The sequence below is a fragment of the Hakea prostrata genome, chromosome 6 (assembly GCF_041222555.1).
Source record: "Hakea prostrata isolate BN-2017 chromosome 6, UWA_Hpros_2, whole genome shotgun sequence".
Taxonomy (NCBI): Eukaryota; Viridiplantae; Streptophyta; class Magnoliopsida; order Proteales; family Proteaceae; genus Hakea; species Hakea prostrata.
Genome location: NC_142605.1, coordinates 34,184,283 through 34,293,882, shown reverse-complemented (window position 1 = coordinate 34,293,882; position 109,600 = coordinate 34,184,283). Strand labels below are relative to the sequence as shown.

General features: G+C 37.4%; 11 protein-coding genes across 16 annotated transcripts; 6 read left to right on the top strand and 5 right to left on the bottom strand.

Moving 5' to 3' along the window:
• Window positions 1-4,204: 4,204 nt before the first annotated feature.
• LOC149013543 (pre-mRNA cleavage factor Im 25 kDa subunit 2) lies at window positions 4,205-17,354 on the bottom strand. The gene is made up of 7 exons (XM_089159810.1): window positions 17,004-17,354; window positions 16,339-16,384; window positions 6,449-6,542; window positions 6,259-6,332; window positions 5,858-5,944; window positions 5,657-5,767; window positions 4,205-5,027 (listed from the first exon to the last, which is right to left on the bottom strand). Exons 1-7 carry the CDS (start codon window positions 17,126-17,128, stop codon window positions 4,956-4,958), a joined length of 609 nt encoding a protein of 202 aa, XP_089015936.1. The 5' UTR covers window positions 17,129-17,354; the 3' UTR covers window positions 4,205-4,955.
• Window positions 17,355-27,655: 10,301 nt separating this feature from the next.
• Window positions 27,656-29,445, top strand: LOC149013542 (transcription factor LAF1-like). The gene is made up of 3 exons (XM_089159557.1): window positions 27,656-27,888; window positions 28,271-28,400; window positions 28,530-29,445. Exons 1-3 carry the CDS (start codon window positions 27,753-27,755, stop codon window positions 29,167-29,169), a joined length of 906 nt encoding a protein of 301 aa, XP_089015683.1. The 5' UTR covers window positions 27,656-27,752; the 3' UTR covers window positions 29,170-29,445.
• Window positions 29,446-36,752: 7,307 nt separating this feature from the next.
• LOC149013541 (SNARE-like superfamily protein) lies at window positions 36,753-38,769 on the bottom strand. The gene is made up of 5 exons (XM_089159900.1): window positions 38,531-38,769; window positions 38,278-38,438; window positions 37,702-37,845; window positions 37,550-37,614; window positions 36,753-36,974 (listed from the first exon to the last, which is right to left on the bottom strand). The coding sequence occupies exons 1-5, from the start codon at window positions 38,719-38,721 to the stop codon at window positions 36,876-36,878; spliced, it is 660 nt and encodes a 219-aa protein (XP_089016026.1). The 5' UTR covers window positions 38,722-38,769; the 3' UTR covers window positions 36,753-36,875.
• Window positions 38,770-40,460: 1,691 nt separating this feature from the next.
• On the top strand, window positions 40,461-56,420 carry LOC149013540 (DEAD-box ATP-dependent RNA helicase 8-like). 3 transcript variants are annotated; one of them, XR_016173888.1, is made up of 10 exons: window positions 40,461-41,134; window positions 43,092-43,152; window positions 47,969-48,203; window positions 49,474-49,712; window positions 51,883-52,134; window positions 52,210-52,390; window positions 53,998-54,086; window positions 54,161-54,234; window positions 54,333-54,490; window positions 55,413-56,419. XR_016173888.1 is itself a non-coding variant. In XM_089157932.1 (10 exons), the coding sequence occupies exons 1-9, from the start codon at window positions 40,896-40,898 to the stop codon at window positions 54,409-54,411; spliced, it is 1,449 nt and encodes a 482-aa protein (XP_089014058.1). In that variant the 5' UTR covers window positions 40,461-40,895; the 3' UTR covers window positions 54,412-54,442; window positions 55,413-56,420. The 3 variants fall into 3 exon arrangements, 2 of the variants coding, with proteins under 2 accessions (XP_089014058.1, XP_089014059.1); XM_089157932.1 differs by having other exon boundaries at window positions 54,333-54,442; window positions 55,413-56,420; XM_089157933.1 differs by lacking the exons at window positions 53,998-54,086; window positions 54,161-54,234; window positions 54,333-54,490; window positions 55,413-56,419 and adding an exon at window positions 53,058-53,990.
• Window positions 56,421-59,102: 2,682 nt separating this feature from the next.
• On the top strand, window positions 59,103-62,473 carry MYB17 (myb domain protein 17). The gene is made up of 3 exons (XM_089159481.1): window positions 59,103-59,943; window positions 60,915-61,044; window positions 61,374-62,473. Exons 1-3 carry the CDS (start codon window positions 59,811-59,813, stop codon window positions 62,113-62,115), a joined length of 1,005 nt encoding a protein of 334 aa, XP_089015607.1. The 5' UTR covers window positions 59,103-59,810; the 3' UTR covers window positions 62,116-62,473.
• A 2,141-nt stretch (window positions 62,474-64,614) lies between these two features.
• LOC149013538 (remorin-like) lies at window positions 64,615-67,177 on the bottom strand. The gene is made up of 5 exons (XM_089159613.1): window positions 66,855-67,177; window positions 65,840-65,890; window positions 65,649-65,736; window positions 65,157-65,238; window positions 64,615-65,021 (listed from the first exon to the last, which is right to left on the bottom strand). The coding sequence occupies exons 1-5, from the start codon at window positions 67,060-67,062 to the stop codon at window positions 64,821-64,823; spliced, it is 630 nt and encodes a 209-aa protein (XP_089015739.1). The 5' UTR covers window positions 67,063-67,177; the 3' UTR covers window positions 64,615-64,820.
• An 8,629-nt stretch (window positions 67,178-75,806) lies between these two features.
• Window positions 75,807-78,222, bottom strand: LOC149013537 (putative ascorbate-specific transmembrane electron transporter 1). The gene is made up of 4 exons (XM_089159823.1): window positions 77,966-78,222; window positions 76,652-76,700; window positions 76,349-76,548; window positions 75,807-76,235 (listed from the first exon to the last, which is right to left on the bottom strand). Exons 1-4 carry the CDS (start codon window positions 78,107-78,109, stop codon window positions 75,936-75,938), a joined length of 693 nt encoding a protein of 230 aa, XP_089015949.1. The 5' UTR covers window positions 78,110-78,222; the 3' UTR covers window positions 75,807-75,935.
• A 6,194-nt stretch (window positions 78,223-84,416) lies between these two features.
• LOC149013536 (uncharacterized) lies at window positions 84,417-90,964 on the top strand. The gene is made up of 9 exons (XM_089158606.1): window positions 84,417-85,079; window positions 85,348-85,548; window positions 85,644-85,766; window positions 86,047-86,084; window positions 86,186-86,285; window positions 86,481-88,874; window positions 89,216-89,371; window positions 89,920-90,017; window positions 90,172-90,964. The coding sequence occupies exons 1-9, from the start codon at window positions 85,002-85,004 to the stop codon at window positions 90,413-90,415; spliced, it is 3,432 nt and encodes a 1,143-aa protein (XP_089014732.1). The 5' UTR covers window positions 84,417-85,001; the 3' UTR covers window positions 90,416-90,964.
• Window positions 90,965-91,127: 163 nt separating this feature from the next.
• LOC149013535 (low-temperature-induced 65 kDa protein-like) lies at window positions 91,128-93,085 on the top strand. Its single transcript, XM_089157735.1, is given in 6 exon segments — window positions 91,128-91,200; window positions 91,279-91,473; window positions 91,583-91,750; window positions 91,851-92,475; window positions 92,477-92,729; window positions 92,731-93,085. Coding segments are annotated over 6 exon segments (1,554 nt in total). The 3' UTR covers window positions 92,971-93,085.
• A 2,591-nt stretch (window positions 93,086-95,676) lies between these two features.
• LOC149013534 (pentatricopeptide repeat-containing protein At3g60050-like) lies at window positions 95,677-103,501 on the top strand. 4 transcript variants are annotated; one of them, XM_089159195.1, is made up of 3 exons: window positions 95,677-99,292; window positions 101,106-102,173; window positions 103,215-103,500. In XM_089159195.1, the coding sequence occupies exon 1, from the start codon at window positions 96,282-96,284 to the stop codon at window positions 97,914-97,916; it is 1,635 nt and encodes a 544-aa protein (XP_089015321.1). In that variant the 5' UTR covers window positions 95,677-96,281; the 3' UTR covers window positions 97,917-99,292; window positions 101,106-102,173; window positions 103,215-103,500. The 4 variants fall into 4 exon arrangements, with proteins under 4 accessions (XP_089015321.1, XP_089015320.1, XP_089015319.1 ...); XM_089159194.1 differs by having other exon boundaries at window positions 101,564-103,501; XM_089159193.1 differs by having other exon boundaries at window positions 101,106-103,501.
• Window positions 103,502-105,488: 1,987 nt separating this feature from the next.
• LOC149013533 (LURP-one-like protein (DUF567)) lies at window positions 105,489-107,066 on the bottom strand. The gene is made up of 3 exons (XM_089159282.1): window positions 106,714-107,066; window positions 106,344-106,580; window positions 105,489-106,230 (listed from the first exon to the last, which is right to left on the bottom strand). The coding sequence occupies exons 1-3, from the start codon at window positions 106,969-106,971 to the stop codon at window positions 106,096-106,098; spliced, it is 630 nt and encodes a 209-aa protein (XP_089015408.1). The 5' UTR covers window positions 106,972-107,066; the 3' UTR covers window positions 105,489-106,095.
• Between the last annotated feature and the right edge of the window lie 2,534 nt (window positions 107,067-109,600).

Here is a 109,600-nt window from a genome sequence, read left to right as displayed (position 1 = left end):
AAAAAAATTGTTAAGTCAACAATTATTTCAACATAAAAAGTCAATAGATTTATTGAAAACCTTCAATTAAACCACGGTCCAACATGTCGTTCCATGTCTCCCGATTTATTGTAGGGGTTCGATGAAAAATCGACTCCCTGTTTCGAAAGGTAGTTTGGGTTCATTTTGACTTGGAATTTGACTTGTAACTTAATTTGAGGTTAATAAACACATTGGTTGTGTTATTTTGACCTAAAACATTACCTAATCTAAAGTTTCTAATTAGCACATGTCCGATTATATGCGGGCAAAACTGGAAGTTCGGAAAATTTATACAAACTGATGTAAATATATAAAGAGAACACAAATACACAACTAGTAAACAGATGTACTAAAGTTTACGATTCATTATACAATTATGTTGAGTATGGCTCATGCTTCACATATTGTTGCCGGTCCCACTCCCCGGTGAGCGAGCGGGGGTCCGGGGAGGCCGCCCCAGTGGGGGTGTGGGAGAAACGCCCCTGGAGCCTGTAGAGGTCCTATGTAACTTTGGCAAAAATCGAACGAAAAATCGGCAAAAAACGAATGAAATACTATTATATATGGCGAGTGTAACGACATATCGCCGACATATAGTAAATATCGTGTCGCTAGGGGAGTCGTGTCCCCCCCAGCGATACGGCAATATATCACCGACATAGTGTACCATGAATTAAATAAAGAAGAAAGAAAAGCATGGCTCAACTTCAAAAGTAGTGAAATTTCAATCAAAATCCTCATTCATGTCTACTGTCACATAAAATCCAGATTACACTTTTACCTGGAAAAAAAAATTAAAATTCAGATTACACGTTTATGCAACTTGTATATAATTTACTATGACTTCATGTATCACTCCTCTCAAGTATGAAAAAATAACAGCAAATTGTTTTATCTTTTTAGCTATTTCGTTACTCAAACTAAAACTGGTTTATCACTATTCTTTCGCTTCTTGTTGGATGTATTGCGACTTCCTTGAGATTCCCACATAGATACCTCCAACTCTATTTCTCAGATTAACGTAATGGGTGGAAGAAATTAATTGAGTGTTCATTAGCGGTGATGAAGCTGATCAATTATCATTTAGAAGATGTATTTATACAAGATGTAAACACTAGATCTAAGTTAGTTACAGAGTATTCGAGAACCATAAACTCAAACAAAGGGCCCCTAATGAAATGAATTTGGATTAGGATTTATGAAAGCGGTATAAACCAAATTTGATAGAAAACAAAAAGCAATATGGTGACAAGGAAATGGTTTGATTGACACGTACCTATAGGTCATATTAAAGAGTTGAGATTAAAATTAAAATCAAAAAATTATATCTTTTTAACTTAACTTCAACAATTTGAAATGACTTGTAGGCACATGTCAATCATTTATAAAGAAATGGATAATCCGTTCCATTGTCATAAATGGATAGGATAATTTCAAATTGCAATGGGCAAGTGGTCTTTGCATTCCAATTGATCATAATTTAAAGTGGCAAATTAAGATGATTAGGGGTGTGTATCAGGTGTCATGGTACCTAAGCAATTTGCTGTCGGAAATTAATGAGTTGGCTAGGCGATTCCTATCGTGTTCTTTTGTCAATCATGTACACGAAGTGACTCAATGTGCAGGTTTACAATCCTCAAAGGAAATTCATTTCAGTTCTATTCTTCGACTAGATTTTTCCAACATTGTTCGGGATGATGCTAACAATAAGAAGTACATTGGTTGTAATCCATACATTTTTTAATTTTAATTAATAAAACTACCTCTCCTCCAACAACAAAAAATATTTAATTTAAAATAAGTTAGTTTTCACGTTTTTCATATGATATTTTTCATGGTTATAACATGAAGAGTTTTTCACACTACAAACTGCTAGCCAAGTGCTCTGTTCATATTAGAAAAAATGAGTGAAAGTTTTAATCTTTGTGAAATCCTGTAGTAGTTGGCACTTATAATATCACACATTAAATAAGATATATTGTGTTTACAACTTGAGATATTGGAGAAAACTAACCAACTATTATTCTGATTTTCCATATGAATTTACTAATGCTTTATTCTTATTGAATGAAGTTTCTCTCAAGATAATTGGCAAAAATATACGGACACCTCAAAATTATGTCAAATGAGCATTGACACTCCAAGATATCTCTTAAATTTGCAAGTTAATACATTCCATTAACAAATTCTCTTAAACCCGGGTTTGAAATTTTATTTTTGTAGTCAAGTGAAAATGTATTTCAAGCTCTCTAGGGTAATAATAGATGCAAAAATAGAAGAGTCTACGAGAAAAAGGCCTAAACTCTAGATAAACTAAATCTCTTTGATCTCCTAGCATTTATGAGTTAAGTAGTTGGGTTTCTTATCACATGTTCATGTTGAAATTTCCCTGTCTCTTTCTCCGTTTTTTGTCTCCCCATTTCTCTCTTTTCGTCTGTCTTTTTTTTTTCCTAACTAGTAGAAGTTTTCAGTTAAAAGAAAATAATAAAAAAAAACTTTGGTTGATGTGAGTTTTGGTGCATCCTACAAATCTGGAAGTTTTACACTAGATTCGGAACTGTCTCCCATGAATCTGGAAGATCTGCTGCGGTGAGCTTCGCTGGTTGTCTCCTATTGTTGCTGATCTCTGCGTTTGCCGCAACAACATATGGCAGTTTAGAACTGAGATCCAGCCCTGTTTACCCTTAATGAACTGTTCATCTTTCGAATCCACCACAATGACAACTTTCTCCGCAGTACGGGTGCCACCACCATGACAACTGAGTCTCCGCCTTTTACAGCGTGTTTGTCTCCGTTTTTGTTGTGTGTCTTTGCTTCTTTGGGCGTTAGTAATGGAGGGTACGTACATCATATCCATTGTGCTTAGTTGTTATTATGATTGTTACTACGCTTATTCTAAGGGTTTAATGAGCTTGACCCATCCATTCTATTGCATGTACGATAATAACTTGGTCAATTTATGCTCCTTGGTTCGGATCGAACATTGTGTTTCATGCATTTTTTTTTTTTTTGTCTGTATTTACTTTTAAGTTTATGAATGAAATCTTTAACTTCTAACTAAAGTTTTTTTTTCCCAATTCAAGACTCTTTTTTGTGTCAATTCTCATTCTCTATTGTGTTTATTTAAAAGAAATAAGTGCAAAAATTCATTATTGGTCGAGAATGAAAAATGATTTGGTGAATTTTGTCAAAAATAAATTATGGAATGAAAAATAAGTTGGGTATGTCAAAATAAAAAATTGTTAGAAAATGATAGTGAACAAGTGAAAAAAATGAAAAAAGAAAAAAATATATGATATTTACTAGGAATGAAATTTCAATGAGAATTCATGTTTCGCAACTTGCCATAACTAGCAAATCAGCGAAATTTCCTCAAATTCGTTTCTCAAATCCCAATAATTAAATATTTAAATCCCAATTCATATTATCACACGCACCCACCTACTTTTAAAATTTAAACTTCAAAATTTCCATTAATTTCCCATCTTGTCACGCTATATCAATCACGCAACCCAATTCCTATTTATCACACGCACCCACCAACTTTCAAAATCCGAACTTAAAAATTTCCCATTAATTCCCCATCTTATTAGGCTTGTCAGTCACGCAACTCAAGGGAAGCTTCTCTCTTCAAGCTTATCTCACACACGCAACCCTTTCTTCTCTCTTCAAACTTCACTGAGATTTTAAATGAACAAAAGAAGAGAAACATTGTGAGACCACCGGCGATTTAGGGTTTCAATCTAGCGTCGATATTCAACAGAATTCTAGAGCAACTCAAGAAGGAGAAGAAGGTTTGTGCATGGAAAGAGTGATAAATAATCCGTATCAACTATCAAGGCATACTATTGTGTTGAAAGTTGAAACTCTCATTTCAGTTCACCATCTACCGAACGGCTGAAATTCGGCAAAATTTCGCCGATAAATTGCACCTTGATTTTTTATAAAAGAATGTGTATTAACTATTTCATCCTCATCTTAACTATAAAATTTTAAGTAAACCTTTGCATAAATTAAGAAAATGAAATTCTTATCGTAATCCATAAAATAGACACAATGTGTATTATAGATTTTGGAGATTTTTTTATTATTTTAAATAAAAACAAGATTGATAATAAATACCAAACAATTTAAAATAATAAAAAAATTCATAATTGAGAATGATAATTGAGACAAAAAGAGCCTAAATTGCAAATGTTATTCATACTTAAATTGTAAAGATTCTCAAAATATAATTTTAAAACTTAAAATATTAGCAAGCCTTGCATTGTTGCAGAGTCCCTGAATGCTGCCATCATTCTCTTTCCAACAAAATGGGATCCTGAAAGTTGAAAGAAAATTATCATAAAAATAGAAAATTCAAATGGCAAAGCATGGAAGTTCTCAATTCCAAGTTCATGCGAGAATCCTCTGTAATCAATAATACGAAAAATGTAGTGAAACTGAGAAGCTGAAACAACAAAACCTCAAACAGAAGTGTCTGAATCTTTTTCTTCCTTTTCTCCCAGCAAGGGTGGCGAAAAAAATGGAGTAGGCTTGTGTGTTGGGGGTTTTGAAGGAACCTGTTGGACTGTTTATAATTTTAAAGGTGGAATAAGCCACAAAAATATCCCACCTGTTTACAACTTCCCCAAGGGACTTGTTAATCATAAACTATCCTACCACAAACAGTCTTGGAGTTGAACTCCAAAGAGTAATGACCTAAATATCATACCCATTCACCAACTCAAACAAAGAGTAATGGCCTAAATATTATACCCATTCACCAACTCAAACAAGATGAATCAGTTTATCGGGAAATGGATGGATATAAGTATTAATAATGACCACTATACTTCCTCAACAGATATAGGTTAACTTCAATTAGTTTCAAAGGCATGCCCATCCGCAAAACCATCCTCACTGAAAACCTAAATAAGTTCTACTCAGCTTCTTCATGCATTGATCATGTTGAACTGGAATCTGGACAGCTGCTGAGGGATGGTAGAGATAACCGGTCCATATCTCTGCAAGAAAAATAAATTAGACATGTAAAGAAGGAAGGTTGAAATTATGTATTAAAATTACAGCCAAAAATTTCCTACACCAGCAATTCTAAAGAGTTTCTCTAGACCAATTTTATAGGTGGGTTGAGAGGAGAAAGGGAAAGCTTCTAGCATATGTATGTCTTGAGGTCACCAAACCTCTACAGTCGCCTAACCCACCACCACTGAAAATTGCAGTTTTGAGTGTTCTACAATACCAAGTATATAATCAAGACAAAAAGTGAAGTAAAATAAAATACCTCTCCAGAGGCAGGAAGAGGGGACAGATTAGCAGTGACACTGCCTGACTTTTCACATATCAAAAAGTGTAAAATCTACTAAGTTTATAATATTTCCATAACGGAAACAATACGGTGGCAGATGAGCATTTTCTGCGTTCACAATGACACCATAGATTCTCCTATGTGAGCATTTGGTCACTATATTATATGATGCACTGCAATCCATCGCTTTGCTAAAGAAAGTCCTATTGTCATTTTTTTATTGCAGATGAACACACCAGAGTCCAGAGTGTTGGTTTTTCTTATAGCTAGGACAAGCATAGGTAACAAAACAAAAGGGGAATGGCAAGGGCTGTATTGTCAATTTACCTGAACATTATCATAGAGTTCAAACAGTGGAACAGCTAGCAGTTTCAAATTTTTTGGAACTGCAAAGTACTCCCTCTCGGACAAGTGAACAAGGAAAAGCTTCTTACATTCCTGTAGCATCCCTTCTAGAGTCAGCACAAATCCAAAACATCACAACATGAGAAACTTCACCTACTTTTTCAGGCTTCAACTTTGCATTACCTTTGGTTTAGTGATATGGGGAGGGCAGTAAGGGTACATTATGGTTTCAAAGTTTGGCCTCCACCAGACAGCAACACACTCCCCAATCTGCAACACAATAGAAGCAATAAATATAAATAGTCTGTTTGAGCTACCTGGTCCATATGAAGACTAATTCTAACAAGATTTGTATTCTAGAATTCATCAAAGATATAGAGTCTACATCCTATGGGATGATAATCTTTTGTTTCTTTCTTTGCCCCTCCTTTTGTTTTGTTTGTTTTTCTTTTATACATCTCAAAAACCAAAGATTCACCAACAAAATCAAGAAGGCAAACAAATGTGCAATTTGGCACCCCCCCCCATTGTTGATTAAAGTAAACGATGATCTAGAACCCTAAAAAAGATTATCAAAAAAATACCTGCCAATCTGGCTGAAGGGTTGAAGAATTGGCAGCAAGTTTGCTTGACAGTTTCCTTTTCAAACCCTCAATTTCTGTGGAGCAATACATGAGCTTCATTAGACAGAGTTACACAAACCCAAAACCAAAAAAGAACAATACAATCAAAATCCCTTCCAAAATGAATGACCGAAAGAGAGTAGCATATTACCATTTTCTCCAGGCTTTAGACGCCCACCAGGAAGCTTACAGAAAGTGTTTCCAATTTGCAGAAGTAGGATATGAGGATGGTTATGCTCCTGTACCTGTAAGAAGTCAGACAGACACAAAAAATGTAATAGGTTCAATGTCTGTTTGCAATTAAATAGCAAAAAATCTGTAAAGTCAGCCCACCTCCAAGAAATCAGAAAATTTATTTTCAAGCAGAACTATAGAAGAAAGAAGTAGCAAAAGTGATAGGAATACTCATCGACATCATCAATACTCATTGGTATGGAAGCCTGGATAAAAATGCCTTTACCCTTGAGATAACAAATCTAGGAAATCCTTTTCCCATTCCCTCAAATAAGAAGCTTCTATAGAATTTGCAGAGAGGTGGATGATGAGGGGAGATCTAAGAACAAATTATGTACAATGATACTCTAAGGTTTTCTCCTCCCTAATTGCCACAATGTCATAGAAGCCAAAAGTTTGAGTGCCAAGTTATATGTCATGTGACGTTATTAAGACATCAATATGCCATGTAAAAATTAATCTTATAATTTATAGTAAACTCAAAAGTGGAGTGTGGGCAACAAAGGCTTGAATCCAGAAACAGCCTCTATGAAAAAGCAGGGGTGAGGCTGCATAATTATGACCTTCCCCAGACCCTGAAGAGGTTGGAACCTTGTGCACTGGTACTCCCTATGGTAGACCCAAACAACGCACTAAAAATTACAAGATTGTTCCCCAAATCTGAAAATATCATGACCTCGACTAGGATCTCACAGCATTCAGTCAAACCATCCTGCACATTCTAAGTCCAGCAATCCTAAATAACTAAGCTGAATGCCTCAACCCAAACTAATATTTTACAAGAATATCTCAATTTCATTCTTTCAGATGCCGAATTTTAGGTTTCAAACACCATCAATGTCTCATCATGGACTTGAAAGAAAGTTTGTCTCAATCTAATATGCTCCAGACACCTTTACTCCAATAATGGCAGCAAGTAACACAATACAAAATTAATACATGTATTCATACAAACAAGGGAAGCAGGGAAATCCTAAATTTTAAGTTCAACCTAACTTTAAAGACTACCACCAGTTCTTAGGTATGCCAAGCCCCAACCCCATAGTTAATGCAATTGTAGAGCATATTTTCCAAGTATAACATAAGCCTTTGTTAGAACAAATACCTCAAAATAGCGAATCGGAAAAGAAACAAAAACACACGGAGATTTAATGTGGTTCATACACCGATGTGGTATGCTACGTCCATGGACAAAGAATCAGAGTTTTTCTACTATGTAGAAGAAGAACAGAAGGAGATTTCACAACCTGTCGCCAAGAACAACGTTACAAAAACTCTCACCCAAAACCCTAATCGAAAATCTCTCAATAATGTGGTAGGTGAACATAAGATACATATATAGACTCCAATCAGGTAAACAAGTCGACCCATCGGGTTGGAGCCCCTGCACCTCCTCCACAAACCGAGATTAGCAATGGGCTCCCCTCCGCTTCCACCACAGATCTCCACAAACGGGTCACCCACCAAAATATTTCAATGCAGGTCCATCTTTGAAATTGGGTACAAAAATTCGGGTCAAAATATAACAAATCTCCACCTTGACTTGAATTCTCTCACAAAGTTGAATAATCTTCATCTTCTCCAAAAGCCCCCTCATGGGCTAAGCACTAATGCAACCAACTCCAATCAAGTCTAAGCAATGCTTGAACTTGCCAGTACATAATGGCTTTATCATCAACTAGATTGTCTTCTGTACCAATCTTCAATTCCTGGATATTGCCTTCAACAACTACCTCTCTAACACAGTGATACCAAACATCAATGTGCTTCGTCCTCTCATGATACATCTGTTCTCTAGTCAAGTGAATAGCTATTTGGTTAGAGGCTTGTTTGGAGAACTCAGCATGGTTCAGGAGGTGACTGTTGTCCATTGTGATAGTATTTGTTATGTTTTGACCCGAATTCTTGTACCCAATTTGGAAGATGGACCCGCACAAAAATATTTTGGTGGGTGACCCGAATCACCCGTTTGCAAAGATCTATGGTGGAAGTAGAGGGGAGCCCACTACTGATCTTGGTTTGTGGAGGTGTGGGGGCGGAGCCCCCGTGGTACGGTATGATCCAACCCGACCCGACCGAATGGGTCAAACTATATATATATATATATATGTTCGCCTACCACATTATTGAGAGATTTGGAATTTTCGATTAGGTTTTGGGTGAGAGTTCTAGTAATGCTGTTCTTGGCGATTGATTGTGAAATCTCCTTCTGTTCTTCTACATAGTGGAAAAACTCTTCTTCCTCATTCGTGGACATAGCATACCACATCGGTGTATGAACCATGTTAAATCTCTGTGTGTTTTTGTTTTTGTTTCTTTTTCGATTTGCTATTTTGTGGTGTTTGTTCTAACAACCTTCTAGGTAACCAGACTATGAAAACCAACTACAACATTATAAAAAAGAAATAGAGTGATAAAAACACAATATCTAGCCCGGTGAGTACAACTGGCACTTCAGAATAAGTGCCCACAAGGAAAATTTTGGATTAAGAATTAAATTTCCTTAGAGGCAGTCATTAGTAATGAGTTAATAAATAAAAAGTTGATGAATTCTAACAGAAAGTGCACTTCAAAGTTAGTACAAAGTAGTTGTTCATCCATTCCAAGCCAGAGCTGCATTTTAATCAAGATGAAAGTGACTGATTTTAAGCAAGGAAGTCTATTTCGGATGGCTTTGAACAATAAAATTGATGAACTGACTTATTAAAACATGAAGTCATTCACACGGATTATATTGATTAATAAATTAAATGCGGGCAATTGGAAACACTTAGGCGGTTACAAATAGGTTATATATTTTAGTAACCACCGCATAGTGAGTAAGTAAGGAGTAATCATCGCACGGCGAACCGAGAAACGGGGCCCATCTCCCCTCTTTGAATCGCAGGCTTAGATTTTCTTCTTTGCTAGTATTTGATCTTCATTCCATTAATCCACGGCATTTGGGTTGTGGATATTATTCCCCGGATTGAGGAACTCGCGGAAACCTTTGGTGGTGGACGAGAACGGGATCTAAACTTCGGGAATACTCAAGTAAGGGAAGCGATCGGTAAGGAATTTTTCCCCATCAATTAATTGAATTGAATTACTTTTGACGAACCAACATTGGCAGAGCCATTGGTTCCCACGTTTATTGTTCCTCCCCATTGTTTAATTTTATGTATGGATCCAATGGGAGGATCAGGGTTAATACGAAACCCATGGGAGAATTGATAGGGTTTTGGAAACCTTTAATTTTGATTCGGATCCGAGTGGGAGGATCGGAATTCTCCTAATGAAGATTTGCAGAATTGATAATTCAGATGATAATTTTGTTAATAATTATTGTTGGATTTTTTCATGTGTTTTTGGATGAATTTTTGTAAGAAAAAAAAAGGATTTCGTTTTTTGAAAAATTCGTCAAAAAAAAAAAATCGTAAATGGGGAATTGACGCGACGAGGAGGACGAGAAGGTGAGCCACCGGATCCGTTGGTCACGAAGGACGGATGGAGAAGGTGAGCCATCCGGAACCGTGGCAGAGCGACGGACTCTCGGATGGGCGCCATCCGGAATCCGTTGGTCACGAAGCGGACGGACCTCGGACGGGCGCCGCCGGAACGCGGCACGAGCGGAAGGACTGCCGCCGGTGAGGGACCGCGGGGCGATGGATTCCGGATGGAGAGCCGCAGAACGAGAGACGGATTGCGACGGGATCGCTCGAACCGCGAATTTTTGTCCAATTTGAATGTGTTTATTTATGGACACAGGCTCCAACATGTGATGTTTGAGCATTAAGGGCCTAATGGGGCCTAGTGGGAGCGAATGAGGTAGAAGTGTGTGTGGAACCACCCATAGCTTTAACATGATTGCATGTTTTATTTTGATAAAACTATTTTTATTTATGGGTCTATCAATCAGTTTCTGCGGAATGAAGTTAGTGTATAAGTCAGTGGGTTTGCATGAGAATTTGATTGAATGTTTTTTAGCATCTCTTTTGGTTTAAGTGCTTATCCCATAGGTTGACTATGCTAGTCTGATTTTTGTTGCATGAGTTGTATTTTATGCTAAATTTATTGAACTCATCTGATGTAATATCTCTAGAAAAATGGCTGCACCAAGAGCATTGTGGACCTCACTAAAGGAGATAAGCTGAATGAGAGGAATTATGACCTTTGGCACCGAAAGGGCAATATCTCCTGGAAGAGCGGGATATGCAGAGACCATAAACGGACAGAACCCACCGAGGAAGGAGCACAAGGCGGAGGGACCTTGATATATACAATGCTTGGAAGAGGAAAGACCGGGTAGCCGGGATTACAATCCGAGCCCATGAGGGATGACTTGATGCTTCGTATGAGAAGCATAGGGACTGCAAAGTCTTTGTGGGAGGCTGTGAAGTTCCGGTGTGGAGGGACTTCCACCACAAGAGGCGCCAGCCGGACTCACTTGACGGTTATAAGATGCGCCAGGGTCACACCACGAGGCGAAGATATAACCATCAGCAAACATGATTAGTGAGTGAGCGCAGTGGGCGCGAAGACCGATGAGGAGCAAGTCTCCAGTCATCGAGTCATGCCAAAGACTGGGAGCATATGAAGATCTTCGACTCATGCCGATGAGGTCAAGACTTTCGATCAAGCCGCCAAGCACCTGAGCTTGATGAGGATCGGATGTTGGCCGATACCCCTCAACCGATGTATTTCTGGTGAAGCTAGCACTAGTAAGGGTGTAGGCTTCAGCGCAAAGAGAGAAAGCTCAACCTCGGCGGTCCAAGCAAAGTAACCGGGGTGGGAACAAAAACAAGAGTGGGCCCAAGCGTTCAAGGGGGACTAGTCTTGGCAAGAAGAAATCAGCTTTGATTTGCTTCAAGTGCCGAAAGCTCTGGTCATTTTGCTCGTGATTGCACCGAGCAAGAGGTATGTCTTGTGTGTTATACCCATCTTGTTATGTAACAAGTTCTACTATGCTTCTGAACTAAATCCTTTGTGGATTGTTGATTCAGTGCGACAGAACACATAACAAGGGAACGCTCGAGCTTCGTGGAATACCGTCGTATTCCAAAAGGAAGCAAAAGGATAACGATGGGGAACAGCTCAGCGTGGAGGTTCATGGCATAGGCACATGCAAATTAGTTTTGCGAGGTGGCGACGCTGTTACTCCATGTGTCTGTATGCTCCGGACATTCGGCGAAATCTTGTTTTTCGTTATTTATCTTTTAAGACATGGTTTTAGAATTGTATTTGAAAACAATTCTTTGGTTTTGTATCTGGGTGATACAGTTTATGGTTATGGTTTTCTTGATAATGGTTTCATTGTATTGGATACAATTGATTATTCATTTAATTCTAGTAATGCTTTTGTTTGCCAAAATACGTGTGTATTGATTCTAATTTGTGGCATGCTAGACTAGGACATATTGGCTTAGATAGGATGAACAGGTTGGCAAGAGAAGATCTCTTAGGCCAAGGTTCACTATCCGATTTGCCAACGTGAGTCATGTCTAGCAGAAAAGCAACTAGAAAACCATTTAAAAAGGCTTTGAGAGCCTCTCTTCCTTTAGAACTTATCCATTCGGATGTGTGTGGACCCATGAATGTGCATACTAGAAAAGGACAGTCATATTTCATCACATTCATAGATGACTATACAAGGTATGGTCACATTTATCTAATTTCTCATAAGTCGAAGCTCTGGAATGTTTTAAGAAATTCATGAGCTTGGTTGAGAATCGTTAGATAAAAGGATTAAAACTCTTAGAACGGATAGAGGTAGAGAGTATCTCTCCGATATGTTCAAAGGGTTATGTGATGAAAAGGGATATCTAGACAACTTACTATTCCAGGGACTCCACAAAGAAATGGGGTTGCTGAGAGGAGGAATAGAACCTTGCTAGACATGGTGAGATCCATGATGGCGCAGCAAATCTACCCATCTCTTATTGGGGAGATGCTTTGTTGATCAGGCCTATATCCTCAACAGAGTTCCAACCAAATCGGTTCCTTCCACACCATATGAGTTGTGGACCGGAAGGAAGCCAGATTTGAGTTACTTGCGCGCATGGGGATGTGCAGCATATGTTCACTCTACTTCTCACCAATATGGAAAGCTTGGACCCGGAGGAAGAAAGTGTATCTTTGTGAGATATTCGAACCCTCAAAGGGCCATGTCTTCATTGGACTAGATGAGAATGAGAGGAAAACGGAACTTGAGTCTAGGGATGCAACATTCTTGAAGAATGATTTTCCATCTCTTTCAGGAGTTAACAAAGAATCATCGGAATTCTTTGAGATACAAGATAGTGGTCTTGTCACTCCAGGGATTCGGATTTCGGATAATGAACCCGGGGTTCATCCGGAAGATCCTAGTGGGAGTGGGAGTGCAGATGTGATAGCTACCTGAGACGGTGAGCAATCGACATGCACTTGCGCCGTAGTAGGCGCGGGCTAGTTCTTCGTCGACGTTTCGACATAGAGGATGAAGCCTACATGGTAACTCCCGAAGAGATTGACTGTGAGATGATTTCAGTCGATGAGCATGAACCAAAGAGCGTGCGGGAAGCCTCTTGCGGGGTCAAGCTCAAAGGAATGGTTAAAAGCAATAAAGGAAGAGTTGGAGTCGATGAAAGTTAATCATGTCTGGGACTTGGTTGACTTGCCGCCGTGCCGAAAGGCGATTGGGAACAAGTGGGTTCTCAAGATCAAAAGAAAGGCGGATGGATCTATCGAGAGATTCAAGGCTCGCTTAGTGGCTAAGGGCTACACCCAACGAGAGGGCGTTGATTATGAGGAAACTTTCCCCCGTGGTTAGTTTGCCTCAATTCGCCTCATACTAGCCATTGTTGCTCGTTGGACTTGGAGCTTTATTAGATGGATGTAAAACCGCTTTCTCAATGGAGAACTTGAGGAAGAGATCTATATGGATCAACCTCAAGGCTTTGAAGCACATGGACTGAGCGCAAAGTGTGCAAGCTAAGAAGTCCAATATGGCTTAAAGCAAGCATCTAGACAGTGGAATGTGCGCTTCCACCAAACTATGATGGAAAATGGTTTTCCATGCTGAGGAAGACCACCGTGTTTACACCAAGAGATCGATAATAATTATGTCATTCGACACCGTACGTAGATGACATACTTATGGCTAGCAATAGCAAGGAGCTATTGGAAACCATTCAGAAATGGTTGTCCTCCGTATTTGATATGAAGGACATGGGTGAAGCAAGCTATGTGCTTGGTGTCAAGATTGTCGAAATAGGCAAAAGAGATTACCGGGTTTATCTCAAGAGACCTATATTGACAATGTCTGACGAGATACCAAATGCACAACCGCAAACCAATTGATACCCAGTGGAGAAGGGTTTGCATTTGAGCCTGATATGGGTCCTAAGACTCAGAGGAGAAAACCAAGATGGAAAGAGTTCCATATTCCGGGCGGTGGGTAGCCTTATGTACGCTATGATGTGTACTAGGCCGGATATTTGTTATGCGGTGGGTTTGGTTAGTCGGTACCAATTAAACCCAGGCATAGAGCACCGGAAAGCGACCAAGAGGATATTGAGATATCTCGGAGGAACGAGTAACTACATGTTGTGTTACCAAGGATCGGATTTGCGGTTAGTTGGCTATAGTGATGCCGACTGGGCTGGAGACATCGATGAGCGCAAATCAACCTCTGGATATGCTTTCGCTGAATGGCGGGGCCATTTCGTGGTGTAGCAAGAAGAAGCAGGCTTGTATATCCTCTCGACCATGGAAGCCGAGTATGTGGCATGCTCACGCGGCTCAAGAGGCTGTTTGGTTAAGGAGATTCCTTCGACATACGGGATTGTGATGACATCCAAAGAGGCTGCCCTTGTCTCATGTGATAGTACGGCAGCTCTTAGCTATGTCAAGGACCCCAAGTATCATGGGAAAACCAAACATATACAATTGAGATATCACTTTGTTAGAGACATTACATCAAGAAAGAAAGTTGTACTTAAGCACATATCTACTAGTTTGATGGTAGTGACCCTCTTACCAAACCTATAGCCAAGGATGTTTTATTTCTCATGTAAAATCCTTGGGCTTATGAGATTGTGACTTATTTTTTGTCGAGACTTTCTTATTAATGAGTAATATGAGTTCATTCCAAGATTTATTCTTATTCACTTTCGTGTGATTGTGTTTCTTCTAGCATAAAACAACATATGTCAATAGGCAAGAGAATGACTCACTCACACGAGCATTCGCCTCCGGCACCTTGAGGCGAGCAGAGATGAGACGGATTGTGAATGACTTTGTGTAGGTCAATTCATAATCATGATGTCGCCTTGATTTGGAATCAAGATGAGTTTCTCTATTGTGAAGAGAATCGACATGAATGTTCCCACTATTCATGTTGCCTATAGAGCAGTGAGTACTTTATGTGGCGCTAGGGTGGCGACAATAAAGTAACTCGGGTTAAAGCAAGGGGTTGCGACGGACTAAGACCGTATGGTGTTGAGATGGACATACGTTCTATTGTATATAGAATGCTCCACCATAGCACATATATCATACTATGTGTGCTTAGCGATCATTGGAAATGAGAGGATGGATCCCGCTCCTCTCATGTGTGAGTCCTGGACCTTATGGTCCATTAGTGTTCTTAGTGACTTTCGACGACATCATGAAACGAAGGGTTGATGTGGCTACTTTGGGGTGTTACCTATGGTCATGATAGATTCGACCTAAAGGGGCACTACGGAAAGGAGTCAATCCCGAGTGTAGTGATGGTCTGGCGAAAAGGAAAGGTTTGATTCAACCGCACCTAAAAAGTGTTTGGCGCCAACCGTATGTGTTACAAGTAGTAAACATTTTAAGGACAAGAAGGTGATCTCTCGAGGGATCGAGATACCTTTAGTCCGGTGAGTTTGAATAAACCTAGGACACCGTGTTATACTAATGCTTATTTGATTTGTTTCTATGAGTGATGTGCCATTCCGCCTTCCCGGGAAGGTTTCTAGTTTGGGGCTCACGCGTGGCATATCACCGGTCGCACAACCCATTTTGCCGATGACTTATGGATATTAGTGTCCGGGACACGGGTGGTCTATGTATCGGGATACATAGTGAAGAGATCAATATATATGTATATCGGGATATGCATGTGTGTCCGGGACACAAGAGGTCTATGTATACGGGATACATAGCAGAGAGATTGAATGTGTATATCGGGATATACAAGTGTGTCGGGACACATTGAAGATTAACACTTGCCCTTGTGCAAGTGGGAGCTGTTGGAATTTATTAATTTGATTAATAAATTAAATGCCCAAGGGCAATATTGGAAACTCACTATTAGGGCGGTTACAAAATAGGTTATATATTTTAGTAACCACCGCATTAGTGAGTAAGTAACGGAGTAATTCATTCGCACGAGCGAATCTCTGAGAAACGGCGGCTCCATCTCTCTCTCCCTCTCTCTTAGAATCGCAGGCTTAGATTTTCTTCTTTGCTAGTATTTGATCTTCATTCCATTAATCCACGGCATTTGGGTTGTGGATATTATTCCCTTTCCCTGTGATTGAGGAATCTCGCCGGTAAACCTTTGGTGGTGGAACGAGAACGTGGATCTAAACTTCCGCTGTGAATACTTCAAGTAAGGGAAAGCGAATTCAGGTAAGGAATTTTTTCCCCATCAATTAATTGAATTGAATTACTTTTGACGTATTACCAACAATCACGATCATGATGAAAATTCATAAGAGAAATATGAACATGAGGAAATAGAAAGGGAGAAAGAAAAGAACTCCAACTACAAGATACACAACACGTTCCATAAATTTGGTAGAGATGTAAGGTACTGACCAGTAGAATTGCTTCGACACTTGTCCTCATGCCTTCTTTCATGTAGCTGTTAGCCCAGCAAGAAGCAAGTCTAGTAAATAACTAATCAAACCACAATATCTTTATACAAGTCATGTTACTGTCAGGTCAATTACACTGCAATGACTGTATGATTAGATCTAACCCCATATACAATGCTTTCATATCCTTTTGGAATCAGTGTAAAATGGAAGTAAATCACATGTAAGTCCTCAGCAGGCACACAGAAAGATTATCCGGACTTATGCCAATATTGCAAAAATGAAATCTTCACTGTAACATTTACGTCTAAGCCAACATAAAGGAACACTACCGAGTTCAAATTATCAACTACGGAAGCCAATGAAAACCATGGACATATGACTACCAGATGCAAGATATTCTAAGTTGGTTTTTTTTCCGCATGATTTCAGATTTCTTAAACCCTAAAGATTTTGATCTTGATTTGATACATAAACAACCAAACAAACCCCCAGGCAGAAGCAAATACAGAAAGACAAAACCCTACAAAGGAAGTGAAATCTACGGATTCCAGTGTTCCATTACAGCATAATTGCCGTAAAGGGAGTGTTAGGGTTTTTCACTTTCTTACTCGTGAAATCTTCTTTATACAAAATTTCCAGTTATTCACGAAGCAAGAAACTTACTTGACTTTCATTCGAGCAAGACGATCAGCAACTGAAGTATCTTTCTCCATCTTTGGTTCTTTCGTTCCGAAAGTATAACTCGAGAGAGGGTATGTATTCACCAAGGGCGTAATACTCGAAACCATCTTTCTTGCTGTCTCGACTCTCGACTCTCTTCTTCCGTGCCGCTGCTTCTACCAGTTCCAGAGCTCCTTCCACCTCGTGCTGGGTTCTCTAGAATTCGCTTCCCGCAAGAAAACTGCTTAAGAAATTTAGATTGTAAAACCGAGACGATCCGTTGAATCGGTATCTTCCCTCTTCTTTTATCCTTTACAGACGTTCAATGGGAATCTCTGTCGCATGGGTTCACGCCCAGTCCCTAGAATGTTCAGTTAATATAAGATCGTTTGAATTGAATTTCTGTGCGTTTAAGCAAATCTTTGTTGGGCTTTGTCAAATTGGGCCTCATTTTCTAGCTGTGGAAGAAGCCCATTTTAAAGATGAGCCGGAATAACTTAGCCCGAATAATTAGGCGGACTTGTTTCTGCTATATTGGTGGGCCTTTAGAAATGGTGTATAGGGTTGTAGGTTGTGAAGAAATTAAACCAAATGGGCCTTAGCGCATATTAAATTTCAATAAATAAAAAACTGTTCACAAAATATAATCGAATGGTTGTTTAGTTGGTAATAACCGGCACCTCTTAGTGAAGATGTTACGGATTTGACACTCCCTGTGGTATATGTAATAATCCTCAACCTCTAGTATAAAACTACCAATTCTCATAAATAAAAAAATCATAAATTTGACTAAGATTTGAAAATGATCCATTTAAATAATGATTCTTAAAAAAAATGATAGCAAAATATAAAAGAAATTACAAACACAAGTTAAGTTTGATGGTTGAATAAGTGACTGTGAAATTCGACATGTGATAAAAGAAATTTTTCTCTCTAGTTTTATGGTTGAATAGGTGACGGTGAAATTCGACATGTGACAAAAGCTTTTTTTCTCCATACTGGCATAATTTGAGTTATAATAAAATTTTGAATTTATGTGTAATAATTGAAATTGTCACATCATCCTTTTGCGTGCTAAAAGTTGTTCTCAACACAAATAATAAATCATAGACTCGTGAATATCAAGTAAATGAGTATACTATACATACATATGTAGTGATCAATCAAGACCTTTTTTTCTTATTTTCTTTTAGATATTAGTGTATCTACAATTGTCACATCATGCTTTCGAAGCTAGAATTTATTGTCGGTCCAAAGAAAATACTTGACATGCTAGTGTAGACTAAAGGAGTAGATTTTATAGGTGGAGACCAATCATGCTATTTTCTAGATATTAGTACACATTAATAAAACTTAATGTCGATTTAAACATAACACTTCAAACAAGTGATATAATAAGGGAATAGTGTTTATGAAAGAGCTTGTCCATAAAGTATCTATAAATGATTCACGGCCTACTTATTTATGCTTCATTAGAAGCTCCAGTGAGGAACGAAAGTTTTATAAGAAAGTCATTGTAAAGTTCATCAGTCCATATGTTTGTTTTAACACAATAAAACCACCCTAAAAAAAAAAAATCACATATTTATAACTAGCAATAACTTCCATACAAATATTCTTGTATTTTTTTGGTGATATAAAAACTTCCACTTGCAAAGTTGCTTAAATTTGTTGACAAGTAAAGGAAGTCATAAATTGTTTCAATAACTGATCTCTTTGGTAGAAACTTCCTACTCTATACAGAATCCATAAGGCTAGTTCACCAACACCTAGAGAATAATCCTAATTAATCTGACCTGTTAAACAGAAGCCATATCCATTTCATCTAATAACTAAAACTTAAAATAAACTGTATTGATTGTCTAAGTATGTCGTTTACTCCATTATTTATAGGGCATAAATAGTAATCTTCAATAGTCTTGTTCAGCATCTCTACCCTAAAAAAAATTGTCTTGTTCAGCAAAAAAGATAGGGTGACCTCAGAATTTTGTCTTCGAAACAGCTACTTGGACCCGTTAAAGTAGCCTAACAACTCAATATTATGATATTACAATGATATGTTGCAAATCTTTTAATAATCTCTCAAGTTGTTTTCAATAAGGTTCTTTCTTTATTTTTTCTAAGTAAATAACTTGGAGAAGTAAGCGTTTGTCAAGAATGTAATTAATTTTAAAACATAATTCTGTCTCTATCTCTCTCATTATTTGCATTGTTTTTGTTTGTTAGGTAGGGAGTTATTGTTGTTAAAAAGGCGTTCAGTACTATAAAGATCTTCAAAGTAAGAGAGCATGCATTGAACACGAAATGTTGGGGGAAAAAAATTCATTATTTTCTTATCAATATGATAGAAGTTTCAAGTCTCAATATTTTTCTGGGAATGTTAATAAACCACATGAACCATGTGAAGGCAAGGCAGTGTAATCTTTTCTGGGTAGGCACCAGAATCCATTGTTTATACTGTTTACACCCACAGAGACCAGAAGGAAAAAAAGGAAGGTTGTTATTTGTTAATGAAGGTCCGAAGAAAGAGTATTTGCATTAGAATAGAAATTAGTTAGTATTTTGAAGACTTTGGATTATTTTATGTGTTTTCAACCAGACTTGTAAACTTCATTTCTTGTAGAAACACGCTATGAAAGCCTATTTGAAGTGTGTTTAATGGCTTCAATGAAACCCAAATTGGACTTTTATCTTAAGCCGACTGATCAACCTAACTGTAACGTAGAAAACAAATCTGCTTAGTGTTGTTACCCTAATCAAATGTTTGATTAATTTAAATCTTGGGTTTAGTAAATCGTTTATTGCTCCATACATGCATGGTTTAAAATGTTGCTTTATCCAGATTGATTTATATAAACCCTATTGATATGATAACGTATGCATCTAGCTAATGGGCTCCTCTCCAAAGACCGCTTCTTCCCACTTGATTTTCTTGTAATTATGTTAACTGCAATTGGAGGTTTGAGCTCTTCTTGATTATACTTGTTGATGCTTATCTTAAACCACCAACCATGGACCATTCTATCATAATTAATGACCCAATTACTCATGAGAGTGGTTAGGTCTCGAGTTATTGTGTTAATCAAAATTTCATCAAAGTTTCATTGAGTATAGATTATTTGTAGAACATTGCCGACACTGATGGCTAGAATTATCACACTTAACTTGATTCATGTAATGAAAAATGGATACCGATAAAGATTTTTGTAGTTATTGATTAGTGCAAGGGGAATCAAAAGGGTGGCCATGAGAATCATTTGTTGTTTTCTTAGAATTATTGGTCTTCTAAGGCTGGTTGTAGGGTTCCCTAATAAGAAAAAACAATCCTAATTAAACAAATTAATGTATATATACTTTCATATGCACCAACCTCAATTCTCACATGATGGTTTCATGCACTGTTTCACCATGAAATGATACAAGCATCTAAGGCTTTTGCTTCACCGACACCATAGAAATGTGTATTGTACAGTTGTTCCAGTATATGTGTTCCAAGCACAGTAGACACTCAATCTGTAAAGAATTATTAGATTTAATTATATTTTAATTTTTAATTAATGGTCTAAATAATTACATCACCAGCTAACGTGGCAGAATAGATGCCTTGTAATACAAACAAATTAAATTACCTAATCCTTCAACTTGTGGCTGCACCTGCTGATCTATTATTCTTTTTCCTTGTCAAAGACGAAATACATTAGAAGATGTAGACTGAGAGACAAAGTCTAGATTCTAGAACCAATTGGTTAGGAATTATTTTTTTTTTCCCACAAAAAATGCTATTTTCTCTTTGTACCATATTAATAAAATAATAAAAATAGAGAGGGAGACTTATACTGGTTAGGTGGCAGGCACAGACTTGTTTTTGTAAAAACTTATTTTGTTGTGCACACAGTAGTGCACATATATACTAAATGGTTGGCTGAGAAAACAAAACAAATGCAAGATTATTGACACGTAATTTTATTTAACACTTGGCAGAATGTAATTGAACTCAAGCACATCACGTGGTCATTTTTCAGGAAATACAAATCACCACGTGTCAATTTTGGATGGTATGGTTTCACGTGTATTACATATACACCTCATTCCTTTCTTTTCAGTTATCACTGTTTGAGGTCGTAGTTTAATATTTGTTTAAATTCCTACCAAAAAAACAAATTTATTTTCTAATAAAACACAAAAAAGTTAATAGAATATGCAATATGTCCCCATTTATAATTCAAACAATATTTTATTATATTTGAATATATTATCTCGGGGTTTCTAATTGACCAAACAAGCCTTTGAGAAGAAGCCTTTATTTTGATTGGAAGACTTTCAATTTTCCTCTACCGAACCCCTTTCTCCCCCTCGAATGAAAATAATAACAAGCATATGATTGAAGTTACTCTACACATAATAGTTTATTATTTTAGGAATTTTAATACTGATATTGGTCTATTTTACAGAATAATCAATATTTATTTTGGTTTCCCTTCACTCACTTTTGCTTATTATAACAGTAAAAATTAAGATTTCTTTTCCTAAGAGATGGCGGAATGTGTGAAGTGATGAATGTTCGAATTCGAATTTAATACATTTTTAGTTTTACTATCTCTATATCGAAAGGTGTCAGTACTATGCCAGAAGCACATTCATAGATGTTGAATGTTCGTTAAGACCATCTAGTGGTTCATTTAAATTATTTCTATCATCATCTAAAGTAAGGGCAGAGCCACCCTAGGGCTAGTGGAATTGTTTCCCTCGAACCCTCTTTTCATGTGTGAAATAATAATACTTGCCTCCCCCCTCCTCCCAAGTTGAATAAATTTTTTAAGAATAAAGACAACAGGTTGAAAAGTCATTGTGTTTTGTGTGAAAGCCAGTATTTCTCCCACCATCACCTCCCCAACCTCAAAACTGGAGAAAATTTATAATCATAAAAACAATGGATAGAAAAGTCATAATGTTTTTTATATGAAATATCTGTACTTACACTCCCAAAAAAGAAAAAATGGACAAATATTTTTACGATAACGACAATGGATAAAAAAACGATGTGTTTCGTATGAAATCTCAGTAGTTAGCTCCCTTGATGTTAAATCTTGACTTCGACCTACTCCAAAGAGGAGCAAGAAAAAAGAGGAGGGGGGGGGGGGAATTCCTTTCACATTAATGTAGAAGAAGTATAAGCATACTAGTGTTAATCACTCCTTGGTATTCACTATCACATTCCACATAGACATTTAACCTGTTTTGATTACAACAAGTAACATAATTAATGGATTATTACCAACTACGAAAGGATCTAATGCATATTGAGTAATAAGAATACATTTGGTAATGTTTATGAAAGGAGCTTAAATTTTAAATATATCATAACTGTAAGTCACATCATCTGGTCCAATCTACTCATGGGAAATTTTGCATTTTATATACTATCTACTAGTGACTAGATATCATTTTCAATTTCAATAGATTTTATAATTTAATTGTTATGTAGTATTCATTTTGGTAGAAATTATTGTATAGTATTAATGGTTTATACCTATCAAGCTCTTTGAATTCGCTTTATTTTATCAAATATGTCTCTTCCCATTGAATCTATATTGAGAATGGGAAGTCAATATTTAGGAATTTTCCGTTAAATTTTGGGTATGTCAACATTTTAAGATTTGGTAACATTCATTGTATTTTATATTTTCTTAATTTTTTTTTCCTTAAATTCTTCATTTCAGATAGAATATTGTTTTACTTTATTTTAAAGCTTAGCTTCTGTTAGATGACAAAACAACATTAAATTCATAAATTCATAACATTTGGCATGTACATCAAAATATTTGAGTTTTACAATTTAAAACTTAGAATTTGGTATAAGATTGATCTTCATCAAATTGATTTGCTTTTTATCCTAATCATTTTGGTGTAGGTTTTTGTAGAATGAGCATAATAAAGATCAATATAGACGATCAAATTAATAAAGATCAGTATCTAAGTTTGTTAAGGGCATTATGTGTTTTAGCTTGTATTATACTTTATGTATAGTAATGTATAGTGTCAGTACATTTTAGTTGTTATACCTTGTAGCTATTCTTGGTATCCTATGTGAACAAACTATAATCTCGGTCAATGGTTTACAATAATGTCTCACCTGGTATTACAAAATTAAGTCAGATCTCATTTCGATCTCTCTTCTTACGGCATCTAATTTTTCTAGTACTAATCGGCACTCTTCCTTTCAAGGATATTCTTTTTTTCTCAAACATTCGCCATTTTTCTCCATTAATCTCTCCTCCTACGAATTCACTTTCCTATTAGTCTATGCTTTGTTCTCATATTCTTCTGTTCACCTAAAGTGGACTAAGTAAGAAAACCAAAAGCCCTCACAATTTATTATTATATTTTTTACTTATTTATTTGTTAAAGAATCAAATAAAAATAATTAATGAAGGATAATGTATGTTATTGTCATTTTCAAAGATGAAGACTAAGACTTTTCTTTTATGCAGTACTTGCCTTTTTAGATATTTCAAGTTAAATAATTGTTTGAGTTGGTGACAAATATAATACATTAAAAGGTTTAACAAGGTTTGGAACTTTTTTAACTCGTTCAAACTCTTACTTACCAATTATAAACCCACTCGTGCATCTTTCATTCAAAAAGTTGAAAAGATTACCAATAAATTTAGAATTTTACTAACTAAGAACGCACTCGTGCATCTATCATTCAACATAGTTAACAATAGAAATTAAGAGTTACATCAATTAAAAATTTTATTTTCCAATCAGGAAACTTGAACACACTTGTGTATCTATCATTCAACCCAGTTAATAATAGAGATTAAAAGTTAAACTATCGATCGAAGTGTTTGGCACACTTTTGAATTCCGTTTCATTAACTTACGTAGACAATGACTTAGAGAAAACGAAATCAAGATTGACAAAAATATCATACATGACATCAATAGATAACTTATTTTTGTAAAAAATGAAAAGAGGGATGATGAGTACCATGGTTATTTTTTAAGAAACATGTCAGCTATATGAGACAGCTTCTAAGAGATAAATAAAAATTAAAAATACCAAATCATCAGCTTTGTCTTGTTTGCAATTTTTTCAGTTCTTTGAAGGTCAAGTTCCCTCATCTATGACGCTACCTTTAATATTTCATTTTGGTTCATCTTGCCGATGAGGCCTTTCCAATTTTATTTTTTTAAATTTTTTTTCTCAGTCCTTTTATATTTTTCAAAAAAATAAAATAAAATAGAAGATTGTATCATCTTTCAAGTAATATCACCAGTTATTTTTTCCTTTAAATATTAAATAATTATTCTATAAGGTATGAGATAAACCTAATATGAATCCGATCAAAACTAGAGCAACTAATTGAAAACTCTCCTCATTGTCTTTCAAAGAATGAATTAAGTTTTCCTACATTATCCAAAATAGAGAAAGTTTTTTCTTCTTGGTGTAATCATATGATTGAACTAATGAGTAGATTATATTACGGAGTTGAGTTTACCTTTTAATCAGTTCTACTGAAACCGTTTTAACCTGAACTTACAATATAAGATTATATAAACCATGTAAAAATGTTTTGATATTTAACTAGGTTGATACACTGACAAAAAAAACTATGTCACATAATGACCAAATTAACAATTTAAAAGAGAACAACAATTGAAATCAAGATTGACAATGCTAATTTCAAATCATGTAATCTACTTGTTCCGATATAATTCTTTCTGTTTTTTTTCCCGATAAACAGTCCGATATGATTCTTCAAATCTATACATCGTATACATACCGACCCAATTTTTTTGGGTTCCCAAAAATATATGGTGCATGATGATGGTCACTCATTGTTCCTAATTAACTACTTGAGAGTGTGTGGGATGCTTCCAAGGCGGCTAGATGAAGCCAATCTTATGTAAGGATTTATTTAATCTTAATTATTATTATTACTAATGAGGCTTCATTAAGCACGAGACTTAAGGGAAAAAATAAAAGAGAAAAAGGAAAAAAACACAGAAAGGAATAATGGTGATGTCACAAGGCAAGGGAGATGAATATTTGAGTCTAGCGTCTCCAGCCATCTTACCACTCGAAGAAACTAACTGAAAACGAATATAAATTAAAAATAGGATTAGCTGATAAGTTTGTTTATTAATTTAATATTGCAAACCTTGTTTGCCTTTTTTTTTATCTATTAACTCAATCTTTATATCAAATCTTCTTTTGATGGGACGGAAAGCACGCTACAGTTTTTTTTATGAGTTATTCTTTATTTATATTATTCTAAGTTCATTTACCCAAAAAAATATTATTTTGATTTCACACCCTTTTTTTAAATTGTAATTGATATTATAAATAGAGGCAAAAATATTTCAAATTCGACAGCAAGGACTTTCAGTGTCCAAGTGGGGGCGGTTCTTATGTGATCCATTTGTCATGTAGTGTCTCTGCTTTGTCACTTGGCAAAAATCATTTAGATTAAACTTTGATATGTGAATAAGGATTTTGAAGTCTGTTATTTACGAAAATACCATGTCGCAGAAATTAAAATTATATGAAAAACCTCCTCTAGATGGGTCATTTAGAGAAATAAACATCCTTAAAAGTTAATTACGTGTAGAATGGAAGAACAATTAAAATGATTAATTGGTGATGTATGCTCTTTGTCACTGTCAAGAAAAGGAGAATAAGGGTTTATAAGTTAGGTAGTTTGCAGAGTCAAATTCAGCCACCCTAAGGGGGAGCAAGGGAAAATAATCGAAACTAGATCTTCTCCGCCTTGACAGACCGTTGTATCTACCCATTTCTTTGGATAGGTACGACATGACTTGACCGTGATTCATGGACAGACCAACCCAGAGGGGCGAGGCGGGGTGGGGAATGGATGAATGCCCTAGCTATCTAGGCGGAGAAGATGTCAACTCAAAATGATTCGAGTCGACCGTAGAGTATAGGGCAGGGCCCAGTCTTAGGTGTAAAATCATGCCCCATGTATGACTTGGATTTACCCCCACCCCAAAGTGGATCGTAGCTGGCTTGCATCTTCACCAACTCTTGTCTAATTGAAGTTAAACATTTTAGTAATGTGTTTTATGAATGAGACTGAGAAAAAAGAACATGATTTTTTTTTACTGTGGTCATTAATCACTCTCACCTTTTAATTTGCTCAATTAAAGCATTTGATTGTAACTTATGCTATTGGATGTGGGTGTATTAGTCATGTAATTCCTCATGTTTCATAAAATAAAATGCTTTTTTCGCGTAATAGATTTAGATACTTCGAGGTACTAATGTTAATAGAATCAATTTGACGAGAAAAAAATTGCTAATAGAATCAAGACTGCGACGTATATCTTTTAAATCTAAAATTGATCATACTTTAAAACAGATGTTTTATTCTTTGAAAGCTGCTGACATTTCAATCATATTTTAATTTTTAAACCTAATGTCAGCTCAGATAACGGATATAATACAGACAAAAATTTTCTTACGAGGTCAATATACTGAAGTCATTTTACGTGCACTTTTATGACTTTTTCTCTCCTATCGTACCACGTGAATTTCATGTATGCTTGGTGTGGAAAATTTCTTCTCGTCTGTTCACTAGCATCATAGAGTGTCTCATTTTCAATTCCCATATCACCTAATTAATCACCTATAGTATGTTCTTTAAGAAATGACTGATGACTAGGGTATCATACTTCCAACTCACTATGAGCTTTGATGAAGAAAATTTTAGGTTAATTTTGCCTTTCGGCCTCATGGTTAGGTTTTACCAGTCAGATCTTACCTAACACGAAACATAAAAAAAAGGTCTCTAATTTGTGAAAAACTAGTTGCTTGAGAGATAGAAGTGTCAAACACTTAATTGATGAAAACCTACCCTAATTTCTTCACTTTCCTTCTTAATATAACGTTAATTATGGAGTTAAAATTTTCTAATTAACAAAGCCATTTGTTCACTTCTCAAATGGCTATGATCTTCGTTCTTGTCAAATCGATTAACCACTTCATTGAGAATCAAGATATATTAAATGAATCTAACCATCCTAACAGTAGACTTTTCATTTTTAATCTCATTTCTTATAAGAGATTCTAACAACGATGGAAGGACCCACGTCACTCTCTATTATCCATGGTGATTATCATACAAAACCCATCATTAGATTGAGATTAATCAACATTTTTATGAATTAAACCTAAATAACATATGGTCCTCCATCGATATATAACTCTTCTCTTAAGCTTACCAATTATGACCTAATGAGGGTTTGGAGCTTCATTATTAAGGTCCCTAAGACTTATCAAAAACCGTATAACAAAGAAGACTCTAGTTTTATAGTTGCTGGTATTAAAGAAGACTTTACTTGTAATCTTAATTAATTAGTCTTAAGTGAGGTGGAGTATTGTACGTCATGAGTAATTCTTGAAATTATTATTTACATTTATATTCTTTATTTTGTTTTTGTTTGTCCTTGGGGACCGTGGGGTTCTCTTTTTAAAATTTATATTTCGTGTAGAAAATAATAATTGGCAATTATCAAAAATATAATAAAAATATGTTAAATGATGAAATAATTTAATACAGAAAACCTCAACTAATCCTTCTTAAATACCAAACTTCCATTGTCGGGAATTTCATAGCTTCCTCCCAGAAGAACAGTTCCAAGTTCCAAGTTCCAACCTTGACAGCCTCATCAGCTCTCACTCAGAGAAGAAAAAAGAGAAAATCTTCTAAGTTTCAGAAACAGAAAAATGGGGTGCAAATCATGTGAGAAGCCAAAGCAGAGACACAGAAAAGGGTTGTGGTCACCTGAAGAAGACGATAAGCTCAGAAATTATATCATCCAATTCGGCCATGGCTGCTGGAGCTCCGTTCCTGTCAAAGCCGGTGAGTATTTCATTCACAGTTTGCATTAGCATGTAATGCATTTCATATATAATCATGCTTCATTCATCACTTGCTACCATGAACTGGGAGCACAGATTTGATCAGAGTGTATATAATTATCCTCCAGAAGCTTCATAATCCAGGCTTCTGGTGGTCATAGTTAGAGTTTTTCATTAGAGTCAGAGTTGTTCTGTGATGAGATTAGCGCATTGTGCACCATGCTTAGGTAGAAAAGTAGAATTAAAAATTAGAGAAGTCTTGTATAAGACAATTTCTTCTGCATAAACAAATGCAAGCAAAGCTGGCGAGTAGGAGAATTAGAGTGAAATGACTATAATACCCTCGAATTTGACATTTGGGTTTGTTACTTTTATTGCTTCAGGTTTGCAAAGGAGCGGCAAGAGTTGCAGACTAAGGTGGATTAACTACTTGAGGCCTGGTTTGAAGCGTGGGGTTTTCACTGCTCAAGAGGAAGAAACAATATTAGCTCTCCATCACATGTTAGGCAACAAGTAAGTCATTTCATTCATTTTTTTTTTCATGTCTGTGTTGAAGCATTTCTCTTGAACTCATATTCTTTTCATTTCATGAATTCTTGGAAAACATGGTGTTTATCTTATCAGTAATTTGGTTTGATTCAGGTGGTCTCAGATCGCGCAGCATTTACCTGGAAGGACTGATAATGAGATCAAGAACTATTGGAATTCCTATCTGAAGAAGAAGGTGGTGAAAGCTGAAGCTTTTGGAACTCAAAGTAGCAATTCTCAATCTCTCATGGAGTCTACATTGACACAAACGTATCCCACCACACAAATCACTGGTTTAGATTCTTTCAAACTCATGAAAGATTCTCCGCCTACTTCAGATCAATCTGTCCCTCAAATTTACGACTTTCGCCAGCCTCAAGCAACTCAGAGTTCTCTCCCGAAGCTTTTCTTCGCTGAGTGGTTCTCATTAGATCAAACTCATGGCGTTAGCAGTAGCAGCTTCGTCAGCCCAAGTGAAACGGTGGTTCCAAGAGAGAATTCTAATGATTTAAACATTGATGATGATGCATTTTGCCCAAACATGTTGCAATTTGATGGGCCTTTTAGTGTTGATGATGATTTCCAAAACGTGTTCAGCAACAGCAGCAACTCTGCTGCAGCCGCCACCTGCGACGGCGATAAATTCATTCCTCAGTTCGAATCCATGGCTGCCGGAAATGGGTTCTCTGAATTTGTTTCTGTTGGGCAGAGTTGCATTAACGATTTCAGCCTGGTTCATGATTTACTGTATTGATGGGAGGATATCGAGTAGAAGTTTTATTAAACTGTTAGCTTTTGATTACAATTATGATCAATTGTTGATGATGATGTTCATGTTTCATACGAGGTTCGTCATTAAAAGATGTGAAAACTGTGAATACGAAAATGAATTTGGTTTTGAGTCAACTTTTCTTGTGATTATGATGTAAACTTCTATTTTTCTTTAAAGTAGACTCGACTCGAGGTTGGTGTGGATTGAATTAGGTTAAAATATAAGTGTGGCATGATATATATGAAGAAGCAAAATTAAGCGGTGATTCCTAAGTGGATGGCAAGGTACGTTGGATATTTGTCAAGGACACTTGTCATTTTCAGACACTTGTCAGCTGATAGAAGCCACCAATGGCATTCTTGAACTGCTCCTCTCAGGTCTTATCATATTGGTCATTGTCAATTACAGCTTTCATTAATTTTACATAATTTTTCAAGTCAAAGAGATTGATTTTTTTTATTGGAAAAAACTGAAAGAGAGTGATGGGATCTTCCATGGGTGACACCGGGAGATAACTAGGTTTCAACATTTTAACCCTAAAAGAAGGTTTTATGTAGGGGAAAGGGAGGCTTCTTTGTGAAAATTTTAATTCTATTGATGTTTTTGTGTGTTTATATTGGCTCTCACAGTTTCACTTTTTAAGTTGTATTGAAAATAGATTATTCTTTAAATATGATTTCTTATTCTATATCAATGGATGAGATTCAACGATTAATTTCATTAGTGGTGTTTTAAAAATAGATTCTCAGAGAGTAAACACATCCAGTGTGGCGTGGAAACTATTCACATTCTTATGTTAAAATTAGGATTTGAGAAAGAGAAGAGAAAGATGACATAGAACATAGAAGTAGAGTGGTTGACTTGCAATGGGCAACCTACATCCATTGTTGATCAATAAGCTCTCTCAGTTGTTTATTGATTGAAGTAGTTTACCTCTTATAGAAGTTTTACAAGTTTTAGATTGAACATTCTCTAGATTTAAGGTCTGTCTGAATTCGAATTTACTGAACCCTTATTACAACAAGATGACACAATTAGTACAAACTCTTTTGGATTTGAAGTTCAAACCAATTCTTGTTCTTATATATCACATTTTGAATCCTGTTGGTGCAAAATTCTTGAGAAATTCAAATTCAAATTACTGATTCGATTATTAAGAAGCCTATGTGCAATTGATACTCTAACAGCTTATTCGAAAAATAAGGCATCTGGAGTATAAGGTCCTACATTATCTTTCAGAATAATTTGATAAATCATTGTAAAAACAAGGGTATGGAATACACTTATATTTAACAACACATTTCTCATTTCTTCTGCATAAAACTAAATAATGACAAAGTCTTACTGTAGCAGTTAGCAAACAATTTCTTCACAAATGAATTTAAAGAAAAGAGAGTAACCTAAAAGAAATAAGAAATAATTTTAGATCCTAATAATTACATACAGATTTTCCATAGCTATGGTGTCGGCACCAACCCTCTGGAATGCCTTCTGCAATCTTCAATACCACGCTTAAAAGTTAAGTTAGAATAAATAAATTTTGAAAATGGTGTCTTTAACACTAAGATGAATCTTAAATCATTGAACTTTGTATTCTTTTAATTTTTTTTCTCTCTTTTTCTTTGAATGAATTAAAACAATATATATATTAGTGTAAACATGAAAAACACCTTAGGTTTAGAGAATCTTTCTCCACAAGTTCTTCTTTAAATGAACATTATTAATTACCAACAAATATGAACATAAGAAATCACTTATGAGAGAGTACGGACCACACTATACAACATGATGCACCCTTGTACATATGAAATATAGTATCTCCATTGCATTTTATTGTCTTTATCTTTTTTTTATATTATATATTTTGATTATTGAAACTAATTAATTACATATAAAAATTAATTTCCTAAAATAAAAAAATGTGCTCATAGAGCTATCAAGTTGTCAACCATTGTCTATTATATTATAATTCAAATATCAAATGTATCTCTTCATACTTATTTGGATGCTAATTAAGTTTTATAGGGCCGACATAGTTGGAGAGACATATTATTGTTAGTTTCAAATCACTATTAATACTCTTCTTCATATAATTTGGCATATGATTGATATCTTATGAGATAATAAAGGAGGAAAAAGAATCATATGGTGCTATCAGTCAATAATTAATGACTAGAGCTACATCTGGTTGACGTTTCTTCTTATTTGTATCCATACATGCAAAGGCTTTAGTGTCGGTTTAATCTTCAAGTCATACAATAATTTGACACATGATTGATCTCTTATGAGATAATAAAGGAGGAAAAAGAATCATATGGTGCTATCAAGCAATAATTAATGACTAGAGTTACATCTAGTTGACGTTTCTTCTTATTTGTATCTATACATGCAAAGGCTTTTTAGTGTCGGTTTAATCTTCAAATCATACAATTCTCTACGAGACAATGACACTATAATTTTTCTTCTAAAGAAATTTGTCAAGTTTGTTTCATATTGTTTTTGCTTTTAAAGTATCCAATATCTTTTTCAATTTCTCAAATTTTTTATTTTTAGTTCATTTTGTCAAAAGACATCGAAGCAAAGCGCGAAAGACGAGTCTACCATCACAATCTAAAACTTACAAGATTCCATATTTTATCACACATCATAGTGCTATCAAGCAATTATTTATATGCAAAATTTTCTTATATGTTGATTTAATTGCCAAAAGACTAACACTATCTATCATATTTCTCTCTAGTATACTTAAGGATATTATTTATTTCGTTCACATTACATATTTTTCCAAAAAAAATTCTCTCAAATATTTCAAACTTTCTATTTTAGCCATTACTTTAAAAAAAATTTGCCCAGTCGGAGACTATATGTTGATGCTCATGATTGCTTACTATATCTCATCAAATGAGACACAAGTATGTTAGCGCTTTTCCAGTAGCGGATTCAAGGGTCAAGCCAGGTAGAGAGGCGGGGAGACAAAAAAGAAGCTCACATAGTTTGTTGTTCACTCTTTTTTCTCGATATAAACATAAAAATATACAACTTGAAAATCGATAAGAATAAGAATCTTACTATCAACTCGATCTTCTTAGCTCTAGGAAGACCCCACCTTATGGGGAATCTATAGAAATCTTACTATCACTCTAAATCTAGGGTTGGTAAGTGAATACAACTTCTCAACTATATGAAATCTGGGCATAAGACTTGGATATTCATAAAACTCTCTCACACTCTATTGCTCAAGCAAAGTTCGGTAGATGAATCAAAGGGCACCAAATAATTGAGAAAACAACTCAAAAAATACAGGTTACTCCCTCTCACATCATACTCAAACAAGAACAAAATAAAGACACAAGGAATAAAAATCATCTAAGCATTAAAACCTATCATATGAGACAATCATGTGATCTAGCTAGGTTTTATTTCATAAATGCAAATGAGAATATGATTTCAAAGATTTACAACTCTACTTTCATTAAAAGAAAAGAAAAATACACTTTAGAGAGAAAATCATATGATAAGTTATTCCAAGGCATCTAGAAAGCATGTATGCCTTGGAATAACTTATTTCCCAAGTTTATGCTTAAGAAATATGAAGGGATTAATGCTGTTTTAAGGACCCAAAACGCTATAGGATAAGAAGCTGGCCTAACTTTTTAATATTTAGCTAAGGTCGAAAAGGGGAAGAATCATGATTCGCTACAGTCCTGATGACATTGGTCAAAGTATCAAAAGTAGACACTTATCTTGTCTCTTTCACTTCAAGCCTTTGTCAGAGAAACCAAAGCTAGTGGCGCTTGATTTTGAGAAGCCACAGATTGATCTAAAGAAACAGATTATTGCAGTCAGCTGCTTTGAGATCTTGCAAGTTATTTTGTGCTTTCATCTTACAAATCAAATTTACTGTTGAGGTCCAGAATGAATTGTCATAGTGGGCACAGAAGGAAAGTGGCTACTGAATGTACTAAACAGCCAAAGAGATGATGTTACTTGACTTACTTCCCAGTCACTGCATCTTCTAGGTACCACGCAATTTATGGTTAAAAAAGATCAGCAGATTTGTCCTGAGGTTTGTTGATCAATAAGAAACTTGACTTCACTGAAGTTTCAACTAGTCCACTTGGCAAAAAGGATGTCCCTGGGCAAGATTATAGTGCATTGATGATCTTTTGTAATTGGAGGCTATCAGAGACATCCTCCATGTTGCGATAACCTTTGGTATCATTGTATCAAGAACATGAATTATTTTCAGATTGTCAAGATGCGGTTGCAGTCCCCAATGGAAGACCAAATTGTTTAGATTGGATTTGTTGTAGTATATCTGAAACTATTAGAGACTTGTTTGTAATGTTTGATTTTGTGGAGTTTTTTTTTTTTTTTTGTCTAGATTAGAAAACTCTAAAGCTGATTTGATTGCTAAGGGCTCCAGTTTGTTAGAAATTTCGAAGGGTTTGGTGGTTGAATCCTTATCCACCTGTTTGTTGGGAACAAAATGTTGCTGTATTGTTTGCAAAACCTTCTCCATACTGGTTTATTTAAATGAACAGAAATGTCTCTGTTTGATTGTATTATTTAAAAAAAAAGGTTCCTTTGTAATTGATGTTATCAAACTAGGCTTCAGTCAAGAAACATATGACCAATTAGCCTGTTGATTTCATCAGGGGGAAGGGAAACAGAAAACAACTGCTAAAGTGTGTAAGTGGGCTATGTACAGGATTTTACCAACTGACATTCCACAGTCTAATGTGATGATGATTCCAATCAAGTCCTTAAAATTAGTGAAAAAAAGCTCCAAAAACTAAGAACCACGCACAATTATATAGCCTTCTGTAATAATCAAGCAGAAATTTATTACATCACACTGAAGAAGTCGAGATTGAAACCACCAACCAAATCCAGGTCTGATCTTGGACCAGAATTTGATCAAAGGGAACTGATCACTGTATTGGAACACCAGGATTTCCCACATAGTCGATAGTTATATATGGAGATAGATCTATCTGTGGTTGCAACAAAGGAGCAAAAAAAAGAGGCAAAACACAACTGAGATTTGACTGCAGTTACCCAAGCAGAATACCAGATGTTTGACTTCCTCAATATATAATGATAGGTGACTCTTAACTTCAACAGAACATCAACAGCAGGTAGACAACCAAAACAGTGATCAACACTCAGGAACAACAGCAGATAAAATCTAAGTTCCATGTGGAAAAACAATAATACATATTGGATAGAAAAAACAGCAGAATGGAGTACAATCCTGCTGAGAGTGCCTGTAACCAGCAGCAGATAAACCCAACTTATCCATAGTCCTTCCAATGAGGCTTAAGAGAAACAATGCAGCATTGATTGCTGCAAACCCAAGGAAATTTCTGAAAGGTGCTCTCGAAAAAAGACCTTAGTGGTTACAAGGACTGACCAAACCTGCTCTGGTACCATGTTATGGGAGCAGACTGTTTAGAGACAGTACCTTTTAAGTAAAAGAATGAACGGAAAAAGAAAAGAAATAGGGGAAAAAACCAGTTTAATGTTGTATAAATGTATCTACCACTGTAAGCCGGGAATATATATTAAGCATAAAATGATCCATGACAAATTGCAAATTAAAAGAGATTAAGTAATAGCAATGGGATTTCCAGTTCAGAAACAGAAAAATAGAGAAATCCACCCACAAGATAAGACTCACAGGATATGTTCAGTGGAGACGCACCAAAACAGAAAAGGTTAAAAGGTTTGATCTGGATTGAAGGATTTAAAGAGCTAGGGGGCAGAGTTGCAATTACCATAGGAGAAATAGGGAGGAAAGAACCACATAGTTTCGGCCTGGTTTTAAGTATTACTTTGAATAAAGCTGATTGGAGGTAATAATGCCTGTATCCAGCTACATGTTCTGAGTTTTTGCCGACAATGTGATGTAATCCCAGATTGAAAAAGGATCAATTCGGGGCCAAAGGAACCAAGATCATCTATGAAGTAGTGAAGATCAAGTTGCTCAAAACTGGATGTGGGGCCACTAGAGGTTGGTGTTTGGTGATATGGCTATGATGAATGGGTTCATGGAAAAGGTTTTGAATGCTGAAGTTGAAATTTTGGCTAATTAGTGTTTCGTTTCTGGGTTTTGAAAGAGGAGGAAATTGGTGATTTAGGGTTTGAGAACAAATCTATTGTCATAGATAAATTACTCCTGAAAGCTTAAAAACTGGCGAACGAGAGTTATTCAGGAGGGTGTACCGTAAAGTGTAAACACAACGTGAAGCCCTCTGACATTCATGATTCAACAATGATTGCTAGTATCGAGTCAGGGATCAAGAGCTTCAAGAGGGACCTTGCAAAATGCTAAAGGGTTGTCAAGTTCTATCATTGATGAAGCAGTTAAGAAGCCCAAGCAAGATTTGGATCAGGAAATAACTGATGCTTTCATTCGATTGGTTTGTGACAAAAGGTACAAGCCCTGAAATTCTCATGCATCAGAAAATATTCCCCATAAGCCTCTTAAACCCTGCTTCAGAGAGAAGGTGCACAAACAGATGCTGAACTATATTTTTTTTTGGTGAAGGATGCTGAACTATACCATAACTTAATTTCAACCTGGAGTATACCTTTCATTAATGGAGAAGCTTGCCAAGCTTAACAGACTTGTTACAAAAAAAGGAGGGACTGAGAAATCGAAGACTCAAATTATCAGAAACTCAATGCCAATGTGAAGGTGAAAGATGAACTGAAGAAGCTGAGAAATGCACAATGAAGATTAATGAAGGTAACCCATTGGATAACTGTCAGGGGAAGTAGAAAACGCAAATAAAGAGCATCAGGTGGTACTTAAGTTGGTAATTTGGAAATTGTATATGTAGGTTAAGAGAAAGATATCAAATTCCTCAGTCTTTTGGAAGGGAATAATTTGATGAGTACAACTGCAGATACTGCTAATGTAGTAAATATGCAACAAATGCAGCAGGGTTGAGGTAATGAAAACTAAGGTGGAGGAGTTGAGGGAGAGATTATTAAGGGCTCAATTCCAGATAGAGTAGACAAGTTGGAATCCAAAAATCAAGAGGGGGGCGGGAGGACCCTTAATATGGATTTGACAACACTGATGAGTAAGATTGAAAATCTGACAGTAGCACTAGAAAAAACCAGATACAGTTGGAGAAGCTTGGAAACAGTTCTTAAGGACAGAAGCCCATAGTGATAGAGAATAAGAGAACTAGGGCCTGTTTACCAGGTTACCCTTCCCTCCCTTCCCCCCCCCCTCCCCCAACTCTTTCTTTTCTGATTCCAGTAGTTTCTCAGGACTCCTAGGGATGTTGATCATGTTGTTCTTGAAGGTGCAATACTTTAGCTGTAAAATCAGTGCTGTTATTTAAACAAAGAAGAGCATAAATAATTTTTTTTTCTTTCTTAAGTCCATGCAGAGGACAATGTCTTCCATGTGTCCTCATCCAGACAAATTGATTAATGCAAAAAAAAAAAGATGATTTTTATCAATTGACTATGAAATTTAGTTGTGAAATAATACACTTCTTACAAATCAGTTGACCTCATGTATCTCTCCAATTTGTTACATGGATTTAGGGGTTTCATCTCACATCTTCCAAGTTTCTTCCCAAACACAAAGTTTATCTTTCAGTACCTTATCTTTGTACAAAAATTTAACACCCCCAACACTTCCTCTGATTGGGAGTTACAATGAACTAAAAGACAACATAATCTGAAAGGATAACATAGCTCCACAAGAGGACACTGGAAGCAACAAAAATGATGGTTATGGGTGTCCACTTCAAGGCAATCACCTGTGAATGAAAACAATTCAATTTAGCATAGAGAAGGAAAAGAATTTCTTTGGAGTTTCTGCTGTTATCTATATTTTCTTAGGAAAATAGATTGCTGCCTGGGTCTCTGGAGCCTGCTCATGCATGGTGGCCAATGAAACGCACATGTGAGCATTGTCCTGGATAGAATTTTTATCTTTCCATGGGGGCAACATAATACTTCTATTCACATTGCATAAGCCATGCAGTGTTCTTTCCCTATCCTTTTTATTGGGGAAAAGAACTCTGCCCAGCAGTGCCCGCTGCACCCTCACACAGGGCCACACCGCCACAGGGGACAGTGAATTACTACCTCACCCCGTTGGTCCTTGGATGCCCATATGTGTGCTCCCACCCGTGCAGCAAACCAAAATCCTTTGCTTATTTCTTTAATTTGGAGTAATGCAAGGCAAATCTTGGTCATGATTCACTACAATCCTACTGGGCACATGGTCCACTGACAAATTAAGCTTTTCTTTTTCTCTTTGACATGCTAAAATTTGGTTCATTCATTTGTATGGTACAGGAGAACAATTTAAAATGTAGATGACACCTACCTCAAGACAAGGAGAACACCAAATCGATGATACATTACCAGAGCTCGACAACACCTCAATAGTCTCTGACACTACAGGAAATTACATCTTGTTAGATTAAAACCTCGTAAGTCTGACTTGCAAAGGAGCAAGGTCTCTGAAAAGAAATCTACCTGAATTTATTCTATTTTCAATTATATCGGATATGTCTGCTGTCATGATAACTAGTTCCTGCCGACGATTAGCATTTAGCTTAGAGAGATTTGCTGGTGTTCTTGTGTCTAAGTATCGTTTCCTAATATTCTCCATCACATTTTCTGCGCATCCATGGTAGAGTACACCAAAGACAACTATGTTTAAACATTTAGCAAGATATTCAAGATGTAAATATCGATACACCAAAGACTACTATGTTAAAACCTTAATAGCAAGATATTCAAGATGTAAATATCGATACACCAAAGACTACTATGTTAAAACCTTTCTAGCAAGATATTCAAGATGTAAATATCGATCTCAGATGACCCATGTTTCAATCCGAAACTTATAAGCTACAGCTTGGTTCAATATTGGTAATTTCCTGGGTCATCTTGGGTTCAAATTGCAAAAACATTGCTAACCCCACCACAGGTAAACACGGCTAAGGGGATTTTGCGGCACATGAAAAGCATCAGTGCCATTGACCGTCTCACATTTAGAAGAAGAACCAGATTCTGTGCAAGAAAAATGGTAATCTCAGACATTCTTACCAAATCTAAAGAAACTGTAAGCACTGGTAATTGCCTCTATGGTCCTTGGTTCCACCTTCTCGAACTCTCTCTGCAAATCCTGTAGATAATGAAAAACTAATTTTCTTGGGTATGATGTTTCGCACAACGTGCCATAGCAAAATCCATTTGCGACCAAGAAGCTTTAGCATCAAGAATTTAAGGAAAATGCGGTGGAAAAAAAGTGCTATGGAATACATAAATGTTGTTTTACGGCAAATTTGAGAGAGGATACTAGAAGCAATGGTGGTCGATGCGAATAGACATCTTTGAAGGTAAGAGGGCTCCCCTTGAAATTTCTCTGAGTATGAACTCTCCCTGTTGCTTGTAGAAAAACATATTATCATTCTCGTCATTCAAGAAACGAGGCCATTGGGCAAAAGGTAACCCATCACGCACTCTCCCGATTATGGTTAGTTTAACCATTCCACCACAGAGAATGACAGTTCCTTCTGGTGTATATTGCAAAGTCGTTCAGAGAATCAGAATGTTTTGAGATATGACAGGAGAAACAGCTTATAAAGAACGAAATCAGAGACGAAAGTGAGACAACTTCGTAACCAAGATATCCCTTGGCTCTTCAAAGGGAAATCAATAATGGTGGAGAAACGATGGAGAAGCCAACGCGGGGACTCATGGTTTGAAGCATCGAGGGAATCTTCATTTCCCCGCTTCCTTTGATCTTTCAATTTAACAAATTACATATGCATCTCCTCGATTTGCATATTATCGTGTTTATATCCCTCATAATTTATTATATTACACAAATCTCTTATACCTAACACCGTTAGTTTTAAAATCTGAAGAGACCTCTTATCTTTACTGATTCTTATTATAAGTGAAATAAATTAAAAAATAAATAATCAGTCATAGTGGCTCATCACCCTCTCCTCTTCTTTCCTCTTCCTTTTTTTGGGTTTGAGGATAAAGGAGGGAAGCTTTGGAATTATGAAAATTTAAACGAGTTGAGTCTACCACTTAACATTATTATCCATAGTGAGAATGTATTTGATATACAATTTAAAACATAAAGATGTAAACATAATTGAATAACTTTCAAGGAATATAAACATGTATATATATAATTTGTTGCTTAATTTATGTAAAGGGAATTTTTATTCATACCACCTTTTGGGGGAAACGTGTTTAAGTTTCTTCTTCCTTCTATGATTGGAATTGGAATTTGGTTTTAAAAAAATAAGTACTTAAATATACACCCCTTCTTGGTTGTACACTTGTACTATGAGGTATTCAAGGTACATACAACATAAATACTTTATATTATGGGAACGCTAAGCTCGACAAATTCGGCTCGACGGGATACCTATAGACCATTCGACAAGTGTGCAGCAAATTCCTTTGAATGTCCCATGCCGAAGATATCACCTATTAAAGACACCTCCTTAGATTGAACTGGAGACATCCAACTTTTGTCTTATATGGTCTCACACATACCGATACATTAAATGTTATATTTATTGACCAATGACAAACATATTTAATTTGTTATATGTATATTAAATGCACCGTACGTATCAAGGGATCCTAGGACTTCGAGAGTATATGACTAGAGATGGCTCATTGCCGACTTGTCGAACCGTTCAAGGAAAGCCGTATTGCATCCCCTCCCAACTTTACTAGCTCCAAATACGATAGCATGTTTGATGTGCCTACCTCACTAAAGGAAGAGAATCACCCCTCACACATCCAACTGTTCGCATTCGTTAGGCAATGACATAAATACCCCTAACCATCAAGGGATCTAGTAGTGTTTACTAACTCTAAGAACCTACCTAGCAGTTATTCTGTTCAACTAATCACTCCTCTTAGTGAGGACTTGTGTTTTCCTTTGTTGACTTTGTCTTTTGAGGTGGCTGACCAACTCTAGAGTTGGGCACTAATCCTTGGTTCAACTGGATATGGCAAATTCTAGGACAAAAAAGTACCGTGCAATTATGTTTTTTTTTGTTAGTAAAATTTTGCCTACCTCTTTCTTTTTTTTTTTTTTCAAACAGAAAAATCTTGACCGCTTAATGTGACATTGGTAAAGAATCGTTTATGGATTTTAGTTATATAAGGGGAAGAGAAAACTTGAAGAGGATCTATCTAATCTAATGTTATAATAAATAATAGGGTTTTGTTTAGCAATTAAGGACATTCTGGAGCCTGCGTTGCCCTACAGGCTACAGTAACGAAACAGAAACCGTCCTCAGACCATTAAAGCGGGCGTTGTCTTCTCCGCGTGGAAAGATAATTTCTCTACTTCTTTTTTTGTAACTTTCTTCTTCTTTTTTTAACTTTCTTCTGTTTACATAAATGATAAATCTCAAGTCATCGATTTCGCTAGGTCGAGTAATTCGTGGTGTTGGGGACTTGGGTTTAGAAATATTATCAATCGGGCTTCAAAATGACGTTTCTGGTTCGTGAATTAGGCCGAATTCGGAGATTTTATCTTCAAGCTCCTCTTGAATCGTAGCTATATCTGATGTACTTTTGTTGGTGTGGAGATTATCTGCCGGTGATTGTTTGATATCTGCATCTTCCTCACTTTTTGATCTGGAAGTGAAAATCTCAGTTAGGTTCGTTCGGTCCTTCGTATAATGAATACACGAGGCAGATATCCACCTGGGATCGGCAACGGTCGTGGTGGGAATGTGTTCTCGAACCCTAACTTTCAAGCTCGAAATCCTCAGCAACAATATGTGCAGAGGAATACTGTTCAAAATCAACAACAGTTTCAGCAGCAACAACAACAATGGCTAAGACGGAATACGATGGGAAACGATTCTAGTTATATCGAGGTTGAGAAAACAGTGCAGTCAGAAGCCGTTGATTCTAGGTAATGTTTTTTCCGTTTTATATGTATGATTCCTTTCCTGTTTCTAAATTTATTGTTGTTTTCTAGTAGCCCTACCTGTTGAAGTAGTTATTTTGTGAAATCGATCACTTGTGTTTAGCAAGAGAAGAAATTACCTTAATTATAAGAAAAAAGCTCAAAATGATTTTTTAGTTGGTCTATAAGTTGCTGTTGGGCGTGTTTCCACAAGAATTAATATCCAAACCAAGTACACAGAGGGGTACGCAGTTATGTCAACTGTAACAAGTTATTAGGATAAAACTTACTTATCAATAAAACAGAATATGTGTGAACAAAGATAAACTTGATGCCACAAGAAGAAGGCTATAACCTGCGATCTAAACATAGACGAGTGTAATTCTACATCCTACTATATATCCAATGGAAAATACATTGCTTTGAAAAAGAACATCAAAGATCTTGGTGAACTCTCGAAAACCTCGGATTTCTCGATTCAATGAGAATAAACTTCCTTGTTTGTTCTCAAACACGTGTTTGGCATTCATATTTCATGCACCCAGAATACGCTGCATGTTGGTTCAGCAGGACCACTAGTGGACTTGATCCAGCATGTCATGTTCATATCATTAAATAGCCACAAGCCGACAATATTGTATTATTGGGATATGGAAAACTATGGTGTCTATGAAATATGTATTGTTTTCTGTACTTGGATGTATATTTAATAATCATTGTTAACGGTACCTTGTAGTTTTTTCTTTGAGTCATTGAATATTCGTAAAATTATTCAACATCGTGCGTCTCGATCAACTGTTTTGTTTGTACATTGTGTTTCATGACACTCAAACAGTAAAGATGGACAAATATTACATAAGGTTTGGATGTTTCCTTCCAACAGAGGGTGCAAATCTGAAGTACAAAATTGCTGTTCTTTTCTTTTTAGGGTAAACCTTTTGTAATTTAAAGATTCAAATAGGTTCATTACGTCCCAAGTAAAGTTCTCTTATAGTGCATTTTGTTTATGTAATTTAATGAATTTGAAATCTGTGGAATCTTGAATTCAATTTTTAATAGTTGTTTGGTTACTTTTGTTCAGTAATTTGCATCAGAACCAGGAAGCACACCAAATTATAAATTTTGGCTAAAAATTGGAATTATTTGGATTTATGCTGTATGGTTAATTCCATGGATTGCCCTAAATTTACCCTGTGTATAAGATGAGTCAGTTCACAAGATCAAGGTGTAATCAAATTGTTTACATTCAATGAACTATATCTTTTGGATGCTGATTCCATGGATTTGAAACCCCAAATCAGTGCAAGCATTGGTGGATTGGGTAACCAAAATACCAAATACACTATAAGAGTTTCAGAGTCAAGTATGGCAGTTTGCCCAAACAAAAAGGGAGTGGGAGAAAAAGGAAGAAAAGAAAAGAAGAAGGCTTAGTATCACCAAGATCTTGAAAACTCTACTTGGTCGAGACAACTGTTTAAGATGAGTTTTTGAACCTTACTCAGAATGGAACTTTATACTTCTAATAGTCCTGATCTAAACCTAATAATTCTTTCGAGTCTTTGACTCAATATTTTCTGCTAACCTCACCCAATTTATGGGCTCATTATTAATGTTTAATACAATAAATATCCCAAAAATAACTGGCCTGTAGAACCATTGAAGACCCAAATTGAGATCTCGCTGGGTTCCATTTGGCAGTCCTAATCAGCATCTTATCGGTTCATGAAGGAAGCGTATTCTTATCATTATCTTTTTAATTATTGGGTACTTAGTTATTGTTGTTTTTGTTGTTGCTATTATTTGCAAAAGCACCATTGGTTCTGGATTTGGAATACTACGGTACTGGTAGTTCCAAGATTTCTATTAAATTTACAGTTCCTTTTTGGGTCAATTAATTTACCGTGTTTTACTTGGTACATCAGTTAACTTGTGAAACTGTTTACCTTTCTCTGCCTGATTTTAGTTCTCAAGACTGGAAGGCACAGCTCAAGATACCGGCACCTGATACACGCTACAGGACAGAGGTATGAATGAAGAAGACGCTACACTATGTGTTAAATTTTATGGACATGGTTTTATGTGCTAGCTACTACTTTGGGAAATTCGTGACTCATAGCCTTCGTCAGTGGGTTACCTCTTCATTACTGGATCCTGCTTAACACCCCATTTGCTTCTCTCTCTCATGGTGCGCTTGCACACACAGCCACACACAAATATACTGCATATGAACCAAAAGGAATCTTTGGTCCTGTTTTTCCCTCCTTCCTGTTGGTGTTTGGTATTGTGAGTGGATAACTATCTATTTTTTTTTTTTTTTGGATGATTGATAACAATCTAATGTTCATTTTTCATTAAAATGAAGTTTAAAGTCGGTTGGTTTTCCCCAAGTTAGGGGTGGTTTGCCCCCATAGACTCCGCTTGTGCAGAAGCCTACGGCATCAGGGTTGCCCTTTTGCCCTTTTTCCCCAATTCTGTTGCTAAGCCATTGAATGGGTCTCTGACTGAATCTCATTATACATGTTTGGAATCTTTTGTCACTGGCATACCCATTCCATATCCGTTCCAAGTCCATGAGGGTGGGAGGAATTGGTGCAGTTTAGGTAAAAGGTCAAAGGTGATATTGGGCAGGGTATATGAATCTGGTCTCTGACTGAATCTCATTACATGTTTGGAATCTTTTGTCACTGGCATACCTATTCCATATCGGTTCCAAGTCCATGAAGATGGGAGGAATTGGTGCAGTTTAGGTAACAGGTCAAAGGTGATATTTGGGCAGGCGTATATGAATCAAGAAGGGGTGGAATCTCATTTAGGATCATGTTGGGCCTAACAAAAGAAATATAGTGTAATTATCAGGAGATAAAGCCACCTGGTAATTAGCCAAGATATTCAAGTGGTTGTATGGTACCTAAATAGGAAAGGATGCACATGGGAATTATATTTTTTGATTAAGGATAGACTTGAAATCAAGGCTAGGGACACAACAGGATAGGGGATTGCAAATAGAGGGGTAGTAATTGAAAGTGGAATGAAGAGGGCTAAAGTAACTCATGGTGGAGGTTGTTTTCAAGCTCTTGATACATATAACCCAGCCTACCACCTACATAAAAACTCTTGGATGAACCTGAAATTAACTGTGATTGAGATCGCCTGAGATTTAAGGAAGATAAAAGAAGGGATGGTAAGCAAAAGAGAAGTGTACGTGAATTCTATAAGCCTTTTTTTTTGGGGGGGGGGTGTCTGGGGGTGGGGGTTTGTGGTTTAGTGGCATGGAAGAGGGAGGAAAAGAGAGGACACAGGAGAGTTTCAATCACAAGAGATGGGAAGAGGAGCTCCATGGATAACTGGCTGCCTTGTGCCACACAAGCTTCAATCATACCAACGTGCTCACTTCGTTCTTGTCCATCGCAACATTGAGATTACAGGTGTACAAAGAGCTCAACTTAAAAAAGAGAACGGAATAAATACTCTTATTGATTGAACTCTCTCTAACATTCTTATATAGAAAAAAGTATTTATCTAAACTAACCGCAGTTGTATCGCCGGGTGTGGGTGTAGAATTGGCTCACTGATGAACCATGACAGCAAGTATTGATGGCAAACAGGGACAATGACATGGTTCTGCCATGGCAGAATTTTTAAAATATACTTCCGTTGCTCCCTAGGTTTTCTTTTAATATTGGTTCTTGGTGCACCTGTCTCAGTTTTTGAGTTTTAGAATATGTCAATTAGGGGTCTCCACTAAGGCCCCTTCGCAACCCTAATGAACTCTGGAACTGTGGGTTTGGATGTCATCAGTTGGGCTGTGTCAATACTCAGTAGGTATTGAAGCAATAAATCAGTAATGACTTCGGCAGCAGTGCTATGTAAATGATAATGCCAATGAGTTAATGCTCAGAACTTTATGATCCAGTTTGGAGCAAGAAAGGCAGCAGTAACCAGACAATGAAACTGGATGGGAATGGAGTAACATGTGTAATTTTGAGTACAGTGGGTTGTCTGGGCCATGGGCTTCGTGCTTTTGGATTTACTTTTGCAATATACCAATTTGATGAGCCCAAATCTTCGGATATAGGTTCTATATGGGATTAAGTAATTATTTTCTATTTTCTATCTCTTGGTCATTAAGTTTATATATTTTATTTTCTATTGCTTTGGTAGTTACTATTTTGTAATTCTCTCTCTTGGCTAGGAAAGCTTTCAAGTTTTGTACTAAGAATTTTACAAAATAAAGGAGGCAGTTCCTAGCCACCAGCGATTTGACAGCCATTGGATGAGTGCTTTGTGCATGTGTGTGTGGGAGACATGCATGTGTGAGAGACAATAAGTTGGTGATAGGCCATCTCCTAGTTGGTGGATGACCAACATATCCCATTCCTTCTTTCTCTCTTTCTTTCTACTCTTAAGACATCTGACCCTTCTGTAATTCGAATCACATACTTCCATTCTGTATGGTGTTTCAAGTTTAGAGGTTGTTTAGTTACTGTTTTCGGGACATTGATCCTAATTGTGCAACTTCAATCTAATCATTATGATAAGCCCCTGATATCAAGAGTCTATATTCGACAAGGAAAGCACTCCCAAGGAAACGATTGACAGTTTGAAGAGTGAAGAGAGTCCTGTCGTTTTCAGCAGAGTCCTAGTGCATTCAGGCAACTGGCAAATTTGAAGCATGAAGAGTCCTTCTGCGTTAAGGTTATTAGAATTAGATTTAGAGAGTCAAGAGTCATAATACATCTAGGTTAGAGTTACATTACAGTTAGGTTTCTTTTGAAGAGTCCTACTCGAAGTAGGCTGATTTTGTTAATTAATTCGATAGGAATGTAATTGCTATAAATAGGGGGGAGGATGAGTAGAAAGGATATAGAGAGAGAGGTTTATGTGAGAGCCATTGCTCTTGGGTAGCCGTAGGATTCACCTACTGCTAGTAGTGTGTTTTGTTTCTCGTTCAACTTTTATTCAAAGTCCGTTATTGCTATTATCTTCTTGAGTTATTCCACCTTGTTAAGTAGCCTCATTCAGGTACCTAACACATTACTAATTTTGTATACAGGTTTCTTTTAGTCATTAAAGTGTCTTCTTTGACTAGATTACTCATCTCTGTTTACCTGCTGTTTCCTGGCTCCTCTAAATCTGAATTTTACGTAAATATTCTGTGACAGTTTTAATCCCACATGCTGCCATTGGATGTGATCAAAATTTGGGGCTTTATTTATTTTACAGTCAACCATAATTTGTCCCCATCTGATTACCTATTGAGAGTTTCAAACATGTCTTATTCTGTTCATTTTCACCCTGCAGTTCTGATTAGCTCCTGGTTTACAGATCATTAAATACTTTGGGATTAAGGTGGCAACAAATATGAAACAGTCTTCAACATTAAAGAATTATAATATTTTGACCAGTGTTTGGTATTGTTTCAGTCAATTCCTTGAATAAAATGCATTGTTCCGACTGAGATTTCACAGTTTCCATTAGATTCTGACCATATTTTAAGTTTCAATATCAATACGCTAGGTTTGACTTCAAAGGTAACTTTTTGGAGACCTTATCTGTTGGAATTTTTTGGACAGAGTCACTCCCGATATATGTTATGAACCATGAGAAATATTTATAATATGAAGTACTTCATAGATAAACTTTTTGGAGAACTTATGTTTTGGAGTTTTTTGGACAAAGTGACTCCCCATATATGTAATGAACCGTGAGAATAATTTATAATTATGAAATACTTCCCAATTTTATGCTTATTCATTCCCTCAATGTAGGATGGTTGCTCTAATTGCATTATATGTGTTTTACTATTAAAATTTGTGTATGCAGCATTGTACATCCGTGTAGACTAGCAAGCTAGTTTCCAAAACCAAATTACCGTTCTGTCTCTGTTTTTTTTCCTTTTAATATTTTTCTCGTTGGATCTTACCCCGGGGGGGGGGTGGTTCCCCTGAATGGTAGATCAAATGTACCTAAACTACCTCAGACTTAGAATCTGCGGGAGAGCCTCGGTAGAACATTGATGTGCTTGGATACTTATTTCTGGATGAGTTTGAGTATACCTATCTTGTTGACCTCTTTAATTCTTTTAATCCTAAGAGCCCCTGCCTTTTTTGGAGAGGCAAACTAGAGACCAAATTATGTGGTGGGCTCACCACTTTCAACCATGGATGTGGCTAGCCTGCTGATGAGACAATCTTCTGATTGCTGAAGATTGCTCGTCTCTCCTATTGCTTTCTTTGTCAGTCTGGTGAGCGCCATTAGGGATGAGTAATTAGTGGATTAGTAATGGCTACCAACCATTTTCCTATCCAGTAACAGACAGGTGAAAACTGAAAAGCACAAAGTAGTGGTCTCTGCAGTATGACGGCTGGAATGCTTCTTTTCAGGCCAAACACATTGGATCATGTGACAGAATGGATGTAGCATAATGGCCTTCACATATCCCACCTTCCTTTTTCCACAAACACTTTATATGCCTTCACCCCTCATCAATGCTCCCCGTCCTGTACCTCCAGGGGGCTTTGTGGGCCTTCCAATTCTTTGCCCTCCTCCCCAGCCCACCAAACCCTCATTTCTACATCTCCTGGTTCTCCCCGTCAAATTGTAGGAATCTACATGCTTAAGTCTGTGTCTAATGTGATTCTTCAATTGTAGGATCCTTGGAACTGAAATCCCAAATAAATTTACAACTTGTTGTTCGTTAAATAAAGCGTAACCTAACCCCATATGACCCCAGAGATGGACCGCTCCTTTAACCCAATCCAATCCAATCAAGACAATTTTGTTACTGCATTACATATTGTTAGCATTCACTGATCGGGTTTTTTGCCTTTGTTACTCCAGGACGTGACTGCTACTAAAGGAAATGAATTTGAGGACTATTTTCTGAAACGTGAACTGCTTATGGGAATTTATGAGAAGGGTTTTGAAAGGCCTTCTCCGATCCAAGAAGAAAGTATTCCAATTGCCTTGACTGGTTGTGATATTCTTGCTAGAGCTAAAAATGGAACGGGGAAAACAGCTGCATTTTGCATTCCTGCACTGGAAAAAATTGATCAAGACAATAATGTTATTCAAGGTGCTGTTCTAGTTGCAAGTTTTCACACAATTGTATAGTTGAGTAGATTTTGAATGCTATACTGTGGTTATTAGAATTTCCTTTTTTTGTTGAGCAAATGCAAACCTACTTCCCTTCTTGAGTAAAGTATTCTATTGAAAAACTAAGGGCGGGAAGGGTGGGGGAAGGAATCAGATTCCTCTGCTTGCTGATTTTGTGTGCCCATCGTGCCTGGACATCAGCCTTTATGCTGATATGATGTAGGAAGCCGACCTCCAACTTTGAGCCCCCAAATTCGATTTTGAATTTGAGGCCAATTGCCAACTGTCTTACCGGTTTGCTGATATGGCACTCCCACAGCCATAAAGTGAAAGATGGGTGCACAAAATTAAGAAGTAGAAGAGCATGACCTGGGTGGAAGTTTGGATAACCTCTAAAACCAAGCCAAACAACTTAGACATACATCCCTAAATTGATAGAAATCACATTTAGTTGAAGGCCAGACTTTAGAAATCACACACAGATATGGGGATTAAGATCCCTTCAAAACTTTGGACTTATTGAACAGCTTGATTTATAGTAATTTTTGGAAACAATGTTTCTTAGAATTAGGGTCTGAAGTTAAATCAGATCAAACCAACGGAATGTGCTGAAACTTGTGTTAAGTCTCTGTTTCAGCAATCTGATACTATTCTCAAAATGTGAAGTCATTCAGATGGTATATTCTAAATTAATTTAACATTATTATATCTGAGATGCAAAATTTGCACAAATCAGAGTCTCTCTCTCTCTCTCTCTCTCTCTAATTGGCACAAAAATCAGACTCAATAACTCCAAAACCTGCTTGAGTGGAGCCCCAGGGTCGGCATTTGATTCCCCGAAGTTTGGGTAATTAGTGGATTAGTCACAATGAATAAATCAAGGTACTCCAAAATTAACAAAGAAAATGGGTATCCACTAGGTTCCGTCCTATGCAAAGAGTTTATAAGCTATTGCTCAGAAGAGCCAGTCATGTGGCAAACAATACCTAATGGAATCCTGCAATTCCAAAGAGATCTACGTGATAGGAAATCCTAAATTGTCTTGATTTCATCTTATCAAATGTCTCAGACACCAGATGAATAATGACTTTTGTCTACACTCATAATCTTGGATCCTAGGTACTCAATTTATATAAATATGACCATTTTGTTTATTCATTCTATGTTATCATTATTTCTTGGGGTGAACAGATAAGTTTGTTACATTATATTTGAATATATCATCTGCTTTTTATAATGCTTTGCTGCAGTTGTTATATTGGTTCCAACGCGAGAGTTGGCTTTGCAGACATCACAAGTCTGCAAGGAGCTTGGGAAACATTTGAAGATTCAAGTCATGGTTACTACCGGAGGAACTAGCTTAAAGGATGATATCATGCGTCTATATCAACCTGTCCACCTGCTTGTTGGAACACCAGGCAGAATACTTGATCTTGCAAAAAAGGGTATTTGCGTCCTGAAAGATTGCTCAATGCTTGTTATGGATGAGGTATATTGTGGGAAAAATTTATTCTGCTGGTTCCTTTTTTTGTTTTTGAGATGGTTCAAGTCTCTTGCCGCATTCTTATCTGTGACATCTGCAAATTTCCTGTGTATCTTTTTGTATTGATGCTCTTCAGTTTCTAGCTTAGTAGTTGCTATTATTATAGGAGGCACTTGAGGTGTGAAGCTTGATGCTTGGGGCACAAGGAATACATGTGCTTTGTGGTGACATGTTACAATACTCGGCACTGCTTGGATCTGCAGTGTGGTTTCCTTGTACCCCTAGTTATTGCTGAGTTCAATTGTTATTTCGTTTTTCTGTCGCTTAAAACATTAGTATGTAATGCACTTTGAAGGTTAAACATGTTCCACCTTTTGTGCTCTGTTTTCTGGTTTGGGCCACTCCTTATTTTGTCACATCTTGTGTCTGGGTTTCTGTCCTTTTTACCTATTCCTTAGATGAAATGCCCCTTTCAGAAACAGTTCCTTCCCTACCTCCACCCCAGAAATTTATCAGGTCCATTTTTGGGGACCATCCATTTTCTTGTGGATGAAGGACACATGTTCATCAGTCACATCAAAAGGTTGTAATGTAGGCACCGAATTTGATTGATCAAAACAGTACCCAAATAGGACATTTTCATAGGGAGTTAATTGCAAATTTGATGGACTTAAGGTAAAACAAAGTATAGATGGAAAAGAGGGCTGAAACTAGGATGGTATTACAAGGATGATAACAAATAACCAAACGGGCTGTATCGATCTTCAAAACAAGGGGCAGAATTACGATGAGAACTTAGACAATAACAATGAACATGTGACACCTGGGCTTCACACCGCAAGGTGGATCGATTGGATCAAACACCAACCTACCTTGATCAAACACAAGGAGTCTTAATTGCAAGATAGATCGATTGGATCAAACACCAACCTACCTTGATCAAACACAAGGAGTCTTAACCGCAAGATGGATCAATTGGATCAAACACCAACCTTCCTTGATCAAACACAAGGAGTCTTCACACCCGGGCTTCACACCGCAAGGTGGATCAATTGGATCGAACACCAACCTACCTTGATCAAACACAAGGGTTCCCCAAAGAGGAGGAATGCTAGCAAGTAATTTGATTTCAATTCATGAGTTCTCCTTCCCTTCTTACATGAGTCTCTTATATAGCACTCTAAAGAGACCAAAACAATAGTGGAAACATCCAACCACTACACTCTACCCTAACCAAAAGACTAATGGAAACATCCACCTACTACACTCCACCACTAACCAAAACACTAATGGAAACATCCACCTACTACACTCCACCACTAACCAAAACAATAATAGAAACATTCAACCACTACACGACACCACTACCCAAAACACTACTGGGACATCCACCTACCACACCACTAACCGACACCACCTACTAGCTCCTTTTGTTGACTTTTCAAAGCTAGACTTGGGCTTAGTTCAAAATAGGTGGGCTGTTTTTCTTCCACTAAAGTGATCCAAGCCCATGAAACCATGGTCTCATTTTAACCCACTCCAATAGTCCTAGCACATGCAAGCCATGGGCTATTTTGGATCATTTCCTTAGGTTTTGATGGGCTTGACCATTGGGCTTTTCTCTTCCTAGATTATGCTGCCAATTCTGCATCAGGTTGAGGTTAAATTTAGAAGATATAATTTTATTTTATTTTAATTTAATCTTAATCCTTCGATGTGACTCGGAAACACGTGTCAATCATCAGAGGGAAATGGATGGTTCATTTCCTTGTCAGAAATGGACTTGATAAAATTCCCCCCCCCCCCCCCCCCCAAAAAAAAAAAAAAAAAAAAAAAAAAAAAGAAAAAAAGAAAAAGAAAATCAATCCTTATACCAGAGTTTTCTTTGGGTAGGAATTTTGTTACAACTAAGAATTTGGAGTTTTGCCTTCAACCCATGGTTCTTGGAGAGTTTAGCAATATGGATAACTTCATACCTGTAGTTGACGCCCTTTGTAACACAATTTTCATTGTCTATCATTAGGTTTAAAATGACATTGAATTTACTGTCTTGTGGATTTTTTTTTTTGTGTGTTTGGGTCAATTGGCAGAAAGCCAGATAAGCATTCATTAAACCAATATTTCTTATACATAACTGTGATATTATGGGTTATAATGCCTGCATTCTGCATCACAGGCAGACAAGCTTTTATCTCCAGAATTCCAACCTTCAGTGGAGCAGCTAATTCATTTTCTTCCTACAAGCCGACAAATCTTGATGTTTTCAGCTACATTTCCTGTAATGGTGAAGGATTTTAAGGACAGATTTCTACGTAAGCCTTACATTATCAATCTCATGGATGAACTTACCCTCAAGGGTATTACACAATACTATGCTTTTGTAGAAGAAAGACAAAAGGTCCACTGTCTAAACACTCTTTTCTCCAAGGTATGTACTCTAATTGATTCTTTTGCCTTTTGTTCCTCATTTACGAATGTGCTGAAGGTTTGTGATCCTTTCCAGCTTCAAATCAACCAGTCAATCATATTTTGCAACTCAGTGAATCGAGTAGAGCTGTTGGCTAAGAAGATTACAGAGCTTGGGTATTCTTGCTTCTATATTCATGCTAAGATGTTGCAAGATCATCGAAATCGTGTGTTTCATGACTTCAGGAATGGTGCTTGCAGGAATCTTGTTTGTACTGGTATGCTACCAGTGCTTTCTAACTTGTACTTCTGCAGATGTTTCTTGTGCTAACTACTTCTGTCACTTTTGAGTCCTTGTGTTGATCAGTGCAGAATTTGATATGTTCCTCTTTGTTGACCGCTGATTGAGTATTTGAGTCTTTCGATAATATTCAATATTCAGAATATGTATTATTTTCTTTTCTTTTCCTACCAGTCTCACCTATTCCTTGCATTTACTGCTGCCACTGGAGTTCTATTAATGTTCTTCTCATGGTTACAGGCAGTGTTGAACTTGTTATCTAGGTAGTCCAGACTTTTAATGAGATGAAGTTGTGTGTGTTTTATGCTTAGTATCAGTGCCTCTTGGACTTGTAATTGCTAGTAAATTAGAGTTCATCTCATAATTGGAGATGATTAAGCCCTTCACTTCATTCATATAAAATGTCAGCTTACCTCCATAAATCTATGGATGTTTTTTGCTTTCATCAATGGGGAAGATTTTCAGCTAAGAATGTGACTCTTATACTCTCGTGTTGGAATACTACTGATATCCATGAATGGATATTTCCCCCAATTTATTCATAATAAAGACACAATAAACTGTTATATAACTTTTCAGTTATAATCTTGTCAAATTGTAAATTTTTTAAGCTTTTTGAATAACCATTCCTTTTTTCTCCAAAGATTTTTTTAGAGACAGAAGTATGGCCCATTGATGGTGAAAAAAGAACAGATAATTTGGTGCCAAAAGCAGACAGAGGACTCTCGATAAGCATCAGAACAAACATTTAATATCTACTGTATGATCAGTTGTCACATTTATTTCCTATTGCTATTTGTTTTCCCTGCCAGTGATGGCCATTTACTTTTCATTTGTTTTGTTCAAAGAAGACCATCTGAGGGGCGGCCTTGGTGCAGTGTCAGTGGACCACAGTTGTAGCCTTGAGGTCAAGGCATTGAAATAGCTTCTCAACAAAAATTGGTAGGGTAAGACTGCGTAGGAAAATTGCACCTTCGGACTCTGCTCTTGCAGAAGAAGCCTTCGGCACCGGGTTTGCCCTTCTTCATCATCAAGACATCCCAAAGAAGAGTGTCATCTATATCTTGATAAATAATCTAATTTCAGTCTCAATTCTCCACATTCTCAGCTCTCTTGAATAGTGTTTGGGTTGATTTGTATTAGTGAATGTAGTTGAAAAGTTACATTCATGCAAATACTATTGACGTCTTCCTAATTGAGAATTGAGTTTCATAAGAAAGACTTGCTGAGTATTTAACCACCGCTGACCCACCCCCTCGAATAAAATAAATCTTAACTTGCTAAATGTAACTTATCTTTAGGCCATGATTCAGTGTATACACTCAGCTGCTTGGATTAGTATTGTTCTACTTCTATGTAAATGTGAGAAAAAAATGCTTATCAGCATGAACTTGGGGGGGACCTTAAACTTTTGCTTGAATGTGAACTTGGTTCAGGTATTACACCTGAGTAATCTGAAGATCTTCTTCACACAACCCCTCGTGAAATTCTAATTTCATTAAAACCAAAATTCAATGCTATAATGGAAGATGAGATAAGATGCATTATGGATGGTATTGTTCTAGAACTTTTTTCATTTTGCAGATTTATTTACAAGGGGGATAGACATTCAAGCAGTCAATGTCGTGATTAACTTTGACTTCCCCAAGAACTCGGAGACATACTTGCATAGGGTATGTGGTGTTCTATTTGGTATTTTATGTGTGGAAATTGTTTTTGGCTGATTAAAGTTGTTCAATATAATCAGGTTGGTCGATCGGGAAGGTTTGGACATCTTGGATTGGCTGTTAATCTGATCACCTATGAGGACCGCTTCAACTTGTATGTACCTTTCTTTCTAAGATTGTGAAGAATGCTGGTCAATTCTTGCAACTTTGTTCCATTCATTTGGTACATATGAGCCACTTGTGTTTTTACAGGTACAGGATTGAACAGGAGCTTGGGACTGAAATAAAACAAATTCCTCCCCAAATAGACCAGGCTATTTACTGCAGGTGACATGTGGTGGTAAAACTCTCCCTCAACAATGGTGAGTAAAAGCAAAGATCTGGCTGGTGTACACCCTGAGGAATATAAAGTAAGTCGGTTTGTATTTGATGTTTTTGAATAATAATTACCCACACTCACCAGTCACCAGACTCCACTCCATGCATCTTCTGGAGGGAAAATATATAACCAACATAACTTTTTATGTGTAATTTGTATCATGGTTCTCTCCATATTCATAATATCTCAAGGGCCTGGATCTCTTCAGTGGTCTGTCCAGCAAATGTTGAATGGTTAATTTCCTAGGACATTGAAGTTGAGGTGACAATCCAAAGTTAAGTTATTTGCCACCTCATTTCAATTTGATAATTTTGAACTCAGTACGCTCTGTCATGTGGGGCAGAGCATCCTGTTGCTTCATGTGGCTACAGAAGAGAGAACCATCTGGAGTAGTCTGGTTGGTCTCTCGAGAAAATCATATTGTTTAATTGCATGGGAATAGGTTGGTGTTCAAGGTATGTAAGACTACGGGAGTCTTTCATTCATTGCTTCTCTGTTCATGTGGTGACTCTTTAGAGCAATGGTCATTGCTCATGGTAACTGGAGGCTTCTAGCATCTAAAAGTTAGTCATTTGGAACTTAAATTGCTGAAACCAGTAAATTGAAGGGTATTTGTGGGTTGGAGTGCATGCTGTTAACGTGGACTGGTGTATCATATTTGCCCAGCTAAGAGAATGTTTTTTTGATGGACAGTCTGGATCTGCCCCAGTGTTAAGAGGTTGAGGAGATTTGAATGATTTACCTTTAGCCACACTTCAATCAAATGTTGGAGATTTACAGCCTTGAGTACTTGAAAAGAGCCTGTAACTTTGTATACCTTTTTACTAGTATCAGTTCTGTAGCTTACCTACCTGCCTAGAAATTCTCTTTATGACTTCATTATAAAGGTTAAAAATAGTATATACCCTTCTTTTCTCTCCAATTGGTATCTTATTTTTGTGTGCCTGTTTCAGGGTTGGGTATGCATCCCGTACCAAGAGGTATTATACATTTAAGGCCGGATCCTCAGTGTTGTTTCTTGAGTCTTTGTATTCTGGTGATTGAGGTAGAGCACTTGGAACTTTCTTTGCCGGATCTTCATGGTTCATGATTCTCCGTGTACATCTGAGCGTGTAGATTTACATAATGCTGAGACATACATTAGGCTGCAAGAAGCAGCTAGCTTTGGAATGATTCATGCATCCAGAGGAGTGGATCTCTTGTGCTGGATTATCATGACCATTCTGTGCTTAGTACCGAGCATATTTTGGTACTGCTTTTATCTATGGTGATCGGTCATTGTTCTTAAATTATTGTACATTGCTGAGTTCATTTCTTCCATTAGGAATTGCCCGAATGAATGTATTCTGGTGGATATTCTCTCTCCCTTCAACTTATTCTTTCCCTCCAATGGTCACATATCGTGATAACAGGTTCATAACTTTAGCTGGTCGGATTCTTGGTGACAATGGTAAAGCTTCACCTGAAAAGTTTGAGAGGGGGCAAGGGTTCTTGATAACCAAAACGTTGGCTTCTGGCCGGCTAAAGGCAATTATTGGTACTCTCGTCGTTTTACTTGAGCAAAAATAAAATTACATTGTTTGATCGTTTGGCCTGCACCAGTGTTGGTCGTGCAGGGAAAATTTTGTTTGTTTGTTTTTTCTCTCTTTCAGTCTTTTGGGTTGGGGACCTGGGGTGGGTCTTGTTTCTGTGGATTGGGAGCATTTAGAGGATTTAGAGGATGGTGTCTTATCTGAAAGCCGAGCAGTCATTTCGGGCTCCACGCCCATACCACGCCCCACCTCCATCCTCTCCCTGATGGGAAACACATGTCACTTGTCGATCACAGACAGTAGGGGCTTACAGTGGGTCTGACTTTTTAATTTTTCTCTCCTTGTGGGTCCCTATAAATTTGTGATTATAAAGCCTGGGGAGGGATGGAAAAGAAAATTAAAATTCAGTAAATATGATTACCAGAAAAGAAAAAAAAATGAAGAAGTGAGATTTACATAATTTACAATTCTCACTTCTTGTAATTCTTATTTAAGATTGTAATCCATGGTAATTAATTATTTAATAGTTCACAATTAAAATCTAACTAAGAATTTAAACCTCAAGAAAAGAGGAGAGGCGAAATTTCTTACCATACTGTTTTGGTCATTTCCTAATTGTAGTTTGTATTAAATTCTTTTATCTTCATGACTAAGTTTTTTTTCCTATACATTCCACACTTTAAAATTCAAATTATAAGTTTTTTTTCCTATACATTTCTCACTTTAAAATTCATATTATACTTATTCCTTGTAATTGATGTAGATGTTATAAAAACTTACCACTATCCATCAGTTAGGGTATGCAAGGCGATTGTGGGATTTGGCAGTCTGGAAGGCAGAAGGAAAAAACCTATCTCTCGCACAGGTTTAGGTTAGGCCTCAATGGGAAAAAGGAGGATACGTCCATAGACCAAGAACTATTAAATCATTCCATCCCCTAAAATTCCTTATAATTCTTATATAAGGAGAAATTTTAGGGATTTATTAGATTCAATTCTCTTTTATTGAAGTTTAATTTTAGGATTTATTACATTCAATTCCTATTGGGTTCTAATTCTTACCTTTGGATAATTTATTGCCATGTGTCGCAATCCTAGATAGGAATACAGGGAATTGTAAAGGAGGTGAACTTGCTTCAATCCTACATAACAAATGTGGATGACATGTTAAACAGAATTTGTAGAAGTCAGATTGAGATTTCGGCCGCTTGTTTTTCAACAGTCGATCTCGACCAAGATCTTGATCCGAGGATTGCACCATTTTGGCTGAACAGACTGAAGCAAAATCGTTATGCAAAATCCTCTAAGACCAGTTCTTTAAATGGAACCACGGATCCCATGCCTCTATGACATCTGCCTCTGCTATCTCCCAGGGTTAAAATCATCAGCGGCACAAATTTGGGAGGCCATCCAGTGGCCATTTACGATCAGGATTTTTTAGATCAACTCATGGCGGCCCAATTTGCGCTGCCGAGGATTTTAACCTCTATCTCCCTTGCAACTCGAGGATCATGATCCAGTGGTTACAATACTTGGTTGGTAACCCTTGGAGTTAGATTCAGGTTGAAGAATATTGATACTTGACATTTGACAATTGAGAGTTTAATTTATTGATTAATTTTTTGCCTGTTAATGACCTAGTCAGCCTGTTTAAAGCCTGATTAGACATCAATCCCTGGTAAGTAGTACCCAAAAACAATATGGCAATGTTGCAGGTCTTGAATGAATTTAGGAGTGCCAAACCCCACCACTAAATGGTGAAATAGGATCCAACAGTTCGAATCCAATTGATTCCACATTGGTTTAGAACATGGTGGAACCGATTGAAGACTGGACCACACTGCAACAAACCAAAAGACAGCAAACGTGAAAAAAGGACTGTATGGGAATAGATCCAAATGAAATCAATGTTGAATTTGGAATTCAAACTGCACTAGCATCATCCAAACCCAAACCCAAACCCAAACCCAAACCTTTCCTTGTTGGTTTGCTTTCAAACTCTCACTACTTAACTCACACTAAAACAACCTATTCATCTCTACAGAAATAGGACTTAAACCAACAAATGCTATTATCATGTGTTGATTCTAAATTTTAATCCCAAATTCCTTAATGGGCAAGGTTACCATCGATCTGAACTTCCAGGGCAACTTGTTCTCCTCTGCTTTCTTAGACTCCCTGACCAAAGGAAAGGTCAGCCTGGTATGGACAGGTACAAATGGGGGAAGAAGAAGAACATGGTGGGGTCCTGCTAAAAGCTCTCTACAGCTCTGCAAGAGCAAGAGTACAGACTTAAATATGGGCTTTGCAATGCTAATAAGTGGTGTCGAGCAATTGAGCCATTGACGTGAAGAAGAAGAAGAAGAAGAACCAGAAAGAAACAAGATGAGAAGAGATGCCAATTAAATGCAGATTGTCGTCTTGTCACGTTATTTCCCCGACTTCCAGGATACATACCCTACAAGTCACTTACAAGTTACATACAACACAAATATTTTTTTCATTTTCCATCTAATCCAATGAGAAAGTCTTATTAACACTCTTACATTAGATATGACAAAGCAGGTAAGGATTGAAGCACTTACGGTCACAGAGAGAGTCAGAGACATTTTTACAGTCAATTGGTGAGAAAAAGAAATTCCTGTCTACGTGTTCTTGCGTTGCCGGTAACGTGTTCTGTAAGGTCTTCACAGATATGATACCTTCATCAATGCTGCCATTAAAGCCCATTCTTTTCTCTTTCATCCCATCGCTATGGAATAGATGTTACTTTGGCAGATGTTAGGGACCGGACGAACCACCTCCTCATCAGTAACATGGGTAGAACTGTACAAGGACCACTTGTTAATTTTCATGCTTGTTACTTTGACTACTTTTCTATTTGTTTTCTGTCTTTTTGATAGAATTTGGAATTGACCATGGGGCCATATAAGCTCCAAAAAAAAAACCATAACAGTGAAAAAAAAATTCATAGATGAAGAATTGTAGTTGAACATGTAAACAATCAATAAAGACCAAAGCTTTATGTCCCTTCAAACTGTGAAGAAAACAGAGTAAATTGTAAAATTTGACTGGTCGGCAGAACAGTGGAAATTGACCACGAGTCGACTTGACACTTGACGCTCGTCTTCGACAGCTCTTTATTTTAAGGAATCATGCATCAGAATGATAAGAATTTCAAATACGAGAAGAGAAAGAGTTATGAAACAAACCCTAAATGCAGTCAGTCACGCATGAGAGAAGGATGGGGGTGGTTTTAATGGTGGATCATGAATGTGAATCAGGAAGAGAATATAAAGAACACTGTCTCCGCAGCACTCTGTGTTCAGCATTTATCGTTCTGTTCTTCAGTCTCATTCTTGACTTTCCCCTTAAGTTTCGCTTTTAATGCTGTGTATTTAATTAGCTTCATGTCTCTGCAAATTATGAAAGCTCTCTTGTCTTCGCTGTTCACTCTTGGCTTTCACTAGTTAGTCTTTAACCTTCTTCTCAGCTACGACTCTCAGATTTCTCTCTCTACCAATCTGTTCTTATTTTATCTATTTTCTGATTCAAATCTCTCTCTAAAAGACCTAGCATTTAATGAGAATCGGCTTCAAAATCGCCGGTCGTTCTCAGTTTCTTCTTTTGATGGCCTCATTTCCGAAGATAAGATCGACGCATTAAAAGCTTTGAGATTCTACTTCTGATTCATTCATTAACCGGTCGTATTCCCTCCTCCTCTGTCTTCTTGTTATAAAGTCCTCCCTGCTTTCAAAGCATTTGCTTTTCTAAACCTTTGCTCCTGCTTCCATTTCTTCAAGAGTTTCTCACGAAGAAGATGGGAAGAGCTCCTTGCTGTGATAAGCAAGGATTGAAGAAAGGACCTTGGACGCCTGAAGAGGACGAGATCCTCGTTAAATACATCAAGAACAACGGGCATGGAAGTTGGAGATCTCTTCCTAAGCTCGCAGGTTAGCAATTTCTCCTTCTGTTACTGGTCTGTCTCTGATCCTCCTGGTTTTAGGTTTAAACCTTATCTCCTTGATTTTTCCTGTAGAACACCCACATTTTTTTTCTCTCTCTCTCTCGTTCTTTTGAGTTTTTACATTACTTGTTGCGTTGCTTCAATTATGTTTGCTTCTCTTTTTGCATAAGCGGTATTCCAAATAATGGTTAATTTCAGTTCCTTTAAGCATTTGAAATTTTATGGTTCCGGTTATTGTAACCGATAGCGCTGTAATCTGCGTTATTACGTGATCTCTTACTTACACTCTGTACAGATTCGAAACGTTTCATCTTCTTTATCGTTTTTTATGCATGAGTCTTAGAAACTCCATTATTGTTGTGAACCTCGTTTCATATTTTCTTGATACAGAGGAGTTGTGATTTTCTATGAATGATTCATCGAATTCGAAGTTCTAACTGCATCTTCTTTTCAGCTTGTAAGCTCAAAAGCTACTGTATTTTCACTTTTCCTATTGCAGTTACCTAAAATGGTCCTTTTTCCCAATGAAGGCCAAGATGTTATGTCTTGTGTTAATACTGGTACTGGAGAATAAGAACAATTACAATGGCTTTTTCGTTCGATTTTAAATAACTTGCCCTAGAAAACACAATACGTTAAATGCACTATTCTCCTTTCCTAATTCTTTTTTTGGGTAGAAATCATTTTTCTGGATTTTTGTGCCTTACCCATACCAAAAGAAAAAGGGTGAAAAAGTGGGAATGATGAAAATCTGAGCTGTGCACCAGGAGAGGGATCATTAATGCTTTAGTGCTCTACAGTGGAGTAATTAATTTTTGTTTTCTTTTTCAAATGTATGCACAATTTTCTCCCTGATTTCTATTTCATCTGTTATTTTGAAAATGATAAAGTGTACATGGATGGATAATCACAGGGTTTCTATTTTAGTAATTCTTGTTGTGGGTTTCTTGCTTGCAGGTCTACTTCGTTGTGGGAAGAGCTGTCGACTTCGGTGGACGAATTATCTGAGACCAGATATAAAACGTGGTCCTTTTACTGTCGAAGAAGAGAAGGCTATCATCCAGCTCCATGGCATGCTTGGAAATAGGTCTAATATTTTTCTCAACTTAATTTTTCTTTTCTGGTTCTACTCCTAAGCCTATCATGGAAATTTTCCTTTTTTTTTGTTCGGTTTTTGTTCTCCTGGTCTGGTTGTTCACATCTGAATGAAACCCTACATAGTGGATTCTAACTTACCTAGTCTTTAGGAGACCTTCATCTTTTATTTATTAAAAGATTCGCTGGTTGAAATCAGGAGAATAGAAATGGAAATGTGATAATCGTCGATTATAATGGCGTCTCTGAATTTCTTTAGTTTTCTGGTTTTGTTAATAGAATAACTGGTGACTGAAGAAATGCTAAAATTTTCTGGGTCAGGTGGGCTGCCATAGCTTCACAATTGTCGGGAAGAACGGACAATGAGATCAAGAACTTCTGGAACACACATTTGAAGAAGCGTCTCGTCGGCATGGGACTAGATCCGCAAACCCACTGCAAGAGTTCTACTGGGTCCGTTGCCGAGTCATCAGCTTCCCCATCTACACGCCACATGGCGCAATGGGAGAGCGCCAGGCTTGAAGCTGAGGCGCGTCTGTCGAAGGAATCCTTCATGAACCCAAACCCCAACCCATCATCGTCGTCGTCATCGTCACCAACCTCCAGTATTGGGAAAACCGGCTCAGATTACTTTCTCCGGATGTGGAATTCTGACGTTGGAGAATCATTTCGAAGGTTAAACAAGCGAGAGTCAATGGTGGTGGAGTGTCAAAACTCCCCTGTTTCTCAAGGATCAACGTCAACAAAATGTAGGTCAGGGGTAACAACAGAGGTGGCCCCAACCAGCGCCGTGGCAGGTATACCAGAGGAAGCGGACTGCAAGAACTTCAGGGGATCAGCTGGTGGTGGTGGTGGTGATGATGATGTCGTGTTTGGAGGAGGTTCCTTAGAAGAGTCGAGCTCCAATGAAGTGGCTGAAATGGAAGATTTGTCGGAGGAGACATCGTTGCGATTGCTGCTGGATTTCCCAGGTCCAGGTACTGATGAGATAAGCTTCTTCCAGGGTCAGATGATGAGTAATATTTCCTTGTTCCCCACATTGTTAAATGAAACCTCCTATTGAGGATTTGGCTGGAGCACTCCTTCTGTTTTGCGTTTGAGGTAACCAAACGTGTTTTAGGGTCTTTTTGTTAGTTTCTCCATTGATGTGGCAAGGATATGCACTCGGAACTCGGAACTGGAGGATGCCCAGGAGGAGCGTAAGGATACTAGATGCCTTTCCGTGTTGGGACATTCTTCTTTTGGTTTTTCCATTGCTGTCTTTAGCTGTTTCATTGAGTTTATGGATGGCTAATGTTTTCAACTTCATATGTTTAGTATTGTAATGCACATATATATATATAATATATTTATGTTGTATGAGACACATCAATTACTTGGAACTGTGCACTTGACCAATGAAGTGATGTTGGATTATCTAGGCTTTACCAACAGCTAAGGGGGTGGGGGTCTCAATTTTAAACCGGAACTGGTGATAGTAGAATTGGTCCACTAATAGCTTATGCCTTATTGAGGTGGATTTGGTCCTACTGATTTGTTAGTAGGTTGGATTGGATCCCCGAAATCGGAACTGGTAGTACCAACTGGTGTAGATACACATGCAATCAAGCAAATTTGCACTCACTCTTAATTAGAAATGGCTAACTAACTTTTAGCCTCTAGATTAATCCAATAGAGGTTTACATTCACCAGAAAAAAAAAAAAAGAAAAGAGGAAAAAAAAGTGATTTGCAAGAATTGGGATGTTAAAATAATTACTTGAAAAAGCTTTGGAAATAGATGTTTTCAGGTAACCTAGAATGGCTAAGAAACTGATACACAAAGTCAACAGTTCCAGATCTTAGATTTGGAAATCGTAAGTTTATTGGTTAAGTTTCAGCCTTAATGTCAAAGAACCCAAATTCCTGAAAACCAAACCAATTTATACTCTTGCCAAGAGTTGCATTTTTCTTTGTCATCATCAAATTAGTCACACGGATTAGGGGCATAGAACCACACGGATTAGGGGCATAGAACCAAGGAATAGGGAGGAAGGGGAGGAGTATAGGTTCTCTCCACCCAGGTAGGCTGTCCATTCATCCTCCCACACTCATAATTGGTTGATGCCACGGGGAGGCCCAACTATGAAGGGTGGGGGGATGGGAGAATGGATAGTGGATGGAAAAGATTTGCATTAGAAGGGGAGGGAGAAAAGTGTGGAAGAACAGAATTTCAAATCCAACATATTCTTGGGATTTAAATCCTTTGAAGCGCTCATTGTAGTGGCCATTTAAGAGGGTCGGATAAAATGACAATTGTTGGTTGTTTATCATTTGTTTCTTTTTAAGTCAAATTTTGGCCATGACCAAAGCGGATTATCCTACCAAACAACAATATAATCCTCTAGGGTTCTCATCCCTACCCTCTTCCCATGACATTGCAGTCGCCGGCCGGAGTTATGTGCAAACTAGTGCTCAAAACAAATAGAATGCTAAGCAACTAATGGCTGTGATTTTGAACGTGCCACATGGTGCTCATTTGTAGCTGTTGCTGGATGGCTGTTACTATGAGTGAAGTCGAGGATTTAAGAGGTTACCACTACTATAACATAAATACACTATTAACGATTACTCAATTCAATCCTTTGTCCTTTACACCCACCTTAAGGCTCGAAAAAGCTTCAATAAATGTGTAGGACCATTCTCCAATATTTTGGGCCGTCAGATCCAAGATTTTGGTTTAGATTTCAATTTAACCTACTCAAGATCACAATTCGACGATTTAAAATGCCTTGCTGGATAATTAATGCGCAAGACTGAAGCAATGTCTCCTAAGGCTTAAGAGGCAACACGGTGTTGCCACAGGTCACCCACATTATCCTCTCCCTGTTCTCTTGCTTTTTGGAATTTATCTTTTCTGTATCCCCATCCCTGTACCCCACTCTTTAGAAAACAAAACCCTCCTCCTGTTTTATGATGTTGATCTTCCCCTGTGCATTTGGTGGCTGAGAGCCTAACATGTGGAGAGTGCAATGTCCAAAGAAAAAAGTTAGATTCAAACAAAGCTCACAATGTTGGATGTTACACCTTCCACGTATCAATCTTAAATTCATCTCAAACCGCATCAAATTCAACAACTTGGGTGAACTACAGAGGATTTTAATCCTTGATCATCTATTCACTTGGCCCTTTTGATCCTGCATTATCTTAAGGGAAGATTTGAGTTTCGCTTTTCTTTCTCCAAATCGAATATTTCTGTTTCATCTTTGATGTCTAAAAACCTGACATCTATCAGGTTTTGTCTTTAACAGAGTTGAATCTCTGTGACTACTGGGTTGTTTTCTTTCTTTTGAAATCTGGCATATCAAGATTACTCCCGGTAACCCTCTGTTTCTGGGTGGTTTTGTTTCTTTGTTTCTTTTGGGAATCCAGAGAATCTAACATTATGGCTACATAATTACATAATATGCAAAGCACATGCTGTCACATGGTGTTGCAGCCGACATTATTCGTCTGAACTCGTCAATCTTGACCAGTTCAATTCCGACATTGAAGAATGGAGATAATACAGGAAGCTTGTAACTGTAACTTGTAAGTTGAATAACAACTGTGCTGACTGTAAAAAACTTGGTTCCATAAACTGAATATGCTTTCCTATTTACATAGAAATTCATCAAACTTGCACACTATACACAGTACAGAAGGAAACACATTTATCACAACTCCGAAAAGCAAAACAACAAATGTAATAGCAAACAAACACAAGAATAATCTACACAAAGAGACTCAAATCAAGATCCAAAGCATCCTACTAGTTTCTTGGGAGTATTCCCAGTTGCTCGAAACTTTGCAGCTGTCTCCTCTGCTTTGAGAATCTCTTCTCCACGTTTGGCTTGAATCATTGCTCGCTTTTCATCTGCTTCCCTGTGGATTTGAGCAACCAGGTTTTTCATTTTCTCCGCGTACTCTGCCTTCTTCCTTTCCAGTTCTTCCTGCATGCATCAAAGGTTTATGTCAAGAAAACTGTTTCTTTTACTACGAGTAAGTCCCTCCCTAACAAAATACTCTTATCTAGAAAGGAAAAAAACCAAGGATTTTATAAACTAGATAGGTGGACGATTGTTTACCTCAATCTTTTTCAGCTTAGCTTCAATAGCTGCTTTCTTAGTGTTCTCCCACGAGTCAACCCCAGAAAGCTTTTTCTCGGCCCTGTTAAATGGTCGAAGTTTTAGCTTACAGGATTTCATGTTGCCATGGAGTGAAGAAAATCATGTAATAGATATTTAGTCTCTAAATTAATTCTTTTGATTTCCATGATCATCTCAATAAAGTTAAATGATGGAAAAAACTTGAGGCTTTTGATCCGACTGTTTTGAAAATTCTGACAACACTGCTGATGGCTAAGTGATAACTTATGAATTGCTACATAGATGGATCCTGTTAGAAGTTATAAGATGCCAGAATAGCATTGATATTTCCAGAGAATTTAACCAGGCAAGATTCAGTCTCAGTTTCCAAAGTGAATTTGGCTAACAATAGGATCATCAACCATCTCTATTTGCAGTCCATCTGAAATATGAAATATGTGCCAAAAATACAAAAATTCGATTTTCTCTTACTTGTTAGCTGCCTTTGTCTTCTCACTTTCTTCCCATGCTAGTACTAAAGCTAATTTCTTCTCTGTTTCCAGTCGTGCAAGTGTAACATCTGGCAAACACACAGAAAAAGAACAAGGTGTCAGGAATTTGGTGAAAAATATTTTGACTGAAAATCCATTCATAAGAGATAGTGGCACAAATTCAACAATTACCCCTGTCATTGGAAGCTGAAGAACTTTTTTCTTGTTTAGGTTCTGGAACGTCTGCAAAGAAGGTTCAAATGATTAGACAATATTGATGCCATCCTCAGCTTTTACTAATTCACCTCATGAGCTTGTTTAGAGGCAGATAAAAAAGACAAAAAGTGATACATGTAAATGATGCATACATCAAAAGGGAACTTCTGTTTGAATTCATTGCACAAACCTGTTGGCCTCTCCAGTTTTCAATCCAATTTATCTTTTTGGGTCACAGGGATGGGGGAATTAAGGGAAGGAGATGGAACAACCAGTAGGTTCCGAACCCTGCCCGGTATTAGAAATCTTCCAATATCCTAAACCAGTTTCACATTAAATCTCGTTTGGGTTTAATTTAGAAAGAACAAAGAAGCAAAGCAAGGAAACAGAGAACTTGTTAAAGAGGACATGACATATCAATCCAACTAAATCTTTCTTTTTCTTCAATCATAAATTTTTTCAGAACAGCTGGTGTAAAAGAAAGAAGAAGAATCCTACAAGATCAAAAAAAGTAATAACAACAGCGCCCTGGAATAAAAAAAATAAAATCAGAGAATCCTTTTTGTTCTGTTTCAATTAAACTATCATCCAGAGGTAAGAATAATGAATTATAAAGTATAAAGTTAACTAAGCAGGGAAAGTAGCTGATCTAAGAGATAACTGAAAAAAGGGTAGAGGCCAAAAAGACCTACAACCGTAATCAATTCACCAAATCCCCCAACTCCTCCTCTACTCAAACAGAATTCAGTTTAATTTCATCTAATTTCACACTAGGAGACTCAAATAAAGAGACCCGTTTTGGTCGAACTCCCAGTCTACCAGTAATCTGACAAGCATACAACATCACTTCAAGCAAATGAGCAAATAATTAATACAAGAAACAAATCTCAAAGCTTGCTGCATGCTAAAAGATCTTGATGATAATGGAGAAAAACAAGAAAAGATTGAAAAAGGGAAGAGTGGATGAGAAGCTACAGTTAAGAGAGCTTACTTTCAACAATTGCTAGAGCCTTGGAATCATCAACCTTCTCCTTCTCCTTCTCCTTCTCTTCTGGAGGTGGTGGTGGTGGAAGCACTGTTTTCTCCTCTGCAACATCTTTGGGAGTTTCTTCAACAGCCGGTGGAGTCTTGTCCGGCAAAGGATCTGAAGGTGCTTCTACTACAACAGTCTCTTCCTTCTTCGTCTCCACTTCTGCCATTTCTTCCAACTGCTTAAATTCTCTCACTCAAATTCCACAAAATCAAGCCGAAACCTCTTGAATTCTCTGCAGTGTTCGTTCCTGGCCAGAAGGGATTCCTTCTCTCTCTGGAAGCAGGGGTAGAAATAGAAGCCAGGCCCAGAACAGGTAGTCCAAAATTCTTTTTTTTTTTTTTTTTTCTTTTTCGACTTTCCGTTTTCAGGTTAGTTGATGACGTGGCATCATATGATTAGCTGGATAGTACCAAATTGAATTTCTCGTCGGCGATTAATACGGTAGGGTTTATCCATTATTAGAGTGGAAAACAGGTAAACCGGTATCAAAAAATGAGTGCTTCGAGAACACGCCAAAATAAAGATCTAGCTGTAGCTGGTCCATGTGATCGTGGGTCACTGGGTCCCACAACCTTGTTATTTGATCGATTTCTAATTCTATCTCATCTGTGATGCCTTGGTGATACAGTGTATCACTGTCATCGCTTCGCTGTTACCTATAACATCTGTGGCTGTTACTTAGCTTAACCAACTAACAACTGCAATTTTGTTTCATTTATAGCTGTAACGGTTACATTTCGTTCGATCATAACGGTTGTACCGGGGCGCGAGAAGCTTGCTTCCCGCAATTTTCTCCTAATAACAATACGTGAAGTGAAGGAGAAAACCGTAAATTCTAAGCATTAATTCTTGTTCTTTTCTTCTTATTTATTATAAAACGCTGGCAGTGCATGAGAAACTTCGCTGGAGGAAGGAAGGAAGGAAGGATCTTTGTTTGATATTAAAGCAAAAGAAAAAAGATGTTGAGACACTCTTGCATGCTTTCACGATTGTCTTTTGTAAACTTTATTCCTTCAAAGACTTTCTGTTCTCCATTAGTAATAGTAAAAGCAAAATCTTTTCTTAAAATGAATCAATCTTTTTAAAGTAACAAAGATTTCATAGCCATAGCTAATGTATGTGATGAGAACTCAGAACATAAACATCTACTATGATGACAACTAATATATGCGTAGAGTTGTATGAGACATGTGTAATTTTCTAATTCTTTATGTAAAATAAATATTTGATTGTAACTTAACATAATTATTTAACATATTAAGGATATAAGAGTGATTTTTTTATTGTAGTTTTAAATATTATTAGGACATGTATTAAGGATTCTCAAAATATGAATCATTATATTAGAGTATTTGTATACACGATTGCACATCTGTTTTCCTGATTATTTTGTAATAATTTAGGAAAGCAGGCCAAATAATTATACTTCCAAGAAGAAAGAAAAGCTTAGCCAGGTCAATAATGAGGTCCCCTCACAACAATGTTTATAACCCTACTACCATTTATTACATGTCTCTCACCTTTCAAAGCAAAAGGCATTACAGCCTTTCTCCATTTCACTAGGAACTGGCAAGCCATCTCACATCATTAAAACTCTAATTTTTTTGGTAGAAAATTTATTTATTTAGAAACAAAATCCATGAAAAAAGAGTTAATAAAGACCGATCAACTGTAGAGAGGAAATGGGCACAAATGTCATATCTTCATCTCGCATGGCCCTCCTAGCAAGCTCATCAGCTACTGTATTAGCTGAATAAGAAATATGGGAAAAAAAACACAAAATTTTAACTGAGACTTCAAAAAAGGGATATCATGCATAATATGTTTATTCTTCTTGTTGTTGTTGTAGTATCCATAATGGTTTGAGAGAAAGGTGAGCTGAGTGAGTATTTTTACTCAAAGGACTTATCACCTTCCAACAATCCAATTCAAAGGTAATCTTATCTAATCCTCGCTATGTTGCCTTTGATAGAGCCCTTCTTATTGCAAGAGCTTCCCCTTCTCTGGCACAAAAAAATGGCATTGTTTCTGCAGTAGCCAAAACTTGAGAGCTTAATTTGTTTTTACAGATTACTCCAATTCCACCAATTGACTCTTGTTTTCGCCAAAATGCATATCAATTCATTTTCATCCATTCTGGTCCTTCCCGTGATGGACTTCCACTCTATTGTCAGTTCCTTGGTATCATTCCTGGGGCTTTCACAAATTCCTCAAAAGGCACTCCCTGCTTTCTAATGATATCAATTGGATTCTCCACTATTCCTGAAAACCAGTTTATTCCTTGCCAACCATTAAAAATACCACGCAATAGAACCCGCCATGCTTTTCAATCCTTTAATGCGTTCTTTTGTCCAAGTTCTGCCATTCCTTCCATGAATCCACCCCTTACCCCAAATCAAAACTCTGCTCATTAGGGAAACGCTGTGAAAGAGGGCTTCCAACCAAATTACTAAGGTAAAATGACAATGTAAGATATGAGGTTTTACTTGGGTGATTACATTGCTGACAAAAGGGATCTGATAGAAGTTTATTGACTTTCAACCCTTCTCTCAAAGCTATACCTCTACGACACGCCCTCCATAGAAAAAAAACCGATTTTGGGAAGAGCTTTTAGGTTCCAAATTTCCTTCCAAACTGAAGATGGAGTTGATTCCCATCGACCTAGTGTAGAACTAGAAGAAGGCTGCATAGCTTTCTTCTTGTTTGTCTCTTCCATGAATATTGTATAAGCTGAATGAACCACAAATACTTGTCATTTGGTGCTCCCCCAGCCAAACTAATTGGTCCCTTGTTGCAAAATGAGGAATATGTATTTTAACAACCATCTTTGGACGTGGTGGTTATGACTCTGGGGTCTGCTACCCTCACAGGTAGAAGACTGTGCTTCCTTTATACCTGTCTACTACATGTTTATAAGGGAGATTGATCTCTAGTCTACTTTATACATTTTTTTCCTAAGTGTAGTGAAAATTAATATACTTAAAAGAAAATCTTAATCTTTTATCAATGCGGGTAAAAAAAATCCATATTGTTTGAATAGTATTAAGATATTTGCTCTCTTAAAGAGTTCTTTCAAGAAAAAAGAATCTACTCTCTTAAAGAATTATTTTTTGAAGTTGGAATGTGCAACTTGGCCATAAAGTATTGAATCGCAAGGACCCCCAAAATTGATTTCTTGAAGCTTTAGTCTATTTTCCTAGTTTTCACTAAGTTTGGATCACCGCCCTGTTCACTCTTGATACTTTTAAATGATATATCAATGGTAAGATCCATCTCTAAATACTGGTAAAATTATCAAAGTTAAATACTTCATATAGATTTTACTTTTATTGTATGATTAAAAAAATATTAAAAAACTACATTGTTCTGTCGGAAATAATTTTACTCGTTAATATATTATTCACACCTGTGTTGAACTTGAAACTTGGAAGATCACCCTTGTAGTTTGGATAATAAATAGAGTGTTTTTTGTACATACTGTACAGTAGTAAGCTTGATGTCTCTGAACAAATCTTGTCCATTCAAACTTCATCATATCCATATGCAAGACAGCAAGAGCGTGACCGAGAGTTTCAATGAGGTCATGAATGCATGCATGATATTTGTGTTGATAAGAATCACCAACTTCTTCTACCAAAAAAAAAAAAAGAAAAATCACCAACACAGCCGAGGTTTTCAGGGACTACGGCGTAGTATTCATCATTAAATCTGCCGACAGCGTGTGGGGCATCTTCGGATTCTCTTCGGATTACATTTCGTAAATTGACACGTGGAGGTTCTATTCTATTTAGCTTTCTGTTGACGTTATGTGTCACCTACAAAATCTTACTCACTTAAATGAAATCTACGTTTTTTTATTAAAAAAAATAATAAAAAAAAAATCCAAGCTTTTGCTAGCTTTCAATTTCAAATTCATGGAATCAGATGTATTCGATGGTAGTTCATTAAAAGTTAACCGTTCGATTGCATAGATCCGATAATCAAATTCTATTAAAAAAAAAAATCCTATGAATAAATTCATCTTGAGAATTACAGTGACTATATCACTTATTTTTCCTTTTACGTGCGTTCGATTTTTAGGAACCATGAAATTCAAAAAGTTTCAGTTTTTTTTGGTAAAATTCATAACCTAATGGTATTAATAATTATATGGATTTTTTTTTAATAATTAAATGGATTTGAAATAAATGAAATCACATAACTAAGCACATTATTGTTCTTCCATTAGATAGTCACACAACTATTGGGTTGCACTAGGAGATGGAATCCCAGCTCCAAACATGGTAAAGGGGTTGCTTGGATCGAATGGTCTAGGGATGGTTGTGCACCATTTGTAGAAGTGGGCATTTCCATCATTTCCTCTTTTGGTATGCTAAGAGTAGCTATCAAGTGGACAATCTATCCTTTGAGATTGAATACTATAGAGTTAGAGAGGCCATCAGAGATGCAATCTGATGAGCACATTTATGTGTGAAATCTTAGGACATAAAGCATGCATTTTATACACTTAGAGTGGAGTTACCTTGGATTTTATGTTGTTTTTGCAGATTTTAAAACTTTTTAAGATTTAAGCAAATATTTGGAGTTTTGGGCTTGAATCATGCAATTGTATACGTCAAGAAGTCCATTCAAATTCTCAACTGCGGAAATGGGCCTGATCTGGAGCATGATGGGCTAGAGATGTGTGATTATGGGCCAACTCCGAAATATTGAAGAGATAAATAAGGCAACATTGATCTACGGCTGAGATTATAAATTATCAATCAAATCTACATAGATATTATTGAGAGACTCCACATGGAGAAAAGAGTCCTTGCATACATCAATATCTTATTTTCTATTTTGGATTTGATTAAAGAAAGAAAAAGAGGAAAAAGAATTATATTCAGATAAAGATGACGCAAAAATCTCGTTTTTGAATGTCTCTGTCCAGTTTCGATCAAGCCCTTCATCGAATGGTCATCCAATGTTCGATCGTGCTGATTTTTGGCTGAGTCAGATAGGAACCCTAAGTTTTATTAAAATTCAGTCGTGCATCATATTTCATGTAAACTCTATAAAAGGAGAGCATACTCCATCAAAGGAGAATGTGTTTTAGAGCTTAGTAGAAGCATTCTTTCTTCTCTCTTCAGTTTATTTAGGCTTTCTCTAGTTTTCTTTGCTTGCATTTGTGATATTTAAATTTATAGATTGAATGTTTAGGTTTAATTTTATTATGTAATGCAATTCAAGTTCAAGTTTCAAGTTTCAAGTTTTTTGATTTGTTTTTCTCTGGGTCTAGCAATTGTAGATTTTGATCATTCTAGATCTAGATCTGGTTGTTAGGGTTGGTTGAGATTCGAATCGTTTATTCAATTCGCAAGTAAGTAACATTCTTTATTAATCTTCTCTCCTTTTTCCATTCCCGCTTCTATCTACCCTTTCATATTCTTAATTTAGGATTTACTTTTAGCATTTACTTATTGTTCTCCAATCCCTTGGATCCTTAATCAGAGATGCCTACAGTCGTGCCTCTCTTTGGGTTAAGGCTTCATTTTTACTTTCTGCAATTTACTTTCTGTTATTTACTTTTTGCAATTTACTTTCAGCATTTATTTATTGTTCTCCCTTCTCCTGGATCCTTGATCAGAGATGCTACAGTCGTGCCTCTCTTTGGTTAAGGCTTTCTTTTCCTTTTATTGCTTTGTTTATTGCTTTGTTATTTACTTTTTGTTATTTATTTTCTTCACTGTTTTTTTTTCCTTTAATATCCATACCCCCGATCGGTTGACTGTAAGCTACGGAAAAGGATCCACGGTCAAAGTCATTATTATTATAATACTCCCCTTACCTTGATCCAGAGCTGACACTCGGATCACTTCCCTTTTTCTTTTTCTTTTTATTGTTCGCATTTTTTTTCTCTGTCTTTTATTTATGCATTGATTGTGTTTAATTTATTTTTCGTTTCAATTCGATTGCATTAGATGTATAGATTTTGATCGTTTAGTTTAGTTAATTAGTTAACAAAAATTGAATCATTCCACTGTCATTACTATTAAGAAGTTGAATCATAAATGACATATCTCCTTGAGATCGACCTATTAGCTACACGATACCGTGCGCTTGAGGTTACTTTTAAATTTCACAAACACAGTTCAACTGACACTTCACTTATAGCTTAAATGCCTGTAAATTGCCTCACACTATCTGATGAGATTTTTTGTTATATATCTAGTTTTGAATTTATTAAATTTTGTTTTGTAAATAGGTCGGGTAATAGTTTTGTTGATTGCTTAGTTTACAGAGTAGGAAGTTTTTCTCCTATTAGACATGAAAACCCAATTCAAGAGCCTTGACCAAACCACACTTAATTGCTAGAAGCTCCACACGGACAATATCTTCAGCAAGAACAAGTAAACCGTGAGTGTGAAAGAGAACTGTTGCACTGAAGCATGGAGTGAAGACCCGATGAAGCTTCCAGCCGACTACTACTCCAGCTCTTCTTCATTCTAGGAACACTAGAGGGTGGGTTGGTGACGTGAAAAACCATTCAACCAAAGTATCTTCTACCACACAAAAGAAGGAAAAGGACAGCAGAAAAACAAACGATCCAAATATATATAAGTCTTCATTTGAAAAACATAAAAGAAGATCCCACTGCAAATTGTCAAGTATATGGACGCATTACCCCATGTGACCTATCTTTCTTCTCATCCAAATTTGTGGGTAGAACACTTTTGAGTCTGGATATATATATATATATATATATTAGGTGAGATTATTCCACATTACATATTAGGTGGAGATCTCATCTATAAAGTAGGCGAGATTCATGAGTTCTGATCCCAATTGATGTTGAAGATTATTCATTAAAGATGTACATGTACTTAAAAGAAGAGTTCAATTCCATAAATGGAGAATAGAGAAGGAATTCTTGGCAGCTGAAGGAAGGCTTGTCCGTGACTTTAGCATATGACTTACCTTGAGTTCCTAACTGCGACTGTTTTGATAGGATGGACGATATTCAGAATAACATCAAATCATCTAACATATAATCAATATTTCTTCTTTTTTTCCCCCAAAGCTGCGTTTGTTTGCTGGAATAAAGGTTGGGTGGGGAAAAAAAGATGGGAAAATTCTTGAAAAAAGTGTAAATTTCTCACTTTTCCTTTAAATCCCAAAGTAATAGATTGTTTGGTTGCTTGGGATGGGAAAGTGGGGACAAAAAGGAAAGAAAATTGATGTGACACCCCAACTGTCACACCCCATGCCATTTTAAAACCCCACATATTTTGGTGGGACTTTGTGAGAAAGTTGGGAAAAGTAAAAAGTGAGACCCACCTCTATCACTTTTTCACAAAACTCTTTTCTTTCCTTTCCTTCTTTCTCACTCCATTATACATGGGACCCACATTTTTTTTTTCCCACCCTACCTTTGCAAACAAACTTAGCCCAAAATTCCGAGGCTTTCCTATCAAAAAGTCGAAGTGATGTTCTTCATTTCACATTAGATTGGTGTGAAACCCTTCCTTCACCTGAAGATCCTGAATGTGGTGAGAGAGACAGAGAGGGAGGCCCACGGTAAAAATTAATACCCACTGTTTGGCGTAAGCAGAAAGAGTGTTTAAGGGGTTAAAAGGTACCGACTCGCCCCCTGTATTAGAATTTATAAATTGCCAAGGAACCAACGAAGAAAGTTCATGTAGTTGGGTTTAATCGAAGTTTGACTCTAGATGCGTTCATAATGGCGATTTCTCAGGTTTAATTAAATAACTATCAAGTTTATTAAAAACTCATTTAAGCTTTCCCTTCTGAGTGCCTGATATAATTACATTGCTTTTACTGTTATGAGTTTTCATTAATTAATCTGGCAGTTCCAGGAACAGTTCCAAGCTTTACTTTTATTTTCTTTTGGAGTAATGTGAAGTTAAAGTTTTTCAGTTCTCCAAATTCCGTGCGTTGCCAGGTTCCGCGTGTTTGCTTAATTGCTTCAGTCCAGCAGAACCGCACTCAATCCCAACACGGCTGCACCCAGATGGCAATCTACATGTCGAGCTAAGATCGCCTTTCTTTACGTGTATGCTTCGTGTTCGATTGAAGTACTTATATGGACGAGTTTAGAAAATGAAAACTCGATATACATATTCATACAAGTCAGAACCACAGAGTTACCTAAGGACACCTGCAAATGCTATGGAATGTCCTTTTCTGGTATCTTTTATGTTCAGAGACAGGAGACAGGAAACAGATTTCAGAAAACTGACAACTAAATAGAAAAATTTGAAGCACAAAGGCGTAAAATAACTAAACCAGATTCCAGAGAATGCATTGTTTCTTGTTTATGGCAAAACTTGGTACCAACGCCCCTAGAATCAAAACCACCTATCTACTTCTTTTCCCCATAAATTGGTTCCTTCCTTCCTTTTCTCCTACTCAAGATCCTGGTTTTTCTGAGCATTCAAATTTCGAGCACGCTCCAATCCTCTTCATTGATCTCTTCTGCTCTTATCTTTCTCTCTTTAGAAAGCCAGAGCGGTAATGGATGTGTACATCCCAGAAGAGTATGTGATCCGCAGAAGAAGAGAGAGAAAAGCAGCAGCTGATGCCAGGAGAAGATCAGAGATGATAAAACTTTCTGCAGGGCCTGTTGAGACAGAAAAGCCCAAGTCCCTATCATCATCATCATCAACATCGTCTTCCTCATTTAAAAGGGAAGAGTTTCTAGCCGCAGCAGGTGGTTTGAGGAATGAAGACATCGTTTTTTGCTGCATCTCCCCATGAAATTAATCTAACTAGTTATTTCATTTTTCCCCAATGTGCATGCATGGCTTGCTTATTGAATGTTACTACTTGTTCTGATCATCTCCTGTCTGCTTATGTCTAGACGTATACAGGCAACATACCCAGCAGAAACGAAAACAGGGGAGGTAATGATAGAAGAGAAAAGCTTTAGATAAATGCTTATTATTTTACAGCATTAATCGGAGTCCATAGGCTCCAAACACCTGGAAAATATACAATTAATCCTAGTTATCTCATAATGCTGTGATGCAAGATGGATTAAATAGATGAATATCCTAATTCCTCCTCTACATTTCTTGGAGAAACACCAGTTAACACTACGAAGGCTCCAAATAAAATAGTGACAAGGGCAGTGAAGTTGACTAGGAATGCCTCGCTCCCATACTTGGCCAAACCTGAGCTCTCCAGGAAGGTGAGTTTTTCCAGATAGCCTAGTGTTGCCGTCGCAAGAGCCAAGATATAGACGAATAGCCCAAACAAAACATGCCATGGGAGAGATTCGGCTCTAAATCCGGGTGATCCACCTGGGAAGAAAAACAACGCGAACCCAAATATCCACTGCAAAGTGCCAAAGCATTTCATCATTAGCAAATCGAACCAGAATAATATCCATCTGGAAAAAACTGAACCAGCTTAGAAACTTCTCTGGGGTGAGCTTGAAGGTGGGTTACCTGAATAGCATAAAGGCAGATGACTCCAATCCCAAGCCAGGAATGCAAACTGTAAAGATTGGCGATACTGCTCTCATTGTGATATTTGAATGCAGTGTAGATGCCTATAATCCCAAGGATGAGGGCTAAAGCATGCAGAATCAGATGAATCAACTTATTGACTTCCTTCGAAAATGGAAGAGCTTTGTAACTGATAATGGCTGCATTGTGTAAAAAGGTACACTATAAACACTCTTATCAAGGTAAGCAAAGAATTTGAATGGCACATCATACAGTATTCAGCTTATAAGATGACGTCCTCACCTTCACCACCTAAGATAATGAAACCAATTAACATCAGTACTGGATGCATCTGCAAATTACAAAGAAAAGCATAATGGGTAAGGGAATTTCTTATAGACACTTGTCCAGAAATATTTTTCTAATGCACAGGGGCCATTAATGGGTTAGTACACCGTAATTCTGCTTAGCCATCTTCGATTAGATGGAAAGAATTTTGTTTGTTTTGTTTGGGGTGGTGGTCGTCATCACCACTCTACCTTATTCTAACATGAAAACTGTTGTCTCCCAGTTCTAAGGAAAAGAGAAATAGAGAGGCATAAGAGTGTTTGGTATAGATTACGATGTTAAATAGAGAATAAAATGGATGAAGATGCTCTATGCTATTGATGTGTGAAAGAGATTACAAAATACATTAATGGCAAAACAAGAGAGAACACCACACCAATGGCAAAGCAACCATATCCTTCGCCTCATCAGGGGTCCATAACAATCACATGTTTGAACAGAGAAATAATTCAAGAGAGAGAGAGAAAATAAAAAATAATTCCCATAAAAATTATACAGGAAGGGACAAAAATATTTTATAACTGCTATTAAAATTTTAATACGGCTAGTTGAAAGAATACTTTGGTTGAAATTTTTTACTTTGGAAAATTAAATTGTATTCTATTCAATAATAGTCCGGAGAAGAAAGAGACACTTGCTCCAAAGATGCGGATGGTTAGGTCGTGCTGCTCGTGATCAGAGAAAAGAAAATTACAGTGGGATCCTCTCACTTACTACCATAAGAAAAACAAAAACTAAAATAACCCAAAAGGTCAAAAGGCAATCCATGAGTAAATACGAATGGAGTTCGACTGACCCAACATAAAAAGAATCTCTTTTTTGACTGACAGATTAAATAATTCGAAAATGCGATCCAAATGCAACTACAATGCAACTACAATTAGAAGTTTGATGAAAGGAAAGCCGGATAATGTTTAATCGAATGGTTCGTAATGTTTAGCAGGTGATGCTTAACTTTCCCAAATGTTTGGCATTGACCAAAGCCAATCGCTAATTTCTAACAAGGCCAGCCGTTGAAATACAATTGCTGTTTGTAATACATGTGATTCGAGCTAATATTCAGATCCTTCGAAATCCACTACGATTCGCTCAAACCTAGAAATTTTGAAAACTTAAAACTAAAACAAGATGCCAGGAAAACCGATCGATTGAACAATTGAAAAAAAGAAGAAGAAAGAAATAAAATCGAAACCAGTAGCAACATGAATCATTGAAGAAGGCGAAGAAGTAGAAGAAGGAGAAACAGAGTAAAGGAAGAAGAAAGCGTACATTGAAGATGAGACTTTTGTTTTCGGCTTCCCAAGCAAGTCCACCTCTGAAATGGATGCACCATACCAACACCATAACCGCAGCTGCTACGGCTAACACGTGTGATACTATCGTGAATGGGAACGCACCTACACTGATCGCCATTTCTCTCTCTCTCTTCTTTGCCTCTTTGGTATCACTCGATTCGCGCTTCTCTAGCAGCGTTTCCAGAAAGATATCTTACCTTCGAGCTTCGAAACTCTATCTACCCCTTTTTAGCTTTCTCTGTTCTTGTCTTTATCATTTGCTCATCGGAGATTATTAAATCCTAACCGTCCATTCCATCTCACTTTGCAACGAGGCTGCTCCCGCAACGTGTCTCCTCCTGGTCCATTGAAAGAAAGCTTGTGGCCTTTCCTTGCTGATCTGTTGTATTGGATACCTTTTTCTCTCGTCCTTGAGTGGATCCTACTTAATAAATTTTGTGCTTGTCAACACCCCCGTGACAAATTATGCATCCGGTGCCACTAGGGTAGTGATAACCTTATGTGCACCTTTAGATCAGAAGGAATGGTCACCTTATCATAACCCTAGTTAATTTTGGTTAGGTTATATTATAACCCTAGTGAGATATCCTCATCATTTCTTGGGCTGAAGTCACTGGTGACGTAGCCAAGGAAGAACGCACCATTCATCTTCAAATCTTGATCAAGATTTGATGGTGGTATTTATGTGTAAAAAGTCTAAAAGATATGGTCACATGGGGACCGAGTTGGGAGATTCTTTGGTCATTCGTTTTTAAGGTTTGCAATTTGCAATCAGCATCATCATCAGATATTAAAAAGTCATACTAGTGGGCTTGGGCCTAAAGTCCAAGTTTAAAAAAGCCCATCTCAACCCAAAATTTAGCCCACCCCATCCGGGTCCTATCCGGTAACGTAATCGGTAATCTTTTTATGGTTTCAAAACACCCAGGCTATCCCATAGTGTACTCTGGACTTGGGCTTAGATGGGCCATCAAAAATCCTGATTCCTGAGGGTGAAAAGTGGGCCTTATTAAAGTCAGCCAGCCCACTAGGCAAGCAATTTTCCTGTCCCAATACACTACACACAATCAAATATGATCTTTCATTCTTCTTTGGGGACTAAAGGGAAAAGAAGGCACAATTTGTAACATTTTCTCACGTGCTGTCATCTGATTTTGGCTTTACAGCACGTGATCTTTGTTTACACCATGCACCGTATCTTTCTTTACACATGGTGACATTTCTCTTGACCCAATAAAGAAAAGACCTCACTTCTTTTGGTGATTGGCGGAAGAGCATCAGATTCAGATCAACGGATATTAAAATTTAAAAAAGAAGCAAAAAACACAAAACACAGATCATTGAAGTAGAGGATAGAGGTGGAGATACTCTTCTTGGAGAGTAAAGTTTTAACTTTGGACTTTTGGGGTGGGACCCTATTGACTCCTTAGGTCGAGCACATGACAACACGTGCCCACGCTACCTCTTAGCTGTGCACCCTCCTCCGCAGTCCGCACACGAGGTAATAATATTCTGTCTCTATGCATCTCGGTTCGAACTCGGGTTTGGATTAAATCCGCTCCGTTTACCTAATGGGCTACCCCGGTTTTTTGATAATCAGGTTTAGTTTATAGTAAGTCAAGATGTTAGAGTCAGTGAGACTTGCTTATCGTGACTAATTGAACTGAGTTACGTCGCTCGATCGAACCATCCTACCAAGAAGAACAAAGTGCAGAGAAACTTCAATCTCCAAGGCTTCACCGACCATGTTATGGTGTGGTGAGTAATAAGTTACCAAAAGTGAAGGGACAGTTTGGTAGTGAATAGAAGCACCACCTTAATGCATATGTAATTACATTGACATTTGGGGGAAATATCTTCATCATCCAAAAAATTATGTACAATTGGGTCAGGACATGCACTTGCCATATTAAGTAAGTCTGATCAGATAGCATCAACTAGCATCGATCAGAAGGCCTCAGGCATACTTAGCTGAGTTTGGGTGGGATTGACCATTGATTAGGGGCATGCCGCATGCATGTGGCTTGTAGTGGTGTCTGGGCGATGCACTACATACATGCCTCTCAATTATCACTGTACCACGTACTTAGCTACAAACAGAGTAACTACTCAAGTACATATATAGAATCACCATAGAGACCCAGCAGACAAATTGAGAACAACAACAACAACTATAATTTATAAGGTTATACCTGGAGGGGAAAGAAACATTGATAAGTGGTCATGTGATGTTTGGGCTTAGACATAAAAACCACATGGAATTACATCTAATCGCTGATTGATCACTTAAATGGCTGCATGAGCATTTGACACTCTTTTTCTCAATCTGGAGGATCTTTTTGACAGTTCATTAATGAAAATGGCTTCACCAAGAAAAGAAAACTGCTTTTTCCAGAAAAAGGAAATGTTGAAGAGACGACAGAACAGAGGTGACCACATAAAGGAAGTTGGGGAGGTGGCCAGGTGGGGTCTCTAATCTAATCTAGTAATCTCTACCCATCCTTGGAAATCAAATCAATTCACAATAAGGGCAGTTGCAGTTGCAGTTGCAGTTGGGTTGGCAGTTGAGAAAAATCTTGCAGTAAGTTAAGACTAGAGATTCCTCCTCTAGCAGTGGGAGCCCTCACCTATTCTATTAATGCTTTTTCAAAATGAGAAATAAATAAAAGACCGACAGGTCCCAGCTTATTAGTTGGGTAATGTGTGCTGTCACTGTTTTCCCCTCTCTGTACGTTGTTGGCTGCATCAACTCTCCCCATGTTTGAAGCTAAGCTAAGCTACCTCTCACGAGTCACGACCGGCGCATGAGAATCTTTAAAGCCAAGTAAAGGACGTACCAATTAAGGAACAGCAACCGTTGTTGGATCTGGACCTGGACCTGGACCCGGACCCAGTCTCGGATCGGGTCACCTGTAAACCAATATAGATTGATATGGATTGATTTGTTGAGGAGCTGTTACAGCACACCTATAAAGTTGTGTGAGCCATAGAATGGACCAAAGAATTTTGAATCATCAAATGAAGATATATAATAAATAGTTAAATGTCAAAGATAATAAGATCTAAGTAAATCGCTACATTTTATTTTATTGTATTTTATTTTATTGGGGTTAACAGGTTAAGGATATTGAGACTTATAATTAAGCGGTCAAACTGCTTTTAATGACATTAAGAAAGCATTTTCCATCGTTAATTACCATATTTAATGGCAGGGAACCTCGGTCTTCGTGGTCAAATCATCCCTTCAACGCAAAAGCAAAGTAGGTAGAATATAAAAATATCTCATAAAGAATCAACAAACAATTAGACTAGAAAAAGGAGGTGGTTATGAGTTTGGATACGTCATACGTGCACTGATACCTCCAAGAAAATGTCATTCCATTAATAGGCTTCAATAAGAGAGTGAGGGAGAAATGGATAGGCTTCAATAGGAGAGAGTTCATAGAAGGAAGAGCAAAAGCCATTTACTTGTGAAGCTTGTATACACCTCTACTACATCCTGATGATAGATTTTATGTAATAATTTAAATATATGTATTATGAAAATTTAAAACTTAATCCAGCTCTGAGCTCTTCACTAAGATGTATTGGTTATTGCCAATGAGCCAACCCTTGGGGGTTATATCCATTGCTTATACCTTAAAAATTTTCTCCAATGCTTTGGACTTGGAGGAATCAATTTTTGATATTTGACAATGGAAGAGGGGGGGGGGGCGGGGGGGGGGGGGGGGGGGGGTCCCCCCCCCCCCCTTCCCGGGGGGGGGGGGGGGACCAAAAGATTAAAAAAATTAAAATAAATTCAAAATGAGTTTTTCTAAAAAATATTGAAAAAATTAAGTGGGGATGGGGGTTGGTTGCGTCCTCCCTTTTTTATATGAAAGTATTAACTTAGAGGTACACAAAAATATACATATAGGTTCACACACATCAATGAATGTAAACAGAAGGTTTACCTAAACATAAAATGTAAACAGAAAGGAAAGGGATGGTATATTCCATTTAAGGAACCAGTCTGCCTGACAAATCTAGTCATTATTCTCAATAAAATAAGAGAAGTAAAGATGGATTTTCATTATAATTTGAATGTAATTCTTTAATTTTATATTTTTACATTTGCCAAGGCGGGGCGCCCCGGGGGGGGCCCGCGGGTTGCATCCCGCGGCCCTCGGCCGTGCCCATTTGGCCACCCCGTGGTAATTTTTTAATTTTATTTGTTTATTCAATTGATGGCGTTATCGCATACAGTTTTTCAATGATTCATATGAAATGATAAGATTCTAAAATAATTTTTTTAGTAATCAATTTTAAAATCATTAAGTTATTATTTGTTTTGTGGGTTTGTTGAAGGTGGGATTCTTGTGGGATAGGGACCGATGAACATGAAAATAAGATCAACAATTGTAAATTGATAGCTTAAAATTTTAAAGTTAGTTCACTTTTGTTTTTGTTTGGGTAGGAAAAAGAAAGAAGTTTGTTCACATTTGTAGTCATTAGTGTTAAGGATTTTTGAAAAAATTGAACATGCACAAATTGAGCAAGCCCATAATAATAAAAATATTTCAATCTACTGATCCCCAAATCGATATAATCTGTGAAACCAAACCAGCATAGAGCAAGTTGAGTAATGGTAGGACATGGCATAATGTATTTTAATCTGCTACACACTACAAGAGGCAGAAATGCATTGTTATAGTGAAACATGACGATTGCCAAGAACGTGCTCATTGAACAAAGTGATTTTTATTTGGGCCATCCTTTGCCTCTGCCTCAAAATACACTTGGATTGCCTAGCCAACCTTCCCCCTATATTTTTATAATAATTTTGAAATTAAAAACATAATAAACAATTCCAAGATTCTAACAACTATCATTAATAACACAAAAGAGTGAAGGAGAGAAGAAATCCAAGAAGAAAATTTCAAGTAGACATGATGTTACACCCCCCCCGCCGGCCGGCATGCCCGACCGGGGATACTCTCCGGGATCCGGCCAATCAAACAATAATATTATAAGCATAACCAAGAGCAAGAATACAAAGAAAGCGAATAAAAGGTAAACGAAGTCTAAAAATCAAACGCGCAACAACGGAAAAGGGAAACCCGACCCAACCCAAGAAAAGAAACTCCAAGCCTCGGACCAGCATAACCGCCAGCCACCCACATGCACTTGATTCCCGACAGAATAGAGGCACAACCCGACAGCTAAAGAAAAGCAATATTCAAGAGGATGAGTCCACGGACCAGTCAACATATCATACACAGATCATCAGTACACACACACCGCAACAACGGAATAAAGAAGACCATAAATATATGATATACCACCGCCCCCAAGAGCAGAGCACTGTCCCCCACCCCAACAAGAGACGCATGGGCACCGGGGGGCCGCACACAACCAGGGGGATAGGCACCCCCCCATCACCAGGCCCGAGCGCGCAAGGTTTACCAGCCCAATGCAAAGTCACTATGTCTCGGCCATGGATCCGGATACTTTTCCCACTCAGCGCAATTTTTGACATTCAAACCATGAATGGATCCCAACAGGCATTGGACAAGATTCCTTAACAACTGATCATCTAATAACACAAAAGAGTGAAGGAGAGAAGAAATCCAAGAAGAAAATTTCAAGTAGACATGATTATATAAGTTGATTCAAATTAGCTTTGGTTGAATATGTATTCACCACATACATACAAAAATATTTCTTTATATCTAAAAAAGTAAGAAATCCAAGAAGAAATTGAAGGCTTACGAAGGAGTGATTGGGTGTCATTGTAGAATTACTTCGAGAAATGGGGTTTATCTAGGATTTTACTTTCACTTTGCCATCTGGTTAGGGTTTCTTCATCTACATAATATTTTAATTGAGAAGCTTTGGTCATTTGTGATGTTATGATGAAATCTATATCTCGTGGGTTTCATTGTTTTCTCAATAATCAAAGGCAATGGCGTATTTACAGGATCCATGGGTACTCATTGCACTGGATGTGTAATAAGTTTTACGTGATGTGCTTCTCTTGTTTGAGTAGTTAAGGCGTTGTTTGCTTTCATTTGTTCCGAGAAAATCGAATCAATGTTAAATGCCCTGACAAGAAAGGCTTAATCGAATTCAAGCGAAACCAGCTTATCCACCTAGGTGTTATTCTCCGACATTAGCAATGTAATCTCGTTTGATCCCAATAAAATAAAATAAAATAAAATGATTTTTTTCCGAAAACAATTTTTTGTTATATGGAAAATAATTATTAATAACCAAGTCAAAGACTATTTGCATTTCTATACAGCGGATCCGCTCCAGCGGATTAGGACAGATTAGAAAAAAGGTTAAAAATGTCATTTCAAAAGTTTGGCTACTCTGTACTCTCTGTCTCTCTAACGCACGAGACCTGCAGCAGCTGAGACGTTACTTTTGAATACGTTTTAATTCATTTAATCGGATTATAAATTCATAAAATTATTGGAAGAGAAGCTTCTGTTCATATTTTTATTTTTAATTTTTATGTTTTGAGAGATGATTCGACTCGAAGTCGCTACCGTCAAATCCAACGCTAACGGAGGAGGAAAAAACATCAAGGGCTGGTCAGATCTGATTGAATGATCTCTCTCTTCCAAAGGTCCTACTCTGAAATTCATTTTCACATTCTATGGGTTTCTGTGGATCCGATTCTTCAACTTCGCTCAGTACTCTTGGAAGTATTTATCTGCCTGCACTTCCATTGTTCAATTATCAATCCATTCTTGTGCTTGATTCTCTTCTTCACCTGCTCTCTTCGTTAACAAAATGAGTTCGGACTGACAAAGCTTCAATGCCACGTTCTACTCAATTTTCTATTTCCAATTTGGGGAGAAACTAAACTAAACTGAACTTCATCTCGGTGGGGTTTCAAAAGTACTGAATTCTTTGCAGAACAATGTCCGACATTTGTAGTAGTTAGGACTTAGGAGATTCTGGTTGAGAGACCAGAAGCTTAGATTTTGTTGGCAAATGCCTAACTAAGACTGTGACCGAAGATGTTCAAGTCTGCGAGATGGAGGAGCGACAAGAACAAGATCAAAGCTGTGTTCAAACTGCAGTTTCAGGCAACTCAGGTATGTCATTTATTTTATAAAAAGGTTAAGTTTTGCTCATTTTCATTAGTCGTAATCTGGAAAGGGGAATTTGGAGTTTTTCTTCTTTGGTTGAGTATCGAGAAAAGGGGATGCTGGAAAGAAAGGGAGATGTTACAAGTGCAGAGTCGATAATGCAAGGAAACTTGATTTTCCTTTTTTGGTAAAGGGGAATGTGATTCAAGTGTTTTGAAATTGAGAAGCTCGGAGGTCCTGATGGTATCTTGTTTGATTTGTCTTATTCTTTCAGGTGCCTCAGCTGGGATGGGAGACTTTGATGGTATCGTTGGTACCTATGGACGTTGGGAAACCCACAGTGAAACTGGAGAAGGTGGCAATTAAGGATGGGACCTGTCGTTGGGAAAATCCAATCTATGTAACGATTAAATTTGTCCAGGATCTAAAATCAGGAAAACTTAACGGAAAAATTTACCAGTTTCTTGTTATAAATGTATGATCTTTCAGCTCTTGTTCTTGTTTCTGCGTTTTCTTTTGTGTTTTTTTTGAGAAAAGTACGATGATCTAATTAAGTGCATTCTCTCACAGGGTTCATCAAAAGCTGGTCTTCTTGGGGAAGCCTCCCTCGATTTTGCGGAGTATGCAGAAACCATCAAACCTTCATCTGTTTCCCTGCCCCTTAAAACTTCGAACACTGGCGCAATTCTGCATGTTAGCTCTCTCTCTCTCTCTCTCTCTCTCTCTATCTATCTATCTATCTATCTATCCATTATCTGTCTTTCTCTGTGTTGTTTGATCTTCATTTCTTTTCTCTAGGAGTGAGTTGGAATATGTTTTAATCATTACTTTTACCCACAAATTATATTATCTGGAAGTGACAAAGATGAAACTTTTTTGCCAACGTAACAGAGGGAAATTAGGCTTAGTTATTTAGTTTGAGCTTAACTGGCTACGGAGGTTCCTAATTTTGATATTGTAATTATTGAGACAGGTTACAGTTCAAAGAATGCATGGATCAAGTGATCAGAGGTGAAGATAACAACTAAAATAATTCATTTATTTGCTCATTTTACAAATCTACCTTACTTTAAACTATCATTTATCTTATTTTGTTTTGAGTGCTACTGCAGAGATGTTGAAGAAAATGGAGATGTGGCCCCAGACAGGAGCTTAAGAAATCAAATAGTTAATGATGATACTGATGACTGCATAATGAATAATTCTACTGAAGTAAGTTTCTCATCTTATCTTCTCTGAAAATGAAAATTTCAAATGTAATCCTCATTTTCTAGCATGTTATATAAGTAATCGTAGAGAACAAAACATTTCTTTCTATGCAATTCACACTAAATATCCTCCTTTATGACAATGCAGTTGGGTTTTATGATTGAAATTCCTGATAAATCATTCTAAATTTGTCTACAGGATGAGCATTTCAATAACCCCACATCGAAAATTTCAGAATCCAAGGGAAATCTTGGGGCTGTTTTGAGCTCGGATGCTTCACCAGGGTCAGGTTCAGAGAGCAGCTCTGAACGAAACACCCCACAAGAACTGGGGTTGAAGAACACCCATCAGGATCCTACCAGCATGCTGTCATCTCTCAGCCATACCTCCGAGCCTCAGAAGCCAATGTTAAATGTTGACAGTTCAAATCACCAAGAGCATCGAAGGTCAAACACAGAGTGGTCAGTGTTTTCTGCTCCAGATGGAAGTTTAGATGGCTCAACAGGTTCTGAGGACACTCTCCTGAAAGGACTATCACTGGGATCAGATATTTCCATTGAAAAGCTCAAAAATGAATTGGTTGTTTTGGCAAGGCAGGCGGAACTTTCAGAACTGGAATTACAAACTCTTAGAAAGCAGATTGTGAAAGAGAGCAAAAGGGGACAGGAACTCTCCCGAGAAGTTGTTGGCCTCAAAGAGGAGAGGGATGAACTTAAAAGACAATGTGAGCAACTCAGTTCCTCAAAGAAACGTTTTGAAACAGTGAAATCTTCAAGCAGATTGCAATTTGACAGTGAGGACCCAAGGGCTCTTCTGGAAGAGATTAGACAAGAGCTGAATCATGAGAAGGACCTGAATGCGAATCTTCGTTTGCAACTACAAAAGACTCAAGAGTCAAACTCTGAGTTGCTTCTTGCTGTGCAAGACCTAGATGAGATGTTGGAGCTGAAAAATAGGGAAATAACCCTTCTTCCCGACAAGGTGGCAACCAGTGAGAAAGAAGAAAAGCTGCAAGCAATCTCCAGAAACGAAATGGACGAGGATGAAGACCAACGGGCACTGGAAGTACTAGTCAGAAAGCATGATAATTCTAGTGAAGCATATTTGCTTGAGCAAAAGATTATGGATCTGTACAGTGACATAGAGGTCTACAGGAAAGATAGAGATGAGCTAGAGATGCAAATGGAACAGCTTGCTCTGGATTATGAGATCTTGAAACAAGAAAACCATGATATCTCATTAAAGCTAGAACAAAGTCAACTGCAAGAAAAATTGAAGATGCAATATGATTACCCAGCCTCTTTCATTACCATAAATGAACTGGAATCCCAGGTTGAGAGTTTGGAGAAAGAACTCAAGATGCAGACAGAAGAACATTCAACTTGTCTGGCTACTATTAAAGAATTGGAATTCCAGGTCAAGACACTAGAGGAAGACCTTGAGAAGCAGGCAGAAGGATTTGAATCCCAGGTTGAGAGTTTGGAGAAAGAACTCAAGATGCAGACAGAAGAACATTCAACTTGTCTGGCTACCATTAAAGAATTGGAATTCCAGGTCAAGACACTAGAGGAAGACCTTGAGAAGCAGGCAGAAGGATTTGAAGCTGATCTTGAAGCCATGACACGCTCCAAAGTTGAGCAGGAACAAAGGGCCATCCGAGCAGAGGAAGCTCTAAGGAAGACAAGATGGAACAATGCTAACACAGCAGAGCGGCTTCAAGAAGAATTTAGACAGTTATCGATACAAATGGCATCGGCATTTGATGCAAATGAGAAACTGGCAAAGAAAGCTCTGAAAGAAACTAGTGAGCTGCGTCAGCAGAAAGCATATCAGAGAGAGATGCTTGATAAAACTAATAAAGAGCTAGGAATGGTTAAAGTTGAATATGAAGCAAAACTGGAAGAGCTTTCAAAACAAGTGGATGTGAAGACAAAAGAAGCAGAGCAGATGCGGTTGCAAGTAGAATGTATAACTGTGAAGCTTGAACATCAAAAGAAGCAAGGGGAGGAAAGATCCAATGCTTTCACTGGGCAAATCACAAATCTCAGAAATGAGATTGAGAGGCTGACAAAAGAGCACAATACCCTCGAAGAAAAGGCAGAGCATCTAGAGGAATTGAGAGTTGAGAAGGAACAATTGAAGACATCAATCGGAAAAACAGATATGTTACTACAAAAAGGAAATGCGGAAAGAGATGAACTGCAGAGGAGAATAACTTCACTGACAATGGAAGCCGGGAAAAGACTGGAAGAGTTGGATAATATAAAGTGCCTCAAGGATGAAAAAGAGGAAATGGTCAGATCTCTACATTCAGAAGTTGAGAATCTTAAGGCTCGGTATAATGACTTGAAACATTCCTTGTCTGAGGAGGAGCAGGAGAAAGAGAACCTTAAGAAACAGATATTTCATTTAAGGGCTGATCTACGGAAGGAGGATGATGATACTGTCATGGAAAAGAAGCTCAAAGAAAACAGTGGACGAGTTCTGTCATCTGATGGGCCGAAACTGACATCAAGAAATAATAAATCTGCTCCAGTTTCCCGTGGATCTAAGGAGGTTGCTAATTTGCGTGAGAAGATCAAATTGCTCGAGGTGAGAACAGAACCTTCTAAAATGTATTCCATAAAATATCTATTAGAACTTGTAATGCATGAAAAAAGAAGTTCTAATCTGTATGACTAGAAAAATATCAGGTTACTAAAGGATAAGGTTGGGAGGTCACCAGACAAAAGAAGATCCGTTTTCCATAACGTATATTTATACGCTGATCAAACCCCCCCCCTTTTCCTTCCCTAATTGGGATTGTTTAATAATTTATTATTATATATCCAAATAGAATCTTGTCTGGTTATACTTCCCAGGGATCTTGCTAAAAATATACAATTGTTTATGATCAGAGGAACTGGAACTGACAATATGAGTATGTCTCACAGGGACAAATAAAGAAAAAAGAAGCTGCTTTAGAAAAGTCGACCAGTTCATTTTCTGAGAGGGAGAAGGATCTCTGTAACAAAATTGAAGAACTAGAGGGAAGGATGGAAGAGCTAAGCCAGAACAGTACAATTTTCTGTGAAAAACACTTGCATAAGGTAATTAACATTTCAATTTGTTGCATCATTGATGTGCTTTTGCTACTATTGTTTATTGAAAAAGTTGGGAATTTCTACCGTGTAGTTTCTTTTTGCCAAAAATATATTGATCCACAGTTGTTAAGGTAGCGGCCAGGCGTCCAGGCATACTCTGTGACTTTCTTTCCTGGTGTTGCCTTGTTGGTGCCTCCTAAGTTTTTCTTAACCCCCTTGAACAGTGTGATCTGCCTAGACACCATGACAATTATGTATCAATCTTCAGATGCACAGTTGACCTGTTAGTTTTAAGATAATGGCATAACATTCGCAGTCAGCTGATTACCTTTTCATCCTAAGGAAAAAAAATGTTGGCACCCTACTGTTCCATCATAAATATTTCGGCAACTTTTATGTATGGTCTGACACCGGCATATCACATTTTTTCTTATGTGTATCGCAACATAATTCAGACTCAATCTTAGTTCCAATCACTGTCATATATACAGTTTACATGCATGCATTTAAACACTTCTCAATAACGTGGGCAATGTTTCATCTTCAAAATGCAGGAAGCTTTGGATGCTGAGAAGGCAAATCCAAATGCTAGGAAGTGTGAAGAAGGAACAAACTTGGCAGATCAAAATGGTACTGAAAACCCTTTCAGCAGGTACCAGTTGGCCTACTACAATTTAAATTCTTCTAACTTGAGTTTACCGTTTCTGCTTAAAGTATCATTTCCTATTGAATACAATCTTGTTAAGAATATGCTTTTTAAGACATTTGATTGCAAGTTATTTGACTATTTCTTTTTCTCTTGACAGAAACAATGGAACTTCATCAGAGCAAAAACAAGAAGTTGTCCCTACCTATAATAGGAATCAAGAGAAACTTTCTGAATTCTTAGAATTGGAATTACTGAGGGAGAAGAAGCAGTCTATGGAAGAGGAGCTGAAAGAAATGCAAGAAAGATACTCAGAGATAAGCCTCAAGTTTGCTGAGGTGGAGGGTGAAAGGCAACAGCTTGTAATGACAGTACGCAACCTTAAGAATGCTTTGAAGAACTAATTAGCACTCAATAAATCAGATACTCTGTATAGGTGAAGAGCTAGGTTTTCAAAATGAAAGATCCAAGCTTCAAAATGCCATCCAACAGCTATTAGAAAGAAAAGAAAAAAAATTTACATGTATATTCATAAATATGTATCTACATTCTTTTTTATGTGAGTATTCTGTTCATGTCCCCCTAGATCTCTCCTTCCTTTCTTCTGTGCAAAGCTTTGAGCCATGAAGCAGTATGGTAGGGTAGTTAAATGTGCTCAAGTGGCACATCCAGTTTCTGAAATACCGGTGAGAGTTTTTCATGTAACATGTGTTCTCATTCATGTACTATTGCCGACATGAGAGTATTCTTATCAACTTGAGGAAAACGTATCTGGACTCGATGAAATGACAATTATGCCCTATTTACTTCTTACGTTAGGTATTTTCGGTTTCAAATTTAGTTACTTTAACCGCGACTAATGTGAAACTGTAAAAGCAACCGCAGTGAAAAGATTCGAGAATTTGCTGCCACCTGTTGAGCTTAAGCCGTTCTACGTGTAAGGAACAGACACGTTTCAAATCATCCTACAGGTGGCTCTTGTTCGTGTGCCTCTTCTCTCCTGTTCATCCCCTTTAAAACCAAGAACGAGTGTATCCTCTCTTGCAAAGTGATTTATCTACAGTTGTTTCTACATTTGATTACAGAAGAGTTTGTCTGCGTGTTCACTTTTTGAAGATGGATTCTCAATTGCCACCGGCTCACAGACACACCTACGAAGAAGACCCACACCGCACAGGTCTCCATGCTGGTAAGTAAATGGAGTAATCAGATGCTAGTAATGTTTGTTGAGTGGGTTTTTAGTGATAGCTTTGATAATTTATTGTAGTTATTGAACGAGAAGACGAAAGTCACGAGAAGAAGTCAGTTTTACAGAAAGTGAAGGCAAAGGCAAAGAAGTTAAAGGACTCTCTTGGTATTAAGAAGCATGGCCACGGACTTGATCATAGCCATGATCACCCAGAGGTAGGAGAAGACGATGAAGAAGAGGAAGAAGAAGTCGTACAAGCACCAAATCTTTACGGTAAGTATGCATCCATCCAATTCCCATATATCCTTTTGTGCTGTGATAGATTGAGAATAGAAAAGTTGGTATTAATTTCACTTGAAGTGATTCTATCTCGGATTTTCAGTTTACGAATCAACAGTGACTCAAATCGTCCTGACTCAATCCGGGGCTGATTTGGGTCCAACAACGCAGTCTCCACCCTTGGAAAAAGACACTGAGGCAGCGAAGAAACTGTTTGAGCCATCTCATCCCGGATATTATCAAACCAGAGTCACTGATCCTACAGGCACAGGTAATCTTAAATTCATGGGAACTTTGACGTCGAGTTAAATGAAAATTTTGAAAAGAAGAAAGCCCATTAGAACTAAGTTCTCTGCTAATATGAATGGCAGGTGGAACAGAGGCGCGAGTCGATCCCTTGGTTAGTTCATTTGGAAAGATGGGAATCTCCAATGACGAACCAGTTGAACCCACTACTACTCCTCAAAAAACTGGAGAAAATTTGCAAGCGACACTTCCGCAAAGCTTCAATGCCCCCATCTCAGAGAGTTATTCGCAGGTCCAGGAACAACCAAAACAGAGCACTTATACTGGAAAATTGTTGTCACCTACCAAAGGTAACGATCAATTCTCCTCTACTGTTATACCACCCAATACAACGACTCAACCCACTGGAGAAAATTTCCAACCAGGAATCCCGGAAAGCTTCAATGCGGGCAAAGAAGACAGTTATTCACAGGCTAATGAAGTCCAGGAACAACCAAACCAGAGTAGCTACACCGACAGAATTTCTGCGGCTACGTGTATGGTTGCAGATAAAGCAGTTTCTGCTAAAACTGTAGTCGCTTCAAAGCTTGGCTATGGGGGAAACGATGATGTTGCAGAAGGCGGAGATGCCAGTAAATCAGGCACAGTAAGTGATTACGGACGTCAGGTTGCTGCGACGGTGACTGAGAAATTAACCCCCGTGTACGAGAAAGTTGCAGAGGCTGGGAGTGCAGTAATGTCAAAGCTGCAGGGGAACAGAAACGACGACCGAGGAGATGGGTGTGATGGGTGTTGGAGAAACTGACAAGGGAGTAACAGTGAAGGAATTCGTGGCGGAGAAGCTGAAACCAAGTGATGAAGATAAAGCGCTTTCTGAGGTTATAACGGAGACATTGCATATGAACAAGGGAGAAGAGCCAGAGAAGGTGTTGGAGAGGCAGGATCAGATCACCGTGTCGCCAGAGGTAATTACACGATTGAACGAAGATAAAGCGCCGGAGGGTAATTAAGTCAAGTAGCGAGGATGGAAAGACGATGGTGGATAGTATCAAAGGAACAGTTACGTCTTGGTTCGGGACGAATGAGGAGGAAAAACCACCACAACAGCAGACATTGCAGGCAGCGCCACAGACCTCGGTTACCGGTAACGTTACAGTAGGATGGATCGAGATCGGCGAAGATGATACAGGAGGCTATCGGAAAGTTAATGAATCCACCACCACACCAAAACCAACTGATTCATGAATGTTGATGTTGCTCTGCAGGAGATGATGAATTAATTAGTTTTGTTTTTATGTAATTGCGTGCCGCTTAATTTCTGGGAATGTTAAGGTTTTCTTTTTTTGTTTGTATGCTGCCACCCGAGTCCGTTCTTTCTTTGTGAGCTTGTATTGCTGTAAATGGTTCTGTTTATAATAGTTCATCTCGTCAGCAAACGTTTACGGTTCCTTGTTTCCAGATTGGATAAACAGAAGAGTTCATAAAAAACTACAGAATATATACCTGTAAACCGAATTCGAAAGCTTTTCGTCTATTACAGAATTCGATCACTCTCCAAATATCTGTGACATGGGAATGAAAATTCTCCAGATTTTCAAATCATATATGCAGAATTCTCCAGATTTTCAAATCATATATCCAGTTCATATTCATCAAGATAGCGAATGTTGTTTCAAATTAGGCAAAGTGACCCATCACTTGCAGGCAGGGAAAATAAAAAGAGGAAGATGATCTTTTGGAAAGTTAAAAGTGAAATTATACATTCTCATGTAATTTGGATCAAACTCCACTTAAGAGGGTAGTAAAATTGAAGAAGTAAGATTGAGAAGTCTAGGTTTCATTGTTGTGTGCTTTTTTTTATTTATGTAGAGATAGTAAAATGTTGATTAACTCTGATTGATCACAAAACCTGTGTTCTTTTTTTTTTTTGAATGAATAAATAAAATTTATTATCAAAGAAGAACCACAAAGCTCAAGTGCATACACTGAGCACAAGCAAGCTCAAGCACAAACACTGAGCACAGCAGAACAAAGCCTAAAGAAACTAAGTATAAGCAATGATTTTTTTTTTTTTTCTTCTTCTTCTTCCTAAAGAATTTGTGGTCTACTAGGAAATCATCACCGAATGGATTATGCCCTTAATGACGCAATTACTGCTTTTGCAACTGACACGATATGGATCATTCACGTGGAGCTAGGAGAATCGGAAACGATCTCGGCAGGGGTCGGAAACACTAGACAAAGGATTGGAGTTGCAAGCAATGGGCTGAGGGGAATGGTTCAATAGGCCGGGAGGACCAATGGGGAAGAGATATGAGGAGAAGTGCAAGGGTTACTGGGCTCAAGGGTGTTAAGGTGGGCCTGTTGGGAAGGGAGGGGCCCAAGGAGAGAGATTGGGAGTCCAGATCGTCTCCCCAAATGGCTATTGACCACGAGTTACAGGGAGGCCCATAAAGTTAGGGTGATAGGTTTATTTATTTTAATGTTTTATTAGTGGGCCCCACATAATTTGTGGTTGTAACGCTGTTGGGGGAGCATAGGGTACCCCCGTCAGGGGAGATGAGCCACACTTAGAGATTGAGGCAAGGGCAAAAGGGCGGAGTTCGAAGAAGGAAGAGGGAGGGGGGAGAGTGGAGAGAAGGTTAGTAGGTGGCTCAATAGCAGGAACGGAGCGCCGGACGGCGGGGCGAAACCAACGACAACGGAAGCGCCAAGAGGGAAAGGAGGACGCGAAAAAGAGGAACCGGGGCACAAGCGAGACGACGGAAAAGGAAACCAAAGAAACGCCGCAGAGGCTCCGAGCAGGGGCACCAAGAGAAGAGGAGAAGAAGAAGAAGAATGAAAAGGAAGGAGGAATGAATGAATAAGGAAGGGAGGTAGAAAATGAGAAGAGAGAGAGAGGGGTAGAGAGATGCATGGTGGCAACGTCCACCGCCCGCCATGGTCTCAACTGACCCCCCCCGCATGCTGACGGTAAAGAGCAAGACAATGGTCAGTAGAAGTGGACTTTATCTAGGACATCACGAAGGCTGGCAGACCAGCTAATGTTAGGAGGTTCAAGGTCAGAGAGCTCAAGAAAAGCAGAAGGTCAGAGAGCTCAGGAAAAGCAAAAGGCAGGGAATTGGCTTCGATGTCATTGAGAAGCTTTTCCTTGGTTAGGTCAGCAGTGTTAGAGATTGCTAGGCTGGAGAAATTATTTTGAACAACACTCGAGAAGCTAGCCGGATTAGACTTTAGATTTCGTCGGCGGCGGATGTAGACGGTAGGAGAGGAAGCATTGACAATCATGATTGAGGGAGGAGTAGCAACCGAGTTGAGCCTTTCTGAGTCTTCAACCTCTGAAAGTTAATAGCAGAGGGGCAGAGACCTTCAGTGGAGAATTAATGGTGATCTTGGGAACAGCAAGTTCCAATGGCATACGATCATTCATGGGAGGAGTAGAGTATTAGTGCCACCCTTGATTAGAGTATTAGTGCCACCCTTGATTATCTGTTACTCAACTTTACTAGACCCAAAAGGAGTCATTTCATCATATTCCTCTATCATATTTGCGGCGGCTTTAATAAGTTTAATAAAAGATGGCATTAATATGGAGGTAATTCTAGCGTTGGTACTGAAATTTTCCTAAAACCTTACCAAAAAAAAGAGAAATTTTCCTAAACGATATCCAATAACTGACTAGAATAAAAATTCAACTTCTTACCGGAAAAGGAATCAGGATCAGGAATCAGTGAAGGCCAAAATCACGAATAAAAACTCAACTTTTTAAGGTTTAAGTTTTAACCCGATGAAAGTCAAAATCTGTGTCAGGAATCAGGCATCAGTGTTATATTCAGCGTTAGAAATCAGGGATTGGATAGAGATGGGTTGGGTCAGACTGGGTTAGATGCACAAACATGATACCACGTGGACGATGATGCTGAATTCAGGGCCGAGATTATTGCAGACCCATTCTCGGGCTCAAGAGTTAAGACAGGTTTTGGGTCACTGAGGACCAAACTTGAGCCCCTCATCTCCATGTTCGCAAAGTTGACCTGGGTTCGTATTTCGTATTTCGTATTTCGTAGGTGCGGGATTGTGATCTGATCACTCGAAGTACGATTCTGGCTCTGTAGTTCGACTGCTCAGGGGGTGCTTGTTGATCCTTGTTTTGCCTTATCTGAGGGACAGACCTTCAATCTATGGCGTAAAGCGAGTTTCACTGAGCCTGCAATCAGCCAAATCGGGTATGTGTAGTGCAGTTCCAAATCCTTATTAGCAGAACTCTAATAGTTGCGGTAATATTTGTTTTTCTCAAACCCTTAGAAAGATCAAATTTTTATTGCATTTGCCCGAAAGGTTTCATCAGAATTAGGGTTATTCGCAGTTCCATTACTAAGTGGATGTTTTACAGTGAAGATTGTGTCCGGAGTTACTCATATTCAACTCTTGTGTAGAATGAAATTAATTCTTTTATTGTTCATCCAAGACAAATTTATTATCCTATGAACTTGCTGCTGTTCAAAAGAAAAGCAAAGAGACAATGAAGTTTTCCAGATGCTTGAATAATACTCGCAATGAAGTATACGGTTCTATTTGGTGCAAGGGTCAGTCGGAGCATTTCGTATTTTCGCTATATTTCGCGGTCTCTATGTGACCGTAGCTTCAGAGAAGCTGCCAGTGACAATGAGTGCGAAGTTTCTGATGGTTTCTTTAAGGGAGGTGATCCAAAACTGGATTTTTATTCTTCCCTTCAAGAGGACCCTAATGCAATCCTTCCGGAGATGTCTATTGTAGGAATTCAGGACAGTTACGAAAATGGTTCTCAGGAAGATTTGTTCCATCCGCCCAAGTCCAAGGATGCTGACAGAATTATGGACGTTCTCCACCAAGATGAACCGGGTTTTGATGTTCATGATGATGACGAAAATGGTTCTCAGGAAGATTTGTCCCCTCGGCAGAAAATTTTGAAGCGTATTAGGTTGGATGCTGATCGAATCATGGATATTCTCCACCGTGATGAGGCGGGTTTTGATATTAGGTTGGCTCTGGATGAGTTGCAACTTAGTGTGTCAACTTTCCTTGTCAGTGAAGTTCTTAGAAGGATTTTAAAAATTATAAACCATACAAATAAGGACCGCTGTGCAAAATTGAGTTTCAAGTTCTTCACATGGGCTAGTTTGCAAGATAACTACAGCCACACCACGGGAACATACCACTTGCTTATGAGCATCTATGCAAATTGCCAGGAGTGGAAGGCAATGGGAAGATTAGTTTATCAGATGACTAAAGATGGTTTGCCAACTACTGCCAGGACATTTAACATCTTAATATGTACTTTCAGTGAGGCAGGTATGAGAAGGGATTTAGTGGAGAGGTTTGTTAAATCAACGAAATTTAGATATAGGCCCTTCAAGCACTCCTACAATGCAATCCTACATTCTCTTCTGGCAGTAAATCAGTACAATCTGATTGAGTGGTTGTACCAGAAAATGCTTGCTGATGGGCATCCTCCTGATGTTTTAACGTACAACATACTCTTGTGTGCAAAGTATAGTCTGGGAAAGTTTAATGAGTTCCGTTCGGTGCTTGACGATATGGTGGTTAAAAGTAAACTTTCCCCAGATTCCCACACATATAACATCTTACTCCATGTGCTTGGGAAAGATGACAAACCCTGTTTAGCTCTTAAGCTATTAAATCAGATGAATGAAGCTGGTTATGAACCAAACATTCTTCATTTCACTACATTGATGGATGGGCTGAGTCGGGCTGGAAATTTGGTTGCATGCCGGTACTTTTTTGATGAGATGGTGAGGAAGGGGTACACGCCAGATGTGGTATGTTACACAGTCATGATCATGGGATACATTGTTGCTGGGGAGCTTGAGAATGCACAGAAAATGTTTGATGAGATGATTGTAAAAGGACAGCTACCAAATGCCTTTACATACAATTCCATGATCCGTGGTCTTTGCATGGCCCGGAAGTTCAAAGAGGCACATGCAATACTGGATGAAATGGAATCTAGAGGTTGCAGTCCAAATTTCATTGTTTATAGAACTCTAGTAACTAATCTGCGGAATGCTGGAAAACTGGATGAAGCTTATAAAGTGATAGAACAAATGGTACAGAAGGGGCACTATATCCATCTTCGCCCGAAACTTGAAGGACTTATTAGAGAATATAGATGGAGATCTGTGTACAAGTAGAAGATTCTTTCTTCATTACCTGACAAAGGAGACACTTATTTTCTGTTACCCTAAGTTATGATCTCCACCAGCTGATGCTCATTCCAGACTTCACTGAAGTTTAACTCTGAGGCTATTACGATGATCATGTCTCTGTAAAGTATGTGGCCTTTCTTTTGTTTGTCATACATTATCATGAGACAAAGCTAAATGATAGACCTAAGCAAATTTTCATGGAACTTCTTTAGTTATGGATTCCTTTCTTCCCCACCCTAAAAAAATTGCAGTGGGAAATATATTAGGGTTTGATTTGTAACTCTGGCATCCTCTTCTATCTTTTATGCTGCTTTTGCTCTGGGGTCAACTAATAGTCGCAGGTCTCAAACTTCTCCTTTTCTGGTTATATTTTATCTCCTTCAGTGGCAGCAGCACTAAATTTTTTTTTCTAAGCATGTGGGTGGGTTGGAGGGTAGGAGTGGAAAAGTATAAATGAATCTGAAACATTTGAAAGGTTTGGATTGGGATTGTTTCATGTATCTATATTTTATTAAATACTTAAATAGATTGATATATCCTTTTCAGATGTTCAATTATCATATGAAATTTTTTCCAAATGGGTATAGGGGACCCTGCAAACTATCATTGCTATACCATCCATGGCTCATGATGTGTGAAGGACTACTAAAACATGAGCCTAGAATCATGTTAGTGTCCTCTTTTAGCTTGGGACAATTGTCCCTTTTTTATAATTTTTTTCCTTTTGGGAGAGGGGTGGGGTTGGTTTAGAGTCAGCAGACTCGACTGTCAATTGGATTCCAGTAAGCAGGTCCTGCTCTAAATTTAGGTTTAGTTTTAGGATGAGGTTTTAAAATCTTGGTTTATTAGCTAGACATCAACAAATAAATGTCTATTTTATGAATGGGACATACCAATCCTGGGTTATTAGATCTCCTTTGTTGTGAAAGAACTACCTGGTCTATACAGGTATATGAGAAAATTTGTTTTTGAATATCAAACTCTTACTATTGTCTCCGCTGCTTTAAAATTAGGCCTAATTTTGGCTCCTTATCTGACCCATCCTTTCTAATTTTTGCACCTCCAGGTGCTGCTTTCATTAGGAAGTTGATTTCTAGGTGTTTTTGATCTTAAAATAGCTTCTTTTTATCTACTTTTGATTTTAATCATGGATTCAATATTAGAGGTCTAGAAACCAACATATATAACATGTGAAGCTTAAAATTTTGGTTACTTTACTTTGATTTTAGGTTATGTTCTTGTTAGCATCACTCAACAGATTTAGTTGAGGAAGTAGGTGGAGGAAGAAAGGAAGGATTTTTGGTGCTTCTGGATTATAACAGTAACTGGTCTGAGTTGCAGACAGTAAAGGAAAGCATGAGGTACCACACTATGCATATATTGATCAGTTACAAGTTAAGTATCTCTTCAGGTGATTAGTTGATCAAAACTTGCTGGTACTTTTATTTTAATAATGACAATGGCTTTTTCTTGAGGAAGAAAAAGATCTTGACAGTTTGTGACTTAATAGGTTTTGTGCAGCTGGCAAAATAGTTGGTGTAAGGTCTAAATGAACTGAGTATAATTAAATCTGCACAGTTAAAGAAACTTGAAACAATGAAAGTGCCTTACCATGAAATTAAAAGGAAAAAAAGGGCCTTACCTTCTGTCACATTAGATTGATTTAAAGGGATTTCCTTTCGAAGGGGCTTCCACTTCTCTTCCCCTTTCTTTAGCCATGAGATCAATCAAGTTGTTTCCAAATTTGACATTGCCACTTTGTCTCTCATCCTCAAACCCTCTGAGGAGAACCTCTTTAGAATTATAGTGGTTGGTCATCACAATGTGCTACATAAAACTCCTAAAGTATATCAAAAATATTTCTGAAAGTTGAAATATGATGTGAACCACATATTAGGGTTAGGGTTTCTAAGAGAATTTTCCTAAAATTTAGGGTTCGCCCAGAATCTTCTAGCAAATAATTGTCAAATCTAGGTGGGAATGATGATATTGTTTAATTGAGATGGGAATCTAAATAGGATGGGGTAATTAGAAAAGGGAAAAAAATTAGGGATTGATCAATGTGGGCTGGATATTGTGAAATCTTCCTTGGATCTTTTCCTTTCTTTCTTTCTTTTCTGTTTTCTGGTTTTCCACTCTGTTCTGTTCTGCTGCAAGAGATGAGAGACAGAGAGAGGGCTGAAGAAAGAAAGAGAAGGGGGATGGGTGCCACAGGTTGTGGAGGGGGTGGGATTGCTGCCTAGGGGTATTGCAGGGTTGGGGGAAGGGATCTAGGGTGTCATAGGGGCCTGGGGATGCTGCTGGTGTGATGTGGCAGCAAGGGGGAGGGGTCTAGGTAGTTGCACAGACCAGGGGAGGGAAAAGAGGCTTGTGCAGGGTTGGGGAAGGGGCTAGGGTTGCTATCAGTGAAAGAGAAAAGGTGGGGAGGATTGCTGGACTTGCTGGAATCACTGGACTGAATTGATGAAAGTAAGGATCTCTAGATAACTGCAAGGTCCTACCCAAATAGGTCCCTGCTGCACTTTCCTTGGCTGCAATTCTTGTACAAATTTTATTCATTCAGACTTAATGAATACAAAGAAAGAGTAGGCTATTTATAGCCGACTAAAAACCTTGACTCTAACTTGGGTTTATTCATAGATTAGGATCCCACCACATTAATCTTGATTGTCCAAACAATAAAGATCTAATGGACTCTAATTGACGCATGCTGAAATAAAATCCTAGTCAACATAAACTCTAATTGACATGTGCTAAGGTCTATTTAATCAAAACTCCGGTTGACATGTGCTGGAATTAAAAGGAATAAGGGACTCAAGGACTCTGATTCAACTTGAATTGGACTTCCTAACTGACTGAAACTCTTTAACATAATAAAATTCTGGAAAATAAACCAGCAACTAAACTAGGGCTAAAGTGACCAAAATACCCCTCCTAGAGGGTTTGGCCAAGGGGCGTCAACCCTGTTCACCTCAAAATGTCTATCAAGATTTAAGCTCCCAAAGTCAAAAGAAAGTAATCTTGGACATCTAATATTCCAAAATTATAAAAAGAAAAATTTTATACCTTTATCCATTTGACTAATTCACCAGAATGGAGGTAAAGAATTCTTTTCTTTTTTTTGGGGTAAAGAGGTAAAGAATTCTTTATCTGGTCGTCATTTCTTATGTGCAGAACTGAAATCATCAAGCAATATTGAAATGAATCAAAAGCAAATCTAATGCTATGAGCTGGTTAACCAGTTAAATCAGCTGGAAGAGCTCCCCACTTTGATGAGTACAATAAAGGGACCATCCATAGCCAGTTCCGTGTACAATTTCAATCCTGATTTAGGTATGGTTCTGTTTTGAATTTGGAAACTGTATAATTGAAACTTGAGATGAAGCTGACTACCATTTGGTGACCCATCATGCTTGGATAGCACCAATTTCATTGAGTATCCGAACTCCAAATCCTCACATTATGCTTTTGCTGAGGTCCTGCCAGTTACATTTGTGCATTCATTTGCAATCTATCATGAAGTATTTCTTTGTAATCTTTCAAAAGAGGGAGCAGGTGGTTGGAAGAAAAATAATATCATTTTGTATCTCAACTATTTAAAGGGAGCACTTAATGCCTTGATTCCTTTGCAGGAGTCGGTACAGATTCTCTACTGTTGCTTAAATCTGCAGATTGCAGAACCCGCTTCAAACTTTATCCAAGGCCAGTGACAGATATTCCTATACTACATGGAAGAGCCATTCATGACTTCATTTTATCCTTCTTGGGGTGCAGTCACGGGTATAAACATGTATCTAATCTCTTCACTGAGTTGTGATTTGTTTGTTCTTTGAGTACATTGAACTTATTCCTTTTGATGTTATCTTCATCATCCTTGGAGAAAGGTGGCCATTTTATGTAAGACACTTTATTTTACTTTAGAACAGTGGGGAAAATAAGTTTTACTGTAAAACCAAAATTTCCACAATTTATTGTGTACCTTGAAAAATTTCGAGGGAATCATACATTATCCGGATTAGGGTTTGGTAGACTTTACCCCTCGTGTGGACAAAAATTGTGCCCTTGTAATTTTAGTCTTTGCTTTACGCACTCGTTTGCTACAGGAAGTAGGTTTTCTTGAAAGATTTCAAGAGTGCTTAACACACTCTGGATGATCACAATGATTTGCTCATCTTTGGGTACCGTAGATCTAGTCCTCCTCTGTTCACTCCATTGGATCAGTCAAGTTCAGATGAGTTTCTGGTAAGATATTTGTATTTTTCTCACTCCTGCATGTGATTGCAATACAGATTAGGTCGTTTTGGTCCTCATCTGTGGGGTTTTAATTGATTGTATGAGTACAGGGTTGAGATCATTGTACCACCAGATTTGCTTCTTGTCTTTCCTTGCATTGAAGGAAATATTCATTTATAGGTGAACAACAATATATATATATATTTTGGGGTATTTTTCTAGTCTCCTTTGTGTTATCTCATACAAACTGCCTTTCCATTGCTTTGCTTCAGATCCCCCCTCTTTCTTAGTTATCTCTTTCTTTGTCTCTGTAGTCTCAGATGAACAAAGAAGATTGCACAGTTGGTCTCATGCAGTAGTGCTTCCATGGACTGGACCAAAACTTAACCTGGACATGTTTAAATTTGCTTCTATTGGATTGGCGTGTCAACAACTATAGTGTAGATCTTTACCAAATCTCTATTTTTAGACCGAGGGTCAACAAAGCACATTAGAAGTTTGTTCCAGGACCCTACCCCCTCTAGAGCAGAATGCCAGCCGGGATGGAGCTGAGAGCCAGCCTATTCTTTCCAAACGAGTGATTGAGTCCTGTGACAAATCCAGTCACTTCAATACCCTTAATGAGTTTAGTTTCCTTCCCGGCACTACTCTTCTGTATCCCTTCTTTTCTTTATTATTTACCTATACTGTTACTGCAACCTGATAGGATTCTGTGAATGGAAAACTTGAAATATTAAGTTGAATTTCCTGAATAATAAGCAAGAACAATAACAACAATAAACCGGTTACAATGGTGTCAGTCACCCCACATCATATGCTGCCCTTCAGCCAAAGGCTGCCCAAAATCACTTGCATAAAGCAACTCCTCCACTTGTCATGATCCCAGGGTCCCAACAGACTGCTATTATATATCTTGTGTCTCAAAATTTTTTCTTTTGTTTTCTGTGATTTCAACAGAACAGTTATAGTGGTGCCAACTGACAACATAAGTTTTGCTAGACACTCAGTGTTCCTGCCTTTTAACATTGATCAAGTTACTTTGTAGTGCAGACAATAGAAACAAGCTGAGTTCCATTCTCTCATATAGGCAATTGCTTGTCGTTGTGTTAATGGCATCAGATTGAATACGGGCCCTACAGTTTCAAATCTTAGATTTGCTATGTAAATTGTAATTATCTTTCTTAAACATCCTAATGGGGGGAAGAGTATTAGTTGTAAATGTTATACTCCTAGCAGGTCTTTGTTCGAATCAAGATGTTTGGACGGTTACAAATGTTAATTAAATAAGAGTTACAGGTTTTGCTTCATACATGGTTTATTATTGAATAAAAGAAACTCTATCCTCATCTACTTCAGAGCTCTGACGTTTAATATCACTAAAACTTCTGTGTGCAAATCTCCAGAATCTTTTGAAGTTCATTAATAATAATGTTATCTTACTTTAAGGGTGGGATGTCGGATCTCGGGAGGGGATAACTTTTTTGTGGTCTGAAACTACTCCTATTTGTGATCTGAAAAGAGATACCTGCTAAAGATCATGAACGCTCTGTTCTTTTTGTCTCCTTTATATTTCTGAATTCAATTCCACCCCCACAATATTTGTACTCGCTCTAAAATCTCAGTGGTTTCATGTGGATCATTATTATCCGTAGTTCTTTTAGTCATTACATTTCGAAAAAACATAGAATCTTTCTCATACTGGGAGGATTGGGGCCTTAATTATTGTTGGGCCACCAAATTTCTACAGTAGCTTGCTTTGATGCTCCTCTTGTGTTGATCACACCAATATAAGTGCCATTGGACGGTAACAAAAGCTGAGTGACGTGCAAAAGTTGCACGCAGTCTTGTTTTCCTGTTATATTGGAAATTAGATTTAGTTGCTAATTTCATACCATGAGTGAAGGCATGAAACTTGATACTATTCGGAGAACTGTCAAGTTCAATTGAGTTTTTTGGCATACACATTGTCTTCCTTCTCCTTCCATAGATATTGGGAATTTAGATGCTTTTTCTAAAACTGATTGGTGGTAGAACATGTGGAAGTTGTCATATGTGGTGCAATTATTTTGTTTTTCTCTTCACTTCATTTATGTGAAATAGATTTCTGTGGCATCTATGTCAGCATTCATGTGTCCATTCCTCTTCTCTTTCTCACAAGAAGGTGTGGTTGAGATGTCCTTTTCATGTGGTGGTGGAGAGATTGAATTGTAGGGATTTTTTTTCTTTTTTTCTTTGGGTAAACGAATTGTAGGGGCACTGGCATAGATCAACACCTGTTCAATTATATAGTTGTTATTCTCTACAATGCACAGAAACATTGTAGGGCTTGTATGATCTGTCTTTTGTTTATAATTTCCATGTTCCGCCAAACCAATCCTTCAACATGGGTTTTCTGTGGTTCTGAACTCAGCTCCTTGAGTCACTGCTGGTTCCACACCTGGCCTTTAATTCTGTGAAGGTGGCGACAGCCACGACTAGCTTGTCATGTGGTTTGCTTACAAATGCCACGTTCAATCCGGATATTTAGAACACATAGAAAGAAATGGCACTAACCTAGTTTTAAAGGGCAACGTTTTAATCCCTCTTCCTGGTCCCTTCTCCTGAAAATCACCATTAATTAAGCAAGGTCTTTTGTTAACTTTTGGGTATCAACTCATTCAGGAACAGGATTAAGATATCATTGCTAATAAACTATGCACTTCGATATCTGAATCTAAGGATTTCTAAAATTTATGAATCGGAGACTTATACCTGTTTGATGATTGTGAAACATCTATGGATTTATGAAATGTAGGAATTTCTCTTTTTTGCCTAAGAACATGAATTAAGTCATTCTCGGGTATTTGGTGAAATCTATGAATTTCACTTTGAATATAAAATGGATGAAATTTGCGTATCATACGGAGTAATCCAGCAAAGATTTGAGGCTAATCAAACAGTTAATTTTTTAAGCTAAAATACATAGATTTGAAACCTCATTTTATTTCAAATCTCTATATTCATTTAACCAAACTTCTGGGATGGTTTGTGCCTCAATCTCCTATGCGAATATTAGGCCATCTCTTAGGTATTAGGTTGTAGAGAATTTGAGTTTTCAACTTGGCTCTTCATGCAGCCACTCTTTCATTGGTTCCCAGGAATTGGTGGCTGAAAACAAAAGATCTTGTTGTACGTTTTGTATATTAGTTTCTAGATATGCTGATGGAGGTTAATACAAGTCGTCAATTAAATCAAACACCTAAAAATCTCAAGAGATTTTAATACATATGAACACGCCTATCTTACATGGTTCTCTTAAGATAAGCTTTTCTTTTAAGGGGTTCATCCTTATTACTCGGTTTTGTATGGCTGATATTTTATATCGGTGCTTTCCGAAAAGCATAAACAAACAAAGAAGTTAACTTTTTTTTTTCTTCCAGGCTCTTGGCTCCTTTCAGGCCCTTAGTTTCTTTATATAGTTTAGAGGTTTTATCTCTCTCATGTTGACTTCCAGAGCATAGCAAAAGTTGATGAGCACTTGAAATGAATGGAATTCCAACTCTGTAACTTCTCTATCATTATCTTTACCCAGGAACAAAAGCGAAACAGTTGTTTCTCTGTCATTATACAGCTTAAGGTTTCAAAAACCACAAAATTAATTGTGGATTTTATAACATTGGTAGCCCCATCTTCCCCCAAAAGGACTAGACATTAGTAAAGCTTACACGTTAAAGCTTTCTCTAAAGCAGGGAATAACACTCGGGGCCAAGCATATTGTCACCTATTAAATTTTACACAACCAAAAAAAGAAAAAGGAAAAAAAATGTCACAACAGCTTTCACTTTCCAAATCATGTACATAGGATCCGGAAGAAGGTTAGTTGGAAGCCCTTCATTGAGATCTGCAGCTTCCCACAGAACCCTCCAAGTTCTTTTCGTCAATCAAGCAAGTTTCACATTCTGCGTCTAATTAGGCAGTACACAGTGACAATTCCCATGATCAGAGAGTGATCAACATGAGGCTCCACCATCAAGCTTAATACATCGTTTCCCAATGAAACTCCAGATGGTGATTGCTTCTGCTTTACCTGTTTAATATTAAAACAAACCGTCAGGAATCTTCAAGATTAATAAAAACATTTGTAGCTACTAAACATCACTACTGTTAAGCTAATTAACCTGTTAGAGAAAACATACTAACCTCTGCAACAAGATCCCCAGAGTCATTCAGCAATATCTTGTACTCTGACTTGCGTTCAAATGGTCTTTCTATCCTGTAGCATCTTGGTTGAGCTTGGCCACATTCTACTGTAACTTCATAGGACGACTTTCCCTTAAGAATCCTGCCAAGTTTCTTAACTTGAAACCATGGTTTCTCTTCATCTGATCTGGAAGCATTGCATCTGTAGCCCTCCCAACAGCCAAATAGTCGCAGTTTCTGCAGAAATTAAGAAAAAGAAAACCCAATTCAGTTTCATTTCTGTTTGGTTCTACACATAAATCCACAGTGGTAAAGCTTTTCAAGGATAAGTTCTACACAAGTTCCTAAAAGTTTATTGTAACTTAATTACCTTGCGACGTATAGTGAAGATAACATTGCCTCCAAGGTCCATGAGATCAACTTCATGGCTGCACTTGTTGTGGTAGTTGTCAATACGGTAAACAATCTCACCATTGGAATTATAGACTGTGCAACCATTACCGTGAAGAACAAGAGATTTCATCCATATTGTGAAGGTTTCTCTACTTGAAGTCAAGTAAGGAGAAGGAGAAGCAGTGGAAGAAGAAGATGAAGCGAATTGCTGAGGGTATATCTTTGCCATGACCATGGAAGTTTGATAATTAAGACAAGGAAGAAAACTTCAGAGTTTTAATGGGTGTGAGCAGTGGAACAAAGACAATGAATTAAGTGAGTGAGAGAGGGGTTTGGTGTTTGTTTTATAGCCTGGTGTTGATGGTTGATGCATATGCTGTTGTTGTCACCTTGCGTGTAATGTTAGTTTATTCACAAAGTGGAACACCAAACCTGAAAGTGGGAGCTTAGTTGAGAGCTAAGACACTAAGCCTTTATTCTTTATTATCTTTTCTGTTATTCCGAAGGCCGAAGGGTTTGAAACTATAAAACTTGAACCACTTGTGTGCGGAAAATAGAAAGTAGGGAACAGAAAAGAAGTAGAAGGTCATAAGCCATCATCAATTAAAGGCAGCTCTTGTTAAAATAATAAAGGGTGGTGATGTGTACAGGGATGGGAAAGTGTTTATAACTTGTTTCATTTTATATGTCTTTAGCAAAACCTTATCCCTTAAAATGCTTCCACCACAAGGTTCTATCTAATGTTTATCTTCATGTTAATGGCCATCAAATCAGTTGGAAACTAGGGCGGCTCAATTAAAGGACAACAACCTTAATTGGATTGCCTCCTCACTAGTGAAAACCCTTCTTTTTTCCTTTAAAAAAATTTGGGATAGAGCTTGTCAATGTAATGAACTCACCGACTTGTTCTAAAGATTATATATGTTGTTCCAAGGCCATCATACTCTCAGGTATCGATATCATATCGCATGCATCGGGCGATATATAATAATTTTCATGAGACAATGTAAATACTTGATCAATGATTTGGTGCAAAAATATAGTAAATCATGTTCAATTATGTTTGATATGGTGATGATTCTCTCAGTTTATTTGATACCATGCACTAGAATCACACGAGAATTGGTAACAAGTTGTGCAAGCTCCTTTTGATCCTTAAGAGATAAGGGTGTCAAATCTCTCAGTTTGATTGGATCTTTTATTAGATTCAGTTCAAATTGGCTAACAATTTGAACCGATAAAACCAAACCTCTAGTCCCATTTCGGTTTTTTATGATTGAACCACTTGACTGGTCTAATATATAAAATATTGATGTTTCTACTAATTTTAAGAAAAACCCAAAACTGAAGCTGAACCAATGAGCATTTGATGCAATGTAGTTTGTTGTGTTCAATATAAATTTGACACTAGAGTGCCATGGGAACAATTTCCTTGTGAAGCTTAAATTCAATGTAGTTTGTTATAACATTTTTTTTTCCTTTAATTTTCTAGAGATTGTTTATAACTTTATAGTTGTCAACCATGTGGTTATAAACAATGCTTATGGGCTCTTATGATGCATGAAATGGTGTGGAAGAGCCTGACGCGGAGATGATTAATTGATTCCCAGCTTTTCCATCACCTTGCGTGGTCTTGTCTTCACTTTACAAATTAAAAATTTCATCAAAAAAGTAAAAACTTTAGCAAATTAAAATGAATAAATATTCTTAATTATGTGTTAATTATATTTAAAATTTTGTTTAAAAAAAAAGACAAAAGATTTAAAATATCACAAGTAGACATTAATTTCATTTTTATGAAAGTAAGTTGACATTATTTAAGCTTCACAAGAAAATGGTGCTACACATGCAGTCAGCTAGCTAGCTAATTGTAAATCCATCCCCAACACCCACCCACAACTAATTTATACAATTATTTTAGTTAATTAATTGTCATTATCTATATTTTAGTCTCTGTTAAGATTGGTGATGACTAATGGTTGACGATCATATATTACGTGTGAGGTATAAAATGGCACCAATGGTTGAGGCTCTATATTCTAGCCACCCATTATTTATGTCTGATATTTTACTTTTTACTCTCTGTATTTATCATATTTAGTAATAATTTTTTTTCTTAAAAAACAATTACCAATGCTTTTAATCCAATATTCTCGAGGAAAGTATTCTGTGAGGAATGTATCATCACCATCAATTCACTCATTACAATATCCACACTGCCTTGCAATCTTTGTATTATAGCTGTGGTGGGTTCACTATTCATATCTAGAAATGGTGGATTGAAAAATCGTTCATTACTATAGAGAAACAAATGTTGTGTACTCAGCTCAGATTTTCTAATTAGATTGATGAAGCTTGCTACTTGTGGACAATTAGATTACATTTATATATCCTTATATATATATTCTATTTTATCTTTTATTACAATTCTATCTTTTACCTTAGAAAAAAATAAAATAACTTAACCTATTCATGAAGCACCCGAAACGTCAGTTTTAAAAGTCAAGTGTAACTTATCCCATAAAAATAATTGAGAATTTGTGTTTAATGTTGATACATTGTCATCTATAAACTTAAATATCATTAATGCAATATATAGTTCTATATTAGAAGCATAAATAATTAGCACTTAAAAGCATACTTAATTATAAGAATTGTTTCCTTTCGTTTTCTGTTATTATTTTTCCTTTTCTTCTCAGTTTCAGCTCCATTATTATGTAATGCCAAAATACAGAACCTCACAACTAGTCTCAATGGACGAAGTATCTAAATACATGATAATGAAACTAGCAACCTTTGGCCATTTGCTCTACGGGAAAGACAACTACTGTTTACCTAGTACGTTACAAAATTTTGTCATATAT

What these genes read in the sequence shown, in the direction of transcription:
- LOC149013538 (XM_089159613.1), bottom strand. Translation starts at nt 67,062, where the DNA reads ATGGCAGAAGTGGAGACGAAGAAGGAAGAGACTGTTGTAGTAGAAGCA. An exon ending in AAGACAAAGGCAGCTAACAA is followed by an intron (nt 65,239 to 65,648) that starts GTAAGAGAAAAT and finishes ACCATTTAACAG; the next exon opens with GGCCGAGAAAAAGCTTTCTG. An exon ending in CTAAGCTGAAAAAGATTGAG is followed by an intron (nt 65,022 to 65,156) that starts GTAAACAATCGT and finishes TGATGCATGCAG; the next exon opens with GAAGAACTGGAAAGGAAGAA.
- LOC149013534 (XM_089159194.1), top strand. Translation starts at nt 96,282, where the DNA reads ATGAAGTATACGGTTCTATTTGGTGCAAGGGTCAGTCGGAGCATTTCG.
- LOC149013536 (XM_089158606.1), top strand. Translation starts at nt 85,002, where the DNA reads ATGTTCAAGTCTGCGAGATGGAGGAGCGACAAGAACAAGATCAAAGCT. An exon ending in TGCAGTTTCAGGCAACTCAG is followed by an intron (nt 85,080 to 85,347) that starts GTATGTCATTTA and finishes TTATTCTTTCAG; the next exon opens with GTGCCTCAGCTGGGATGGGA. An exon ending in CATGGATCAAGTGATCAGAG is followed by an intron (nt 86,085 to 86,185) that starts GTGAAGATAACA and finishes GTGCTACTGCAG; the next exon opens with AGATGTTGAAGAAAATGGAG.
- LOC149013537 (XM_089159823.1), bottom strand. Translation starts at nt 78,109, where the DNA reads ATGGCGATCAGTGTAGGTGCGTTCCCATTCACGATAGTATCACACGTG. An exon ending in ACAAAAGTCTCATCTTCAAT is followed by an intron (nt 76,701 to 77,965) that starts GTACGCTTTCTT and finishes TGTAATTTGCAG; the next exon opens with ATGCATCCAGTACTGATGTT. An exon ending in CATTATCTTAGGTGGTGAAG is followed by an intron (nt 76,549 to 76,651) that starts GTGAGGACGTCA and finishes TACACAATGCAG; the next exon opens with CCATTATCAGTTACAAAGCT.
- LOC149013541 (XM_089159900.1), bottom strand. Translation starts at nt 38,721, where the DNA reads ATGGTTAAACTAACCATAATCGGGAGAGTGCGTGATGGGTTACCTTTT. An exon ending in TGAAAATAGAATAAATTCAG is followed by an intron (nt 37,615 to 37,701) that starts GTAGATTTCTTT and finishes CTGTAGTGTCAG; the next exon opens with AGACTATTGAGGTGTTGTCG. An exon ending in GGTGTTCTCCTTGTCTTGAG is followed by an intron (nt 36,975 to 37,549) that starts GTAGGTGTCATC and finishes TTTCATTCACAG; the next exon opens with GTGATTGCCTTGAAGTGGAC.
- LOC149013543 (XM_089159810.1), bottom strand. Translation starts at nt 17,128, where the DNA reads ATGGTTTCGAGTATTACGCCCTTGGTGAATACATACCCTCTCTCGAGT. An exon ending in GTGTCGAAGCAATTCTACTG is followed by an intron (nt 6,543 to 16,338) that starts GTCAGTACCTTA and finishes GACTTCTTACAG; the next exon opens with GTACAGGAGCATAACCATCC. An exon ending in CCCTTCAGCCAGATTGGCAG is followed by an intron (nt 5,945 to 6,258) that starts GTATTTTTTTGA and finishes ATTGTGTTGCAG; the next exon opens with ATTGGGGAGTGTGTTGCTGT.
- LOC149013540 (XM_089157932.1), top strand. Translation starts at nt 40,896, where the DNA reads ATGAATACACGAGGCAGATATCCACCTGGGATCGGCAACGGTCGTGGT. An exon ending in TCAGAAGCCGTTGATTCTAG is followed by an intron (nt 41,135 to 43,091) that starts GTAATGTTTTTT and finishes GCCTGATTTTAG; the next exon opens with TTCTCAAGACTGGAAGGCAC. An exon ending in TAAACACTCTTTTCTCCAAG is followed by an intron (nt 52,135 to 52,209) that starts GTATGTACTCTA and finishes GATCCTTTCCAG; the next exon opens with CTTCAAATCAACCAGTCAAT.
- MYB17 (XM_089159481.1), top strand. Translation starts at nt 59,811, where the DNA reads ATGGGAAGAGCTCCTTGCTGTGATAAGCAAGGATTGAAGAAAGGACCT. An exon ending in ATCTCTTCCTAAGCTCGCAG is followed by an intron (nt 59,944 to 60,914) that starts GTTAGCAATTTC and finishes TCTTGCTTGCAG; the next exon opens with GTCTACTTCGTTGTGGGAAG. An exon ending in CATGGCATGCTTGGAAATAG is followed by an intron (nt 61,045 to 61,373) that starts GTCTAATATTTT and finishes TTTCTGGGTCAG; the next exon opens with GTGGGCTGCCATAGCTTCAC.
- LOC149013542 (XM_089159557.1), top strand. Translation starts at nt 27,753, where the DNA reads ATGGGGTGCAAATCATGTGAGAAGCCAAAGCAGAGACACAGAAAAGGG. An exon ending in CTCCGTTCCTGTCAAAGCCG is followed by an intron (nt 27,889 to 28,270) that starts GTGAGTATTTCA and finishes TTATTGCTTCAG; the next exon opens with GTTTGCAAAGGAGCGGCAAG. An exon ending in CATCACATGTTAGGCAACAA is followed by an intron (nt 28,401 to 28,529) that starts GTAAGTCATTTC and finishes GGTTTGATTCAG; the next exon opens with GTGGTCTCAGATCGCGCAGC.
- LOC149013533 (XM_089159282.1), bottom strand. Translation starts at nt 106,971, where the DNA reads ATGGTCATGGCAAAGATATACCCTCAGCAATTCGCTTCATCTTCTTCT. An exon ending in TCTTCACTATACGTCGCAAG is followed by an intron (nt 106,581 to 106,713) that starts GTAATTAAGTTA and finishes TAATTTCTGCAG; the next exon opens with AAACTGCGACTATTTGGCTG. An exon ending in CTGGGGATCTTGTTGCAGAG is followed by an intron (nt 106,231 to 106,343) that starts GTTAGTATGTTT and finishes AATATTAAACAG; the next exon opens with GTAAAGCAGAAGCAATCACC.